Raw genomic sequence first — 144,179 nt, forward strand, 5'->3', positions numbered from 1 at the left:
TTTTACCACTCTTCAGACAATAAAGTATTCATAGAGGATCTTACAATATAGTCAATGTAATCCTTTTCTCTCCAAGTCCATGCCATGACATAAAAAGGGGGCAGAAATGAACAGGTTCAGCATAATTCTCATAAATCTGTCTCACTTGGCTTTGTTGGAAAGAAAGAAGGAAGGAAGGAAAGAAGGAAGGAAGGATTGTAAAGAAAGAAGCAGCCTTTACTATCATTTTATTTCCAAAACTATCTCTGGACATTCTTACAAACTAAGCGATATAAATAAAATTAGTCTTAAGAAATAAGCAGTGGATGGCTATGATATTATATTTGGAAATGTGCCCATCTATCCTCCTCTTACACCCATCTATCAAAAGCAAACGGGGGCTTTACAGAGAACTGTGCTAAAGCAAGGAAGAAAAATCCCTGAATTTGGAGTTGAAAAGTTGGAGCGTGATATTGTGGTTTGAACCTCCTCTTGAATTAGGGTAAACTCATTCAGAAGATGGATGAAGACGGTCATGAGCCCAGCTGCACAAGGCCAAGTCTTTAAGATCTTGCTAGCTTCGGCGCCCGTTTTTCTGTGTTGAAAGGTCACAGATAAAGCTGTGTTCTTCCAAGCGTATCATCTGCCTTGGTTGGCTGCCACGCAAGAAAAATAAAATGTTTAAGATTTGGGCCAATGTTATCTTCTCTCATTACTCTTCCTCCTGCAAATCTAGCTGGTTTATATCCCAAGGTTGGGTCCAATCTGCACTTATGTCAGTATGTTCTTTTGGAAGTCAAAACAGATCTAGCGAGGCTACCCAGCTCTTTCAGACAAACTCTGCATGAACTTGTTCATAAAATTTCTATCTTGGCTTCCATTTGACCCATGTTACTTGAAGTGGTTGTAAGAGACAAGTTAGTCTGTAAAGAAGAAATACCCTGGAAAAAGACAAATATAAAATTCTAGCACGTAATTCTATAGATTTCAAACATATGAAAACTAAACGCATGAATCTAAATCAACAATTAAACAAATATCGGCAGACTTGGGAATTAAATTATTGTCTGAAAAGAAATTTATGACCAATCAGTCATAAAAAAATTCTTTTATTCTTATAAAGAAATCTCACCCCACTGGGATAGGCCAATAGCAAGGACCAGTCATAAATTACTTTTTTCAGTGCTATTGTCATTTTCAATGGTCACTAAATGAATGATGGCAAATAGAATAGAATAGAATAGAATTCTTTATTGGCCAAGTGTGTTTGGACACACAAGGAATTTGTTTTTGTTGCAGATGTTCTCAGTGTACATAAAGACAAATAAAATAGAATATATTCATCAAGAATCATAAGATGCAACACTTAGTGATAGACATAGGTTATTTAATAAGCAATCAAATTATACTAGACAACAAATAAAACAATTTAAAATTTAAAGATACAAGGAACATGGTTCTAATCATAAGTGGGAAGAGATAGGTACTAGGAAGGAAGAGAAAAATAATAGTAATACCATTTTAGTAGGTAATATGCTAATTTTTTGATGACATTTTTTGATGTTAGGTGACCATTTTAAGTCTTGAGATATGATAGATCCTAGAAACTTGAAAGTCTCTACTGTTGATACTGGGTTGTCTAGTATTGTAAGAAATGGTAGTATAGGTGGGTTCCTCCTAAAATCTACCACCATTTCTACCGTTTTGAGTATATTTAGTTCAAGATTATTCTGGTTGCACTATAAGGCTAGTTGTTCAACCTCCTGTCTGTATGCAGATTCATCATTGTCTTGAATGAGACCAATCACTGTTGTATCATATGCAAATTTCAGTATTTTAACAGAGGGATCTTTTGAGATGCAGTCATTGGGGTATATACATTTTTGGTGTATAGAAAATTGGTGTATATAAATTCGTGATATAAATCGAGGATTACCTATATTTATCAATATTTCTTATCCTGCATCCAAGCATTCTTATCAGTTTGAACCCATCATGTCATAAACTTGTTGAAAAGTTATCTATGTTATTTTAAAAATAGCCTTCCAGTTTTGTGCCTTCCAGATATTTTGGGACCCACAGTGTCTACAATTTCTGGCAGTAGGGATTCTACCAGAGACCAGATTGAGACAGGTTGTTTGAAAGGTATATGGCTATCCTTGCTTTATAAAATTAGCGGTTTTATCTGGTCAAAGCTATGTGCAATAATCTATTTTTAAACGATGCATGGATATGACATGCAGTTTAGTGCAGTGGTGAAGGCACCAGGCTAGAAACTGGGAGACAGTGAGTTCTAGTCCCACCATAGGAACAAAACCAGCTGGGTGATTAGACCAGTCACTCTCTTTCTATGGGAGGAAATACCCATCAGGTTCAGTTCCAAGTCAGGAGAAAAGTCACTGGAAACATGGAGGCTGATTGGAAAGATGGTTTAATGAAGAAGCAGAGCCACATGGGTGTTTCTGGTGCAGCTGACCACATAGAGTTGAGAGTGTGTGAGGGTATTTATACCTTCTCTTGGGCTTTGCACTTGAGCTTCCTGTTCCTGTGCAAGAACATATATTCTAGTGCCTGTTGTCAGACTCCCATGGTGCCAGGGACAAATCCTAGGAGTTTGTCTGAGCTAGGTTTGGTTGAGGTTTGGCTGATGCAATGAAGGGGCTTGTTGGGCAATTCCTATTGTGACTGAGGGCTAACCCTACCTTTGTTCAGACTTGCTGCAGGGGATTTGCTTATGAATAGAACTATCTACTATCTACCGCTTTATCTCTAAAGTGCTGACATCTGCTGCTATTAAGGAAGGTGGGGGCTGCTTTCCAAGAGAACGTTTCTCCATTTCTCATCCAGGGAAATATAATATTCTGCCTTTTAAATGTTTTTCAAAATATTTCATTCTTCTAGGAGAGGGGTGAGTGCTAGGAAGGAGGCAATGGAAAACCATTTTAAAAAAACTAACAACACCTAAAATTGCCAAGAAAACTGGAGGGACTTGCCAAGGCAATCACCAAGAGTAAAAAAAAAAAAACCCTGACCCAAAGATACCTAAAATAAAGAAAGAACATAAACATGTACCTCTTTGAATTAGGTAGTGAGCCTCATCGATGCAGTTGTAATTCTAAGCACATCTTTGGCTTTAATGTTCTTTTGGTAATGTGCTTTTCATGATGGATTCCCAGACAGTTTCTGGAAAGGGTACGTTTTCCAGCAATTTTTGAGAAACATTTAGCCCAGGGGTGAAATTGGTTTGGTAGGAATGCGAGTGTGCACACCACCTCCGTGCATATGCAGGACCTTCTATGCATGCACAGAGCATCAGAAATGGATGTGATGATGTCCAGGCGGGTAGGCGGAGCCAGCTACCGAGCACACATGCAAAGGTAAGCAAATTGCAAGGCGGGGGAATCCACTGTGCCATGCGATTTAGATTAGCTAAATCCTGCTTTCTAGCTAATATAAATCATGTGTCATAGCTGATTGTCGGAAATACTGGTTCACCTGAACCAATAGCATTTTTTACTACAGGTTTGGGTGAACCGGTAGCATTTTTAAAATACAGGTTCAGGCAAACCGGTAGCCTTTTTAAAATACAGGTTCGGGCAAACCAGTAGCATTTTTTAAATACAGGTTCAGGCGAAGCAGTAGCCTTTTTAAAATACAGGTTCGGGCGAACTGGTAGCCTTTTCAAAATACAGGTTTGGGCGAACTGGTAGCCTTTTTAAAATACAGGTTTGGGCGAACCAGTAGCATTTTTAAAATACAGGTTTGGGTGAATCGGTAGCATTTTTAAAATACAGGTTCGGGCGAACTGGTAGCCTTTTTAAAATACAGGTTCGGGCGAACCAGTAGCATTTTTAAAATACAGGTTCGGGCGAACTGGTAGCCTTTTTAAAATACATGTTCGGGAAAACCGGTAGCATTTTTAAAATACAGGTTCGGGCGAACCGGTAGCATTTTTAAAATACCGGTTCGGGCGAACTGGTAGCCATTTTAAAATACAGGTTCGGGCAAACCGGTAGCATTTTTAAAATACAGGTTTGGGCAAACTGGTGACCTTTTTAAAATACAGGTTCGGGCAAACCGGTAGCATTTTTAAAATACAGGTTCGGGCGAACTGGTGGCCTTTTTAAAATACAGGTTCAGGCAAACCGGTAGCATTTTTTAAATACAGGTCTGGGTGAACCAGTAGCATTTTTTAAATACAGCATTTCACCCCTGATTTAGCCCAGTACATTTCATTTAGGTAAATGAAAAGCAACAAGGGAACCAGTACCACCATACCCTCCCCCCTCAAAAGTAGAGAGTATGCTGTTCAAAGAATCTATGAATTGCAAAGCCAGATGCTGGAAGAAAGAGAAATTAGGCCAGAAGTGAAGTTACCATCAGACCAAGCCAGGGTCAATTGTAACAGCCGCCTTATAACCACAACATCCCCATTCCAGCATTTTTCTGTGGAACAACTGAACAGAATGAAGGATAAAGGCAGACTGCTAGTCTCTACACAAGGTCAATAATCATTTCCAGTTTTTGCAGGCTTGCCAGAAGTGCTTCCTCCCTCATAAACAGGAATGCTTTCTCTGAATGCAGTAGGTTAATTTGTTTTAATTTGAAAATGTGTTTTTTGATGGAGTAGCGTCGCCTTATTTTATCGTCCCTTTCTAAAGAGACTAGAGTGCAGAGGCAGAGGGCCTATTAAAATCCAACCATTTAACTTATGTATTAGTCTACAGTCTTTTCTTTCAGCTACGCAACTGATAACTTACTAAGTTCTTCTCCAGCCACACTCTCCTGCTGTTTTCCAATGGGTTGCATCATGGCTATGTTGCTGACTTATTAAAATTTTGCTATGGATAAAGTCTTTACAGTGACTTCATTAAAACGTAAAACGACAGGAGACCAATTTCACTGTCAAATAAGTTCCTCCAAAATCATCACTGAATCAATTCCGATTATAACTTGGCACAATAGAAACAAAGAGGAAAGAGAGCCGTTTTCCCTATTCCTGAAGTCAGGAATTAGAATAGATGTATTTAGAATAGAATAACAAGAGTTGGAAGGGATCTTGGAGGTCTTCTAGTCCAACCCCCTGCTTAGGCAGGAAACCCAACACCACTTCAGACAAATGAATATCCAACATCTTCTTAAAAACGTCAAGTGTTGGATCATTTACAACTTCTGGAGGCAACTTGTTCCACTGATTAATTGTTCTAACTGTCAGGAATTTTTTCCTTAGTTCTAAGTTGCTTCTTTCCTTGATTAGTTTCCATCCATTGCTTCTTGTCCTGCCCTCAGGTGCTTTGGAGAATAACTTGACTCCCTCTTCTTTGTGGCAACCCCTGAGATATCGGAACACTCCTATCATTTAGTTTTAAATTGGCAAATGTCTAATACAGGGGTATATTCCTGCTGGCATTCCTGCCAGCTCCGCGCGTGTGCGCAGTTGCCTATAAATAGGTCTGCGCATGCGCAGAACATTTAAAAATGCCCCAAAAAAACATGCCACAGTGACTGGGGAACCATTCGGAGGCATGGCCAGCCTGGGTTGCTGCCGGTTCTGTGACCCAGACCAACATTCCACTATCAGTTCACACGAACCAGTATAAGTATAATCTTTATTGTCATTGTACTTAAATACAACAAAATTGGTTGTATTTTATAAAAACCCATCTCTGGTCTAATATATTAACAACTGCAAACGGGGGGCAATGGATTCATATTTGTCCAGTTTACATATTATGCCCATTCCCGAGGAGTTTTCTGAAACATTTTTTCCCTGAGTTGTTTGGTCACTGGCTCTACCAAGAATTGGATATAGCAATAGCAATAGCAGTTAGACTTATATACCGCTTCATAGGGCTTTCAGCCCTCTCTAAGCAGTTTACAGAGTCAGCATATTGCTCCCAACAACAATCCGGGTCCTCATTTTACCCACCTCGGAAGGATGGAGTGCTGAGTCAACCCTGAGCCGGTGAGATTTGAACAGCCGAATTGCAGAACTGCAGTCAGCTGAAGTAGCTGAAAGCCCTATGAAGCGGTATATAAGTCTAACTGCTATTGCTAGATCACTGCGCCACCTCGGCTCAGTGGTTAAATCGACTGGCTTCCTCATATAGGAAGCCAGTCGGTTGTAGTGGTTAAGACACCCAGGCTAGAAACTCAGAGATGGTGGCTTCTGGTCTTGCCTTGGGCATCAACCCAGTTGGTTGACCTTGGGCCAGTCACGCTCTCTCAGCTCTTGGAAAAAGGAGGTCAGGGCAAACCTTGAAAGGGGCAGAATCCTTTACCTCACTTTGATATCAGGGTTCTGCAACGGAGTGGTTTTCTGCATTTTTGGGTGACTTGCTGAAAGCAACTTGCTGTGTCACGCCCAGCACCTTTCTGCTGTAAACAAGTTCCCGAAAATGGGATTAAAGATCTGGAGAGCAGAGATTTATTGCCTCAATAAAACTTCTGGGAATCAGAGATGCCGTATTTCAGAACCGGAAGGCCAGTTTCTAAATAGGGTGATAAAATACCCTATTGGTCCAGAGGTTTATTTCTACCTTGTTAATCCATACAATCTTGCATGTGTGAAATTATTGAAAAATTTGGTGAGGTGCTCCATCTCCTACTCTTCATTTCTATTAAGTTCAGCTGGGTCAGTGGAAGTCCTAAATTAGTGCCTGAGACAGTGGTGGGATTCAAATAATTTAACAACCAGTTCTCTGCACTAATGATTTCTTCCAACAACCAGTTCACCAAACTGCTCGGAAACTTAACAACCGGTTCTCCCCAAGTGGTGCGAACTGGCTGAATCCCACCACTGGCCTGAGACCAATAATCAGTAGATAATGGACCAGATCAGGTGGCACAGTGGTTAGGGTGCAGTACTCCAGGCCACTTCAGCTGACTGTTATCTGCAGTTCAGCGGTTCTAATCTCACCGGCTCAAGGTTGACTCAGCCTTCCATCCTTCCGAGGTGGGTGAAATGAGGACCCAGACTGTGGGGGCGATATGCTGACTCTGTAAACCGCTTAGATAGGGCTGAAAGCCCTATGAAGCGGTATATAAGTCTAACTGCTATTGCTAGATCAGACCAAACTCCTCTCCTCTCCCCTCCCCTCCCCTCCTCTCACCAACAAAATGGAGATTCTCCAGAAAGGTGAATTTTGTTTACTCAGGAGGACAATATTCATCCTGTTCTGAGCAAGATAGCTTTCCTCCCTAAAGAAAGAGTTTGTGTTCACACACTTACACAATTAGCAGCTGCGTTTGTACAACATACTGATTTTGTTTTAACATGGCTAACGTGGTCATGCCAAACTCAGTTTTATTCTAGAGATCTGGGTAGCTTTGATAGATGTGGTGGTGTTTGATTAATGCATAGGAACTGCCGCTTCTCCTGACTTGACATGCTAGATCACGTCTGTCTATCTTCTGGCTGCATCTTTGGAAGATTTGATCAGTTCAAAAAACATGCTGGCTGAATTCTGGCCATTGAAGCCCATAAGTCTTAAAGTTGCTAAGTTTGGAGAGCCCTGAAATAAAAGTAGTCTTTCTTGCTTTGAAATATAAATATATATCTATATCTATATCTAGGAAATACGGTATATAAGAAGGAGTAGGGGTGACATGATAGCAGCCTTCCTATATCTCAGGGGCTGCCACAAAGAAGAGGGAGTCTCTAAAGCACCTGAGGGCAGGACAAGAAACAATGGGTGGAAATTAATCAAGGAGAGAAGCAACTTAGAACAGGGGTCACCAATCTTTCGGATCTCAGAAACCACTAAATTTATAATTTTAAATCCCATGGACCACTAATATGATTTTTAAAAAAAAGATAAATAGTATTTAGTGCAATATAAAAATGCAAATAATTTTTCTGCGGACCACCAAAATTTTCTCACGGATCACCAGAACCCCAGCTGACTTAGAACTAAGGAGGAATTTCTTGTCAGTAAGAACAATTAATCAGTGGAACAACTTGCCTTCAGAGGTGGTGAATTCTCCAACATTGGAAGTTTTTAAGAAGAGATTGGATAACCATTTTTCTGAAGTGGTGTAGGCTTTGGACTAGAACGCCTCCAAGGTCCCTTCCAACTCTGTTGTTCTATTCTATATTATTAACTTTCTTTGCACAATATATTTCCATTATTGAACAACCATTATTAACCATGATTCTGCTAGATGGTTCACGTCTACACACAGCTGTAGGTTGACTGCACTCATCCTTTCAGCTTGTACTGATAATGGTTTAATGAATTAGCCATAATTTATTTCTGTTGAATCACCCACAAGAGTTGATTTCACCAATCAAATTATTTCATAAGCAACGGTTTACCAGCCCCAGTGGCTGGATTTTGTGCTAACCATAAGCTGACCACACCGGCTAGGTTTATGCATTCCACAAGGCTGAAATTGAACCGGCAGACTGATGGCTCAGTGTGTTGTGCCAACAGAGTTATTTTTTGCAAATTAGTATATTTCAGCATGTTCTTGTCAACTGACCTGCTGAAGGGCAGTATGTAGGAACAAACATTTCCAAGTAAAAGAAGTTCTTGTGCAACATTCTGGATCTTCATTAAAAACTTTATCAGCTCAAAAAAAAAAAAAAAAAAGAAAAAAAAGAAAAGAAAAGAAAAGAAAGAAAAACCTCCACACAGCAAGAAATAGATTTTGACACTGGATTAGCCTGAGTAATTTTTCATTGGTTCCAATAGGAGATATATAACTTCCTTTCATCCTCTATTTTTAAAAGTCTATCAATTATTAAGTTTAATAATCTAGTATGTTTATCAGCAAATCCTGATAGCAACTTAATGAGATGGGCAGTGCCTAAATTTGATATAGATAGATAGATAGGTATAGGTATAGGTATAGGTATAGGTATAGATGATATAGATATAGATGATATAGATATAGATATAGGTATAGGTATAGGTATAGGTATAGGTATAGGTATAGGTATAGGTATAGGTATAGGTATAGGTATAGGTATAGGTATAGGTATAGATATAGATATAGATATATAGATATAGATGGATAGATTGATTGATGGATGGTAGGATGGATAATATATGATACAGATAGATATGGATGGATGGATGGATGGATGGACGGACAGACAGACAGACAGACAGACAGACAGACAGATAGATAGATAGATAGATAGATAGATAGATAGATAGATACTGTAGATAGACAGGGATGGATGGATGCATATATAGGTAGGTAGGTAGGTAGGTAGGTAGGTAGGTAGGTAGATAGATAGATAGATAGATAGATAGATAGATAGATAGATAGATAGATAGATAGATAGATAGATAGATAGATAGAGACAGGTAGATATGGATGGATGGATTGATGGATGGTTGGATGGATGGATAGATAGATAGATGCTACAGATAAATAGTTAGGTAGATAAGTAGATAGATAAATAAATAGATAGATGATAGATAGATAGATAGATAGATAGATAGATAGATAGATAGATAGATAGATAGATAGATAGATAGAGACAGGTAGATATGGATGGATGGATGGAGAGGGAGAGAGAGAGGGAAAAGGAGAGCTAGAGGTAGATATGGATGGATGGACAGACGGACAGGCAGACAGATAATAGATAGATAGAATCTTATCCAACTAAATAGCAACTGCTTTAGAATAGCCTTGCTTCAATCTATATAGGAAGTCCTTGACTTATGACTGGTCACTTGGTTATGACAAACCTACTTGGGTGATATTTACAATCTGGATTTGAAGCTCCAATCATTGCCCATTCCCACAATCCCATGACCACACTTCATGCTCTTGCCAACCAATCTGCATCTATGGCTGCTTCCTACAATCACATCCCATGTTTTGCCAAAACCTGGCATTTACTTCTGGGTTTTGGCAAAATCGGTCCATAGCGAACGACTATGGTGTTCACTTAATCACTGTGTTCGCTTAATGCCTGCTGCGAACAAAGATCATAAAATACATCTATTATGACTTACGACCACAATGGGCAGGCTCTATTACAGTCGTAACTGAAGGACTACTTGTCTAACCTTTCTTTTCCCAACGTTCTTATCTTCTAAAACTTGAAATCCCAGACTTCTCCACAATAGCCTTATCAAACATTGGGAGGGCAGCCAGATTGGAGAGCAGATCATTTGGTCTCTTCTGTCCCTCAAAACAGCTTTGGAAAGAAGAAGATAGAGACGATTTAAGCACATTTACTTTTGTTGCATTGTGTCTCTTGAGTTTATTTTTACTCCAGCATCTGCGTGCTTGGGAAGTCATCTGCAACCGTTTATAAATACTCCCTTCCCACATCTCACCCAGAATCTGTTACAATGAATCTGATTCCCTAGGTAATGTGTTGAGATACATCAATGTGCCATATGGTGATATCCCTGCTTTGAGATGATCTTCACGAATGGACCTATGGCTGTGAGCACCAATGCCTCCCCCAGATAATCTGTATTTTCTGCTTATGGCATCTATTATAATCCTGGAGGCAATGAGTCATCAGTCTACCCCATGACAATTTATGTGACAATGAAAAAAACTTTCGGCAAGCTTTCGGTTTCCCCATTCCCCACCTCCATCTTCAAGCCTCAAACATCATAGCTGCAGTACTGTGAAGTTTGTACAGGTGAAACTCGAAAAATTAGACTATCGGGCAAAAGTTCATTTATTTCAGTAATGCAACTTAAAAGGTGAAACTAATATATGAGATAGACTCATTACAAGCAAAGCAAGATAGTTCAAGTCGTGATTTGTCATAATTGTGATGATTATGGTTTACAGCTCATGAAAACCCCAAATCCACAATCTCAGAAAATTAGAATATTACATGCAATCAATAAAACAAGGATTGTACATAGAACATCATCGGATGTCTGAAAAGTATAAGCATGCATATGTACTCAGTACTTGGTTTGGGCCCCTTTTGCAGCAATTACTGCCTCAAGGTGGCGTGGCATGGAAGCTATCAGCCTGTGGCACTGCTGAGGTGTTATGGAAGACCAGGATGCTTCAATAGCGGCCTTCAGCTCTTCTGCATTGTTCGGTCTCATGTCTCTCATCTTTCTCTTGGCAATGCCCCATAGGTTCTCTATGGGGTTCAGGTCAGGTGAGTTTGCTGGCCAATCAAGCACAGTAATCCCATGGTCATTGAACCAGGTTTTGGTGCTTTGGGCAGTGTGGGCAGGTGCCAAGTCCTGCTGGAAAATGAAGTCAGCATCCCTATAAAGCTCATCTGCAGAAGCAAGCTCCAAAATGTCCTGGTAGACGGCTGCGTTGACCCTGGACTACGTTGACCCTGGACCGTGAACCAACACCAGCAGATGACATGGCTCCCCAAATCAACACAGACTGTGGAAACTTCACACTGGACTTCAAGCATCTTGCCTCTCCATTCTTCCTCCATACTCTGGGTCCTTGGTTTCCAAATGAGATGCAAAAGTTGCTCTCATCAGAAAAGAGGACTTTGGACCACTGAGCAACAGACCAGGTCTGTTTTTCTTTAGCCCAGGTAAGGCGCTTCTGACATTGTTTGTTGTTCAGGAGCGGCTTGACAAGAGGAATACGACATTTGAAGCCCATATCCAGGATCCGTCTGTGTGTGGTGGCTCTGGATGCACTGACTTCAGCCTCAGTCCACTCCTTGTGAAAGTCCCCAACGCTTTTGAATGGCCTTTTCCTGACATTCCTCTCCAGGCTGCAGTCATCCCTGCTGCTTGTGCATCTTTTTCTTCCACACTTTTCCCTTCCACATAACTTTCTATTAATGTGCTTTGATACAGCACTTTAGGAACATCCAACTTCTTTTGCAATTACCTTTTGAGGCTTTCCCTCCGTATGGACGGTATCAATGATGGTTTTCTGCACAACTGTCAGGTCAGCAGTCTTTCCCATGATTGTGATTCCTACTGAACCATTTAAAGGCTCAGGAACCCTTTGCAGGTGTTATGGCTTAATTAGCTGATTAGAGTGGGACACTTTGAGCCTAGAATATTGCACCTTTTCTAATTTTATATTTAAAATATTCTAATTTTCTGAGTTTGAGGATTTGGGGTTTTCATGAGCTGTAAGCCGTAATCCTTACAATTATGACAAACCACGGCTTGAACTATCTTGCTTTGCACATAATGAGTCTATCTCATATATTAGTTTCACCTTTTAAGTTTCATTACTGAAATAAATAAACTTTTGCACGATATTCTAATTTTTCGAGTTTCACCTGTATAGTCTACAAAGAATAAGACTGCTTCTCAGGCTGAGAAAAGGCTAAGAGCTCCTTTTAAATGGGCAAATAGGGACTACAATATTCAGAGTGCTTTCCAAGACATTCCTGAGTTCTTGACTCTAGCAACTTGGCAACAAAAGGCAGTAGGAGGTTGGGTTAGAAGATTTCTGTGTCCTCTATGCCTCTAGATTTTATACTTTATGATGTTCCTTCTTAGTTTTCTCTTAGACTTTACACAGCCTAAAGATGGGCAGAGATAGCTTCTTGGATGCTCATTGAAATGCGGGTTAGAGAGAGCTAATTTGGTGTAGGAACATTAATAGCAATAGCACTTAGACTTATATACTGCTTTATAGTGCTTTCCAGCCCTCTCTAAGCAGTTTACAGAGTCAGCATATCCCCCCCCCCCAACAATTTGGGTCTTCATTTTACCCACCTTGGAAGGATGAGTCAACCTTGAGCCTGGTGAGATTTTTTTTTAACGTAAAGATTCCTCTTGAAGTCATTCATTAGGACACTCTTGTAGATAAAGGTCAGCACCCCACAACCACTTATAGTTCCCAGGTTTGGGATGGGGAAAATAAGCTACATTGCCATGACTGATTTAAAATTAAAAGCTTAAAATAAAATAAAAAAACTGTTTAACATAAAACTTTTAATTTCCTCCAGGTTTCCTACTTTGGAAGCAGTCCATAGATCTTTTAAGTCAAATCTACATCACCTGGTTCTGCTTTTTTTTTGGCAGCAATTTTATTTTACAAAAAGGAGGATTCCATACAGCTGTAGGGGTTTAATTCCTTGCTGAGCTGCAATGGGGTTTTGCAACAGCTTGGCCACGAGGTGGCGACAGCAGACCATTCGCCTTTCTCGAAACAAACCTTGCCATCCACCCATCATCCAACATAGACTGGAAAAAACAGACCAGCTGCGCCTATAGATTGCAGTCCAGTGAAATACTTGTATGTTCTTCTCTTTGGCAGTTCCCATCACAAACATGTCTTTAATTTCAATGAATAGCAGCCTATTGGATGTTCCTAATAGAAAACAAAAATAAAAAACTGCTGTGATGGTTGTGTAGTTGTGGTTTGGGTGCTGGTTGTGGATTAAGGTATCTGCTGAAAATAGATAGCTGCTAATCAAGAATTCTGCTCCTGGAGCAAACTTAGCTACATCCTTATATCAACCAAGGAGAAATTTTATACAATGATCAATGCTGGCAATTATCCCATTCTAGGATAAGGCAATAAACAGAGCAGAAAAGTAGGGTATCTCATCCAATCTTCGTACTATTAATAGCCGCTAGTGAGAAATGAAAACAGCCGGTAAGGAAATATCATTACCACCTAATGTTTACATATTGCTTGGCCCTGAAATGCAGAGCTGCAGAGAGCAGCTAAAAAGCATTCGACTCAATAGATCTCACCGCTAAGGAGGGAAAAAAAAAATCTCTACATCGCAACTATGTTTACAGTTTTGATTTTACCCAAAGTTGCTCTGTGGCCTTTTGGGTTTCCTGCTTTCCTCATCTTTCCACCAGAGATGGGTTCCTACCAGTTCGCACCTATTTGGTAGAACCGGTTCGTCAAATCTACCGAACCGGTTAGAAGAGGTTCCACCAGTGGACCCGGAAAGCAGGCCACACCTACAGAAGAGGTTCCAAATTTTTTTGAAACCTACCACTGGTCCTTGGATATGATTATTCTACACTATCATGCTCATATTTATAAAACTCAGTGCCTCTGTGAAAGGTAAGGATGACTACTGCATTTGTGGTGCAATCAGAACATTGCGTGTGTTGAAGTTGTTTTAACGCAAACCAAAGATGCCTTTTAAAAAACAAGTTGACATCATATTCTTATGCATGCCAGTGCTGTGTGTGAGGTAATTTAAGGTGGTTCTGACAAGTGTCGTCGGCATCTTCATATCCGGTCACATGGGCGGCAAGCCACTCCCATCCAGTCACATGGGTGGCAAGCCACTCCCACAAAGGAGGCCACACCCACAGAGTAGGTTTGAACAATTTTTGAAACCCACCACTGCTTTCCATGGTATCATTTGCACAGAGATATGTTGCAGTCAAAGAATTCTGACTGGCTGGGTGTTGGTAGAGGGCCTTCTCCACTGTTGACCTCACTCTGTGAAATAACAGAATAGAATAACAGAATTGGAAGGGACCTTGGAGTTCTTCTAGTCCAACTCACTGCTCAAGCAGGAAATTCTGTGCCATTTCAGACAAATGGTTATCCAATCTCTTCTTAAAGACCTCCAGTTTTGGAGCCCTCACAATTTTTGGAAGCAAGTCACTCCACCTCAATTGTTCTGACTGTCGGGAAATTCCTGCTTAGTTCTAAAGTTGGAGGTCTCTCCTTGATTACTTTCCATTCATTGCTCCTTGTCCTGCCTTCAGGTCTTTTGGAGAAAGTTGACCCTTCTTCTTTGTGGCAGCCCTTCAGATATTGGAGACTGCTATTATGTCACCCCCAGGCCTTCTTTTCATTAAAGTAGACATGCCCTATTTCTACAGTATGTTTTAGCAGTAGCCATAGCACTTAAACTTGGTTCACTGACAAAAGGGCGAACGACAAAAGCGCGCCTGACTAAACCGTGGTGACAAAACCGCGAGTTCTAAAGCACGCCGACGAATGAGCGCTGAAGCGCGCCGACAACAGCGCGCCGACAGAAGCGCGCTGTAACCCTAACCCTAACCCTAACCCTAACCCTAACCCTAACCCTAACCCTAAACCTAAACCTAACCCTTACCTTAACTTAAATCGCGCTTCTGTCGGCACGCTGTTGTCAGCGCGCTGTTGTCGACGCATTGATGACATTGCGCTTTTGTCATGCGCGCATTTGTCGGGTCACGCTTAAACATTTATCGCTTCACAGTGCTTTACAGTCCTCTTTAAGTGGTTTACAGAATCAGCATATTTACCCCCAACAACTCATTTTACTGAGTTTGGAAGGATGGAAGGTTGAGTCGAATTGCTGGCAGTCAGCAGAATTAGCCTGCAATACTGCATTCTAACCACTGCACCACCATGACTCTTAGCCCACTATCTCCTAATCACCTTTGTTGTTCTTCTTTGCACTCCTTCTAGAGTCTCAAATGTCCTTCCCCCAGAGGTGAAGTGGACCCCTACTCTCCTGGCCTTCCAAAAAGGGGGACAAAACCTGGCATGGCTCCATGGCGGCCTTGCATGAGGGTCACAAAGGATATAGAATTGTGGGGTGAGTTGATGCCAAGGACAGACCTCTGCCTGCTTTTACCAACCAATTTTAAAAGGGTTAAACGGTCTTCTTCTCTTTTTGTCTCTTTGAAATTTCTTAGAATTTTATAATTTTTTTAAAAAATAACCTTGAATTAATTTGATTATTTTAATTTTATATATTGCCAATGTTGCCCTGTACACTGCCCAGAGTCATTCCTTGAGGAGATGGGTAGTTTAGAAATGCAAAATTAAATAAATAAATAAATAAATAAATAAATAAATAAATAAATAAATAAATAAATAAATAAATCCATGGATCTATCCATCTATCCATCTATCCATCTATCCATCTATCCATCTATCCATCTATCCATCTATCCATCTATCCATCTATCCATCTATCCATCTATCCATCTATCCATCTATCCATCTATCCATCTATCCATCTATCCATCTATCCATCTATCCATCTATCCAGCCAGCCAGCCAGCCAGCCAGCCAGCCATCTGTCCGTCCGTCCATCCACCCATCTGTCCATCCGTCCATTCGTCCATCTGTCCATCTGTCCATCCGTCTTTCTGTCTACCCGTCTACCCATCTATCCATCTGTCTGTCCATCTGTCCATCTGTCCGTCTTTCCGTCTATCCATCTATCCATCTATACATCCATCCATCCATCTTTCCGTCTACCCGTCTTTCCATCTATCCGTCTATCCATCTATCCATCTATCCATCCATCCATCCATCCATCTTTCCGTCTACCCGTCTTTCCGTCTATCCGTCTATCCATCTATCCATCTATCCATCTATCCATCCATCCATCCATCCATCTTTCCGTCTACCCGTCTTTCCCTCTATCCGTCTATCCATCTATCCATCTATCCATCTATCCATCTATCCATCCATCCATCCATCTACCCGTCTATCCGTCTATCCATCTATCCGTCTATCCATCTATCCATCTATCCATCCATCCATCCATCCATCTTTCCGTCTACCCGTCTTTCCGTCTATCCGTCTATCCATCTATCCATCTATCCATCTATCCATCTATCCATCTATCCATCCATCCATCCATCTACCCGTCTACCCGTCTATCCGTCTATCCGTCTATCCGTCTATCCATCTATCCATCTATCCATCCATCCATCCATCCATCCATCTTTCCGTCTACCCGTCTTTCCGTCTATCCGTCTATCCATCTATCCATCTATCCATCTATCCATCTATCCATCTATCCATCTATCCATCTATCCATCCATCCATCCATCCGTCTACCCGTCTATCCGTCTATCCGTCTATCCGTCTATCCGTCTATCCGTCTATCCATCCATCCATTTATCCATCCATCCATTCATCTATTTATCCATCCATCCATCCATCCATCTATTTATCCATCCATCCATCTATCCATTTATCCATCTATTTATCCATCCATCCATCCATCCATCCATCCATCCCATGAAAGTGCTCTTTTATATAACATTATCGGTACAGGTAGAATTATCCTCAGGGAGTAGTTGGTATGGTTTCAGAGAGTAAGGGAGAAGTCTTGTGTCTTTTTACAGCACTCCCTTTTCTTTTCTCTTCTCCTCCCATCATTAAAGACATTAGGTTACCTGGGCTAAGGGTGAGATTAATGAAGCATAAGGAATCATCAAAAATTTCTTATGGGTTTCATTCTCATTAAGGCTGACTTCAAATATTAGCCTACTCACTGGAATGAGTAGGTTATCAGCAGTCTTACCTGCTATTGCCACCTCCAACTAGGTGCTTCCACATGCCTTAAACCCTGTAGCTCACCACTGATGTTGACTGGGGAAAAAATGAGTGTTTTTGTGTATCATACCTGGAGAAGACCTGGTTGGGCAAGGTGTATGTATGTGATACGTTTTTGATAACTCAGTGTAAAACATTAGAGAAACAACACTTGATTCAGGATGTGAATCTGAATGGTCCAAATAATGCCCAAGCTGAGGCTCTGCACTTTAGGTTCCATTGCTTTCAGTTTCTTTTGATCTCATGGATCAACAGATTTCATGGAACCTGAAAAGTGGAACGAATCTTCTAAGTCCAGATTTAAGAATAATATCCAGGGATAAGCCTGACTGTAATAGCATCTGGTTAAACGAAGGATGTCTTCGGAACTAATCAAGAAAAGAACCAACATAGAATTAGGAAGAAATTTCCTGACACTTAGAACAATTAATCAACAGAACAATTGGCCTCAAAAAGATGTGGATGCTCTTCGTTTTAAGAAGAGACTGGACAATTATTTGTCTGAAATGGTATGCGGCCATGATGGAGAACCAATGACACAGGTGGCACATGGAGCCATATCTGAGGGCATGCGAGGTGTTGTCCTATGTCATCTCCAGTGCGCATGCGCAGCTGATTTTCAGCCTTCCGGAGGGTGGGGGGGGGAAGCAGTTTTCGCTCTCTCCAGTCTTCAGAAAAGTCTCCTGAAGCCTGAGGAGGGTGAAAAATGGCCCAAAGTCCGGAGGCTTCAGTGAGGCCTGTGCACATGCGCACCGGGGTGGTGGTGGATTGTGTGCACACGTGTGGGGGAAGGGTATTGCATTTTGGTGTGGGCACGCACATGCTCTCTGTTGTGCAACACACATGATTAGATTAGATTAGATTTATTTAGCTTGTATGCCGCCCTACTCCCGGGTAGGGGGTACAAAAATAAAAACAACAATTAAAAATTCAACAAGAGTCATAACATCGAATGGGGCTGGATAATTCAACAGCCCCAGGCCTGCCGGAACAGCCAGGTCTTAGTTGCTTTGCGGAAGGCCGGAAGGGTAGTAAGGGTCCGGATCTCAACGGGGAGATCGTTCCACATGCCCTTTTGGCACCCGAGCAGAAAAACATTAGTCATCACTGGTATAAGGGTTGGACTAGAAGACCTCAAAGGTCCCTTCTAATTCAGTTATTCTGTTCTGTTATTTGGTCCGGTTTCTAGATCTGCTAAAAGAAACATTTGGTTGGAACATCGCATTAAGCAATGACATAGCCTAGTTGGTTTTGGCTTCATACCATGTGTAAACGCAGCACTGTGAGGGTTAATGTAGAAGTGAATCTAGAAAATGCAATAATCTATGATTAGACAAATAAAGGCTTAAAATAATGCACAAAAGCCAATTGCTATGAATAAATGGAACAAGTGCAGAGAGATTACCTCAAGCAAAATACATCCATCAAGACTACAGGTCATCCTCCAGTTACAGCCACCACTAAGCCCAAAATTTATGTTGCTAATTGAAACATTTGCTAAGTGAGTTTTGTCCCATTTTATGATCTTTCTTGTCACAGTTGTTAAGTGAATCACCGAACTTGTTAAAGTTAGTTACATGGTTGTTAAGTGAATCTGGCTTCCCCACGGACTTTGCTTGTCAGAAGGTCACAAAAGGTGATCACATGACCCCTGACACTACAACCGTCATAAATATGAACCAGTTGCCAAGCATCTGAATTTTTGATCATGTGACCTTAGGGATGCTGCAATGGTTGTAAGTGTGAAAAATGGTCATAAGTCACTTTTTTCAGTACCATTGGAACTTTGAACGGTCAAAAATGAACTGTTGTAGGTGAAGGACTACCTGTAGAGGAAACTTTAAACAGATTAACAGAGTTGGAAAGGATATTTTAGGTCATCTAGTCCAACCCCCCACTCAAGCAGGAGACCCTACACCATTTCTGAGAGATGGCAGTCCAGTCTCTTCTTGAAAGTCTCCAGTGATGAATCTCCCACAACTTCTGAAGGCAACTTCTGTCCATTGGTTGATTGTTCTCACTGTCAGAAAGTTTCTCCTTATTCCTATGTTGAATCTCTCCTTGGTCAGTTTCTATCCATTATTCCTTGTCTGGCCTTCAGGTGCTTTGGAAAATAGCTTGACCCCTTCCTCTCTGTGGAAGCCCCTCAAATATTGGAACACTGCTATCCTGTCTCCCCTGGTCCTTCTCTTCACTAGACCAGCCACGCCCAGTTCCTGCAACCGTTCTTCAACTTCAACAAATGTTGGTCTTTTTGCATGGAAATGATGAAGTACAGTTGAGTAAGCAAGTTAAGAATGATGGGAGCTGCCATCCAATATCTGGAGGCTGGGGAAGAACAATTTCAGTGGTGAGACCGATTTGTTCAGGAGGAAACCAAATGTTGGGTCCTCCCAAAAACGAAGGTGATTATAGACTGAAGCTCCACTATCTTCTCCATCAACCCCAAAAACAAATCAAGGACTTGTTTTGTAGGAGGGAAGCACCATGCGTTGCATTTTTTAGGAAAACTTCCTTCTTCCCAACATTGATTTACTGATATACTGATACCTTTTCCTCCTGGCAAAGGTGACTCATATGTGCAGCAATTCAACTTTGAGATAAAAAAAGAAGAATTACAATCTTGCAGCTCTGTCTATAGAGATTCCCAGTCATCCAGATCATGGTTGTCCCAACAGTGCTTTTTCTTTTAATTTTAATTCAAACATCATCTTCCCTTAAACAGTGTGTTGTCTGAGTAGATATACTTTGTGCAAATATTTTATACAAGAACAATTACAAGTTACAGCCATATTTATTATTTTATCTATTCTTAACTTAATACTAATATATACCATACCTAATACTATAACAAACCTCTTAACTTATTTAACTTTGTTAAATCATTTCTCTATTTCACCCCTCATTTTTTTCACTTTTCATATTTATTCTCTAACCATTGATAAAATAATTGCCATATGTTATAATAAGCAGATTGTTCCTTCTCTTTAATTTCAAGTGTTAACTTATTCATTTCTGCACGTTCTAATATTTTCCTAAACACATTCTCATCCATAGAGAAATCTTCATTTTTCCAACTTCGTGCAAATGCAATCCTAGCTACAGTTATTACGTGAATTATCAAGTAGATTTTCTTTACTGTAAATTTCTGGTAAAATCACCAACAAAAATAATTCAGGTTTTAGATCAATATGCTGTTGTATCATCTCCTCCAACCATGTACATATCCAAAAATTTTTTGGCTTTTACGCATGTCCACAGCACATGATAATATGACCCCAGTGTCTGGTGGCATTTCCAACATTTTGTTGATTTATTTTTAAACATCTTTGCCAACCCTGCCAGTGGAAAATGCCAGCTGTAAAACATCTTGTACCAATGGTGCTTTTTCCAGAGGCAACTGGGCTTTCTATGTTTTTCCTTGACAATCTTTCGCTTCTCATCCAAGAAGAATGAAATTGAAGAAGCTTCTTGGATCAGAAGTGAAATGTCTTCAAGGAAAAGCAAGAAAGTCCAATTGACTTTGGAAAAAACGCCGTTGGAACAACTTTGCAGTTGAGCTTTTCTGAACCAATCTCCCTTCCTTCCTTCCTTCCTTCCTTCCTTCCTTCCTTCCTTCCTTCCTTCCATCCATCCATCCATCCATCCATCCATTAATGGCACATGCTACTCAATTCCCGAGTGGCTTCCAGATGATACATAAGTATTATATTGCATTCATTGTATTTATTAGTTTGTCAAACCTGAACAAGATAACAAGTATAGGTATGAGCATAAACATGAACAAAGGAAATAAATACAGATAAATGGGGACAGTAGGACAGGGACGATAGGTACACTGGTGCGTTTCTGTATACACCCTTTACGGACCTCTTAGGAATGGGACGAGGTCCATGGTAGACAGTTTAAGGTTCAAGCTATGAGGATTTGAGGATGTAACAATGGCGTCAGGTAGAGCATTCCAAATGTTGATCACTCTGTTGCTGAAGTCGTATTTTCTGCAATTGAGTTTGGAATGGTTTACTTTGAGTTTGTATCAATAGCTTGCCCGTGTATTATTGTGGTTGAAGCTGAAGTAATCATTGACAGGTAAGACATTGTAACAGACAATTTTGGGTACTGTGCTTAGTTCATACCGCAAGTGGTGCAGTTCCAGATTGTCCAAGCCCAGAATTTTGAGCCTGGTGGCATAGGGAATTCTATTGTGAGTAGAGGAGTGGAGTACTCTTCTCTTGAAGTACTTCTGGAGTCGCTCAATTGTATCAATGTCCGATAGACAGTGTGGATTCCAGGCAGACAAGCTGTATTCGAGAATTGGTCTGGCAAAGGTTTTGTATACCCTAGTTAGCATACAAACTTAGTAAGTCAGAAATATTTTTTTTTTCAAAATGTCAAATTCCAAATCTCAACTTCCTAACCATTGACACAGCAATAAAAGAGCAAAAAAAATAAAATCACGTAAGACAGGATGGGGTTTGCTGCATCACCAACTCCCAAAGTTTGTGATGGTTTTCCTGAACACCAACGCAGATGATGTTGATCCGAGATGCAGTGATACATTCAAAGAAGAGAGCAGAGGCAGGTGAAACGAGAACATGGCTTTGTGGTCTTTGAGGATGGCAATCTCTCATGGATGGAACTCAGAACTTCCCTGGAAGTTCTCATTGTCATCTACAGTGCGTAGGAACAAAAACGTCTTCCTTGTTTTCCAGCCCAAGGGCCACCCTCTCAGTGGCATTCCAGATCCTTCAATTAAGGTAGCAGAGTTAGGATCTGGCTTGGGTTGTAGGGAAAAACCTTAATTAGATTTCAGTTACAACTACACGGTAATGACAGCTGTATTAATAAAACAGTTAATGTAAGCACACCCTGCGCCATGTAATAATCTCTGCCACATTAAAAAAAAAATTGGTCATATTAAAATTATGATTAGCCGCTGTTTCTGGAAGGGTTGCAGGAGACACACCCAAGAGTGGCAAGGGGGACATTTTGCAGCCGATTCCTAGAACTGAAGCTTTGGTGTGTCTGGAAACTGACACTGGGAACATGGAACATGCTGAGCATAAAAGTGCAGCCACCACCCACACGGACATTTCCATGGCTTTATGGGTCCTTCTCGGGCTTCAAATCCAGCTTCCCTTGAAGAAGCAGAAGAAAGAGGCAGTTCTTGTATGTAAACGAGGTCGTTTTTATTATTCCTCAAAGTTCAGGGCCTTAAACGGTCCAGGTCAGTGATGATGACATGTATGTTAAAGGTGACACGTCAGAAAATTTTGGATGACATGCCAACGTTCACCGACCTCTGATAACAACTATTCTCCAATGTTTGCCCTGTTCTCATGGGATTTTCAGGGGCTGTGAAGACCATACAAGAATGGGATGTGCTCTTAAGCGGCCTCCGGAATGGTGGCAGCCATTTTGAGTGGGCCGCAGTGACGCCAGGGCTAAAATTGAAGCCCAGGCCTCTATCTGAAGGTCAGACTTGACTCTACTGCCAACTGCCATTGTTCAGGGTGGCCTAGTTTGGAGAAAGGAGATAGAGCTCTTCTTTTCAGGATGAAAAGACCAAAAAAAATATATCTATTTTTTATTTTATTGTAAAGCACCCAAAGTCTCCTCAGACAGTGAGATGGTCAGCGTATCAACTTAATAAAAAATAAAAATAAATATGTGTGTGTGAGAGACACAGTGGCAGAGTCAAGTTAGTCATCTTCTGAATTTTTGACACGCTAAGCTCACAACATTTGTCATCACTGGTAGCTAAACAAGAAAGTAGACCGTGCCTTGACGATTATGCAGATAATGTAAAATTCAGGCTCAAGTCACTTTCTCAGCTTTCCAACTTTCACAATTTATCTCTCAATATTCCATGTTTTCTCCCAAGCCAATTCTAGGCTCCACTTCCAACAATTAAATCAGTGGAATGATTTACTTCCAGAAGTTGTGGGTGCTCCAACACTGGACGATTTCAAGAAGAGCCTGGACAGCCATTTGTCTGGAACTGTATAGGGCTCCTAGTTGAGCAGGGGGTTGGACTAGAAGACCTCCAAGGTCCCTTCCAACTCTGTTATTCTGTTATTCCCTGTTCCATGATTTTAGTTTGTGTTGTCTGAAATATGTGTGAATTCACCTATTGTTATCACAACTCATATCAGTGAAGGTGGCTTTAAAGACTGGGACAGTCATTTAAAAGTTGAATCTCATAGAAAATTAATAAAATTGATTTTTTTTTTAAAAAAAGTTGACTCTCGTTGCAGTTTTTCTTCTAATTTCAGGTATGTCATAAGGCTTCTTAAGGATAAAATCTACAGCTGTTAGATTTCTCATCCCCCACCAAAATTATTTTTCACTGCCCACCTACATAGCTCCACAGTTATGAACATTGAGATAATTTTTAATTTTGCACCTAGCTTCATGAACTGAAACTGATTCTGATGTGCTTTCTGACTGGACAACCACTGGCAATGTCAGACCTGCTGTAACTTAAACCTCTAAATAGAAATGTGTACTCCAGTAGGGCATAGCCAGAACTGAAAATCGCGCGCCAAAATCCTAAATTCAATATTTCCCTCCCTTAGCTTCCTCCTGACCAATCAAGTTCAAGCAAGGTGTTTTGAGTGTAGGTTGGTATGCACTGCAGCTGTGTTCTTCTCCCAGCCAGTTGACCTTGAAGGAGCAACTTGGTGAGATGCAGCAATTACTTTCATTTCCCCCTAAGCATCTCCCCTCCCACCCACCCTCCCCATCGTTCATGGCAGACTGTCACTGTGTTGTATTGAAGCATAAACGAATGTGATTTGGCAACTGACGGATGACATGATCTGCTCCTATAGTAATGTGGAATGGCGAGTAGAGGTGAATTTGCATTAGAAATGCAGATAATGAAGCTCTTCGAAGCCCCTCTAATTCCTCGACTGCAACATTCTGTGTTGAATTGTGGCATTTCATCATTTATTTTTTAGATTTATGTACTGCCCATCTCACACCAAGGTGATCGTTTTGGAATAGTTCCACTAAATATGTGCACTGAGCAGAAATTTTGTTGGAAAAAGACAGCGAAAGAAACTCCAGCAGAGAACCATCCACCCTGGTTTGAAAAAACCGTGGGAGCTTCTGTCAAGTATCTAACACACCAGATGAAAAGATTAAGAATCAAGTTCGGCAGCATCACCTAGCTAAGGGATGCACCAATAAACTTGTCTTTGAAAGCATCCAGACGAAAATTAAGGTTCCGGACTAGCAATTCAAATGAAGATAATTGTGCCTCTGAGCATGTTTAAGGAGACTTTGTTTCCCCAGTAGTAGAGAACCCTTCCATCCTTCCTTCCTTCCACCCACCCACCCATTATGATTTGTAGCAGTGGTGAGATTCAAAATTTTTTAGTACTGGTTCTGTGTGCGTGGCTTGGTGGGCGGAAGGATACTGTAAAATCCCCATTTCCTCCCGATCAGCTAGGACTCAGGAGGCAGAGAATAGATGGGGGCGTGGCCAGTCAGAGGTGGTATTTACCGGTTCTCTGAACTACTCAAAATTTCCGCTACTGGTTTTCACACACTGGTCAGAACTGGCTGAATACCACCTCTGATTTGGAGTGATGTTGAAAGGAGGACTTTTTTGGAGATAGCAATAGCACTTAGACTAATATACTGCTTCACAGTACTCTACAGCCCCCTCTAAGCAGTTTATGGAGTCAGCCTCTTGCCTCCAACAATCTGGCTCCCCATTTTAATGACCTCAGAAGGATGGAAGTCTTGAGTCAACCTTGAGCCTGGTGGGATTTGAACTCACTGCTGGAAACTCAGGCATCAGAGGACCTTCAGCGTGAGTCCCAGACTATGGATGGCATTTGGTCTCAGCTCTTGGTGTTTCGGCAAATGGCAGCCTGTGTTCCTTTTGCCAATTCTTTTTTAAAATCACCTTAATTATATTTGTTTTAATTTCTGATTTGGATAATTGCCTTGACTTCATACTTACGTTCTATATAGCCTGTATTTTTAAAATTGCTGTGAAAGCGCCTGAAGTGTTTGCGTTAAAAAAAGCAGCCAGGGTGTAAACAAATGATGTGTGAACCAGGCTTTTGTTATTTTAAATGAGTGTCTCTGAAGATTATTATATAGGATAGTTTTGGAGATCTGCTGTTTCCAAAGCAACTTACGCCAAAGCAAAAATGTTCCCAATGCAATTTATGACAATCCAACCTCTGGAGTTTCCTCCTTGAAGCGATTCAGATGCTAGAGCTAGTAAGAAAAGCACTGCCCTCATCCCCCACCCCAATGAGAATCCCTGAGAAGCCAGAATGCCCAGAATAATACAACTTGGTAGACTTTTTGGTTGCAAAATAGATGACACTATTGCAGTTCCTACAATTCAGCCTCTTCCAGATGTCTTAAGTGCTGTGGCCCACCACCGGACTGCAGAGCTGGTAGCAGATGCGGACAGTGAGGAGGTTGGGGAGGAACATGGGCCAGTCCTAGAGTCTGGGGAAGGCTCTGATGAGGGCTCTGTGTCGGAGGCAGAGAGGAGGCCAGAGCCGTATGCCAGTTATCAGCTGCCTTCGGAGTCAGACATCAGTGAGGCAGATGAACCAGCTGGAGCCTGTTCCCAATGTGCGCATGCACAGAGTTGCCAGACAAAGGGAAGAGCTAAAGATCAGGGGCCAACTTGGGAGTAAGGCCACAGGTGGATGATGAACGGCCCCTCCCGGAGGAAATAAAAGAGGAGCAAAAGGGGAGTGTAGTTTGCAGGAGACAATTAGTTTGTTTCATTGGTTCATGACTCTCCAAGATTCCTTGCCAAGTTTTGTAGATATCAGCCTGGCAGCTTTCCAACCCAGATAAGGTCTGTGACTGTAAATCCTCCCTCGAAAGACTTTGCTGGATGTAAATGAGCAGAATTCTGAATCTGCTGCCAGCTTTGCTGGCCACTGGTGGGCCACAATATTGGTCAGGAGAAAGAGAACCAAGAAGGCCTTTCCCAGGCGTTCTCAGAGTATATATTTAATAGCGCAAGTGTTTTGCTTCAGTCTGGAAAGATTTCTGTCTACAGGTGAGGAAACTGCTTAGAAGAAACTTTGTGTCTCTTTTCTTTCTTGGTCTTTGAGCTGACATCCTCAGACTAACTGGATGCCAAGCTTTACATGCCCTGAAAGTACAGCAAAACTAACAAGAATGTTTCCATTTTGCAGTACATTTTCATGTTCATATTTTAATCCGTCCAAGCTGATAAAACAACAACAACACAATAGCTCCTGTGAAGGTGACATGTTCATGGTTGGCTTATGTTACAGATGATTAAATCTTCTTGCACAACTTCCATGTCTCACCTTTTTCTTTGAACCTGACCTTTTGATCATAAATTAATCATCCTTTGATTACTATTCAGCTACACCATTAGAAAAGGCCTGGAATATGGACATAGGTAGTTTCAACAATGAAACTATTTGAACTATGAACTAAATCTTTGAACTCTGGTGCTGGAGAAGACTCCTGCGAGTCCCTTGGACTGCAAGGTGATCCAACTGGTCAGTCCTAAAGGAGATCAACCCTGATTGCTCTTTAGAAGGCCAGATCCTGAAGAGGAAACTCAAATACTTTGGCCACCTAATGAGAAGGAAGGACTCCCTGGAGAAGAGCCTAATGCTGGAAACCATTGAGGGCAAAAGAAGAAGGGGACAACAGAGAATGAGGTGGCTGGATGGAGGCACTGAAGCAGTCGGCGTGAGGAGAGGAAAGGCTGCAGGAATGTTGTCCATGGGGTCCCGATGGGTCGGGCACATCTTTGCAAGTAACAAAAACAAGTTTCAACAATTGTGTCTTTGGGGAATCTGCTCCAAATGATAGGATTTGGTTGATACCTGTGCCTTTCTTCCCAGCAAGTTTCTGAAGACTGCCGATGAAGGGGAATTTGGTGTTTTGTGTGTGTGTGTGTGTGTGTGTGTGTGTGTGTTTTAACCTAAAATAGCAGTGTTCTTCCAAGTGACAGTAACACTTCTGAGCTGTTTGCTAGAAACCACACTAAATGTTTACATGGATATAAACTTGGTTTTATTTAAACACGTCATGAAAATTATATTAAATTAGTTCAATTACAGTAACAACTTATTTCCACATTTTTATTCCCTCCCCTTCTATTAAAAACTACAATTTAGCAGCAATTTTGAGAGAATTCTGCAGGTCATAGTTAAAGCTTTGAGGAATAAATGCAGTTCGGGTACTTTAGGCTATGCCATAAAAAACTGATAGGCTAAAAAATAATGGCAGCATTTCTCTGTCTGTAATTGGTTTCAACAATAGACCTGTTAGCTAATTAGTTAGTTAATGATATTACTGGAATGGAAGACCACAAGGACATCCAGGGATGTAGGCTAGACTGGAAGGAGTCAATTATCTACACCACTACTTATCTACACCTCTGCTAAGGAAACAATCTGGAATCACTAGAGGAATGTATATTCATGCCTATAAATATAGAATGAATTTTCCTTCTGCATATTTTTGGGAGAAAGTTCTAGGAAGATTTGGAGATATCTAAACTATTGGGAGAGGGGAAAGAGCTAAAATCCTGCTTACATTTTATTTGGGTGCTGCCAAGGAAGATGGGTGTGGCCATTTTATTTATTTGGGGCGCCCCTTCCCAGCTTTTCAAGGCAAAACATCCCTTGTAAAATGGCCTGCGTTCTCAAAAAAAACACCTCATCAAGGGTAGCAACTAAGTCGTTCCAAAAAATATCTACCTCTTGACTGGAAATTGAGGCATAGCAACTGGACTTCTTTCCTTTTGGGGTTTGAAAGGTTCCGTTGCTTTTCCAAATAGCTTCTTCAGTCTGAGCAAGTTGGGTAGAGCAGGGGTCTCCAACCTTAGTAACTTTAAGACCTGTGGGAGTTGAAGTCTACAAGTCTTAAAGTTCCCAAGGTTGGAGACCCCCTGGGTTAGAGGAGGCACATCTATGTTAGTTGGTTGGTTAGAGGATTCCCTCTAACCAATTTGCTTAGACTGAAAAAGCTACTTGGATAAGCAGTGAAACGTTACAACCAGAAGGGAAAGTAGTCCAGTTGACATGACCCAACTTCCAGGCAACGGAGAATTTCAGGACTGAGAATTTCATTGACATGTATCTCTTGAGTTTCTTCCAGATCTATGATTTAAGACGAAGTCCAGGAGATGAGAAGAACGCGGCCCTGCTTGAGTAAAAGAAGGAAGAAAGGTCTGGATTTGCCTTTTCTTTGAAATTGGCCAAGCCGTGTTCCCGTTAAGCAACAATTGGGAAAACAGCATCAGTAGTGACACCACAGTTGTTGTCTTTCATGGACATGAGGATGTAACCATCATTGCCCCAGTAGGTGGACCAAGAGTTCTTGATGAGCCAGTAAAGCTCTCCTTGAAGGACACCATAACCGACAGCCAGGACCGCATGATCTAGCTCACCCCTCTTGTTTTCTAAAAAAAAGATGGAAATAAGAAAAGTCAACCCAGAACAAAATGATGGTTTTTTTTATATGTGTGATTAGGCAAAACAATGCACCAGCATAATTGAGGCTAAAATATCCAGGCTGGGACTCTTAAATCCTGAATTTACAGAACTTGTGGAGATTAAATGGACCTGGTTATTACTGCAGTTATGAAAATGCCGATTGTAGGCTTCACAACCGCAGTTATCAACAATGCAATTTCTCTGCTTCTCTCTATCTTCATTGCTGTGCCATGATTCAGAGTATTATCTTTTAGGGATGTGAAATACAATTAACCAATTGAGAATTCGGGAAACCTCAGTGTTATAACCAATGGCATCAAATAACGTCCATCAGCATTCTTTCTGCAATCGAAAATTTGCAAACACACCCAAAATGTCTACATACCCTCTCTCCCCTCCCCCCCAAACCAACATGCTTCTAAAAGTTTTATATAAACAATCATGAATGCATTTTTTACATTGGGAAATTTTACATTGAAATTATCTTGGAAGGAAGGAAGGAAGGAAAGAAAGAAAAAGGGGGAGAGAGAGAAGAAAGAAGGAAGGAAAGAAAAAGGGGGATGGAGGGAAGAAAGGAGGAAGGAAAAAAAAGGGGGAGGGAGAGAGGAAGGAAGGAAGGAAGGAAGGAAGGAAGGAAGGAAGGGAAGGAAGGAAGGAAGATTTTCTTCCTTCAGAGTGAAAGCCAACTTAGCAGTAGAAAAAGGAAGGATCTGGCTGAAATATGACACAAGTAGATTTCTCCTAAGGGCAGAATTTGGGCCCAGTTCCTGCTAAATATGAACTATTCTTGGAATGTAATTTCAAGAATGCATCTTGATTTACCAGTTCCACATTCATGTGGTAAGCCATGAGTACTTCCACACAGCATTATGTTTGCTCCATCCATGTATTTAAGTCAACTATGTCATTATGTCATTTTTGGCTTGCTAAACCTGCTATCATCTATAATAAAAGTACATTAAAAAAAAACCAGAAGAAAATTGGCTCAGAAGCTTAAGGAAAGACACATGGTGGAGATCAGGACAGATACCCCATGGAGCAGGCAGGGGCTCGGAAACTTACTGCATTTGGGCTCGTAGTAGACCCCATTAGAATAGAAAGAGAACGTCCGGTGGGAGGCATCAATGCTGACCGAGACAGGTCCGTGCTTGTAAATGGCGGCCTTCAGAGCAGTGGTGTTCCCAGAGGTAACATTGACGTAACCTGAGAGCTTGCTCACGAGGTGAGTCTCGTTGCTGTGGCAGTAGCCATTCTGGTAGGAAGAGAACACCTCATCATCAAGATTCCATTGGCTGTAGCATCCATCCCCTTGACACAGGGGCTTCGCAATGAACTAGATCCGGGGTGTCAAACTCGATTTCATTGAGGGACGCATCAGGGTTGTGTTTGACTTTGGGGGAGGCCAGGGCGGGCGTGGCCAGCTCGACATCACTTGTATCGTGGGTTCCTGTGGCGGCCCAAGTGCTCTGCCAGCGAAAACAGGCTCCCGAGCTCCGTTTTTGGCTGTGACGGCTTCCTGCAACACTCTGCCAATGAAAATGGAGCTGGGGAGGGCCGCTTGGTGCCCTCCGGAGCTCTGTTTTCACTGGCGGAGGCACCGCGGACCAGTCCTGCACTGTTTCCAGAACAGCCCTGTGGGCCAGATCCAGCCCCTGGGCCTTGAGTTTGACTCTCCTGCCCTATAGGAATACAGTGGTCCTCGGATTACAACTGTTCATTTAGTGACCATTCCAAGTTACAACAGCACTGAGAAAAGTGACTTATGACTGTTTTTCACAGTTATGACTTTTGGAGCAACCCCATGATCATGTGATCAACATTCCGATACTTGGCAACTGGTTCATACTTATGACCGCCGCCATGTCCCAAGGGTCATGTGATCTGATTTTGTGACCTTGTGACCAGCAAAATCAGTGGGGGAGGCAGATTCAGTTAGCGGCTTTGTTACTACCTTTACAGCGGCTGTGACTCCCTTAACAACTGGGGCAAGAAAAGTTGTAAAATGGAGCAAAACTCAAGTAACAGTTGTCTCATTTACTTAGCAACAGAAATGTTGGGCTCAGTTATGGATTTAAGCTGGGGACTAAGTTGTAAATAAATGCATAAGGTTGCATTGACAAAAGTGATACGGAAAAATTAAATCCGTGCGTATCTATGCATACACAGATACATAAGAGGATATATGCATGTGAGAATTAAATGCAATCAGGTGACAGCATGAAATGGTGCCTGGATGTCAGAATTTCAAATCTGGGTTATAAATCCCTTTTTTGTGGGTCCATCATCACTTAGAACAGTCAGCATGCAACTGGTTATAAGTTGAGGACCATCTGCTAAACAACTAATTCTCACAACACTGTCAAACTATCTAGAAAGGCAGTATTACTATCATTATTCTCATCTTCCCGATTTCCCATCTCCTTATCTTCTTATGACTATAACTTTGTGGCTAGTATCTTATGATTTATAGTGTTTACTTAGTATCCTAGTTTGATTTATGTTGATTGCTTATTTAGTATCCATGAGCATCACTAAGTGTTGTATCTAATGTTTTATGATGAATGTATTTTCACAATGACTATGCTAATGATCTATCACTATTGTTGAATGTACACTGTCACTTAGCCATTAAAGAATTCCATCCCATTCCATCCCACCCCACCCCACCCATGTAGTCTAGTCTAATCTAGTCTTTTTCTATATTCTATTCTATTCTGTTCTATTCTATTCTATTCTATTTTATTCTACTCTATTCTACTCTACTGCTATGCTATGCTATGCTATGCTATGCTATGCTATCTTCTCTTCTCTTCTCTTCTCTTCTCTCCTCTCCCATCCCATCCCATCCCATCCCACCCCACCCTACCTCTCCAGTGTCAGGCCTGCAGCGGTTCCTTTAAGAATCTTTGGCCTGCCACACTCTTATTAAGGGGGGGATTTAGCAAAGGGTAGAATGTGTTGTTTTCAAAATAAGAAATTCCTTCCTAGAAGTTCAAAGTCATCTTTTGTCTTCCAAACCTGAACACCTGACCGGAAGCAGTTAGGCCTAGACACCAGCGTGGAAGAAGAAGATTGGACCATGTGATGGACTGTGGGTGTGAGGGCAAGATCATGAACTTTTAACTGGGTGGGATTCTGATATAACTTCCAGAGTCGGAATCCCATAGCACTATGCCAACATGCCTGCTTTATTAAATTGGAACTTTAAGCATAGTCTTGGCTTCGACTCTGATTTAATTTTACATGGTATTTGGAATGCTTACATCCAGTCTAGTCCAGTCTACTCCAGTCTAGTCCAGTCTAGTCCAATTGCCCCTCCCCTCCCATTCTATTCTCAGCTGGAAACAACTAGTTGCAACCAGAATCTCTTTCAGAGCAATTCTTAAGCTACACCGATCTTTTCTATCACAAGTAGAGGTCTTCTGACGCCGCTCTAACAGACGGGTCCCCGTCACTCACTTGTCCTTTGTAGGGCCCATATGACTCGGTGGTGGCGATGCCGCCATGTTTCAGGATCCATTCAAATGCCTGCCACTCCTCACCACCGTCGCAGGCGTAGTTCCCAAAGCCCCAGGAACAGTCGATGAGAATTTGTTGAGACAGCGAGATGAGATGGCCTGTCTGGGGAGCAAAATAAAGCATACTTTGTTCAGGCTTGGTTGCCTTTCCTGGCAAGGGAGCAAAGCTACCAATTGAGGTTCCTAACTGCAGCAGAAAAATCACAGGGAAGGGTGCGTGAGGGGTCGGCAATTTTAAACACTCAAAGAGCCACTTGGATCTGTTTCCCACAGAAAAGAAAAGACTGGGAGGCACAAAACCTACCAGGGGTCGAAAAGCTCAATAAATCTTGTGCTGGTGGGTGTCGCACATTGGTGGTTGTGTCACATATTTTGAGTGACAGGGAGCCGCAGCACGGGGATGAAAGAGCCACATGCGGCTCCAGAGCTGCGGTTTTCCAACCCCTGGTGTATATAGTATTTATTTTTAACAGAAAGCAGCCTCATCCTTTTTTTACAGCCCAGGTAGTCCTCAGCTTACAGCAATTCATTTAGTGACCATTTGAACTTTGATGGCACTCAAAAAAAATCAACTTATGACTGGTTTTCACACTTAGGACCATGGCAGCATCCCCAGGGTCATATGAATTCAGGTGCTTGGCAACTGACTCATATTTACGACGGTTGCAGTGTCCTGGGGTCACGTGATCCCCTTTTGTGACCTTCTAACAAGCAAAGTCAAAGGGGAAGACAGATTCACTTAACAACTGGGTTACTAAGAACTGCAGTGATTCACTTAACAACCGTGGCAAGAAAGGTTGCAAAATGGGGCCAAACTCACTTAACAATGGTCTTGCTTAGCTACAGAAATTTTGGGTTCCATTGTGCTCTAGCTGTATTTCTGTGTTTTGCAAAACAACAATCTTTCCATTGAGGTGGGTTTGCTCTTGTTGCATCTTTTGGAATCCTGAACAGCACAAAGTTTTGTGGAATATAAATGACAAAATAAGGGTAAAACCCGATTAAAATATTATAAATATCAGATGCACCATTCTAAGGTCTGTCACCCCCACAAATTAAGGGGCTGTTGTTTTTTTTCCCCCTAGCTTTGGCCAAGTGTGGGATCAGCTCAGGAATTCGTTTTCTCTGTAGGAACAGTTTTAATCTCTCTAGTTTTGTTCCGTTTCATTGTTAGAGCTGCTGCTTTCTTTTAAAAAAGGAAAGGGAAAAAAAAAACTCAACGGTATAATTTAGAAGAGTATAGCTGGAGCAACTTTTGAATAGCAACTTTTGAATATTACTTAGTGTATGTGAGTTTGTGTTGGTTTTTTTTAAGCAGTGCCAAAAGCCTTACTGAGAAATCACCAGGACATTGATCGGTATTTCTAAGGCTCCTTAGAAATTGTTTCTAAAATGTTATATACTTGGGCTGCGCAGTGCATCCAGTTTGAAGAAATACTTTGGAACAAGTAGTTAGAACACCAATGTGGCAGCTTTCCCAACTGAGCCCAGAGCTCTGCATTGCCTTACAATGTCTTTTGTGCAAAAAACCCCGATGGAATAGAAATATATTTCATTCTTGGTAGATTTATTGGCTGTACAGGTTGTCCGCAACTTATGGCCACGACTGAGGCCAAAATGTATGTTGCTAAGTGAGTTTTACCCCGTTTTACGACCTTTCTTGCCACAGTTGTTAAGTGAATCACTGTCGTTACTTTAGCAACACGGTTGTTAAGTGAATCTGGCTTCCCCATTGACTTTGCTTGTCAGAAGGTTGCAAAAGAGAGCCAAGGTGGCGCAGTGGTTAAATGCAGCACTGCAGGCTACTGCTAGATCAGCAGGTCAGCGGTTCAAATCTCACCGGCTCAGGGTTGACTCAGCCTTCCATCCTTCCGAGGTGGGTAAAATGAGGACCCAGATTGTTGGGGGCAATATGCTGACTCTCTGTAAACCGCTTAGAGAGGCCTGAAAGGCCTATGAAGCGGTATATAAGTCTACTGCTATTGCTATTAAAAGGGGATCACATGTACGCATGTGCAAAGCATTGGAGAGGCAAAACTTTCCAGCCTTGAAACATTCCGTTGCATGTTCAAGATCTCAATTTTCCCTTCCAGACAATTAACGGGGACGTATTTTGCAACAGGGTCTTTTGAAGTGTTTTGCACACTCCTAACCAACATCTTCCAAATTCCCAGGAAGGAAGCAGTTCCTACCTTAAGGAAGAGAGCTCCTTCGAGGGATCCTGTGGTAGAAAAACTCCAGCAGGAGCCGCACACGGCCTGATCTTTGACAGGCGTCACTGCCCCTGGAAAGAGCAAAGAGAAATGTTTTGCCCACTTCCCTTGCCATCCCCCACACACTGTCGTGCTATTTACCTTCAAATCAGTGGTGGGTTCCTGCCAGTTCTAACCTCTTCTATAGAAGAGGTTCCACAAATCTACAGTGCCATTTAGAACCAGTTCCAGCTCCCTCCTGCTGCCCATCCGAACATTATCAAGATGAAGAGCGAGAGGAGGAATTCTGGGAGTTGAAGTCCACAAATCTTAAATCTGTCAAGTTTGAACATCCCTGGGTTTTTTCCCCTAAAGGGTGAGGGGTGCGAGGATCTTGTAACTTGACAGCTTTAAGACTTGCGTGCTTCAAATGCCAGAGTTTCTGAGCCAATATTTGGTTGCTAAGCAAGAGCATTGTTAAGTGAGTTTCACCACATTTTACAAGTTGGCCACACCCACTCAGTCACATGGCTGGCAAGCCACTCCCACCCAGTCACATGGCTGGCAAGCCACTCCCACAAAGCAGGCCACACCTACAGAAGAGGTTCTAAAAAAATTTGAAACCCACCACTGCTTCAAATGCTGCCAAACAAGACCCAAATCCCATCCTTTTTTTTCTTTGCAATAGTAAAAATCCAAAAGATATCTAGAACAATGTTTAACTTTCATTCACCCACCCTGAAAGAAGAGAGTTTTTAATGTTTGTCTTTTCCATTTTCTATCTATGCCATTTAGCGTTTGTACCTAAATCCACTCTTTGTCACATCAGGTTGGGACTTTTTCTCCATTAACGATTTTCAAAATCTTCTAGTATTCCTCTACTATCACTGGTCATATGAAGCCTGTTCTCATTACTATTGTTTTGGTACAGGAATTGTGCTGCCCCAGCAGTATATAGCTAGTATAGGAATTAAGAACTGTCTCCTTTAAGAAACTACCTCATGGGAAATGGAGGCAGAGACTGCATTATGGGAAATGTAGTTCCATGACATGTGATCACATCTCTGTTTATGATTGGCCACCGGGGCATTTTGCCCACCTGCAAAGTTTATAGCCGGGCTGTTTAATTGCCTTTTGTGAACCAGAATAGTAACATTCTACATCTCCACTCAGCATGGGGATAAAATCATCATCTTTTTACACTACGTGATGGGACAGATCATGGAAAGTCGGAAGAATCTTAACACTGAAGTTTTGTTATTAAGGATGCTTGATAATAAACATGGTCTGAAAGAGATTCCTAAATGTGGAGTTAACTGTCTACCCGAGCAGAACCTCATTGCCCGGGGCAGAACAGGAATGGTTGGATGATTCTAGATTAGAAGATGCAATGTCTGGGTGAAGATAGAAAAGTAATAAACAGAACTAAGGGTTCAGACAAGCTAAACAAAACCATCCATCCATGATCATTCCACCAAAATCCTATGCCAAGGCCTGGAAGACTCATCTGTGCTGCTTAATGACCGTCACAAAGACATTGACGTGAGTTGACTCATCTTTTACTAACCCCATTGTTCCCGAACCAGCAATACGTACCATAGAGTCGCCAGTCCAAACTTTCTGGCAAGATGAGGCCTGTGTAAATCTCCTCAGGGAAAGGCAGCCCCTTGTTGGGTGTTGTGCTCTTGAGTTTCCCCCTCATCACAGCCATCTCTTCCAGGGTGAGATCAGCCAAGTGATTCAGGGCCAGCTTAAAGGGAAGATTGGCTCGATTCTTGGAATGGACGAACCTGGGAAAGGAGGAGTTAAAGCAAAAGCTGAGCCAGGTACGGTACATTATCTAACTTTCTGGTCCTTATAGGTCCCTCTGTCTTAAAATCAAGGTGGCTGGAGAGAGTCAGCAGGTAATGGACACCCACTAAAAAAAGGCATTCTCTCTTTTCTTTCTTTTGCAAATTATTTCTTTCTTTCTTTACCTTCCTGATGAAGAAGAAACAATTGAAATTGAAGATATGGCCCACACGTTCGGCTTGTTACCTTCACAAAATGGTGGACATGGTGTCTGGCTTCTCCTAGAACCCTTAGGGACTAGAAAGCAAATAGCAATAGCACTTAGACTTATATACCGCTTCACAGTGCTTTACAGCCCTCTCTAAGCGGTTTACAGAGTCAGCCTATTGCCCCCAACAATTTGGGTCCTCATTTTACTAACTTCAGAAGGATGAAAGGCCGAATCAACCTTGGTATCTTATGAAAACTTTTGGCACCAGTTCTAGGCTTTGTTTGATTGCTATTTGTTTTGACAAGTGTTGTTTTATAATGTTCTTGATTATGCATTTTAATCTCAGATATAAACTAACTTCATCATCGATACTAAAGGATAACATCAGAATGGTTTACATGCTAATGCCTCCAGTGAAGCACAAACTCAAAACTTGGCTGGTACGATGGGAGAAGCAGCTTTCACCTTGCCACCCATGGCTTCGTACAAAGGACAGGGAAAGCCTTCAGACTTGCGTTAAAATGGCACGGCAGAGCTGAAGTCGGAATATTAAGGAATAGTGAAAAGAGTGCAGCCAACTATTTGCAGAATGTATCTTTCAAGCCTTTCCCCCAATAGCAGTTAGACTTATATACCGCTTCATAGGGCTTTCAGCCCTCTCTAAGCGGTTTACAGAGTCAGCATATTGCCCCCAACAATCCAGGTCCTCATTTTACCCACCTCGGAAGGATGGAAGGCTGAGTCAACCCTGAGCCGGTGAGATTTGAACAGCCGAACTGCAGAACTGCAGTCAGCTGAAGTAGCCTGCAGTGCTGCATTTAACCACTGCGCCACCTCGGCTCTTAGTGCTCAATAGTGAGCACATTTACTGCTCACCTGATATAGCCAAGATACCTGCAAATGTTTTTCATCAGGGTACAGAATAACAGAGTTGGAAGGGACCTTGGAGGTCTTCTAGTCCAACCCCCTGCTCAGGCAGGAAACTCTGTATCATTTAGGACAAATGGTTGTCCAATCTTTTCTTAAAAGCTTCCAGTGTTGGAGAATTCACAACCTCTGGAGGCAAGTTGTTCCACTGATCAATTGCTCTAACTGCCAGGAAATACTTCCTTAGTTCTAGGCTGGTTTTCTCCTCCGTTAATTTCTACCCCCTGCTTCTTCTCCTGCCTTCTGGTGCTTTGGAGAATAGGTTGACTTTCCTCTTCTTTGTGGCAGCCCTTCAAATATTGAAACATTGCTATCATGTCATCCCTAGTCCTTCTTTTCATTAAACTACTTCTTTTCCCCTCTGGCACGGTGGTTAGAGTGCAGTACTGCCGGCTGCTTCTGCCGACTGCCTGCAATTTGGCAGTTCAAATCCCACCAGGCTTAAGGTTGACTCAGCCTTCCATCCTTCCAAGGTTGATAAAATGGGGACCCAAATTGTTGGGGACAATAGGGTGACTCTGTAAACCGCTTAGAGAGGGCTGTAAAAACGCTGTGAAGCGGTATTTAAGGCTAAGTGCTATTGCTATGTACAGCACTATGAAGTGGTATATAAGGCTAAGTGCTATTGCTATTGCAAGCTAACACTGCCTACCACCAGCAGTTCGATCCTGACCAGCTCAAGGTTGACTCAGCCTTCCATCCTTCGGAGGTGGGTAAAATGAGGACCCAGATTGTCGGGGGCAGGAGAGTCTGACTCTCCTGTCCTTTTACCGGCCTCCCTCCCACCCTCTGAATCTCCTCTTGAGGCTTTGCACCTCATGTTGTGGGTGAAGGTGTGCTTCCGATGCTCCATCTCCTGCTCAGTGTCATAGCTCTTTCCAAAGCGTTTTCTGTAATGGTGGAACAGACTGTGGGCGCGATCCTCCTGCCCACCAACAAAGTCAGCCATGGGGTTGGCCATGATGTGGTGCTCTGTGGAATCTCCTGGCAGCTCATCACACAGTTTAGTTTCTAGGGAGGAAGAACAACACACACAATGTCACAATACCCATGGAGCACCCCAATGTAATAGCCCAGTTCACAAATCCTGAGAAATATTCTGAAACCAGGGAATCTGAAGAATTCAAAGGGCTAGCTTTACTACAGGTATATTCACTGTCTTGAGTTTCCTATAAAAAAGTGGGATAAAAATTAAATAATGAGGATAACATGCAGCTTTAAGCCACATTGCTCTCTTTCGCAGGAATAAATCATTCCTAGCTTACATGATCTAAGTTGCCAAACACAATAGGAACACAGAGAAGGGAAGGGCAAATATCCCCAGGCCAGAAAGTTATTAAAAGATCATATAAATTCAAGTGCCTTAAGCAAGCGGCCTGTGGAGAGGGTGGAGACTGTAATACAAGCCATAAAATCTGTCCAAATTAGCATCATACAATATCCCTGTTAGGCTGGAATGGAAGAAGGAGAGGGAGAAGGAGAAGGAGGAGGGGGAGGGGGAGGAGGAGGAGGAGGAGGAGGAGGAGGAGGAGGAGGAGGAGAAGAAGAAGAAGAAGAAGAAGAAGAAGAAGAAGAAGAAGAAGAAGAAGAAGAAGAAGACAACAAGAATGGGAAGGGAAAGGGGTGGAGGAGGATGGGGAGAAGGAGAAGGAGAAGAAGAACAACAACAATAAGAACAACAGGCTGGAATGGAAGAAGGAGAGGGAGAAGGAGAAGGAGGAGGAGGAGGGGAAGGGGAGGAGGAGGAGGAAGAGGAGGAGGAGGAGGAGGAGGAGGAGGAGGAGAAGAAGAAGAAGAAGAAGAAGAAGAAGAAGAAGAAGAAGAAGAAGAAGAAGAAGAAGAAGAAGAAGAAAGGCAGGCGGTATCATTTTCAGCATCTACACTACAACCACAACTGAGAGTTTTAGCTCCCACTGATCCAACATTTTTAGATGAAATGTTGGAGTCCCTTTCTCTGCAAGAAAATAAAAGGTCATTTGCAGGGCATTCTCCAATCTGCTTTTTCATTTGGGTGGCTGAAGCCAGTTTTGGCTGGCACTGCTAGGAACGGGAGCCGGTGGAGGTGAAAAAATGGCAATTGGAAACCAATATAACTGTTGAGGTTTGCAAGATCAAAGAAAAAAGAAAACTGTGTTATCCCAGTTCAGAAAACTGTCAGCTGCTTGCTGTGATGGCTATGCTGTTCCTTTTTTTTCCGGTGTAGAGACAGTCTTCAACTTACGACCTCAATTGCGATCAGAATCCCTATTGTTAAGCAAATCACTGCAGTCATTAAGTGAATACTGCACTCACTAAGCCAATCTGGCTTCCCCTAAGACATACAACTCATTCCAATCATTCAATTATATAAAATAGAAAAAAGTTCATTCCAGAGGGATGTCAGCTGGTCAAGGGATGAGCCCTAAGATGCCCCATCTTTAGAGACCCCCATAGCTGGACATTCCAAACAATGGGATCCCCCCAATAAAATAGCCTGACCCTCATTTATATGAATCACCATTTCTCCGATGAAACTATTTCCGCAGAGAAGTGGGGCAGAATATTTGGGGGAGATTTTAAATTCGGGACCTGCCCCCCTTGGGTTCCGTCAATATGATTGACATTGTTCTCTCTTTGTTCTCTTGTTCTCAAGTCCTTATTTTTGATCTAGGCTGTTCACAGCTGCTTCGGAGTGGAGTGGCACAGAAATGTCAGGGATGAATAAAGGAACAAATAAACAAGCAGATGAAAGAGAAGTTTGAGCTATTGGAGGTACAGCAGCCTAGCTACCTCAGAAACGGACCAAATAATTAAGCCCAACAAAGCTGGGGGGGGGGAGAAATGCCCACTGCTTATGCTTTTGAGGATCAAAAGGAGTTTGCTATAGGTCAGTGTTTCTCAACCTTGGCTGCTTGAAGCTGTGTGGACTTCAACTCCCAGAATTCTTCAACCAGGACACGGAAGCTGAGGTCCACACTTCTTAGCATTCCCGGTTGAGAAACACGGCTATATAGGCCCGTGATGGAGAACCTAGGGCATGCGTGCCAGAGGTGGCATGCAGAACTCTCCCTATGGGCATGCGTGCTGTCACCAGCTGCTCTTCACGGGTGCTGGAGCGCCAAAAAAGGACCTGAAAATAGCCAAAAAACAGGCTGTTTTGGGGGGCATTTTTGGCTGTTTTCAGGACATTTTTTGGGCCGTTTTCAGGCTGTTTTTGGCCCCAAAACGGCTGAAAATGGCCCCAGGAAATGGCCTGAAAACAGCTGGAAAACGGCCCCAGAAAACGGCCTGAAAAACAGCCAAAGAATAGGCATGCAGGCACCGGTCAGCTGGTCTTTGGGTTTCCGGAGCTCCAGCACACCTTCTGGTTGGGGCACTTGGTGCTGAAAAGGTTCGCCATCGTTGATATAGGCCATGTAGAAATATCATCATCATCATCTCAGGTTGGTTGAGACAACAGGTTGGATTGGAAGTGCCCCTACACCTAGCATTTTACCTCATCTCACCTTGTCAAGCCACTGCAAACTTTTGTGAGAGTCAAGGCTATGGACCCTGTAGAGCAGGGGTGTCAAACTCTATTTCATTGAGGGCCACACCAGGATTGTGTTTGACCTCAGAAGGCCAGGGTGGTGGTGGTTTGGCCGGCTGAGTGCTGCAGGTGGCCGTGGAGACCAAAAACGGCCAGCAGAGACACCATGGGCAGGTCCTTTGGTATTTCCAGATTTCAGCCTTGAGTTTGACACCCCTGCTGTAGAGGGACTCTCTAGTCTTAAAAACAAAAAGCATTTCCAAAAACTGAGCAATACCTGCAGAAGTACTCTTTGTTAGTTCTACTGTGCACTTACAACAGTTCATTTAGTGACCGTCCAAAGTTACAACAGCACTGAAGAGAAGTGTCTTATGAACATGTTTCACACTTATGAATCTGGCCGCATCCTCATGATGATATGATCAAAATTCAGACACTTGGCAACTGACTTACATTTATGACAGACGCAGTGTCCCAGGGTCATGTGATCACTTTCGAACAACCAAAGTCAATGGGGAAGACAGATTCGCTTAACAACCATATGACTAAATTAACAATTACAGGGATTCATTTAACGGCGGCAAGAAAGTTCGTAAAAGGGAGCAAAATCCACATAACAGCCTTCTCACTTAGCAACAGAAATCTTGAGCGCAATTATGGTGATAAGTCGAGGACTACCTGTATTTAATATTTCACATGGCTCGTATATCCTGGCAGTCACAATAAAATAATAATAATAATAATAACAATAACAACAACAACAACAACAAGAAGCCAGGCTACCTTATACCAGGTTAGATGGGTTTGCATGATGGAATTATAGAATCAGAATTGTCTCAGAGATCATCTAGTCTAATCCCCTGTGCAATGCAGGATCCATTATAGGATTTTACGGAGATGACTATCAAGCTTCTGCTTGAAGACTTCAAACATAGTTGATTAAGCCATTAGTGGGCGTAAAGTCAGACAAGAGAAACCACAAGAGCTTGTCTCAAATCTCACATAAATGCACAGATATAATATGATATATTATAGCTTGGCATCACGTGTGAACCAAACCTCTCCTTCAGTTAGTTTTTCAACGTAAACCAAACAAGGAAACCATGTAGGTTAATGTTACTTTTATTATAAGGCTCTAGTAACAGACCTTTGCACATTTGAATGTGTTCTGTCTTTGTTCTGACCCAGGCTTCTTTAAAAAGCATGACCAAGTCTTGGTCTCCGGCAAAACCTCTTTTATTTACACGACTGTGAATTCCTTTCATTCACAGTCTGCAAGGCTTAGCAAACAGTCTTTCAGAGGAATATTTATCAACACGAACCTTATCTCGCTTGGATAGCTGCCAGATAACTAGTTTCCAAAGGCAGGGCAAGGCAACACTTGGCACAGAGCCTCTTATAGTCTCAAACAGAACTTTCCACTCTTGAAACGACCGAAGGAATGAATTGTTTCCTGCAAAAGCCCACTCCCCATTCGCTCCTCTTTTATTTCCTATGGGAGGAGCCAATCTCCTCCAAGGTGTGGCTTTACTCTCAAGTCGACTCTGCTTTCTTAGGTCTTGTCTTCTGGCAGCTCTGCGCATGTACACACTGGGAGCAGGCTCCAGCTGTCCCTTTGACTCACTGCTGTCTAACTCCCCCTCTGCCTCCCATGCAAAGCCCTCCTCTAAGCTTTCCTCAACCCCCAGGACTGGCTCCTGTTGCTCCCCAACCTCCTCACTGTCTGACTCTGGTGCCAGCTCCTCTGGCCACCAGCGGGCCATACCAGTCTTTTATCTTCATCTGAACTAGAGAGGGGCTTTCGCATATTACACTTTTGAACTTGGATCCCTTTTGTTGACAATTGCCTTGGTAGCTGCTCTTCCTTCTATTCATCAACGCCATTCCCTCTACACTTTTGTTCTCATTTTTTTTAGTTTATTCTGTGTAATAGAACCACCTGATTGCTACCCAACCCAACATGGAGATTTCGCTTGGGAGTTTACTCTTTAGTTTCAGTTTTTCTCTCTCCAAAAAGGGTCCGTTTGGGCGTGACAGGTGATTCTGGTCCAGTGGTGGGATTCAAATAATTTAACAACCAGTTCTCTGTTCTAATGACCAGGTGGGTAGGCGGGGGTTAGTGGTCATGTGACCATGTGGGCGTGGCCAACTCAACATTACTCAGGTCGATGGGCACTTTGCCTTAGCTGTTACAATGTAATAAGGATTAACTGGAGAGGTAGTTTCTGTAAGCAGGGCAATAAAGATTAAGCTAGAAACAACACCAGAATGTTTCCTTCCTGCCTTCCTTACAGGATTAGCCTTGTAAAGTGGAAAAAAACCAGAAGAAGATTTCTTCCAACAACCAGTTCTCTGAACCTCTTAGAAAGTTAAGAACCGGTTCTCCCGAATAGGTGTGAACTGGCTGAATCCCACCACTGTTCTGGTCCCTGCAGAGTTGTGAAGTTTGCAATGATGGTAGTCACTCTGCACACAATGGGCAAAAGCTTGAGGGCCAACTACTCCCCAAATATTTTGGAATACAGCCAGGAGACGTATCCTTCTGACTCACCATTCGATTTCAGGACGAAGATGGAAGCTGGGAAGCTGTTGGAGAAGTCGCTGTAAGTGATTTCGTACTTGTCATAGTGAGATCCCAGCAAGTTGTTGTAACCCTTCATCTCGTAATGCACCGGGGTGACTCCACAGCTGGCGTTTGTCACCCACATCGTATAGATATTCTTCTTCTTTCCCCAGTCGGTTATGCTCTGCCACACGGCGGTGTATACGCCTTTGTAGTATTCTTCTCTTACAAACTGGAGGAACAACAGAGAGAAGCCTTTGAAAGAGGCACACGGGAAACTGCATTATACCAAAAAAAAAAAAAGGAGAACATTTGTAGCTCAAGGTTGAAATGAGGGGTCCTTGGTGCTCTCTGAGTTTGGTTGTTTTCTTGCAGACGTTTCATTACCCGGTTACATTATTTCATCCGTGCTATCATCACTAGCACTGATGATGTTACTTAGTTAGTGTAATGAAATATCTGCAAGGAAACAACTAAGTTCAGAGAGCACCAAGGACCTCTCAATCTTCCTCCTCCTCCTCCTCCTCCTCCTCCTCCTCCTCCTCCTCCTCCTCCTCCTTCCTCTTCTTCTCCTCCTCCTCCTCCAACTGCATTCCCTTCTCATACTGAAGGATCCTCTCAAACTGTATTGTTCCAAGTCATGTTTTTCGATTGGGATTGCATACTGCACTGTTGTGGCCCAGCAGGTGCCTTTGGAGCTGCCACCAGACACCGACAGCGAGGGGCCCTCTGAGTCGGCTCTGGAGGCTGTGGAGGACCCTGGACAGGGTTCCGACTCCGAGCAGGGCGCAAAGAGGCTGGTTGGCCACCAGGAGACACCTGAGCCTTGGACCAGTGGGGAGGAGACAAGGGAGAGTGAGACGGAAGCAGTAGTGAGTTGTTCCTGGATGCACACCATCAAAGAGTTACTAGGCATCAGGAACAATTACGCAATTACAGGAGGTGATTGCACTCAGCTGGTGATCATTAGGCTCCTCTCCAGACTTTAAAAAGGCTACTTGTGCACACGCCCCTCTTTGCAGAAGTCAACACAGAATCGAATGTCGGAGAACTTTGTATGAGCTTGGCAGGCTGGATTGCTGCCAAGCCTTATCTGTGTTTTTTGCGGCCCAAGCTTGTCTGTGCTGGGTTGCTGCCAAGGACCTGTCTGTCTGTTAATTAAATGCTGTAATTTATCTCTGGCTCGGAGTGTGTGTTGGTGTGGGACAAGGGGGGTCAGAACACTGCACCAACTCTGGTTCTTGTAACTGTATATGCTATAACTGTATATACCAGACAGATCCAAAAACCTGCAGCCTACAATTACAATATAGAGTACAATATACATATATTGCACTCTATATTTAACTGTATTCTATATGGTAACTTTAGGCTGCAGGTTTTGGGTTCTGGCTAGTCTAAAGCAAAGACGAATTAGGGCTGATGTGATAGCACTGTTCCAGTACTTGAGGGGCTGCCACAAAGAAGAGGGGCTCAAATTATTCTCCAAAGCACCAGAGGACAGGGTGAGAAACAATGGTTGGAAACTGATCAAAGAGAGAAGCAACTGGAACTAAGGAGAAATTTCCTGACAGTGAGGTCATTTAACCAGTGAAACTGCTTGCCTTCGGAAATCGTGGGTGCTCCTCCATCCCTGAAGGTTTTTAAGAAGAGACTGGACAGTCACTTGTCTGAGATGGTATAGGACAGGAGTCAGCAATGCGGCTCTGGAGCCACATGTGGCTCTTTCATCCCTCTGCTGCGGCTCCCTGTCACTCAAAATATGTGTCACAACCGCCAATGCGCCAACCACGGATAAATCCAAGAAAAGAAAAGTTTCAGAAGAAAACAGAACCTTTAATTCAAGTACATATGATAGTTTCAGGAAATAGTCAGGCACGGGAAGGGTTTTGTGGCTCCCAGTGTTTTCCAAATGGCTCTTTGAGTGTTTAAGATTGCCGACCACTGATATAAGATCTCCTCCTTGAGCAGGGGGCTAGACTAGAAGACCTCCAAGGTCCCTTCCAGCTTCATTGTATTCTAATTCTAATATACTGGAGGTGGGGGGAGGTGGGAGGAACCCACAGTTGGCTTAAATCACTCAAGTTACTGCAGAAGAATTGATGGCTTGCAAACCACAATAAACCACAATAAACCACGCTAAACTAAAGCCACGTGATTGCTTAGGACAGGGGTGTCAAACTGGATTTCTTCGAGGGCCAGATCAGCATTGTAGTTCTCCTCTGCAGGCTGGGGGGAGTGGGGGGAGAGATGGGACAGAGGCCTCCTGCCCTTTACCAGCCAAAACGGGATGCAGGGGCCCCGCGCATGACCCATTTTCAGCCTCCATGGCCTCCTGCAGCACTCTGCCGGCTGAAAATGGGCTGCATGGGGGCCTTGGCAGGCACTGCCAGTCCTTTGATATTTCCAGGCCAGCCCCGCAGGCTGGATTTAAGCACTTGAGTTAGACACCCTTGGCTTAGGGTATTGTGTGATGCCAGTCCTGAGACAACTCCAGAAGGATAAAAAGTCCCAGTATCCTCTTTGGTGCCCTCAGATTCATCCAGAGCTCAATGTTTCACTGTTCCTCTGCTTTGTTAAGAGTTTGGAGAATGGCTTTAAGAAACAATGGGAATCATCTTTGCAGAGGTTGGGGGAAACTTATTTTATACTAGCTGATAACCCGGCGTAGCCCGGGTATATATTTATCCCAATCCTGTATTAGAGGGAGCCCCCTTGTGGAGCACTGCGAAGCCGTTACCATGGCAACTCCACTGTGCTGGACAGTAGAAGACATTTTAAGGCACAACAGGCTGTATCTTAACAGAACTTGAATCCAAAATGCACAATATCACTGTCAAAAGTGCTGTGACTTGACACTATAGATATAATTCAGTCCTTTTCATTTTAGCAGCCCAGGCATTCTGGAGTTATGCTGGAACAAACACTCCCTCCAAGGGGTATTAGGGGTGTCTTACCCCCACAGTATTTTTTTCCAGAGGGAAAGTCATCAGTGTACCAAGTTTGGTTGAAATTGCTCGTGGCGTTCCAGAGTTATGCTGGAACACACACACACACACACACACACACACACACACACACACACACACACATTATATATATATAATATATATGTGTGTGTGTGTCTGTGTGTGTGTTGCATTTGTGCTGATAAATAAATAAAGGGAGACTAGTATAGATCTATTTCAAGCTATTTAGCTCTCATCAGCTAGCCATACCCTTACTGGGATTTGAACCTGGGCTGTATTACATATTAGGCAGTTATATTAGCCACTAGGCCACAGGCTCTCCTCCTTTAGTAAGGGTATGGCTAGCTGATGAGAGCTAAATAGCTTGAAATAGATCTATACTAGTCTCCCTTTATTTATTTATTTATCAGCACAAATGCAACACAAATGTAGCAAAAGGCAACAGTAAAAATAATGGCTTTCTGTCGTGATGGTCTCTTGTGACGCGCCGATAGACAGAAATATTTGGGCACACCAGGGGTTGTGACACTATATATATATATATATATATATATATATATATATATATATATATATATATATATATATATATATATATATATATATATATATATATATATATATATATATATATATATATATATATATATGATTTTAAATATATATATGATTTTAAATCTTCTCCTCTGTCTTCATCTTCTTTTGGAGTGTAGCCTTGGCATACTGTATAGAGAATCCTGGGTGGTCTTTCAGCCAACAGGAGTCGCACACCAATTGGCAGGTCAACTTTCTGAAAGAAGAGCTTCTCATGGCTGATTTAATCCATACAGAAGTAATGATCGCTAGTGATACCAGGTGTTGAATTTGGCACCTCTACAAAGAAAGCAGGAGCTCTCCTACTGAATTACCGTTCCTTCACCCCCACTTCATTTGTCGGTGGAATGCACTTTATCAACGTTGTCAACATTATCCCGAGTTCTTGGTTTCACCTAAAGGGAAACCAGGTGGCAGCAGGTTGCAAAGAACCCCCAACACACCTTGGACATGTCAAAGAATCGCTCTATACATTCTTGTACAATATCCTGTACATTCTTGGTTTTCCTACCAGTGACAGCCAAGATTCCAGCCAAAGAGTCAACATCCCAAGTAGCCCAGAAATCCAGCTTCTATGGCAGCTCTATTAGTGGTTAAAGACCCTGAACTAGCCCGGGTTTGATAATCAGATCCTGCTTGATGGGGTGAGCTCCCATTACTTGCCCCAGCTCCTGCCAACCTAGCAGTTCGAAAGCATGAAAATGTGAGTAGATAGGTAGGATCCCGTAGATGGAGAACTGTTTCTATCAAAGGGCTGACTTTCATGTGTGTGAGACAAGGATGGCTGATGCCTTGCTTTGGTCTCTGTGGCTTTGTAAATGAGGCTTATAGTAGTAGATAGATCTAGAATAGCAGAATGATAATAGAATAGTAATCGGAATAGTAGAACAAAGGAGCAATTTCCTGACAGTAAGAAAAATTAATCAATGGAACAGCTTGCCTCTGTAAATTGTGGGTGCTCCACAGTGGTGGGATTCAAATAATTTAACAACCGGTTCTCTGCCCTAATGAATGGCTGGGTGGGCATGGCTCAGTGGTCATGTGACTGGGTGGGCATGGCCAACTTAAGGTCACTCACGTCAATGGGCGCTTCGCCTTAGCTGTTACAATGTAATAAGGGTTAACCGGAGAGGCAATTTATGTAAGCAGGGCAATAAAGATTAGGCTAGAAACACCAGAATAGTTTCCTTCCTGCTTTCCTTACAGGATTAGCCCTGTAAAGTGGGGAAAAAAACAAAAGGAGATTTCTTCCAACAACCGGTTCTCTGAACTGCTTAAAAAGTTAACAACTAGTTCTCCCAAATAGGTGCGAACTGGCTGAATCCCGCCACTGGTGTTCCATCACTGGAGGTTTTTAAGAAGAGATTGGGCAATGATTTGTCTGAAATGGTGTAGGATTTCCTGCCTGAACAGGGGGCTGGACTGGAAGACCTCCGAGGTCCCTTCCAGGCCTATGATTCTATGTTCTATGGTACCATTTTGGGGGGAAGGTAACAACATTCCATGCAGCTTGGTGTATAATCATGCTGGCCACATGACCACAGAAGCATCTCCAGACAACGCTGGTTCTCCCAGTTAAGAAACAGAGATGAGCACCACTCTCTAGAGTCGGAGACGACTGGACCAGAGGTGGTATTCAGTCAGTTCTCTCCGGTTCAGGCGAATTGGTAGCGGTGGCTGCGGGAGGCTCCGCCCACTCACCCCGACATAATGCACGAGCACTGTGCATGCATAGAAGGTGGTGCGCATCAGTGATGGGATTCAAAATGTTTTACTACCAGTTCTGTGGCCGTGGCTTAGTGGGTATGGCAGGGGAAGGTTACTGTAAAATCCCCATTTCCTCCTGATCAGCTGGGACTCAGGAGGCAGAGAATAGATGGGGGCGGGGCCAGTCAGAGGTGGTATTTACCCGTTCTCCAAACGACTCAAAATTTCCGCTACCGGTTCTCCAGAACTGGTCAGAACCTGCTGAATTCAACCTCTGGTGTGCATGCACAGACGAGGCCCATGCACTCACATTTGCAAACCAGTAGGGAAGGTAAGTGAATCCCACCACTGGACTGGACAGGGGAAATTTTTGCCTCTACCTTTATCAGAAAGACAGGCTACCATGATTCAAATGGGGTGTTTTTGAAAGCAAGGAGGGTTTTCAGTCCTTCCTTAGCAAACCAGCAAAACAATTCTGCAAAGTTTCTCACCCACATCTGCAGCATCGTGCCTCTACCAGACAGCAATTTGGCATAGGTCAAATAACAGCTTGCCATCAGATGTGTGTGACAAACGCCCCCTTGAGCAGCCATGGCAGACAAGAGATTTCATTACTGTCAAGGCAACAGCATCTGGGTGAAACCTGCCTTGCAATTTTATTAGAAACTTGGCAAAAGGGAAGAGTGGCTCTGTCGCAGAAGGAAGTGGCTGACTCACTAAGGCAAAGGGCAGGCTGAGCTGGCCAAGGATTTGTCCATGTGCTGTTCTCAATTCGAACCCAGCTTTCTCAGGCCTACCGAAAGAGAGGAGGGGGCTGGCATATTAGTGTTTCCAGTGGTGGGATTCAAATAATTTAACAACTGGTTCTCTGCCTTAATGACCAGCTGGGTAGGCATGGCTTGGTGGTCATGTGACCATGTGGGCATGGCCAACTCAACGTCACTCAGATCGATGGGCGCTTCGCCTTAGCAGTTTCTGTAAGCAGGGCAATAAAGATTAGGCTAGAAACAACACCAGAGTGTTTCCTTCCTTCCTGCCTTCCTTACAGGATTAACCCTGTAAAGTGGGAAAAAAACAAAAGGAGATTTCTTCCAACAACTGGTTCTCCGAACTGCTTAGAAAGTTAACAACCGGTTCTCCTGAATAGCTGCAAACTGGCTGAATCCCACCACTGAGTGATTGGGGTGCGCTGAAGGTGCAGTAATTCTTGGAGCCATCTGGGTCTCCAAAAGCAAGTGAGCCGACTGCAGCTCAATGGAAGAAGATCTGCTTTATAGCAATAGCAATAGCAGTTAGACTTATATACCGCTTCATAGGGCTTTCAGCCCTCTCTAAGTGGTTTACAGAGTCAGCATATTGCCCCCAACAACAATCTGGGTCCTCATTTCACCCACCTCGGAAGGATGGAAGGCTGAGTCAACCTTGAGCCGGTGAGATTAGAACCGCTGAACTGCAGATAACAGTCAGCTGAAGTGGCCTGCAGTACTGCACCCTAACCACTGTGCCACCTCGGCTCTATATGCTTTGCATGGAGAAGACCTCCAACATCAGGGGAAAAAAATGTGTTTTGAAATGACACATTCTAGCCAATGGCTAGCATGGTTGTTTATTTCCTAAATAAAATATTTCCCAGATAAACCACAATTTAACCAAGTCCAGGCTACATTATAACCATGATTCACAAATTGCATTGACTATGTTTACACAATGCACTAGCGAATCATAACATCCACATTACAATGTTGGTGCTATATCAATCCAACTAATGTGGCTTGTTTGGATTGGCCCAACAAGTTGGGAAAATCGGGCCATTTATTGCCTCTAAACCATAGTTTATAGCTTAGTGCAGGGGTCGGCAACCTTAAATACTCAAAGGACCACAAAGGTCCTAACCGGAAGCCCCCCGTTCAATTCTGGAGCCGACCAGAAGTCCGGTTCCCCCACCATAGAGTCTCCTCCCAGCGTGGCGTCCTTTTTCCCCTACCTGTCTTAACCGAAAGCCCTATCAATTGAGGAGCTGACCGGAAAACCCTCCCCTTCCATGGAGACTCCTCCTGGCATGCCCTGCTTCCCCGCCCTAACCAGAAGCTCCTCTCAAAATTGTGGTGCCGACTGGAGACAGGGAGCCGCAGCAGAAGGATGAAAGAGCCACATGCAGCTCCAGAGCATTGGGTTGCCGACCCCTGCCTTAGTGAAATATACCAGTAAGTAATATCTTATTCAACCAGCCATGTTTACCACGGCTGTTTTGCATGATGGATGAATCTAGCACTTGATTGGGTGCTGCCAATATTTGCCAAATCAGATGCAGAAAGCTATAATTTAAATATCTCACTGTCCACCCAATAGGCCACTGCAAAACTATATTTTTCCCAAGTTTAGCCTTGGGCAGAGGAACAGTGAAATTATTCATATTTGGTTTTTTTTAAAATAATGCAAGTAGAAATATATTTTTTTAGAAGGATGAGTTATCTTACATGTAAGAAAAAAATAGGATGCTTGATTCACTGCGGACATCACAAACTGACAAATTCCCCACAAATTGTGGAATAGGACAAATGTATAAGGTTTAAGATGTTGGATATCCATTTGTCTGAAGTGGTGTAGGGTTTCCTGCCTAACCAGGGGGTTGGACTAGAAGACCTCCAAGGTCCCTTCCAACTCTGTTATTCTATTTTATTCTTTCCAAAGATCAACCAGGCAACTTTCCAGCTACAAATCCAGCTTGATGTCTTGGACTCCCTTTTCTTTTCCAATTGCTGAACATCGTTGACTCACCTTGAAATCTTTCATGTCGGGAAAGACCCCCTGTGGCTTCACTTTGCTTTCTTTGGTGCCATTTAACAGGAAGCACTTCTGCATGTTGACCACATTTTCCGTGGTGGCTGGTGTAATCTTGAACAAAGCACCATAGGGCTCTAAACAGCCAAGCTGCAGCGTCACCACCTGGCCTGCAAAAAAGGACAATGTGAGCAATGGTAAACAAAAATGAAATTAAAGGTAAACAAAAACGAATACAGCTCATCTGCCTGGAATCCGCACTGCATATCGGACATTAAGGCCATTGAGTGAGTCCAGAAGTATTTCAGGAGAAGAGTCCTCCACTCCTCTGCTCACAATAGAATCCCTTATGCCACCAGGCTCAAAGTTTTGAGCTTGGACAATTTGGAACTATGCCGCCTGACCTAAGCACAGTACACAAAATTGTCTGCTACCTGTAAATGACCATCTGTAAATGACTACCTCAGCTTCAACCCCAATAATACACAGGCAAACAATTGATAAAAACTCAAGGCAAACTGCTACAAACCTGATTGCAGGAAATACAACTTCAGCAACTGGAAGTTTTGTAAGAAGAGATTGGATAACCATTTGTCTGTAGTGGTGTAGGGTTTCCTGCCTAAGCAGGGGGTTGGACTTATACAGGGGTCTCCAACCTTGGCAACTTTAAGACTTGTGGACTTCAACTCCCAGAATTCCTCAGCCAAAGCTGAGCAAAGCTGAGCATGCATGGTTGACTGGGGAATTCTGGGAGTTGAAGTCCACAAGTCTTAAAGTTGCCAAGGTTGGAGACCCCTGGACTAGAAGACCTCCAAGGATCCTTCCAACTATTCTGTTTTGTTAAATTGTGTCAAAGGAGAAGGCCACTTTGGAAAAGTTTTCCCAGGTGGAATGTGGTTTTAAAGTACTTTTACCATATTAAAAAAAATAAAAAAATATATGTTAAAGCAGGCCTCCCTGTTCCCTTTGATCTTCTTTCTCACCAGGCCCTTGCTTTAATGGAGATCATGCTAATCATTTACATGATATCACAGAAATTATTATTTGCTCTTGTTCTGGAATATTTGGGAAATCACCATTTTGATATCCAGGAACAGAGAATTCCATCACATTTAGTCTTTTCCATTTGTTGCGTCCCATTGCTCATCTAGCTGGTAGCATTTAGTCAGCCTTCGCTGATCAGAGAAAATTAGGCTGGAAGGCAAGCCACCAGGAAGTCCCAAAGCTTTTGGCTGGAGTGGAAAGTTTAAAAAAAACAAACCTAAAAGAACCTAATGACAAGCTGGCAAGTTGTTAGTAAAACTACATGGATGGGTCCATGAAGTCATCAGGGTCAAACATGATCCAAAGAGACTTCTTGCTCCATAACAAATTAGAGGATTATGCCTAAATCTCTTTCTTCCATACAAAGACATTCGTTAGATCTTCAGTTGCTTAACTGGAGTGCAGAGATGAAATAGTAGCTCATTAGAGAGACGCCTATATCTGAAACATCTTCTCCAGATGAGTCTCCTGGCAGACTTAATGAGTTGGGGAATTCCCTTTATGGTCACCTAGCTGTAGGAGAAGAGTGGGCAGAGCTGAGGGTGGAGATAAGTGTGTCATCAACTTAGAATTGTTACATTCCCACAAGTGGTTCAAGTCCAACCTCTCCTGAATTCTGTTGATCCTTATCTGGCGCCAATTTAGGGTTGAATTTTAGTTGACTAGATACCCATGTATAGGTTTGAATAAATCTTCTATGCTGCAATCTAATGGATAGTCCTGATTTTTTTGCACCTGACATTAGCTTAGCTGCTTCCATGTGCTCTGTTGTCTCCCTAGGCTGACCAGGCTCCACTTCTGAACCTTGGTGGAGGGAGAACATCTCAAACGTTTAGCAGTGAATTCAGCTCACATATACATATGTAGAAAGGGAAATGTTTTGCCACCATAGTTGGGAGAAAACATCACAACTGACTAGCTTCACATAACATAAAAAGCCATAAACCAAGTTTAGAGAGCTGCAGTGGTGCAGTGGTTAAAGTGCAGTACTGGAGGCTACTTCTGCTGACTGCAATTTAGCAGTTCAAATCCCACCAGGCTCAAGATTGACTCCCATCCTTCCAAGGTGGGTAAAATGAGGAACCAGATTGTTGGGGTCAATAGGCTGACTCTGTAAACCACTTAGAGAGGGCTGTAAAAGCACCGTGAAGCGGTATATGTTGAATGTTGTTGAATGTTGATTTTATTTATATGCTGCTCTTTTCCCCCGAAGGGGACTCAGGGCGGCTCACAACTCAACCAGGGAAGGGGGATACAAACAAAAAATTAAAACAACACAAAGCAATGCATAGTTAAAAACACACAACAGTCATACCAATTCGAGATGGGGGCAACAGTTCTTTAGCCCCAGGCCTGTCGGAACAGCCAGGTTTTAAGGGCTTTGCGGAAGGCCTGGAGGGTGGTGAGGGTTCGAATCTCCACGGGGAGTTCGTTCCAGAGGGTCGGAGCAGCCACAGAGAAGGCTCTCCTCCAGGTAGTCGCCAGTCGACACTGGCCGGCAGATGGAATTCGGAGGAGGCCTAATCTGTGGGATCTGATCGGTCTAGTGGAGGTAATTGGCAGCAGGTGGTCTCTCAGATATAAGTCTAATTGCTATTGCTATTTACACCCCAAAGGCAAGGCCGAAGCCAAAACAACATACACTTTAACGTGATTTGTGACCCAGATCTTGTCAGTGGCACCCCATCAATTTAAATTGGAGCCCTTTACAGTGGCATGATCAAGGATTGAACTTTAGACTTGCAGTGATCAAAACACACGTGGTCTTTTCACTAAGCTACAATGGCTCAGATTCGTTCCATCAGGCCCTCACTGGGGATGGAGTTGTCCTGCTAATTCAATGATAATCACAGAACTGTGGAGTTGGAACCAACTGTGGGAAAGATTCTTTGGATAATCCAAAGCCAAGGACGAGCTGAACCAGGAAGAATTTGTTTGAACAGACTGTACCCAGCAAACAAACATTTCTAACAATCATGACGAATTCTTGCTTGATGAATTACATGTCCATACGAACACACAAGGGCATGGAAATGCTAGAGTGGATGGCAACAATAATCTACCAAAGATCAGGAGAAGGTCAAGGTACATCGGAGGGATGAAAGTACTCTGCCATGAATCACGATGTCTGTGATCAAAATCCGTCTGAAGCCAACTCAACCACTCCTTTAACTGTCTTCTAAATTGTAGCAATATTTCATGACAAGATTGATGAACGTTGGCTAGCCGGAGTCCGACACTTTCAGGTTACAAATTAGGAGAGAGAAAAGAGGTGCTCTGGGGTATACGTATGTGTGTGTGAAATGTGTAAGGGTGTGCACGCAGTGTGTAAGAACTCCTCTAATCAATAGCTGTTTTCCTTGCTGCTTTTTGCCTGCTGCTTCGCTCACTGTTTTCTTCACCCCGAGAAATATTTTTGGAAGCAAGAAGCTACAAGACAACTTTGCTAACTAGGTGATTAATAATTCAGATAACCGCTCTGCTTACATTAGCTGGGAAAATCATGTTGATCAGCAAAGTGTACCTCTAATTAGCTGTGCTAAGATTGAGAAACCTAAAGGGAGCATTGTATTCAAGGCCTGATCCAGTAAAGTTAGTAAACCAATGAAATTGGTTGTCCCCTGCGGACAAAGATGTTAAGAGGGAACGATGCTCCCCCCCCCACATGCCCCTCTTCCCAAGAAGGACTAGCCCAATCCTCTGCCATGTGCAAGAAAACCAGTGTTATTCCATATATTGCAATTGTTTTGTGTTTCACCCCTATTCTCTTTTTAAAGTTCCTTTTACTTTTTAAGAAATACTGTATATCAAATCAATGCGTGAACAATGTGGCAGCTGGGTGTCATACATTCCAATGCAAATAAAACTAATGAAATTAATCATAATTATTACATTTGATCAACTCGTGAACATCTAGCAATGATACCTGTTTCTATTAGATTATAATCTGTCATCATTCAATTATTCCATGTTTGTAGAAAATTATTTCTGTCTATCCTAACTTCTAATCCTGTCGCCCACCTAAAAGCAAAAAAAAAAGGAAGAAAAGAAAAGAAAAAAGAAAAAGGAAAGAGAGTGAGAGGAGAGGAAAAGCAAATCAGAATAACAACAACTAGAAGGGTCATTCATCCTTTATCTGTAGCCCGCTTCACTATTTTAATTCCTACGCTTTAAAGGAAAGAAAGACAGAAAAGCAAATCAGAACAATAAAAAAAAGAAAAATAATCTAATCATGATCCCCTGCCCGCTTTAATACTTTAATTGCTATGTTTCATCCCCTATTCTTGAGACAAAGAGATAATTCTAACTTTGGGGACGGTGCTATCTGAGCTTGGCTGTTTTCTTGCAGGCGTCTCATTACCCAACTAGGTTACATCATCAGTGCTAAATGGAAGTGGGGTTTGCTCTCTATTTTGTTTTGTACTTTTGGCAGAGCCAGGGAAACGGCGACAGGTGGACATTTTATCCTAACTTTGTCCAGCATTTGTATATTCATTTTCTAATATTTTTTCATTCAATTTTATATCTCTCGCTTTGATATTAGTTGTTTTATTCCATCCAGAGTTCCTTTTGGGAAGACATGCAGCTATACCAGTTTAATCAATGAATTGTAAATCTTCAGAGTTGGATCAGAACAGAATAGAATAGAAGAGCAATGGCGAACCTTTTTTGGCTTGAGTGCCATATGCAGGGGGAGCGCAAGGGGGTCGTACGTGGGTGTGCCGCAACAATAATGCAAAGTGCAACCCCCAGCACGCATACACACATGTGTACATGACAGGCACGTCCCTCCATTTTTCTGCTTGCTTTTTTCACCCTCCCCAGGCTCCAGAGGCTTTATAGGAGCCTGGGGAGGGCGAAAACAGCCTCCCCTGCCCCTGGAGGCCCTCTGGAAGCTTCAGGAGCTTTCCTGAAGCCTCCAGAGCGCAAAAAACCTGGCCCTACGGGCGAACCGGAGGTTCAGGAATGGATTTTCAGTTTGCTCGTAGGGCTGGTTTAAGCCCTCCGGAGCCTTTAGGGGCCTAATCTGGAAGGCCCCTGAAAGCTCCGTAGGGCTTAAACCAGCCCTACGAGCAAACTGGAAGTGACTTCTGGTTTGTCCGTTGGGTCATTTTTTGTTCCGGAACTTCTGGTTTGCCCATAGGGCCAATTTTTGCACTCCGGAGGCTTCAGGAAAGCTCCTGAAAAATGGCTCCGCTTGCCACTTTTGGCACGTGTGCCATATGTTCGCCATCCCAGGAATAGAATAACAGAGTTGGAAGGGACCTTGGAAGTCTTCTAGCCCAACCCCCCTGCTTAGGCAGGAAACCCTACACCACTTCAGACAAATGGTTATCCAATCTCTTTTTAAAAACATCCAGTGTTGGAGCATTCACAATCTCTGGAGGCAAGTTGTTCCACTGATTAATTGTTTGAATTGTCAGGAAATTTCTCCTTAGTTCTAAGTTGCATTTCTCCTTGATTAGTTTCCACCCATTGCTGGTTCTTCTACCCTCAGGGCCTTTGGAGAATAGCTTGACTCTCTCTTCTTTGTGGCAACCGCTGAGATATTGGAACACTGCTATCATGTCTCCCTAGTCAACATATCCTGGTTTGCCTTTGACCTGTTTGACCCTTTTTGGAGATTTTCTCTCCCCAAAACTAAAACTGCAGATTCTTCTCTTTCCATTTAGTGAAGGCATCAGTTTTTTTACCATGATAATATTCAATGCGACTCTTGTTCCCCGTCAGGTTGTACCAGGCTTCAAACGGCTCTTCGATTTCAGCGTAAGGGAGACTGATGACTCCTGCAGGACACAAGGAATAACTCTGATCAATCAAACATTTGCTATAGAAAAGTCTAGGCAGAAACACCACCAAATTTAGGGTTATTGATTGTAGGAGATGACCAGGCTGAGCCCGAGGGTGCGGTCAAATACACCATTAGTTTAGAGTCTCTACGCCCACATCACTTAACAACTCTAAAGATTTGTTTAACCACCATAGCAAAAAGGTCATATCAGTGGGTGTGACTCAGTTAACAATCACCTTGCTTAGCAACAGAAATTCTGGACTCAACTGTGGTCATGAATTGAGAATACCTGGATAGATAGATAATAGATAATTATCTATTATAATAGATAGATAGATAGATAGATAGATAGATAGATAGATAGATAGATAGACAGACAGACAGACAGACAGACAGACAGACAGACACATAGATGATGGATAGATGGATGGATGGATGGATAGATGGACAGATGGACAAATGGACAGATGGATAGATTGTGGATAGATAGATAGATAGATTAATAGATGGATGGATGGACAGATGGATAGATTGTGGATAGATAGATAGATAGATAGATAGATAGATAGATAGATAGATAGATAGATAGATGGATGGATGGATGGATGGATGGATGGATGGATAGATGGATAGATGGACAGATGGACAGATGGATAATGGATTGATGGATTGATGGATTGATTGTGGATAGATAGATGATGGATAGATGGATGGACGGATGGATGGATGGCTGGATGGATGGATAGAGAGAGAGAGAGAGACAGGCAGGCAGGCAGGCAGAGCCCATCTTTATGTAAGAATTGTTGAGTCTACTTATGTAAAAGACCAATAAAAATCCCCCTTTTTAAACTTTGATTCTCACGTTTTCTTAACATTAACAAGCAATTTAGCTGAAAAACAAGGAAAGTGGTATTTTCCATCACAAAGGAAAAACATAAACTTCGCAAAGATCTGTTCAATCTTAAACTCAGGGAGCAATTTTTCCAATTAGGCAGTGACACAGCGAGAGATGTTACATTGACAGTTATTCATTTGCATGCCATTTTTTTTGGAAATAGGGCACGTCTAGTTTTGGGGGTTTGATTTTATTTTTTAAAAAATGTGTTCGGTGATCTCTCAGGCTCCACCGTGGTTATATGAAAGGCCTGGCTAGGTGGGAATATCCGTTTTTGTGCAACTGCCTTGCTCACGTATATTATGAGATAAATATAAATTATATGTTTAAGTTTTACTTTAAAAGAAAAACCAGGGTGATGTAGTCTCTTATTGTGTGATTGAATGTATTTTTATTCTCCTTATGTACACTGAGAACATATGCATCAAAGACAAATTCCTTGTATGTCCAATCACACTTAGCCAAGAAAGAATTTTATTCTATTCTATTAATGAAGTTTATCTTTATCTATATATATAAAAGGCAAGTACCACTCACTCATCACGAAATCTCCAGAACCATAAAGCCTACAAACTTGAAATTTGGCACGTATATTCCCCTTGGCTTCTAGATGCTTGCTAAGAAAGGATTTTTGGAAATGACTATCAGATCATTAATATTTCTTATATAGTAATTAACACGCTCTGATGCTAAGGAGTTCTATTCCCCCTCCCCACCTGAAAAGAACTCTGTTCCAACTGCCAGTTGCCTTATATTAACACACTCTGATTCTAACGAATTAGACATTCTACTCCCCCTCCCCACCTGAAAAGAACTCTGTTCCAACTGCCAGTTGCCTCATATTCTGTAACCTCAGTTCAAACTGGCAGACGCTCCATTCCTTCACTCAGGAGCGGTCTGGGGTTCCTACAGTACTAAATGTCAGTACCTCACCAAAATGTCTATGCCTTCCACCTATGGAATTACTTCTGGACTTATGGTGGCTGGAGTAATATTTGCTTATGTGTTTCAATCACCGACCATCACTGACCCAATTTATTTTGCATAGCCCGATCCCATGGTTTCGTTGTGAAGCACGGGTATCCAGCTAGTAGTTAATATTGTTATGATTTTATGATGTAAAGCCAAACATCCTCTCTCTCCTTCTTATGGAGATCCTGTCCTTCTTTCTTTCTACAAAATTCAGACAAAGTCTTGTTGACCCAAAGGATCTACTCATGTAGAAATGCTTTTGTTTTCTCCTCAATATGTCTCTCTCTCTCCCCCTCCCTCTCTTTCTCTCTCTCTCCACACACAGACACAGACACAGACACACAGACACACAGACACACACCTGAGATAACAGGACTAGGTTGAACGTGAGGAGGATACAGAGCAGTACCCTGTTGGCATTTAGACAAGGAAAAGGGATTAACTTTTATTAAATAACTTAAAAGAGGTTGCAAAGAGGTTCCCTCAAATATTAGAATTGATCCAAAAGCTGTCAGCCCTATCTTTCTCTGTCCCTAAATATGCACTCATAAATCTGTCAGTTTGACAGATGAAGGCTTGATTGAGAGGAGACAAGTCTCCCTTGATCCATCTTTCCACTCATACCCCCCAAATACCTCTATCCTCAGTTCTCCCCTACCTCCAGAATACAATCTCAGACTCAATTCCCTGGGCCACCATGCTTTGATGGACAGTTCTAATAACCAGGCATCCCATAAGCACTAGAAGTCTTTTGCTGATTAGGGAGGTATATAAATCAATCAAGCTCATAGGCGCCACAACTGATTCAGAGCAGTTGTGAGGTTGGTGGTATGACAGATCTTTTTTAGATCTTCATGGATTTCCACACCAAAAAAAAATCCCCAAAAACCAGGGCTTGTTTCAAATATTTTGGATCAGAAAATCAGTCATGACTTACAACTGGTCCTTACATTTGTTGACCGTTGCAGCATCCCTATGGTCACATGATCAAAATTTGGGTGCTTGGCAATTGGTATGTCTTTACAATGGTTGGCATGTCCCAGGATCACGTGATCAACATTTGCAACTTTCCCAGCTGGCTTCTATTATGCCCCGCCATCAGCCAGAAGAGCTGGCGGCAGATTCGGACAGTGTGGAGGTTGGGGAGGAATATGGGCCAGTCTTGGAGTCTGGGGAAGGCTCTAATGAGTGCTCTGTGTCAGAGGCAGAGATGAGGCCAGGGCCGTCTGACAGTTATCAACTGTCTTTAGAGTCGGAAATCAGTGGGGCAGAAGAACAGCTGGAGCCTGTTCCCGATGTGCACATGCACAGAATTGCCAGGAGAAGGGAACAGTTAAAAGAACAAGGGCCGACTTGGGAATAAAGGTACAGGTGGACGGTGAATGGCCCCTCCCATTGGGAATAAAGAGGAGCGAAAGTGGAGGAGAGTTTTCAGGAGACAATTGGTTCACTTAATTAGTGTGAAGATTTATTTGTGATTCTCAGAGACTCCTTGCCAAACATTTTCTTGTATAGCGTTGTGTTTGGAAGATATCGGCCTGGCAGCTCTCCAAGCCTGATAAGGTCTGTGGTTGTAAATTCACCCTTGAAAGACCGTTTGCTGGGACTTTGCTGGATGTGAATGAGAGGAATTCACATTAGCTTAATAAAAAGGGGTTTTGTCAGGACAAGGAGTCTGCTTCTTAATTTTGTGAAGCCTAGGTCAGAACAGCTTCTGACAACCAGAGTTAATGGAGGGGAGGCCAGATTTGCTTAATGACTACATGATTTACTTAACAACTGCAGCGTTTACGATTGCAGCAATTCTCTTAACAACCACGGCAAAAAAAGTTGCGAAATGAGGCGCAAATCACTTAATAAACTATCTTGCTTAGCAATGGAAATTCTAATTCCAATTGGGGTCCTGAGTTGAGGGCTACTTGTGCTGAATCTTAAAACTGAATCTTAAACATGAAATCTCCCACTGTTTCTGCATAGAAACAGGCAGAATACCTTGTCGATTGGACAAAAATTCCAGGAAGAAGCGAAAGAAACCACATCATAAAAGCTTCCCCTGCTTGCCTGCTCACTCCCAAGGAAAATGTAAAGTTGCAAAGCTGGGTAATTGCTTTTTGTCCATGTGTGGCTTTTCAGCCTAGAGTGAAGCTACACAATGGGGATTTGCCAGGCAGCTATTAACATCCGTGAACCCATGTGTTTGTGTGCCAAAGCAAGAAAGGCATTTTGCGCAACTTCAAAAGGATGTCCCTCCTCAGTTACAGGCCAGATGGAAAAAAGATCAAAAAATTGGTTTTACGCAAAATGAGGATAATTTACTAAAACAAATTAGGGATCAAAGTCAAATGTATATAAAAAGGTTATATAATGTATTAATAGAAATGGATTCGGAAACAGAATTAGTCAAAGATTGTATGATAAAGTGGGCACAAAATTTTGATGAATCAATAATGTTGGATACATGGGGAAAGATATGGGTAAGAAATGTAAAATTCACACAAGCCCAACATTTGAGAGAGAACTTTTATAAGCTGTTTTATAGATGGCATTTAGATCTTAAAAAACTGGTCTGTATGTATCCGAATTTACAACCTAAATGCTGGAGATGTGATTGTGTTGATGCTACATATTACCATATATGGTGGACTTGTAAAAAGGTTAAAGCATTTTGGATAAAAATATGGTGGATTATGCAAAATGTTCTTCAAAAAAGGATAAAGTTTACCCCTCAGTTACTTCTGTTAGGTATAACTACTGATTGTACTGTTATAGAGACTAACTTGATTTTGTACTTAATAATGGCAGCAAGACTGTTGGTGGCGCAATACTGGAAGAAGGAAGATTTGCCTACTATTCAAGAATGGACATTAAAAGTAACAAACTTAGCAGAAATGGCTAAAATATCAGCATATCTCAAGGACCACTCAAATGAGAAATATAAACTGGAGTGGAGAAGATGGATTGACTATATCCAAAATAAATACGGGACTAAGAAATTCCAGATAGTTTATGACTGAAAAAGCGAGGTATGATATAATCTGTTTAGAGTTAGCCTAACAAAAGAGGAGTTAAAGCTCAAAGGAAAGATGATACTAACTTTCTTTAAGTTTATTTTAGAACATCTTTGTTAAAGATTTATACCCTGCATTTGTTCTGGGAAGTCGGGCGGGGGGGGGGGGGAAGGTTGAGGGGGGTTGGGTTCGAGTGGGGAGGGTGGGGGAGGGGAGGTAAATATTTGCAAAAGCCTTTTTTTAAATTTTCAATTAAAAAAAGGACTGTCCCTCCTGTGGAAGGAAGGGATGTATCTGGTAGCAATGCTTCCAAAGGCTCTTCTGATATATTTTAATGATTCCCACCCTTCAATTCAGCAAAGTTTAAGATTCTGACATCAGATAAACTCATTCCTGGAAAGATAAACCAGGCTCAGTAAATCTGGGTGCCTCTAGATCTCTCCTAAGATTTGCAAAAACCTACACAGGTAAACAAAAAAAGGGAAGAAGCTTAAAGCAAGGCACTCCCGGGAGAAAACTTTGCCCAGGTTGGTTAGCAGGATTCTGACAAGCTCCCCACCCTTTTCTATTTGGCTAAGGGGAAGATGCCAATTACAGTCTAGATTTTGCTTCCTGTCAAATCTTTGCTGGTGCAAACTTGCATTTTCAACGCGCCCATAACCCACAGTCATAAAAAGAGCCTAAACTGGGTACTTCGCAAAAAAAAAAAAAAATGGTTGCAAAATGCAACGCAACGTTGCACAATGGAGAAAAGTGTGTGGAAGAAAAGGCAGTGTGAAGGGTGCATACATCATCGTTCCAGATGGCCAGTTGTTTTCTTCAAAGTGATTGTACGCTCTTGCCATGCAGTAAAACATGAACCCTGAAATGCTGGCCTGTTCCAGTTCTTGACTGGGGGGATTTTCAGGCAAAGGTAAATGTTCCCCTCGCACATATGTGCTAGTCGTTCCCGACTCTAGGGAGCAGTGCTCATCTCCATTTCAAAGCTGAAGAGCCGGCACTGTCCGAAGATATCTCCGTGATCATTGGCTGGCATGACTAAATGCCGAAGGCGCACAGAATGCTGTTACCTTCCCACCAAAGTAGTTCCTATTTTTCTACTTGCATTTTTACATGCTTTCAAACTACCAGGTTGGCAGAAGCTGGGACAAGTAACGGGAGCTCACTCCGTTACATGGTGCTAGGGATTCGAACCGCCGAACTGCTGACCTTTCTGATTGACAAGCTCAGCAACTTAGCCGCTGAGCCATCGCGTCCCTTACAGTAAGTTGCTGATTATTAGCATATAGAGTGAATCTAATCACTGTTGTTTATGAACACAGCTTAGGGTGTGGTATGAAGCCAGCAAACCAGTTAAACGAACCAGGACTTAATGCATCCTGTGAACCTGATTGCATCTACTTTGAAAGTTTGATCTTTAACAAGTTACTTGTTCTCAGGGAAGACAGATAAAGCCGTTAGCTTTAGAATAGGAATGGACAACCCTCCAGATGTTGTGGAGTTATAACGGCATTTTTAGTCAATGTCAAGGAAAACGATTAAGAAGTGCTGGTCAGTGGCTTCCCAAAAGGCACCCTGGATGGAACTTACCTTTGACATGGTAGAGGCCTCCAAAATCTGGGGTTTTGTTAGTATCACTGCACATATTGCCTGAAAGAAGAGAAAAGAAAGGTGAACGCAAATGTTGAATTGCATTACACTTGCCATCAGATTTTCTGCAGAAACAAAGGAACAAAGAACGGGAAATCTAGAAGCTGAATAGGCAGCGTAGTTCTAAGTTGTCTAAGCCCAGCATTCCTAGCCTAGTGGCATAAGGTATTCTGTTGCGAGCAGAGGAGCAGAGGACTCTTCTCATGAAATATCTATGGACTCGCTCAATTGTATTAATGTCCGATATGCAGTGCAGGTTCCAGACAGGTGAGCTGTATTCGAGAATTGGTCTGGCAAATGTTTTGTATGCTCTGGTTAGCAGTACAATGTTACCAGAGAAGAAGCTTCGCAAGATTAGGTTAACAACTCTTAATGCCTTTTTGGCAATGTTATTAGTGGACTCTGGCACTTAGATCATTAGAGATGAGCACTCCAAGGTCCTTGACAGAGTGGGAGTCATCTTATGATGGACTTATGATGTCTTATGATCAACCTATGATGGACATAAATTGAGGATTACTTGTATAAATCCCAGCCATAAACCTCTTGCTATTTGTTTTTATGCAAGTGTAATTAAGTGACAATAAGAAAATCAACACCACCCTGCTTTTAGTTCTTATTTGTAAGGGAGTCACCTTGGAACAAGTCAGAAACAAAGACAGCTTCCAGCCTAAGTTCTCCCACCTGCAACAGCGGAGACCATAATACAGATTTATAAGCAGGGTTGCTGTGTTGATTACGGAGAAATAATGTATGCAAAGTGCTTGCACGTTTCAGAGTGGATGCCTCTCACCCTGGTAGACATCCACACATATCAAACGACAACAAAAAATTTATGGTACTAAAAATGGCTGGCAGAGTTGCCCCAAATTTACTTAGCTTTGCTTCATCGCTAATAGCAACAATAATAATTTATATCGGCACACCATTCTTTCACACCTCCAGAGTTTGTTGCACTTATGGTTTAGATCAGCTTCCCCAACCTAGTGCCCTTCATTAGATCCCCTCCATGAGAACATGGCAATTGATGTTTGAGAGAGAGAGGGAGGAAGAAAGGAGAGGAAGAAAGAAAGAAAGAAAGAAAGAAAGAAAGAAAGAAAGAAAGAAAGAAAGAAAGAAAGAAAGAAAGAAAGAAAGAAAAGGAAATTCATGTATATAAATCACATAATAATGTTAAAGGTTTACAGTCACGGACATACCAAACCGCAAACTATCCTCAATCTCATTATGACTTGGTACAAAACATTACGTGAAACCAGAGAGGGTAGATTGAATGTCAACTCTCCTTTTGAGAGAGACTTCAAAGAGTATCAGTTCTTGTAAGATTCATTCCCTGCTATTAAGCAACTTCACTTGGAAAAATACAACCCTAACCCAATCGCAAAAACAGGGCAACACAACCTGAAAATGGAGCTGATTCTTTCTTCAAAGTCAGCAATTTCTATGACCACAGCAGATTTGAGCAAGGCTACTTGATGAAGAAGAGATAAACTGTGATCACTCAGGAAGACAAACAAGCCTTACAGCCTGTCTTCCACCCTTATTTGCTTTCTTGTCCTCTCTGTATTAAGTAACTGGGCATGGAACAGGAGAAGTGGTTACAAATGAAATATCCCTGATTACTACTGACTCCCAGGCAGGGCTGAGCTGTTGAAATATTCAGATGTTCCATTAGGAGAAAGTTCTGGTTTTTCAAGGCAGTGAGCCTTTCCTTCATCTCCCCCCCACCCCAAGTCAGCATTTTCCCTGGTAATTCAAATATACAATTTCCTCTTTCTTCCCTATCTTCTGTCTTCTCACTTTTGGACTTTCTGTTCCAACACTGGAACAAGAAGTTGTGATGTAGGATCTACAGATAGTTGTTGTTGTTAGTTGAGAAGTCATGTCTGACCCATCGCGACCCCATGGACAATGTTCCTCCAGGCCTTCCTGTCCTCTATCATCTCCCTGAGTCCGTTTAAGCTCACGCCGACTGCTTCAGTGACTCCATTCAGCCACCTCATTCTCTGTTGTCCCCTTCTTCTCTTGCCCTCAATCTTTCCCAGCAATAGGCTCTTCTCCAGTGAGTCCTTCTTTCTCATTAGGTGGCCAAAGTATTTGAGTTTCCTCTTCAGGATCTGGTCTTTTAGAGAACAGTCAGGATTGATCTCCTCTAGGACTGACCAGTTTGATTGCCTTGCAGTCCAAGGGATTCACAGGCGTCTACAGATAGATATCTAGATTTCTTCATTCTCAATTGTTGAAGGATTTGACAGGAATATTGACAGCAATAACTAGCTAGCTACCTAACTAAGTGGTGTCTTAAACTAAAAACTACCTCTACTCATCTCAGTGCTCCTCACCATAAAGTCTGGGCTCAGGTTTATTCAGTATGGAATTGGAAGTTTTCACCTTGTCAAATATGAGCAATGTAATGTGACATCAAGCCTTTACTAAAACAAGGAACAGATGGCAATTATCTAGTATAACTAAAAGAAAATTGCTTCCACCCTTTTACAAAGATTGGGGAGAAAAAGAAATTATTATAAGCAGAACCTGAATTTTCCCAAAGGTGCTTTTTCAAGAGGCAGCTGGACTTTTTCTCTGAAGACATTTTGCTTCTCATTCAAGAAGCTTCTTCAGCTCTAGGGATGAGAAGCTTCTTGAATGAAAAGCAAAATGTCTTCAAAGATAAAACAGAAAGTCCAATTGCCCCTTGAATAGAATAGAATAGAAATGAATAACAGTTGGAAAGGACCTTGGAGTCTCTTCTAGTCCAACCCCCTGCTTAGGCAGAAAACCCTACACCACTTCAGACAAATAGTTATCCAACATCTTCTTAAAAACTTCCAGTGTTGGCGCATTCACAACTTCTGGAGGCAAGTTGTTCCACTGATTAATTGTTCTGATTAATTGAAAAAAGCACCTTTGGGACAACCATGACCTGGATGAATCTCCACAGACAGAATCTGAATTGGGTAGAGTTCTTTCATAATGGCGTCTTGGTTTTTCCAAAATTCATCGCTTATCAGGAAGCTCCCAGATTCCTGCATGTAAGTTTATTCATTTCCACTTAGCATGTCAAAAAGCTTGACAGAATTTGTGCAGTTAGGGGCTGTCGCTGATCTTGTTCCCTAATACTTCAATCTATTTCATTTCCAGCTGTTAGTCGACATTCATCTTTGATAAGTGATTTATTTATTTTTTTGCACTTAACAAACAATGATGCTCTCACAGTCGGACTTATTAAGGATTTAAACCGATGCTATGGCAACCACGATGGACTGAAATACTGGGACAGAACACACACACCCTTCTTTGTGCAACCTCCAGGGAATTTTGCTGGGTGTTCAATGGGACACCTTGGACCTCTTTGCTATGAAATTTTTAAAAATAAGCCAAGAGAAATTATCTAAGATATTAACAGGAACAAGAGGAATTAAAATGTGATAGCAGTGTTCCAACAGCTAAGGGACTGCCACAAAGAAGAGGGGGTAGTCAAACTATTTTCCAAAGCACCTGAAGGCAAGACAAGAAGCAATGGATGGAAACTAATCAAGGAGAGAAGCAAATTAGAAATAAGGAGAAATTTCCTGACTGTTACAGCATTAATCAATGGAATGGCTTGCCTTCAGAAATTGTGGGTGCTTCAACAGGCTGGGCATCCATTTGTCTGAAACAATGTAGGGTTTCTTGCTTGAGCAGGGGGCTGGAGTAGAACAGGTGTCAGCTGCCTGCGGCTCTGGAGCCACATGTGGCTCTTTCATCCCTCTCTGCAGCTCCCTGTTGCCAGTCGGCTTCACAATTGAGAGGGCTAGGGCTTTTGGTTAGGACAGGTAGAGGAAAAAGGACACCGTGCTAGGAGAAGACTCTATGGTGGGGAAACCGGATTTCCAGTCAGCAGAGGAAAAAGGATGCTGCACTAGGAGGAGACTCTATCATGGGGGAACCGGACTTCCGGTCGTCTCCAGAATTGAACATGGGGCTTTCGGTTAGTACCTCTGTGGCTCTTTGTGTGTTTCAGGTTGCCCTGGACTAAAAGATCTCCAAGGTCCCTTCCAAATGTGTTATTCTTTTATTCTTTTTGTTCAGGAAAAACTTCCCCAGTCACCTCACCGAACATTGTGCAACGTTATCTCATTTAGTTGACTATTGTTTTTCACAATCCATTCTCAAATGTACAACATTAAGAAGAAAGAAAGAAAAAACCTTGTTATACCACAGAGCTATATAAACTCCCCAGGGTGTTTTGCTCTCACACGTGTAAAAACACATATATCCCCTGCATTTAACTTTTAATTCCCCCCTTTCCCTTTGCTTTGTTATGTCGTTCCAGCTCTATGAAGATCAAAAGATTCTTTGCTGACAATTAAAAAGAAAAAGGTATCACACCCAGCAACTGTTTTGCAAGGGGCCATTATCTGTAGGCAATTATCTATCTCCCAGACTCCTACATTTCTGTATAACCTCTCGTTTTACTCTTCCCCCTATCACCATACACACTTGCCAAAAACCGTAGCAGGACCGAAAAAGTTATTCTTGAAAAATAATTGAGCTAGCACTGAACCAGCCAGATCAAGTCAGCTGTTCCTTTTCACCTGAATCTATTTTAATTCTCTGGCTGTGCAACCAAGTGTCACAACCTTTATTTTTCTTACGCTGGCTCCATCTGCGCAAAGATCTCACCCAATGTTAATAAGTACACAGTTGCTCATCTTATATAAGAGGTTTTATAATAGCACTAGGTCTTAACAATTAGGGCAGTACTAAAGTATGGGCCATATTAAAAGGGTAAAACTAAAACAAATTTAAAAGAGAATAAATAGTAGACATAATCTCCTCAGAAATAAGAATCCAACAGAAACCAACAGTGAACAGGGAGGGAAGGAGGGAGGGAGGGAGGGAGGGAGGGAGGGAGAGAGAGAGAGAGAGAGAGAGAGAGAGAGAGAGAGAGAGAGAGAGAGAGAGAGAGAGAGATTCTGTCTTCTCACTGGCTTTATTTTCTTTTTCTTCAGAGCAACTGAGTTTCCCAACCTTGCTAAATACATTGTACATTTCATAATTATGGACAATTAATTCTACTTATGCAACTTGCTAGGAGATAAAGATTTCTCCTTTCTAGTTGTGTCTGACTCTAGGGCACAGGGCTCATCTACATTTTTGGCCAAGTGAGCCAGCGGAGACAATTTCTGTGGTCATGTGGCCAGCATGCAGTGGTGGGTTCCTACTGGTTTGGACCAGTTAGGCTGATTGGTTTGCCAGCCTGGGTTACTGGAACTGGCATCGACCCAGGCCTGCCATGTCCTAAACTGGTTCGCCTGTCTTTGGCTTCTGCACACGTGCAGAACAATGTTTATTGTACTGCGCATGCGCACACAGTGTGCATCAAGCACGTGCTGCGAGCCCATGAGCAAACCGGCAATAGTGTGCTGCCGGAACCCACCCCTGCCAGCATGTCTATATGCCAAAGATGCATGGAATGCTATTACCTTCCCATCAAAGTGGTACCTATTCATCTACTTGCATTTGTATGCTTTAGAAGTGCTGAATGGGCAGGAACAATTGATGGGAGCTCACCCCATCATGCAGTGCTCAGATCTCGAACCCAGGCTGTCAGCTCTCCATCCAACAACATCAGCCTCTTTATCCCTGAGCTATAGCATCCTTCAGTATAATATTTATTTTTTAAATTTAGTTATTATCAATAATTTTTATAATGATTACATAATGGTTATAATTGTTCTTTCAGATAATAGGTAGCTAGGTAGGACTATCTATTATTTATAATAAGCACAGAAATGGTTGAGAATGGAATGGAGGTCATTATGAAACGGAGCAATTGAATCCCTAATAAGATCAGGTTCCAAAATTAGTTGAGAATGGGCAAAATATCAGTGATAGAATGGAAGGGATCTACTCCCAATCTCTGTTCCCCAAAACTGATCAGAAAAATACAAATTTCTCTCCTCTGCTCTATAAGGACTCAAGATCATACACATCTGTACCCTTCTTAAAGGCAACTTGAAAAAAGTGGTCTTTACAGCATAAGGTAAAGGTAAAGGTTCCCCTCACACATATGTGCTAATTGTTCCCAACTCTAGGGGGCAGTGCTCATCTCTGTTACAATGCCAAAGAGCCAGCGCTGTCCAAAGACTTGCAGTGGCTAGCAAGACTAAACGCCAAAGGCGCATGGAACCAAAGGTGGTTCCTATTTTTCTACTTGCATTTTTACATGCTTTTGAACTGCTAGGTTGGCAGAAGCTGGGACAAGTAATGGGAGCTCACTCCATTACACGGCACTAGGGATTTGAATCACTGAACTGCCGACCTTTATGATCGATAAGCTCAGCGTCTTAGCCACTGAGCCACCGCATCCTTATCTTTACAGTAAGTGTAAGCTTCTCACAAGTTTATGCTCTACAGACGTCTTGGGCCACCCCAGCCCAAGATCAAACACAACCCTGATGTTGCCCTCAATGAAATCGAGTTTGACACCCCTGCTGTAAGTGGGTGTAAGGATTAGAATTTCACCAGGTCTCCTCTGATGCTTTTTGCTGGATCAATTTTTTTAAGGGAAGAGAATCTTTGGAATTGTAGCTCTGCAAAAGCAAACATCTTTAGCATTCCTTGGCACTTCCTAAATTTCAGTTTCCACAATGCCTTGGAGATGGCTCAGTAGCTTAAATCTATTGGGTACAGATGCCCACAACCTTGGAATGGAGAGTGAGAGAGTGAGAGAGAGAGAGAGTGAGAGAGGGAGGGAGGGAGGGAGGGAGGGAGGGAGGGAGAGAGAGAGAGAGAGAGAGAGAGAGAGAGAGAGAGAGAGAGAGAGAGAGAGAGAGAGAGAGAGAGAGAGAAATTGCATAATTGTCCAGGGTTGATTGGCACATGTCTTTGTCCTCCCACAGACTCTTGCTTGTAGTTCCCAGCGAAACTGGATGAACGGCTGCAAGAGTTGCGGTTTGTGGCTGATCATTCAATTAACATGAAAGAAACAGACTGGCACGCAGGGTTACTCTGGCTGGACCAGTCTGTCAAGCCAAAATAGGAACAAGAAAGGGTGTTTTTAGAGTTCCAGCTAAGTCTGCAATCAGCTTCAAAGAGTATCAGCGTTTTCAAGCATTTAAATTAAATACTTCAATGGCCACCATAAGCCGGCAATGTGAGTTTTTTTTTAATATAATTGGTTGGAAAGGGCTGCTCATCTTTGTAATTTAAAGGCAAACCTGGTAGCCAAAAACCATCAGAAATTCTGTGCATAGCTATGGAACAGGTGAATAGATGGTGGCAGGAAGCTCTTTCTATTATTCTCCTTTTATTTGTCAAAAGAATGCCATGTTTCTCTATGGCAGGGGTGTCAAACTCGAAGCACAAGGGCCAGATCTGGTCTGCAGGGTGCTTAAATCTGGTTCACAGGGCCAGCCTGGAAATATAAAAGGACCAGCCACGGTGCCCCCACAGCCCGTTTTGGGCCTCCACTGCTTCCTGCAGCATTCTGGCGGCCAAAAATGAATGGGCCAGGTGGAGGCCCAACGAGGCCCCCTCATGCCCCATTTCGGCTGGCATGGTGGCACAGGAGGCATCCATCCCATCTCCACCCCACTCTGCCCCCACCCCCCTTGGCAACTTCAATGCTGATCGTGTCCTCGAAGCAATCCAGTTTAAGAGCCGAGGTGGCGCAGTGGTTAAATGCAGCACTGCAGGCTACTTCAGCTGACTGCAGTTCTGCAGTTCGGCTGTTCAAATCTCACTGGCTCAGGGTTGACTCAGCCTTCCATCCTTCCGAGGTGGGTAAAATGAGGACCCGGATTGTTGTTGGGGGCAATATGCTGACTCTGTAAACCGCTTAGAGAGGGCTGAAAGCCCCATGAAGCGGTATATAAGTCTAACTGCTATTGCTATTGCTGACACTCCTGGTCTATGGTAATATTTCTCGACCTTGGCAGCTTTCAGATGGGTGGACTCTGATTCCCAGGATTCCCTAGCCAGCATGCTAGGAAGCTGCCAAGGTTGAGAAATATTGGTTTACGGCAGGGGTCGGCAAACTTAAACACTCAAAGAGCCATTTGGACCCGTTTCCCACAGAAAAGAAAACACCAGGAACCACAAAGTTCCTAACCGGAATCCCCCTGTTCAGTTCTGGAGCTGACTGGAAGTTCAGTTCCCCACCATAGAGTCTCCTCCTAGCACAGCCTCCTTTTTCCTCTACCTTCATAACCAAAAGCCCTATCAATTGTGGAGACAACTGGAAAAACCCTCCCCTTGCCATAGAGTCTTCTCCTGGTGCACTGTGCTTCTCCCCCCCCCCACCGGAAGCTCCTCTCAAAATTGTGGTGCCGACCGGTGACGGAGCTGCAGCAGAGGGAGGAAAGAGCCACATGCGGCTCCAGAGCCGCAGTTTGCTGACCCCTGGTTTACGGTATCAACAAAAATCCAAAGAAGTCTGGGAGCATCTTTTCCAACTCCTCCTTTTCTTCGAAAGCAACCCCCCCTCTTGCAAACTTACATAGCAGCATTATAGCCAAGTGACTAAACACCAACAACAGTTCAAAAAGCATGTTGGTTTGCCTGTTTGATATCAGAATGGGAGACTATCAAAATAATCCAGGGCTGTAGACTTGATTGGAAAGTTGGGGGGAAAAAGAAAAGAAAAGAAGCCAGTGTCAAGTCCCTTTCATTCTGTTGCCAGGGGAAACCGTACAGCCTTGCTCACAAAATCACTTGAAGTCAAACTCGACTTGAACATGGTTTTTATCTTTTAACCCAGGTGGGTTTATTAAAGACGGTTGCTATGTCAGTTTTTTAACAGCAGAGGTCCTCCCTCCCCATAGCTTAGTAAAACAGAGCTAAGCTACAGCACTAACATTGGGGCTACAACAAAAATCTCAGCCATAAAGCACCAGAAAGTGGCAAATTACAGATATTTAGCATTATATAGCCATCCCAAGCAACAGGACATTTAATAGAAAGTGAGGACTGATTATGCTAATGTGCTGCCATTTGCTACACCTTACATAATTGAGCACAGGCTTGCTAAATAACCCAATAATTAAGGAAATTTTGATGGAGGGTGTCACTAGGACGGGCTCCACACATGAAAAGAAACTGGAGGGGAAACAGGGACTTGTTTTATGCAATGGTTGCACAATGCTTTGCCACCTATGGCTCCGTGGGCGTCGGATTAGGGGAAATGTTTATCAGGAGCTAACTGTGAACAACAGTGACTGTATCCCAGTTAAGCCGGTCAGGTTCAAAGCTAAATTGCCACATTGGACAACAGCCAAGTTCAGAGTTTGCATTAGCACAAAATGGAGTAGTTTTAGTTTTTGGTTAGTACTAAGATAGCTGGTTGATGAGACAATTATGCCTGGATCCCCAAATCAAATCCAGGTGAGACTTGCTAACCATGTTTTTTTTTTAAATGACAGTTTTGCAATTGGTTCTACAAATGCATTAAGCCATAAACTATGGTTGACAAACCACTACAGCTGCCTAGCTCAGTCAAACTTCTTTAATAAGGTAAAGGTTCCCCCACACATGCATGCTAGTCGTTTCTGCCTCTGGGGGCGGTGTTCATCTCCGTTTCTAAGCCGAAGAGCCAGCGCTGTCCGAAGACGTTCTCCGTGGTCATGTGGCTGGCAGGATTAAATGCCAAAGGTGTACGGAACCCTGTTACATTCCCACCAAAGTGGTCCCTATTTTTCTACTTGCATTTTTACATGCTTTTGAACTGCTAGGATGGCAGAAGCTGGGACAAGTAATGGGAGCTCACTCTGTTACAGGGCACTAGGGATTCGAACCTCTGAACTGCTTACCTTCTGATCGACAAGCTCAGCATCTTAGCCACTGAGCCACCGCAACCCTAAACTTAGCAATAGCAATAGCAATAGCAGTTAGACTTACATACCGCTTCATAGGGCTTTCAGCCCTCTCTAAGTGGTTTATAGAGTCAGCATATCGCCCCCACAATCTGGGTCCTCATTTTACCCACCTCGGAAGGATGGAAGGCTGAGTCAACCCTGAGCCGGTGAGATTTGAACCGCTGAACTGCAGATAGCAGTCAGCTGAAGTGGCTTGCAGTACTGCACTCTACCCACTGCGCCACCTCGGCTCCTTAAATTTATCAAACTTGTTTGATAGCCACACACAAAATATGAAGTTTCATCTGATCATTATAGTATCCAAAACCCCATAAATGAGATCACCTTAGTAAATTGGAGATACTGGTAAAAACCACATAGCTGGCAAAAAATATGCCTGAGTGGTGGGTTTTTTTTTTGTTTTTTGTTTTTTTTGCCAAACAAGCTGAACAATTAATGGGCGTTCATACAAATTCTAAACAGAGGAAAGCCAATTCCTGAATTCACACAATTAAAATAACTTATAATTTGATTTCTTTAATTCTATCCTTGTGTGTTGGTGAACTCAACTACGGGAGTTTATTCAATTAGCCACAGAAAAGCAAGCCATGGTTTAATGCAATAGGTTAGGGATCAGCAACTCTGGAGCCGCATATGGCTCTTTCATCCTTCTGCTGCGGCTCCCTGTTTTCCAGTCGGCTCCACAATTTTGAGAGGAGCTTCTGCTTTGGGTGGGGGGAAGGATGGTGCACCAGGAAGAGCCTCTATGGGAAGGGGCAGTTTTTCTGGTTGGCTCTACAATTGATAGGGTTTTCGATTAGGACAAGTAGAGGAAAAAGGATGCCGGGCTAGGAGGACATTCTAGGGTGGGGGAACCAGACTTCCGGTCGGCTCCAGAATTGAATGGGGGTGTCCGGTTAGGATTTTGTGGCTCTTTTGAGTGTTTAAGGTTGCTGACCTCTGCAACAGGTGAATCTAATCAATGAAGCCAATGTAGGTGCATTTGCTGTCTAATCTAAAAATATGCATACACTCTTTCTGAGTTAACATTCTTTAAAATTGCCTTTCTCAACGTGGTGATCTTAGGTTGACAGGAAACACCTGTCTTCTGTCATATCTAGATATTGTTGGTCAATACAGCTGAAGAAGGGCAAGCGGAAGGAAATAGCTTGAATCTTCTTGAATGTAAAAAAGAGAAAAATAGTGGTTGATATCTAGGTGATTGCTCAGCAAGACTATTGGGGCTGCTTTAAAACATTCACACACACACACACACACACACACACACACACATATTCCACAACTAAAATTCTCATTATGTTTATCCATTTGCCTTTTTGTAACCTCCAAAGTTAGCCCAAACGGTGGATTATGCCACAATAATTTTTGAATCAAGGTACCTAACATCTGCTAATGTAAAGAATGCATTTTAAAAAACTCACAATGCTTTACTCCTATGGAATCAAAATTTCCACAATATTCACACTAGTTTTATTCACAAAATTGTGGCCATTGTAGTATCCCCCTAGTCATATGATCATGATTTCCAATGGTCCCTGCCAGCTTCCCAGAAGCAAAGTCAGTGGGGAAGCCAGCAGGAAGTCAGAAGTTATTTCTGCTTTTTGGCTCACCAGTTTCGGCTATAGTCATGTTTTGGTGTGACTTTACATAAAGCGCAAAGCCAAACCAGGGAGAATGTGCTGATTTATCTGGAGAAACTGGTATTCCGGCATGGTCAGCTGTACATCGCTTTAAGCCGGGGGGAAACAAATGAAAATTTTAAAGTATTCTTGGAGGATGGCAGATCTACCAGGAATGTCATCTTCAAAAGTGCCCTTCTTTAAATGAAGATAGGGCATATTTCTCTTGCTAGGCATCTTTCATTTTTAATAAACGGATGTTGTTGGTTTTTTTTAAAGCAAAGTAACACATCAAATGATAAAAGAAGAGCCTAGAAACTCTTCTGGTTTGGAGAAATTCCTGAGTTGAACCCAAACTTAGCAAAAGGCTGGAGAGAAATCAGTTCTTGGGCTCAAAGAACGGTGCTTCTGATATTTGTGATAATTAAAACTGATATTATCCTTAGTTGGGCTGGAATAAAGAATATTAGTTAAATACCCATTTTAAGGGATATTTTTGTTTTCCCTTACTCTTAGTCAAGTAGTATGCACATTGACACTCTGGGTTCATGCATTGTACTAGATCACAGTTTACACCAGGGCTGTCAAACTCCGGGCCCACGGGCTGGATGTGTCACACGCTGGCCACACCTTGGGGGGGGGGTCTCGATACATCACGTGATGCTACTGTGATGACGTGACTTTGACACCCCTGGTTTAGACCATTGAAAACCAAGGTCTTGCTTCATAGTTGTCCTAGTCACAGATCTATAGCAGTCCTTATTTAATGACCACAACTGGAGTCAGCTACTGGATTAAGCAAAACAGTTGCTAAGTGAAACCACGACTGTGCTTAGGCTCCTCTTCAGTTTTCCTTTGCTTTACAAATCTGTGACAGTCATAAATGAGAAGATGGGTTGCAAAGTTACTTTTTCAACACTACTGGAACTGTGGTCACTAGCCAAGGCCATTGTAAAATAGGCATAGTTTTACTAGGAGATATTACATCTTTTGGAGTTTAGCTTGTTGTGCAAGGCCGTTTAATCTTTAAGAAGAAAGAAGCTGGCACTTCGACCCATTGTCCCCACCACTCAAGAGTCTTTAACAATGAAACTGTCACATCTTGAGAGATCTGTATTCAATCATGAGACGTACAGCTTCCTCTCTGACAGTTTCTGGTTCTTTAAAACTACTTGAGGTTTATACTTGAATTGTAAGGCATATGTCAAAGTTGATCTATTATATGTACACAAAGTCAGGTACATGCATGTTGGATCAGCACCAGGCTGCAAAACTACATAGACATAGGACATTTTCGTACCTAGGCAGAAGCAGACAGCTGCTCTGTAAAAGCTCTACCTGAATTTATTGATTTATGTATTCTTGGCCACCCCAATCCTGGAGAAGAGTTCTCTTGGTCGCTAAGAGTAAAATCAAAATTAAGCAACCAGCTAATCTAAAATGATCACAAGAAGTCACAAGGAAACATTTAAAACGCCTTTGGAGGGTGTTTTGAGGAGTGGCAGAGCCCAAAGGAGGAAAGCCACAGATGGAAGTGCCACTGTTACATTAGCTTCTAAGCTCCTGCGCCTTAATCAGTGGATTTATCTAAATCAGTGTTTCTCAACCTTGGGAACTTTAAAAAGTGTGGATTTCAATGGCTGAAGAATTCTGGGAGTTGAAATCCACACATCTTAAAACTTCCTAAGGATGAGGAATACTGATCTTGACCTTAACCTTGGTGTTTATAACCCAAGATTACAGCACATCATTTCCAGAGGTGGTATTCTGACCAATTCTGGAGAACCAGTAGTGGAAATTTTGAGTGGTTTGGAGAACCGCCTGTGACTGGCCCTGTCCCCATCCATTCTCTGCCTCCCGAGTCCCAGCTGATCGGGAGGAAATGGGGATTTTGCAGTAACCTTCCCCTGCCATACCCACCAAGCCATGCCCACCAAGCCACACCATGCCCATCAAGCCACGGCCACAGAACCGGTAGCAAGAAATTTTGAATCCCATCACTGATCTTTTCCCATCTCAGCATTTTCCATCACTTCCCCTCACCCCCCAATGAGTGAAACTGTACGTCCACAGAAGATATGTTGGTTTGTTTGCAAGGCACCCTGAACTGTGACTTAACCCCCATGGTTTGTCATGTCCACTTCTGACTCTGAGGTGTCTGAGAAGTTGGTGGTGACTTCAGAGAACCCTGTGGAATAGCAGCCTGACCCAGACAGCAGTAGGGAGACACATCAGACTGATTGGGCAGTAGCCCAGCTTGGAAGCAGCAGAATATGAGGAGTTTGATCCAGGAGCTCCTTCTAGTCCTAAGATACAGAGGGCTGAATGAAGGACAGATCTCTATGTATCTGATGAAATGCCCTGTAACTCATAAAATGGACGAAAAACAAGTTTTCTAATGAATCAGACATGAACAGAAGCCTCTCGGTGCCTCATTGAAGTTGGCAGAAGTTGTGGGTGCTCCATCACTGGAAGTTTTCAAGAGGAAATTGGACAGCCACTTGTTCAGAATGGACTGGAGGTTAGACTAGAAGACCTCCAAGGTCCCTTCCAATGCTTGTTATTATGCTATTCTCCTTATGCTGTCTTCAGGCTCCCTGCCAGGCAAGGGGCTTCCCACCAGTGACTGCTTGTCCTTGGTGGGGTCTCTTTTATGACCATCAGAGGCAAGGCATCCATTACAGATAAGTATTCCATTTCCTGGGATCTCTGTCTGTTATGCCCTGAACTCTTTCCTGTGAAAACTCTCTGCTTTTTGAACTTGGATTGGCTGACAAACTATGCCAACTCTGTGGTCTCTTGAGTGTGCACCAATGGGATCTTGCTTGCAAGCATCAAAGTGATGGGGGACAGTTTGAGATTGTTTGCACATCACCCTACACACCTGGCCTGCCGCTGCTGTAATTTCTCAAAATCACGTAAAGCCCAGAACTATACTCCTTTTTGTGTGTGTCAGACAGGACAGTCTGATTTGCACAACGTAACTAGACGAGGGTTAGCTCGTTTGCAGTTGAGACAGAATTTATGAACACAGTTCCAATCAAGAGGTGTTTTCAGAGGCCACTTCGCCATTTCTTGTAATATTCTAAATACATCTGCAAAGCTTGTGGTTTCCACCCTCAAACTGCGAATGGTCTCTTGTGTTTCAATAGTTCCCTTTTTTGGGGTATTAAAGCCATGGCAATTCTCACTTCTTGAAGAGTGATGTAGCAACCTGTCTACCCCACCTCCCCAACTGAAGGAGAGGAACCCAGCTACGCAGGGAGCAAGCAAAGCAAACACACTGAATGTTCCACCCACAAACATCAGTATTAAAGCAAAATACATTTTTGCCCACAGAAGTTCATAATTTTTTAAAAAAAATAATAATCACCCTTCCTCAACCAAACACTCACCGAAAGCAAAAGTCCAGGCACATAAGTGAAGAAAAAAGGCCAGCCTCCCCATGGTGACTCTCTCCTTCCCAACCTTTCCTAGCACACAGTTCACCTTCCCTTTTAAATGAAGGCAGCCGGCGAATCAGAGGCTCACCACCTCTCCAACAGGGTGGAGCTACAGCTTGGATTTCAAAAGCGTGGGAGTTTTGTTTGGGGCAGGAAGAGATGGTTGGCCAAACAAGGGTGTGGAAAGAAGAAAAGCTAATTGTAAGAGTCTGCTCGGAATTTAGGGGAAACGACCTTATTTTGCATTGGCTTAGATTCATATCCTTTATTTGGGTTTTTGAATGAACTCACTTTCTGGATTCAGACAATATGTTGAGTTCCGGATTAACCAAACAGGCTGGGTTTTCACCGTAATCTCACCAAAAGACAACGATTACTCGTCTTATATGCAGGTAGTTTTATACATGTAGGAGGATCCAACATCACCGCAGATGGGGACTAAAGCCAAGAAATTAAAAGATGCTTGCTCCTGGGGAGGAAAGCTATGGCAAATCTATACAGCATACTAAAAAGCAGAGACATCACCCTTGACAACAAAAGTGCGTATAGTCAAGGCTATGGTTTTCCCAGTTGCAACATATGGCTGTGAAGGTTGGACCATAAGAAAGGCTGAGCGCCAAAGAATGGAGGCATTTGAACTCTTGGTGCTGGAGAAGACTCCTGCGAGTCCCTTGGACTGCGTCCCTTGGACTGCAAGGTGATCAAACCGTCCTAGAGGAGATCAACCCTGACTGCTCTTTAGAAGGGCAGATCCTGAAGAGGAAACTCAAGTACTTTGGCCACCTAATGAAAAGGAAGGACTCACTGGAGAAGAGCCTCATGCTGGGAAAGATTGAGGGCAAAAGAAGAAGGGGACGATGGAGAATGAGGTGGCTGGATGGAGTCACTGAAGCAGTAGGTGTGAGCTTAAATGGACTCTGGGGGATGGGAGAGGACAGGAAGGCCTGGAGGAATGTTGTCCATGGGTTTGCAATGGGTCGGACATGACTTCGCGACTAACAGCAACAACAATGCATGTAGTTACTAGGTTTCTAGTTATGCATGTTGGGCAAAGTCAGCCATCATCTAGTATTTAGTGTCTGAATTGGGGTAAAATGGAACAACAGCCTTGACAATTCCAGGGTCCAAAGTTGAGATGAATGCTTCTGCTGCCTTTTAGACTTTGTGGCCAGGGTGACCTTCTGAAACTTGAGGACAAGGAGCAATGGTTTCTCCTTCCTTGGATAAGTTCAGGCAGAGGCTGGGCAGCCATTCATAAAGGAGGCTGTAATTTTGATACATATACCAACCACCGATTCAATGTCCTAAAGATCTTCTTATAATTTTATGTCAATGTTCCAATGTTGCTTGGCCATGGACAACTGGACCATGTTTTAATTGAGGATCCCAGTTTTTCCAGATTCCCACAATTGTCAACCGCAATCAAGTGTCTCCAGTCCCAAGATTCCTTTATGGTTGACTGCAATACACTGACCCATAAACAGGGGTGGGCTGCTATGGGTTCTGGAGAACCTCTAGCTAACGTTATGGCTGATTCAGGAGAACGTCCAAATCCCACCCCTGGCTGGCCATGCCCACCCCTTCCCTCCCAGGAGTCCCCACATGGCCTGTTTTGGATGCAAGCAGGGGTGGGTTTCTCACCCCGTTCCAACTGGTTCGGTTGGAACGGGGCTGGCGGCATCCTCATGCACGCGCGCGGCGCACGCATGCGTACTAGTGTCTGTGCAATGCTCCAGCTGCTCCTGGAGGATCACGCAGGTGCTGTATGCGTCCTGCGCATGCGTGGAAGTGCAGAACTCATCAAAACCGGGTAAGGAGCGAGGGCGGACGGGTGGGCCAGTCACCGTTCCTGGAAGTTACTTTACTTCCGGGTTCGCCGACCAACCAGTTCGCAGGGACCGCCGCGAACCGGTTGAAACCCACCCCTGGATGCAAGGTAAGTGCAGGGCCTGCGTGGAAGCTCTGGGAGGGGGGAAAGCAGACGTCCCAGAGCTCCAAGAGCTCTGGAGCCCGAGGAGGCAGTTTTTGCCCTCCCAGAGACTCAAGAAAAGCCTCCAGAGCCTGGGGAAGCCGAAAACGCCCATCCCTCATGGTGCAGGAGGGTGACTAGGCCACACCCATCATGGTCACGCCCACGCGGCAATCGGGCAGAGAACTTGTTGCCGAAATTTTTGAAGCTCATAAACTAATCAAATTAGCCGACTCCACATCATTCTAGGCCAAATTTGGTTAGTTTGTGATTCAGACAAGCAAAACCTCAGCGTAGGTTCTCACACGATAATAAACAAAAATGTGATTTGCTTGGGGACTCTGCGTGCTCTTGAAGCACATCCAGTGAGGTTTAGTCATACATTTAAATCCAGCAATTGTGCTGGATGAAACCTGTATGCAGTAACATCCAAATATGCCAGAAACTTCCTTGAAATAATGTTTGGGAGAAAAGCAGATAAAAACCTGAGAAGCCTGTTGAGCTGGGCATCCTCACACAAGCCATTAATTTCAATTGCCCTGTAGGAATAAATCAGAAAAGGGAAGGGAAGGAAGACAGCACCCCAAACTGGTTTCATTTGCAATTTATTCTCCCGGCTGCATGCAAGACCGTTAACACCAATTGCCTTGCAGGCAGGATGCGAGATGTTAGCTTGTTTTTAAGTAATATTTCATTATATTTTGATTTAATATTGTTTCTATTGCTTGCACGCAGTTCCAGGAGGCTCCTTCTTCTTCTGAGAGGCAACAGGTATGAATAATGGAAACAATTTCTCCACGCTCTTAGTTCTGAGCTTGCTAAATAATCTGAAATCTGATTTTTTTTTAAAAAGACATTTTATTCATTTTGTGGGGGGGAAAGTAGTATAGACGAACATCCCGGGCAACTGTTTGCCCAGCCTCTAGAATTGCATCTTTTAAAATGATTTTGATGTGTCAATTTTGATGAATGGTATCTACAAAATACTTTTAGTGGTTGGGGGAAAAAAAACAATCAACCACAGTCCCCTTTAAGCTTTTTTTCTGTAGGTTGAGCTGAGCTGCTAAAAGCTAAACTGGAGTTTGCATGTTTTCATCAGTGTGCAAGTTGTGTGTCTATCGTCTCTTGTCTCTGTCTTGCCTGCCTGCCTGCCTGCCTGCCTGCCTGCCTGCCTGCCTGCCTGCCTGCCTGCCTACCTACCTACCTACCTACCTACCTACCTACCTACCTACCTACCTACCTACCTACCTACCTATCTATCTATCTATCTATCTATCTATCTATCTATCTATCTAAAAACTTTGCAAGTTCCTATCCTGTTTATTAAACCTGGAAATTCCAACTTGCTATTTGGGCATGGAAATCTTCTTCCTGTGTCTACAGGAATCCAGGGGTGTCTGCAGGGAACTGGTGAGTAGAAAAGCTCCTTACAATTCCTCTCCAGACAAGAAGAAGATTTGAGCTCTCCTGCAAGTACTCCAGACAGTTGCTTCTGAAAAGGATTCTGCAAGACAGCAGTTTCCCATGGGTTTAGAGCTCTGGCGATGAGGGTCTTTAAAGATTGGGTTAACATATTTCCTTTTATGATCATTTGCAAAAATGGCTCCCCCCCCCACTTAAACATTAATGTGTAATAAACAAACCCTAATGTTTATTCACAGGGACGGGGTGGCTCAGTGGCTAAGATGCTGAGCTTGTCAATCAGAAAGATCGGCAGTTCTGTGGTTCAAATCCCTAGCGCCGCGTAATGGAATGAGCTCCCATTACTTGTCCCAGCTTCTGCCAACCTAGCGGTTCGAAAACACATAAAAATACAAGTAGAAAAATAGAGGCCACCTTTGGTGGGAAGGTAACAATGTTATGTGCGCCTTCGGCATTTAGTCATGCCAGCCACATGACCATGGAGACGTCTTCGGACAGTGCTTGCTCTTTGGCTTTAAAATGGGGATGAGCACCGCCCCCTAGAGTCGGGAACGACTAGCACATATGTGCGAGGAGAACCTTTACCTTTAATGTTTATTCACCCTTTTCAGCTGTTAGGATTCTTTGGTTTGAGAGCACTCGGTTAGTTTCCTTCAATTCTGAGCAAAATAAGTTTTAAACTACAAGTTTAAGGACTTATTATTTTTCCTTTTGGAATAAACAGCAAAGGAGTGATTAGAACTTTGATTCTGAAAGGTTACAAAAGGTCCAGATGGATCTGAAATAAGATTTTTTGAATGAATAAGAAGACTCCTTCATGTAGGAAAAACCTTTTATTTTGAATTCTCTTTAAATAAAATTTATAGTTGAAACATTGAAGGTTGGACACTAGAGGGAATCAGAAGGAACTGTGTTAAATTCAGACTGGAGCCAAATACTTTAATGTTGGACATGTTGAAGGATATTGTTTAACAATGAAGCTAGAAGTTTGTTTTAAGAATGTCTGTCTCTGTAGATGGACTAGGCTTAAAAGAAGATATGGCAGAGGAACAAGTTTTGCCACACAAGACTGAGACTGATTAGAAAGTGGATTTAAAAATGACAGGCTACAAGTACAATATGGAAAAAGATGCTATCCAGGACATAAAAATGAAGGTGGCTGATGTCTTAATAATAAAAAGAGACGTACAAATAACAAACCAAAATAGTGATTTAGATAACGTTACTATATTGGATTTATAAAAGAAACTTTGATAAACAAGGACTCCCAGCAAGTTGAAGTCCATACGCCTTAAAGTTGCCAAGGTTGAGAAATATTGCTCTACAACCAAATTAAAGCTGAGAGATATACAGATCTTAGTATCAGCAGTATCACAATTTCCACCCATACTCCATGGAAAACCAATGAAATGAAATGCAGAGAATCTGAAAGAAAACTACCACAGAATGACAGAGTTAGAAGTCTTCTAAATCCTGTTGTGGCTTGCCAGCGGAGCTGGTGGCAGATTCGGACAGTGAGGAGGTTGGGGACGAACATGGACCAGTCCTGGAGTCTGGGGAAGGCTCTGACGAGGGCTCTGTGTCGGAGGCAGAGATGTGGCCAGGGATGTCCGACAGTTATCAGCTGCCTTTGGAGTCAGGTATCAGTGGGGCAGAAGAACAGCTGGAGCCTGTTCCCAGTGTGCGCATGTGCAGAGCTGCCAGGAGAAGGGAACAGCTAAGGGACAAGGGCTGACTCTGGAGTAAAGGCACAGGTGGACAGTGAATGGCCCCTCCCAGAGGGAATAAAGATGAGCAAAAGGGGAGGGGAGTTTGCAGGAGACAATTAGTTCAATTCATTAGGGTGAAGATCTGTTCCTGACTTCTTGCCAAGTAATGGCTGCTACAGCGTGACATTTGGAAGATATCGGCCTGGCAACTCTCCAAGCCTGATAAAGGTCTGTGGTTGTGAAATCTCATGAAAGACTGTTTCCCTTTAACCTAAATAAAAGAGGTTTTTTTCAGGATGAGGAGTCTGCTTCATGATCTTGGGAGGCCTACATCAGAACAAGTCCACCTGCTGCACAGTGAGGAAATCCTATACCAGTGATACAAATCTTTTTCGCCTTGGGTGCCAAAAGCACATGTCCGTGCCCACCCCCATAATTTAATGCCCCACATGCCATGCCCCCTGCACATGCATGTGTGCCCCCCTGCTGTCCCCCCACATGTGCACACGACTTTCTAGGAGTCTGGGGAGGGCAAAAACAGCCTCCCCTGCTCCCCAGAGGCCCCCTGGAGGCCAGAAACTTCCAGTGGGCCCAGTACAGTGGTGGGTTGCAGGAAGTACGCCCTGATATGGGCATACTGGAGCCTGCCCAGAGCACCAGGTAATAGCAATAGCAATAGCAGTTAGACTTATATACCGCTTCATAGGGCTTTCAGCCCTCTCTAAGCGGTTTACAGAGTCAGCATATTGCCCCCAACAACAATCCGGGTCCCCATTTTACCCACCTCGGAAGGATGGAAGGCTGAGTCAACCCTGAGCCGGTGAGATTTGAACCGCCGAACTGCAGTTAGCAGTCAGCTGAAGTGGCTGCAGTACTGCATCCTAACCACTGCGCCACCTCGGCTCTTCAACCCTTCCAGTACGGTGTTTTGGAGGGCCCACCTGCCCACCAGTGCTCCTTACCTGTCTTTAAACCCTTCGACGTTTCCGCACACACGCATGGCGTGTACAGTGCCTGCGCGATACTCCACTGAGCAGCTGGAGCATTGCGGAGACTTGCGGAGGCGTCGCTGGATGGTAAGATGCATGCACGCGCCGCGGAGGAGGTCGGGCCCCTTTGCAACTGTATCGGTTGCAATGGGATCCAGAACCCACCACTGGCCCAGTAGTTCCGTTTTTCACCCTCCTCAGGCTCCAGAGGATTTCTAGGATGAAAAACGGCCCAACATGCAAACCGGAAGTTCCGGAACGGACTTCCAGGTTGCCTGTTTGGCCATTTTTCTCCCTCTGGAGGCTTCAGGAGGCTTCGGGAAGTCCATTCCCGAACTTCCGGTTTGTGTGTTGGGCCATTTTTCACCCTCCCTAAGCTCCTAGAAATCCTCTGGAGCCTGGGGAGACTGAAAATCACACACACATGCTGGAGCTGACAGGGCAACACCTTGCGTGCCCTCAGAAATGGCTCCAGGTGCCACCTGTGGCACATGTGCTATATGTTTGCCATCAGGATCCTATACCATTCCAGACAATCCCTCTTAAAAGCCTCCAATGAGAAATAACCAGACCTTAAATGGTGCTCCATGAAGACTCCGGAACAAATTCTTAGTGACATCCCAGTTCTTAATTATCAGAAAGACGTGTCTACAATATTAATGGATTGTGACTTCCTAAGGAGCACCTTCTGCTCATGTTATAGTAGGAAAATAACGGGAGAACAGCAGAAACTGAACCACAATGTCTCAAAATAGCTAAGTGCGTAATCTGAAAATGTTGTCACAGGACGTTAAAAGCCACAGTGGGCGAGAAGAAGAGAATGCACCAGTTTTTAAAATATAACTTTCATTGATATTTTTAACAAGGTTTTTTAAAAAGACAAATATTAGAAAAGAAACCAAGGAAGGAAGAATTATGAATTAAAAAAAGGAAAAGATTGTAAAGAAACAGCTTCTGATCTTTTTGACAGCAGTTATAAAGGCATTTATATTTTACCTTTTCTTGTTAAGGTTAACATCACAATTTCTTTCTTTCCATAAGTTACCCTTTCTACTTATCAAACTCACAAATTGCACGCTTGATTCCCTTTTTTTTCAGCAAAAAAAACCATAAGGGATTTCTAGTCACTGATAAATGTAGTTGTTGATCTTTCTCTAATGAAACAAACTAATTTTGCCATCTCTGCTAGCTCTGCCATCTTCAGCAATCAATGCTGCATTGTGGGTACTTCAGTGTCTTTCCATGTTTAAACATATAATAGTTTGTTTGCCCACAGATAGTCCTTGACTTACAACTGGTCCTTGCACTTACACATATCACAGCATCACCGTTGTCATGTGATCAAAAATTGGCAACTAGCATGTATTCATGACAATTTATGACAATAAATTAGCAACTTCTTGTTGTTGTTAGTTGCAAAATCATGTCCGACCCATTGCGGCCTTGATTGTCATCGTAAATCGAGGATTACCTGTATAAAAATAATCCAAATTTACCTGCTGTTTATACTCCGCAAGATATCAAGCTTCACTTTATTCTAAACTGAATTGTTCTGTATTCTGTATGGTGGGGGGGTTGGACTAGAAGACTTCCAATGTCCCTTTCAACCCTATTATTCTATGTTCTTCTGGGCCATGATATCTGAGCAACCTGGGGCCAGCATTATCCTTTGAAGAGCACCAAGTTGAGGAAGCTTTGCTAGAAGTTATTGGAGCAAGACGGGATTGCACAACTGGGGCAGTGGTGGTATTCAGCAAATTCTGACCGGTTCTAGCAAATCGGTAGTGGAAATTTTGAGTAGTTCAGAGAACAGGCAAATACCACCTCTGGCTGGCTCTGCTCCCATGTATTCGCTCCCTCCCAAGCCCCAGCTGATCGGCTGGGTCTTCTTTTGTTGCCCTGCACAGGAGAACACAGCTGGGAAGCAGCTTAGTGGGGTGGGGAAAGAATGGAGATTTTGCAGTATCCTTCCCCTGGAGTGGGATGGGAATGGGGATTTTGCAGTACCCTTTCCCTGCCACGCCCACCAAGCCACACCATGCTACGCCACACCCACCGAACCGGTAGTAAAAATAATAATAATCCCACCACTGAACTGAAGGTGTCTGCCACAAAACAAACTAAGTTATGGTGAGCCCCATCCCAGAGTTGAGATCATTTTGCAAGCCCACCCTCTTTGTGATAGGGTGGAACGTGCATGGTGACATCACTATGCATATGTAGGTGCCATGAAAGCACATCTTGTTCATTGCTTGCCAGCAAAAAAAAAACCCAGCCCAGGTGGCTTTTTGTCTACCAGAAATAGCTAATTTCTGGCTGAGAGCAGACCAACTATAGCTAGTCTTTTTTTTATTTTTTTAGTGGTTGCTTTTGTTACATGGAATAATTAGCCTCCCCCAACACCGCTTGCGTATTGATTGTTTTGCGGTCCCCCGCTTGAGTTCTTTTAAAAAAATGTTCTAGGAATCTAATTATGTCAAATGACTTCCCAGGTTGTCGTATAGATGCTTAAAAATATCGACGTTCTATGCAAGCAGCATATCCAAGAGGAAGAAATGTAATTAGGAACTTCAGCACATCGTGTCTCCTGTGATCTTGCATTAATGACAACTCTGAGAAAATTAACAGCTTTCATAGCAATGTCAATGCTGAGCCCACCTGGGTGGACAGCTGAAAGTTAATCTTAATACCGCACCGGATTCTCCCTGACTAATTTACAAAAAAGTAAATCTGTTAGCACGTCTGGATTCATCAGTGGTGGGTTTCAATTTTTTTTAGAACCTCTTCTGTAGGTGTGGCCTGCTTTGTGGGAGTGGCTTGCCAGCCATGAGACTGGGTGGGAGTGGCTTGCTGGCCATGTGACTGGGTGGGAGTGGCTTGCCAGCCATGTGACTGAGTGGGAGTGGCTTGGAAGTCATGTGACTGGGTAGGCGTGGCCAACTTGTAAAATGTGGTGAAACTCACTTAACAACACTCTTGCTTAGCAACCAAAATGTTAGCTCAGAAACTCTGGCATTTGAAGCATGCAAGTCTTAAAGCTGTCAAAGTATAAGACCCTTGCACCCCTAACCCTTTAGAAAAAAAACCCAAGGGTGTTCAAACTTGACAGATTTAAGACTTGTGGGCTTCAACTCTCAGAATTCCTCCTCTTGCTCCCATCTTGATGATATGTGGACGGGCGGGGGGAGGGAGCTGGAACCGGTTCTAAATGGCACTGTAGATTTGTGGAACCTCTTCTATAGAAGAGTTAGAACTGGCAGGAACCCACCCCTGGGCTTCAAGCAATACATCACAACCTAAATGGAGAGAACAGAACAGAAACCAGTTGCTATGATCATATAGTATATGACAGGTTCAAAGATCTTGCGTTTTGTTTTCCAGTCTGATTTACAGACTGGAATGTGCTGGGCCATATGTGGCCCCTTCACCCCCTCCCCCAGAATTGCATTGCCAAAATTCAGCAACCAAATGGTTGATTTGGAGGCAAGAAAACGTTTGTTGCTTTTAATAAGGGTGGAGGTGTCAATGAAAAGAGGCTAGGATGCAAGCAAATTTTTAATTTAAAATTTTTTTTTTAAGGTTTTAAAATGACAGGCTACAAATAACATGAAAAAGATGTTGCCATGAACATCCAAAAGAAACTAGCTGATATTTTAAGAATTAAAAGGGATATAGAAATAACTAACTAAGGGTGACCTGGGTAATTTTCCTGTATTGGATTTACAAAAGAGGCTTGCTATAGCTTTGAAGAATTTTGTGAAATGGGACACAATCCCCTCCAAAAGAAATCAAGTTCTAGGACATTGTTTGAAGGTACTAAAGATTCGAGATTGTTAGAAGTAAGAGGAAGAAATATAAAGTTGGTTTATTTGACCAAAGCTAAAATAGAAATATTATTATCTCTGGTAACTTTTGCTGATCAGAACTGAACAAAGAGGCTTTAAAGATTTGTTTATTATTAAGAGACATTGATTGTATCCTGTTTTAGTTAATGCCAGTTTTTAAAACTATGTTTAATAAAATTATTGTTAAAAAGGATTGCCATGATAGGATGAACCACAAACTCCACACTTGCTGGGTGTTTACGAGAATTTGATATGTGTTTCAAGGATTCCACATCTCCAAGCTTCCATTCCCTAACAGAGGGTCTTTAAAAGGACTGTAAAGAATACAGCATTGAACCTTGACATGACCAGACTGTCTTATATTTGGGTAGGCTTAAAAATAATGCGTTGCCATCTGCTGCAGTAAAGGAGCAGATGCAGTGTAGGTCATAATATTATAAAGCTGTTTAGGTTTTTTTTGACATTTTTCAGTTTCAGAAACTGAGAAAAGGTGGACAGATGAGTTAGAATGAGTTACATAGCTGATGCCAAGTTAGAGGCAACTGTCAAAAGAAAGCTGGAAGCTGTTTGGAGAAATTGCTGCTTAAGAACAGTCTAAGGAAGACTCCTGTTACCTACGCAATGGTTCAGTTTACATTGATATTTCTCAACCTGAGCAGCTTTAAGATGTGTGGACTTCAACTCCTGGAATTCCCCAGCCACCATGCTCACAGAGGAATTCTGGGAATTGAAGTCCACACATTTTAATGCTGCCCAGGTTGAAAGACACTGGCCTACACAGATAGATTTTGATAAATGTACCTGCTTCAGGAAAGATAGGACCAGGTCCATTCCAAAGATAGTATTCAGTCAGTTCTGATCAGTTCTGGAGAACTGGTAGCAGAAATTTTGAGTAGTTCAGAGAACCAGCAAATACCACCTCTGGCTGGCCCTGATGCCATCTATTCACTGCCTCCCAAGTCCCAACTGATTGGCTGGGACTTCTTTGCCGAGGTGGCGCAGTGGTTAAATGCAGCACTGCAGGCTACTTCAGCTGACTGCAGTTCTGCAGTTCGGCTGTTCAAATCTCACCGGCTCAGGGTTGACTCAGCCTTCCATGATCCTTCCGAGGTGGGTAAAATGAGGACCCGGATTGTTGTTGGGGGCAATATGCTGACTCTGTAAACCGCTTAGAGAGGGCTGAAAGCCCTATGAAGCGGTATATAAGTCTAACTGCTATTGCTATTGCTATTGCTTTTGTCACCCTCGCGCAGGAAAACAGAGCTGGAAAGCAGGTTAGTGGGGTTGGGAGGGAATGGGGATTTTGCAGTAACCTTCCCCTGCCACGCCCACCAAGCCTTGCCCACACAACTGGTAGTAAAACATTTTGAATCCCACCACTGGACTCCATTCCCAAGAAGCTTTGGTACCTACCAGGGCATCCACAAGGGTGTGCATGAGTGTCAACAACCACAAGGTTCATAGTTGAAACTCTATTCCTGGCTGGGAGAATTCTAGGAGTTAAAGTCCACCCATCTTAAAGTTGGCAAGGTTGAGAATCACTGTCCTAAGCACACACTTGATAGACACCCCTCCCTGCAGAACTAAACATTAAGAGAAAACACAACTCCACAATAGGATGGTGAGTCATGTTTTACTTGGTTTATTGAGTAATCCACAATGGGCTAGGCTCTTAGAGAAAGAAATCAAAAAATAGAGAGTGGGGGGAATGAAATGGTGGAAGTATCTGCTGGAAAGGAGCAGAGTTAGTTGCTTGCTCTTGTCATGGTAGGTAAGATCCATCTCCTCTCTTTTAGCCTTCAGAAAAACATCCTGGCTATGCTGGCTGGCATGGGGGTCCTGAAGGAGCTGTTGGCTGGAGGTGGTTTTGGGACATGAACAGAGCAGTAACTCCCACTTCTCCCTTCCAAGTTCCTGTTTTTCAGTTTGTTTTAATTTCTGTAATTTTAATTGTTTTATGATTGTCGAATGTTTGTGTGTTTTATCTTGCTGTAAGCCACTTGCTTTAAACTGTGAGATGAGCAGCAAGCTATTTTCCAAAGCACCTGGAGGCCGTACAAGGAATAATGGATGGAAACTGACCAAGGAGAGATTCAACCTAGAAATAAGGAGGAATTTTCTGACAGTAACAATCAACCAGTGGAATAGAAATTGCTTCATCACTGGAGGCTTTCAAGAAGAGATTGGACTGCCCTCTATCAGGAATGGTGTAGGGTCTCTTGTGTGGGTGGGAAGTTCGATTAGATGACCTACAAAGTCCCTTCCAACTCTGTTAATCTGTCTGTCTGTCTGTCTATCTATCATCTATCTATCTATCTATCTATCTATCTATCTATCTATCTATCTATCTATCTATCTATCTATCATCTATCTATCTATCATCTATCTATCATCTATCTATCTATCTATCTATCATCTATCTACTATCTATCTATCTATCTATCTATCTATCATCTATCTATCTATCTATCTATCTATCTATCTATCTATCTATCTATCTATCATCTATCTACTATCTATCTATCTATCATCTATCTATCTATCTATCTATCATCTATCTATCTATCTATCTATCATCTATCTATCTATTTATCTATCATCTATCTATCATCTATTTATCATCTATCTATCTATCTATCTATCTATCTATCTATCTATCTATCTATCTATCTATCTATCCATCCATCCATCCATCCATCCATCCATCCATCCATCCTATTCAATAAATTTGATAAATAAAGAGTCGAAACATTGATTTAAGAAGCCACTATATTCGATTAGTCTGAAGGCAGGACAAGAAGCAATAGATGGAGAGAAGCAACCTAGAACTAAGGAAAAACTTCCTGACAGTGAGAACAATAAACTCCATCACAGGAAGTTGTCAAGAAAAGATTTGACATTTGTCCAGAATGGCTTAGGGTCTCCTGCATGAGCAGGGGGTTGGGCTAGAAGGCCTCCACGGTGCCTTCCAAATCTATTATTTTGACTTGTCGTGGTGTTCTGCACTAATATACACCAGATTGATAAGAATATACATTTTATGCTTCAAGCAAAACCTGGGGCGGGGGGGGGGGAGTGGTGCGTGTGTGTTTGTGTGTGAACCTTTTCTTCGGGCAGCTTCAGAACTGTCCTGCCTTGCAGCCATGAGGAGTAGAGGCTGCAGCTTCATGCCTTCCCACTCAGATCTCCTCTGGTTCCTTCCTCCTCATTCTCTGGTGAAACACTGATTCCCTCTCCCCACCCCACTCTACTTTGTTCCTCCTCTAAATTAAAAAAAAATGGTACATTTCTGTGTTGACAACTAATACTGGAGCCAGGCAGGGTGAGAAGATTCTTCTCCATGCTTGGATGAAGCAACAACTGTACTGTCACATGATGAGGTTACTGCTAGTTCAGTGAGTAATGATGATTTGAGATAAAAGCACGTTCAAATAATTGTAGTCAAATGAGAATTGTGGTACCTTAATAGTAAGATATACAAAGGTTTTTGATTTAAAGTGTATAATCTAATATGAACTATAAGTAATGACTGTGGAAGAAATGCACGAAACTTATCTGTAACTAATTGACATGCTTTCTACAAGATGTAATGAAGGATCGTTCCTTTTTTGTGTTTTTGTTCAATTAAAATAAAATAAAAATTCAAAAAAAAGTTACAACGGGGTTGAAAAAAGTTACGATCGGTCATTCCAGCAGCCCTGTGGTCACCTATTCAAAATTCAGGCACTTGACAATCGGAAAGTAATTTATGATGGTTTTAGCATCCTGGGGTCATGTGATCAATTACGTGCAATCTCCCCAAGAGGCAAAGTCAATGGGGAAAACCAGATTCGCTTAACGAGCATGGCAAAACAACATTAATAAAATCGAGGGTTACTCATTTAACAACTGCATTGCTTAGCTTGGTTCCAATTGTGGTCATGAGTTGAGAACTACCTGTGCACCAATTGTAGCACTTTAGGTTTTAAGTACAGGTAGTCCTCGATTTACAACAGTCCATTTAGTGACTGTTCAAAGTTACACCGGGATTTAAAATAGTGACAGTTTTTCCAGGCTGGTGAGCCTTGCAGCATCCTTTTATGATCATGTGATCAAAATTCAGATGCTTGGCAACTGACTCGTAATTATGACAGCTTGCAGTGTCCTGGGGTCATTGTGATTACCTTCTGTGCAGGGGTGGAATTCACTTACTTTCGCTACCAGTTTGTAAATGTCAGCACACGTGTGTGCTCGCACGAGCCCCATCCACGCATGTGCTTGGCCTTCCATGCATGTGCTTTGATTGTGCATGTGGTGGCTTGTACGTATGCACAAAGGTTGAAAACGTACCTAAATAGGATGGCATAAAGTCGGGGCGGCGGGGGGGGGGGGCAGGCCCACTACTGGTTCAGATGAACCAGTCCAAACGGGCTGAATACCACCTCTGCTTCTGTGACCGTCTGACGTGTCAATGAGGAAGCCAGATTCACTTAACAACCTCAAGTGATTCACTTAACCATGCAAGAAAAATCGTAAAACGGGGCAAAAACCCACTTAACAAATGTTTCACTTAACAACATGTTAGGCTCAATTGTGGTCGTAAATCAAGGACCACCTGTATGAGTCCTTCTAGCATGCACCTGGCAGTACAATCTGCTCTGCTGGGATGCAAAGTTGGTGAAAGTTTTATTTCCAGCGCAGAGATCCATGCCTTTTGAACACAGAGGAAACAGATGCTTGAAAAAATTCTTCAAACAATTCCAGGGAATTTAGTCATGCCTGAAAACCTTACTTATTTCGCAGAAAACAAACATTAATTCCAATATCAACAGACAGCTGTTATTATCAAGGACCTAAAAGACTATTTGCACTGTCTTATTATTAAACTATTATTTTTTAAAAATCAGTCTCACCTGTAATTAGAAATCCTCAGGAGTGTTGGGCATTTGCCTAAAGTTCCAGTCTTCATGATTGTGAATAAAAGACTAATTTAAGTAGATATCTGCTACATCAGGAGTGGTATTCAGCAGGTTCTGACCAGTTCTGGAGAACTGGTAGCGGAAATTTTGAGTAGTTCAGAGAACCGGTGAATACCACCTCTGGCTGGCCCCGCCCCATCTATTTTCTGCTTCCCGAGTTCCAGCTGATCAGGAGAAAATGGGGATTTTCCAGTAACCTTCCCCTGGAGTGGGGAGGGAATGGAGATTTTACAGTATCCTTCCCCTGTGACATCCACTAAGCCGCGCCCACAGAACCTGTAGTAAAAAAAAATTGAATCCCACCACTGTGCTACATGCCGACCCCAGCACTGATTTGTTTAGCTTTGGCTACATAAACTAACTTCACTTTGGTGGAGTGTCCCTTAGATTGAAGATAGTATATCCTACTTTGAGAATGTATAGGTTTAAGGAAGTTTTGAGTATGCAGAAAAGTTATAATCCAATTAATCTCTTCTAAAAGATTTGATGAGAATCAGCAACCAGTAGCTTCAGTTCCCATTTTCCAAGCCAATCATTTACCAGTCCAAAGTTCAGTGACACAATATTTTATGTTCCACTGTATGCTGAAAGGCCAGATTCAGTCACTGGCTTTGCGAGATAAGCTGAAAACCACTGCCACATGATCCCAAACGAATCTGTTTTCCGGATCTGCCCAATACATGCAATAATAAATTCACAGACCTGAATTAAGGCAAGTTGGAACCCCCAAAAATAGCCCAAGGAAGGTTAACATCTATCAAGTTGGGAATGAACACATTGCAACAGATTTAGCTGACTCTCAGACAAGAGTAGAAACAGCTACAGTCCCACCATATTTATATCCATAATTTACTCAACCCAGTTTTATGAGTTTGTATGACACATGGAGCCATAAACAAAGTTGGGATGACACATGGGACCGTAAACGAAGCATGGATGACATAAGAGACCATAAACCTTGAATGACACATGGAACTATAAACCAGGTTTGGATGATACATGGAACCATGAACCTAAGTTGGGATGATAGACAGAACCATAAAGCAAGTTGCAATGATACATAGAACCATAAACCAAGTTGGGATGATACACAGGTAACATCACAATAAACCACACAGGTTGGGTTCACACATACTCAACTATGGTACAGTGGCCTACTAGTGAACAAACCCTACATTGCCACCCAGGATCGGGTGACCAGCCCATAAGCCAAAGTCGGCAGGAATCGGATTGACCCCACCCTGACATTTAAGGAAGAGCAGAAGTCGCAGTTTCGGTTTATCATCCCGCAAAAGGCCGTTTTGCAGACGTCGCTTCTAAAAGCGGGGGTGTGGGAGCGGTCGCACAACCTAAGAGAAGACCCCCTCCTTCTCCAAACCCGTCCGAAATGCCTTTAAAATATACTTGCAAAGGATCCCCTCCTCGCTCCCCCGCCTGTTCTTTTCCTCCTCCAGAGAGCAGCCAACGTGCGACCCACTGACGGGTGGGAGCCGGGAGCTTAGGGGGGGTCTGACAAGCGATGGGGGGAGCGGGGGGGTTGGAAGGAGGAGATGCTGTCGAGCCCTTCAACCGCAGGCGTGCGCCCTAGGTCCCCCCCTCCCTCCCGGACCCCGCCTCACACAACCAGCGGCTCCGCTTAGAGCGAAAGGGGGAGGGCAGAGCGAAGGAAGGTGGGGAAAGAGAGGGTTTTTTTCGGTGCCTGCGCGCGCGGGTTTGCGCGTCTGCGCGCGCGTGCAATTGCTATTACAGTAGAGCAGCTGAAGGGTCAGCCAGGGAATATATTTATACACTCCGGCGCGCGCATGCCCGCCCAAGTAGCGCTCTCCTCAGCCGGGCCAGCCCCACTTTCTTCGCTTGGCCGGCCTCGGCTGGAGACGCAGGGTCGCCCAGCTCGGAGAGGCGGACGCGCCGTTCCAGCGCCGTGGGGGGGAAAGAAGCGACGCTGTGGCGGAGCCGTTGCGGTCGGGAAGGCGAGCCTGCCTGCCAACCAGCCAGTCAGCCAGCCAGCCGGCGTGAAGCGCTACCAGGTGAGAGGCTGCTGAGGAAAACGGTACCCGGGCACGTGTAACGGAGCCGGCGGGCGTTTTTTTTAGGCCGGCCTGGACCGGGGGTGGGGGCGGTGGGGTGGGGGTGGTCTCAGATGGCTTTTCCGGAGGGGCTCGGCCATCGCTTCGGAAGGCGCCGGGAAAGCCAAGGCCGCGGGGACCGAGCGGGGGGCTCGGGACCACGCGCGCGTCTGGCCGCCCACGGGATGGTGGGTGGACAGGCGCCTCTGGAGGCGTTTGGGAATGGACGGGGATGCGCGGGAGTCGCTCTGGGGCTGCCGGCAGCGAGTGGTGGGGTGCGGGGTGGAAGGGAAGAGATGCGGAAGGCACTTCCTTATTCCCAGCCGGACTGGCAGGGCTCCCGAGGAGGGCAACACTGCGCAAGGCAGAGTGGAGGCGGGCTGGACGGCCACGGCCGAGTGGACCCTCGCTTCTCTCCCTCTTCCGGATTCTCTCCCAATTCTCTCCTTCAATCCCTTTCGCGCAGTCCGCAGCCAGCACAGAACTGGACTCTCGGGGTGGGTGGTGGGGGTGGGGAGAGGGGATACGGGCGGCTTTGGCGGGGGGTATCAGGCGCTGCTTCATTCCCAAATGCCTCTCCGTCCCAGTCTGCAATCCGGGGGGCAAGGAACGTTACTTCTATTCGATTCCCCCCCCTACCCCCTTCCTAATCCGGAGGAGGCTGATCCCTTTCGCGCGGTGTCCTCCACCGCTACCCACGAAAGGCTGCGATTGAATTGGCCGCGCGACCGACCGCCAGGACACCTGTGACCCGCTTCCCCATTTTTTTGGAGGGTGGATGAGGTGGCTCGTCTCCGCCCACCCTCGCCCTGAGTTTCCTCCTGCCCTTTGGCTTCCCCCTTCCCGCCTGCCTTTGGCGCCCGCTCCTTCCCGCAGCAGGATCGCAAGGGCTTCTCAGTCGAATTCGCTCGGCGGGAGGGGGGGCGCCTCACGTTCGCCCCCATTGATAGGCTCCTGGCTCGAACCCCGCCTCCCCCCCCCCGCTTCGCGCACCCTGTGTTGTAGATCGGAGGAGTAACCTTTCAGAAAGTTCGCCGCCGGCTGCGGCCGCGAACGGCTGCTGGGTTTGCGCCTGGGTTTTGTTTTTGGTTTTTAATGTATCCTGTGGAAATGACTACCTGCATCCTTACGACAAGGTGGACTTCCCTCCCTCTTATCCCCCGTACGGAGTTCCCACGACGGAATAAATCCCAGGCACCCTAACTACAGCATCTCCCCCCCCCCCCAAAGCACACTTGTTTTAAGCGATCCAAGCTTAACATGCTGAATTGATTGAGGAATATAATGAGCACAACTAACAAACTATACTTTGAACTTCAGTTAGCCGTAATATCCTTTTTGACTTAGTGCTCTGGGTTAAAAACACCGGTTATTCAGTAAGCATCACCAACCATTATGGCTTAGAGCTGGGTTGGCAATACATGGCTCTGGAGCCACATGTGTTCCCTGTGGACAGGTAGAGGAAAAAAGACACTAGGAGACTCTGGTGGGGGAACCAGATTTCCAGTCTGCTCCAGAATGAAAGAAGTGGGGTTCTGGTTAAGACCTTTGTGGCTCAGTGTTAAAGGTTGCTGACCTCTGGCTTAGAGCCATGCCTGAATTTAGCCATATTTTTCTGTGTTACACTTATCTGGTTTTGCAATATATAAGCTTGTTGGTAACTTAGTTATGTCTATTCACTGTAACTGGAAATATTTCGGCTTTTATGTTTAAAGTCTTCTAAAAGAAGATTTATTATTTTCTGCTCTGAATCTTCCATCCTTATTAGTATTAGCTGCAAAGATTTTTTTAATGTTAGCAATATTTGTATTGCAGTATATTATTAAATGTCTCCTTTTCAGAATTGGGAGTCCCCCCCCCTCCCCAGAAATGGGACAGTTTTCTCTTAATTTCCAACACTCGGAGATCCGGGAATTGGTCTCGGCTTCTGACGGAAATCCTGTTTTTCAAAGCTGAAGATTGCATTGTGTGGGGATGAGAGGACCAGGAGGGCGGAGAAAGACCGTTACTATGACTATTCTAAAATGAGGTGTTTCCTCCCCAGCATTAAGCAGAAGTTAATTCTCCTTCCTGAGAAAGAACATTTATGTAGCCCATAGGGAGTGTTCCTCCACCCTTTTCTTTTCATTTTGTAAAAATGTTGATTTTAGACTTAACAGCTTTTAGGAAAGGACTGTAGCTAAAAAGTGTTGGAGGGTAGATGTTGTGAATGCCGAAGGATTTGGTTCCCAGCATTTCTGAATAGGGCTGCATAAGTGTAAGAAATGAGCAGGCTGAGCTGGAGCACGGGGTTAAATCTGTCATCAGTTTGGAAACATTGTGTTCCCACAGGAGACCCAAGTCCAGCCTCTCCCCATGAACTCTGTTGACCTTTATCTAAGGTCAATTTGGCTTGACTGTTAGCTCAGGTAGTCCTCAACTTATGATCACGGTGGAGCTCACAATTTCTGTTAAGACAGCTGTTAAGTGAATTTGGCCCCATTTTACGACCTTTCCTGCCACAGGTGTTAAGTGAGTCACAGCAATTGTTAAGTTAGTAATGTGGTTAAGTGAATCTTTGCTTGTCAGGAGGTCGTAAAATGGGATCACCTGGCCCCCAGGGCACTAAAACTGTCATAAATATGAATCAATTGCCAAGCATCTGAATTTTGCTCATGGGAATACTGCAATGGACATGTGAAACGCTGTCAATTTTTACAGTGCTGTTGTTGTAACTTTGAACGGTCAATAAATGGACTGTTATAAGTTAAGGACTACCTGTAGTTCAGATTCTTGTGTATAGGTAGCCTGGAGTAAACTTTCAGGGCTTTGAACTCTGCTCCTGTTCCCAGTTACTTGCATGTGACGGCAAAATGGACTGTTATAAGTTAAGGACTACCTGTAGTTCAGATTCTTGTGTATAGGTAGCCTGGAGTAAACTTTCAGGGCTTTGAACTCTGCTCCTGTTCCCAGTTACTTGCATGTGACGGCAAGACTCTCTTTTTAGAGGCAGTGAGAAAGTCCTGGAAGGACAACTTGCTACCAAAACAATGGTGAGATAAGAGTGGCTTAAACCTGAGCCAAGAAAGTAATTTGAGAAAACGCCTGGGGCAAATCCATCCCTAATTCACATGAAGATAAGATGAGGGAGGGGGAAGCACATGCATACAGGTAACCCTCAATTTACAACAGTTCATTTAGTGACCATTCAAAGTTTCAATTACAGGGGGGGGGGAACTTAGGGCCATTTTCCACACTTACAAACTTTGTTGCCATCCCCGTGATCAAAATGCAGATGCGTGGCAACTGGTTCTTACTTTATGACCATTGCTGGGTCCCAAAGTCACTTGAATAGCTTTCTCAACTTTCCAAGTCAATGGGGATGCCAGATTCACTTAACAATCATGTTACTAACTGCAGTGATTCACTTTGGACAAGAAAGTTCATTAAATGGGGCAAACTCACTTAACAAATGTCTCCCTAAACAACAGAAATTTTGGAGTCATTTGTAGTCATAAGTCGAAGGCTACCTGTGCTTGCAAGATTGTTACAGCTGTTGCATTACAAGTGACCCTGGCCTTTATGGAAATTGCTTGCTTAGCCTGCTCTACCTTATAGGGCTGAGATCTCTCTTAAAAGTTACTTCTGGTCCCAGCAGGTACAAAAATTATCTGACTTCTTCCTAGTTTTAATCCATTTCCTTATTCAGGGTCATTATTGCTAGGGCAAAGATAACGGATCAAATTTGAGTCTGGGGATGTCTGCTTTTTGAGCAGGAAGTCCCAATTACAAACTTTTTTAGTCAAGTGCTTTCCAGATGGGCTGGGAGGACACCTTCTAGAAGTCTAATTAACAAGTTTTCCCATCTGGCACTGCATTTTGAGGAAGAAATTCACATTATTTTGTCAATCGGCCCATGCATTTTCCTCTAGCTAAGTGGATATCACTAAGATTTGCACTGATAAGATCTTGGCAGGTCATCCTGTGTTGTCTAGTACCAGCTGTTGTGCCAGTATGGGATGAAATAGTTAACAACTAGAACTGCACATTAATCATCCAACTTTGGTTGATTAGCTAAGGATCTGAGAATTCAATGTTTTGTTTTGTGGGCTAAGATATCTTTGATTCTCATGCATTATCATACAAACAAAAGGAAATACAGCATGAAAGAGGAATTCGTGAGAATGTGATTGTCCCTTTTATAAAGTTTAAAGATGCTTTATAGTGGAACTTTATCTACATTATAGTTTTGTAAAAAGGAAATTATGACACAAAATTACTCAGTAAATTATCATTTAGAGACTTGAAAGGCCGGGATGATGAGGGCAGGACAAGAAGCAATGGGTGGAAACTAATCAAGAGAAGCAACTTAGAACTAAGGAGAAATTTCCTGAGAGTTAGAACAATTAATCAGTGGAACAGCTTGCCTCCAGAAGTTGCGAATGCTCCAACACGGGAAGTTTTTAAGATGTTGGACAACCATTTGTCTGAAGTGGTGTAGCATTTCCTGCCTAAGCAGGGGGGGTTGGATTAGAAGACCTCCAAGGTCCCTTCCAACTCTATTCTATTCTGGAGAAAATCTATGTGGTTTTGAAGAGTTAACAGCAACTTGATGGTCCCTAATAAATCAGGCAGTTGGTTATCAGTTTAAAGAAACCACTAGGTCATTGGGGCTAGTTCATAAATTGGCAACTCTATGTATATTCTCTACCTTTCACCAAGCTATATTCTTCCATGCTGACTGAGGAATTCTGGGAATTGAAGTTCACACATATTAAAGTTGGCAAGTTTGGGAAACTCCAATTTAAGTCTTGAAATTCATCATGGTTTAGCAAGAAATATATGTCTTCACAACACTGGGAACTGACTTCCATGTCAAGGCTGTGATTTAACCACAATAATTTGTGCATTAGTAGTGTGTGTATTAGAGAGCTGATTTTTGATTAGAGAGCAGAAAAAACAATTACTACCAACCTGCCTTCCATCCAGGACCTGTATACTACACGAGTCAAAAAGTGGGCTGTGGAAATATTTACAGACTCCTCGCATCCTGGACATAAATTGTTTCAACTCCTGCCCTCAAAACGACACTATAGGGCACTGCACACCAGAACAACTAGACACAAGGACAGATTTTTCCCGAATGCCATCACTCTGCTAAACAAATAATTCCCTCATCACTGTCAAACTATTCACTGTCTGCATTACTATTAATCTTCTCATCGTTCCTATCACTCATCACCTCCCACTTATGACTGTATGACTGTAACTTTGTTGCTTGTATCCTTACCATTTATATTGATAGTTTCCTAGTATGATTTGATTGCTTATTTGTATTCTATGACTATCATTAAGTGTTGCACCTTATGATTCGTGACTAATGTATCTTTTCTTTTATGTACTCTGAAAGCAAATGCACCAAAGACAAATTCCTTGTGTGTCCAAACACACTTGGCCAAGAAAGAATTCTATTCTATTCTATTCTATTCTATTCTATTCTATTCTATTCTATTCTATTCTATTCTATTCTATTCTATTCTATTCTACTCTACTCTACTCCTATTCTATTCTATTCTATTCTATTCTATTCTATTTGAAAAGAACTTAGCTTCATAGCTGGAATTGTACATGTTCCATTTCAGCTAAAATGGGATTGAGTTTTGCATTTCACATCATTGGGAGTCAGCTATATGCCTTTGCATATTGTACCAACCAAGCCATCCCATCAAGCTAATTGTGGTTCAATTGTTTGGTCACCATAAGTTACTGGAGCCCAGAATTCTGCCTTGTTGACCCGGAGTGTTGTGTGAACCAGACACTCTGTTTGACCTTTATTAAATTTGCTACTTTGGTCCATTATAGCCTTAAAGTTTCTTAAAATGTTTCTTATGGATCAGCAAATTAAAACCAGGCTCATATCTTATAAAGAGAGAGAGACAGGGAGGGAGGGAGGGAGGGAGGGAGGGAGAGGGAGAGAGAGAGAGAGAGACGAGATCAAATCTTTAGATTCCCAACTGTATAAATAGCAATATCTGGGTGGCTTAAGTGAAGAACTTGATGTAATGAAACTACTGTGTTATTGTGTTTTGGATGTGAAAAGCCAATTCCCACCTGCAGACTCCCTGGCCAAGCAGAACAGCTTTTATTAATGTCCTGGGTATGCTGAAGCACTAATTTGCCTGGGGAATGTTCATTACTGGCAACCCCCCCTCCCTCCCAGCAAATGTCTCTATTGAAACATATGTGTGCTGTTCAAAAAATGCCTTGATGTGCATTCATCGTGTACTTGGGTAGTCAGCAAGTACAAAATGTAGCATATGCAGCAGCCTCCGCAATCAGTCCCCATTCCCCACATCCGCATAGAGATAGATAGCTGCTCTCTGTCTATTAAGAGTTTTCAGTGGGATCTGGAAAATTGGAACCTTGAATAGATTCATAAAAGATACATTTACTTATTTGGTAGCTTTTTCTGTGTGCAGAGAGGGCTTTGTCACCGATACAGCACATGGGGGAGTAACAAAGCTTTCCTTTTGTGACACGGTTGCTCTGTGAGCTCTGGAATGAAAGAACCTGTATTTAGGATAAATTTTGTGTTGATATGTATGAACAATCAGAAAGGTCGGCAGTTCGGATCCCTATTGCCTTATGTAACGGAGTGAGCTCCAGTTACTTGTCCCAGCTTCTGCCAACCTAGCAGTTCGAAAGCATGTAAAAATGCAAGTAGAAAAATAGGACCCATCTTTGGTGGGAAGGTAATAGCGTTACCTGCGCCTTCGGTGTTTATTCATGCCAGCCACATGACCACGGAGACGTCTTTGGATAGGACTAGCTCTTCGGCTTTGAAACAGAGATGAGCATTGCCCCCTAGAGTCAGGAACGACTAGCACATATGTGTGAGGGGAACCTTTACCTATGTATGAACAGGTTAGGGCCAGATTGTTAGAAATTCAGGTTTAAGGCATTGACCAACGTTTTTTCCCATTCTTTGGAAGCGTCATAATTCATGGGGAAATTCTGGGAGTTGAAGTCCACCTATCCCAAAGTTGTTGAACTTGAAAAACATTGATTTACGGGTAGTCCTCTATCTTTGATGACAATTGGGACTGGAATTTTGGCTGTAAATCGAGGCACCCATATGACTGATGCAATTTGATGGTAGTTTTTTAAGCAAATGACACCATCGTAAGCCTGAATCTTGTTAAGAAAATCATGTGGTTCTAAGTCTGAATTTATTCTCCCAAAATGACTAAGATGTGATCATGGGTTGCTTCAACTAGTTTTAAATGTAAATTGTTGCCAAGCACCAAAATACGGCCATGTGACCGTGGAAGAGGGGTTTTTACAACATTTTACAATGGCCAGAAGTACTTTATGGGCCATAAAGCACTCTGTCTGAGGCTGTCGTAACTCTGACCAATTGTTTTATAGTCATAAGTTGAGGTCTATTTGTAGTTCAACCCTTTGCAACATGCAGGAAAGCTATTTAAAGCATTCAGGATAAACGGTTTCCCAGTCACTTTTTAAAGTCTTCAGGAGATGGGAAAATCGTAATCTCCATAGATAAGATTTTATTATTTTGTTGTGCCTTGCTTTGATTGTCTGTGGAGGTCCTCAGTCATCCAGGTCATGGTTGTCCCAAAGGTGCTTTCCAAAATGCAACTGGACTTTGGGGCCTCGCTTTGATTGACATCTAATCTAGTCTCCCACTCAGGGAAGTAAATCCAGTGCCAGCTATAGGCAGTCATCCATCTTCTGCTCGGAAAACTTCGTGGGCAGAGTACCTGCTGTTTGAAAGCTGCATTTACACTTAGCTACAAGGCCACTTATATGACTCGGGCGCAGTAGGATGGGTGAACCCAACCATTATAGGTTATCATTAAAAGTTTAGTATTTTTTGTAAGCCCCATCTACCTGTTTGGGAAATGTTGGTGGCATGGCAATGACTCATCCCCCCTGGGTATTAACTGGCCTCCCACCACCACTATTTCCACTCCAGCATTTTGCCAATTCCATTAACCCTTTGTTGCCTGAGTTCCTTCATACTCTCAGAATAACAGAGTTGGAAGGGACCCTGGAAGTCGTCTAGATTGTCCAACCCCCTGTTCAAGCAGGAAACCCTATACTATTTCAGACAAGTGGCTGTCCAATCTCTTCTTAAAAAGCCTCCGGTATTGGATCACCCACAACGTCTGGAGTCAACTCATTCCACTGATTAATTGTTCCGTCGGGAAATTTCTCCTTAGTTCTTGGTTGGTTCTCCCCTTGATTAGTTTCCATCTATTTTTCCATCTTCCACCTCTGGTTCTGAAATCTGCTTGTTTCCAAGCTTCTGCTAAGGTAGAAGAAAGTGGAGAAAATCTCTACTACTTCATTTTATGGAGGGGGGGAAGAAGGGAGGTGTATTTTCTGAATTCCTTATTAGCAATTCTCCAAAATGGAGTCATTCAGAATCTGCCCTGAAAATCCCCAGATCTATCAACAGGGTTTGTCTTGCTTATTTGCAACTTTCACTTTATTTGTGACTTTCAATTGGTTTCTTCCCCTTTCCCTTAAGAGAGGTGATTGTCCTGCAGATCAGTTTCAGTCCTACTCTTAGCTAGTCCAATAGAGAGGACTGGATCTATCTGAATCCTCATTGGTTGTTTTTGTGTCCTGATATTTTCCCATTTTAAAACTTAATTTTTGCTTTATTTTTGATTGGGAGTTCTAAAAGGGGGAATGGGATATGGGGCAGGCAAACCAGAGTAGTGGAGCTCAAGCAGAGTTCTGAAGACCTGCTGACTCCAAGTCATGTTAAAGGTAACGGTAAAGGTTCCCATCGCACATATGTGCTAGTTGTTCCCAACTCTAGGGGGTGGTGTTCCTCTCCGTTTCAAAGCCGAAGAGTCAGCACTGTCCGAAGATGTGGCCGTGGACATGTGGCCGGCATGACTAAATGGAACACTGTTATCTTCCCACCAAGCTGATCCCTATTTTTCTACTTGCATTTTGATATGCTTTCGAACTGCTAGGTTGGCAGAAGCTGGGACAAATAATGGGAGCTCACTCCATTACGCAGCGCTAGGGATTCAAACCGCTGAAATGTCAACTTTTCTGATCAACATCTTAGCCACTGAGCCACCATGTCCAACAAGTCATGTTGCAGAGCCTCATTGGATGATTTTCTATCTGCTGGCTGTTGTGATCCAGAAGAACTTGATATGGTAGTGAGTCAAAACACATGGAACCTAGAATTGGCAATTGATGCTGGCTCTTTTTTGTGCTAACCCTACGTCCTCAAACTTGGGAACTTTAAAGATGTTTGGACTTCCAACTCCAAACTGGTTGCTGACTGGGGAATGTCTGGGAGTTGAAGTCCACACATCTTAAAGATGCCAAAAGCACTGTGCTACTTGAAGAAGGGTAGATACTGTATTGTTGAGAAAAGTCTAAGGATGAGGCTAGCTCAAGATAGATGCTATAATCTGCTCTTAGATGCCTATTTGAGTCCCATGTCCATGATCAGGAAAGCTTGAGAGAAAGCCACATTTCTAGAGATGGATCTGAAGGCTGCCTGCCCTCATCCATTGATTCGTTCCGTGGCTTGAAGCAAGAGGCTTCCTCTAATACTTGTCCTGAATCTTCTTCTTTTGAAAGGGAGAACACTTAGTGTGTCTCCTCCCTTGAATATTCTGATGTATAAATATGTTTAGCCAAATGTTACTGGTGAAATTCTGAACTCCCCCCAAAAAACTAGAGGATTACTTTTCAAGGGCAGGTTTCCATTGTTGGAGGAGACATTATTGCATCATTACTAGCATGGTAGGCAACCTCAAAATGTGACAATAAAGATAATCAAAGGCCATGTAAGCTTGCGTACTGGGATTACTGGTCATACCAAACCATGGGTCATTTAATGATGGCTTCCTGATTATTGTAAGCCACAAACCATGGCTTACCAATGATAATGGCTGGAATCACACAGCATGCCTACATCAAGAACAAACACTGCAAACAAAACTATGAGGTTTTGGAAGTGATTGCACATCACAGATGTTCCCCTTCTTGCTTGCATAAGCCTATTGTTTGACAAGGTGATTGACACATATCCTGTTCTGACTGTTGCCATTATATGAACAGAGGCAGGAGATGACCAAATGTGAATGGAGAAAAAAATTTCTCCACTAGTTCCTAGGTTAATAAGTGAATGAAGCAAAGAGAAATTTTGAGAAAAACTCATTGAAGAATTCCGGTGTCCTGGATTTTATGTTGATAAGAGAAGACCAACAATTGTGTTTGGATGGCTCAATATACAATCTCCAGCTGCTTCAGCTAGCCACACTTCCTTTTCTCTTATATATTTTTCATATTTTGTAATTTCTGCCAGGAACTGACTGACTGACTAACTAATTAACTAACAATCTCTCTCCTTCCCTCCCTCCCCCCTCCCTCTCTCCTCTTCTAGTTCTCAGAAGTTTGTCTTGAGATGCTAATAATATAGAGATGAGGTTTTGTTATTATTCCGCTTTGGACCAGCCCTGATTTCACAATACATAGCTAGCACAATTTTGTTTTACTTATGAATTGGCCATATCTGGGCATAACCTTAGAAGTGTGAAAGGCATTTTGGTCTCCCACCAGCATGTGGCCTGTTTTGGACCACAGATCCTCCCAATTGGAGAGATGTTGAAATGAGATTTCCCAGAAGGCCACTCTCTCTTCCGATTTCGTTTGGTCATCAAGCTGACTTCAGCTACCAGCTGCTGTATATTCCCTCTGAGAATGCTGGGTTGTTTTCAACCCCATCCCTGTCCTCCCCCTACCTTGCCCTCCCTCTTGCTCTGCTTCCCCCTTGTAGTTGCAATGAAATGGACCGGAATCTGGTGGCTTCCTGTCTCCATCCTGTTTCCCTTCAACAAACACCCTTCATTCTCCTGCACACTTCCTCCCTGCTTGTGCCTTACTCAGACCCTCGCCTGCTCTTAAGACCTTCCGTTTTTCAGGGACACTATGCAAATGTACCTCTCTCCGTGCAGTGCAAGTTCTAGGATTTGATGCAAATAGGACTTCATAAGAAATTGTGCGTTTTCACACTTGGAGAAGGACAGATCAATGTTTTGCAGGTGCTGGAATTAGGAGCGGAGACTCCTTTATTATGGAATACTTTAAGAGGATGTGTATTCATCTCTTACCAATGTAGAGTAACAAAGTTGGAGGGGACCTTGAAGGTCTTCTAGTCCAACCCCCTGCTCAGGCAGGAAACCATACACCATTTCAGACAAATGTTCAATCTCTCCTTAAAAACTTCCAGTGTTGGAGCATTTACAACTTCTGGAGGCAAGCCATTCCACTGATTAATTGTTCTAAATGTTTTTTAGGTACTGTTCTAATTTTTCCACCATCCTTTGCATAATAAAGGTAGTCCTTGACTTACACTGTTTCGTTTAGTGACTATTCCGTTACAGCGGAAGTTAAGTCACTGGAAAAAGTGACTTAATGACTGGTTTTCACATTTAGGATACTTGTAACATAGTTACCATCAAACGATCAAAATTAGGCTGCTTGGCAACTGGCAGGTATTTCTGACAGTTTCACTATCTTATGATCATAGGATCACCATGGGAAACGTCCCCAGATGGCTTCTGACAAGCAAAGTGAACAGGGGAAGCCACATTCACTTAAGGACTGTGCAATTCACTTAGCAACAGCAGTGATTCATTTAACAACTGTGGCAAAAAGGTCGTAAAACAGAGCAAAACTCACTTGAAAGCTGTCTTGCTTTGTTGTTGTTGGTTGTGAAGTTGTGTCTGACCTATCGTGAACCCATGGACAATGTTCCTCCAGGCCTTCCTGTACTCTACCATCCTCTGGAGTCAATTTAAGCTCACACCTTCAGTGACTCCATCCAGCCACCTCATTCTCTTCTCCACTGAGTCCTCCTTTCTCATCAAGTGGCCAAAATATTTGAGTTTCATCTTCGGGATCTGGCCTTCTAAAAGGCATTCAGGGTTGATCTCCTCTAGGACTGACTGGTTGGATTGCCTTGCAGTCCAAGGGACTTGCAGGAGTCTTCTCCAGCACCAGAGTTCAAAGGCCTCCATTCTTTGGTGCTCAGCCTTTCTTATGGTCCAACATTGCAAGTGGGAAAACCATAGCTTGACTATATGCACTTCTGTTGCTTAACAATTGAAATGTGGGTTTCCGTTGGGGTTGTAAGTTGAGGACTACAGGTTTAGTATCAGTTCAGTGTTGAGAAACACACAACAGGTGGCCCAAGATTGCCATTGTAATTTTTTAAATGTGATTTAATATTGGTCTATTGAGCAATTCTATTTACCATTTGTTACTATTAAAAATTGGAAGAGAAATTATACTGAATGTAATTTCTCTCCTAGCCTCACACTTTATTTTTTGACATGGGGGCCTCTAGCATCCCATTCTGATGCCAACAACAGTCAGTAACCTTCAGTCTGCAACAGTCGCACTCCATTTCCCGCTCCAGAAGTGTAGGCCCAAATTACCACCATTTGGTTTTCACTACCTCTTACCAGCCAGTCACACGGAACAAGAGCTAACACAGCAAGGGTGGGGATGAAGGCGGAAAATGCAGAACTTCTTGATTTTGGGTGCTCAACAGTTTAACATTAAGAGAGAAAAGTTGACGTGACAGCTGATTTTTAGCCAGAGCCCAACATTTGAAAAATTTCTGCATTTGGGGGGGCTGTCTAGGAGAGGGACATAGTGGCTCAGTGGTTAAGACGCTGAGCTTGTTGATCGAAAAGTCAGCAGTTTGGCGGTTCAAATCCACGTAATGGGGTGAGCTCCCATTACTTGTCCCAGCTTCTGCCAACCTAGCAGCTCAAAAGCACATAAAAAAATGCAAGTAGAAAAATAGGGACCACCTTTGGTGGGAAGGCAACAGCGTTCCATGCATCTTTGGTGTTTAGTCATGCCATCCACATGACCACGCAGACATCTTCGGACAGCACTGGCTCTTCGGCTTTGAAACACGGATGAGCACCGCCCCTTAGAGTCGGGAATGACTAGCACATGTGCAAGGGGAACCTTTACCTTTACCTAGGAGATTGGCTGAGGTCATCCAGAATAATAGAAAATTGGAAAAATTAAAAGGGATCTTGGAGGTCTTTTAGTCCAACTCCCTGCTCAGGCAGGAAACTATGCCATTTCAGACAAATGGTGGTCCAACCTCTTCTTAAAAACTTGGAGCATTTACAACTTCTGGAGGCTAGTTGTTCCACTGGTTAGTTTGTTGAACAATCTACAAGGGAAACGGAGATCCCACACTTCATCATGCTTGCCATCTGTCCCTTTTATCTTTTATTTATTTATTTATTATTTGCTTGATTGTTGTCAGCCAAATTCATTGAGAGTTGGGCGTGTGTCATGATGCTGTAGGTGGGAATGACCTTGGGAAAAGGGGAGGAGCCAAAGTCCGGCGAAGGGGTTGGACAAGAGGCTGCTTCCCCCACAAAAGAAATGTGGGCTTGGCAAACATCTCGGAAGGGACCCTCCTAAGTGTCTTGAGCTGCAAAGATGATGGGAGAGAAAAGGACCTTCAGACGTGCAAGATCAAAGTCAACCATGTGAGATAGCCCAGGCAGGAAGCTCACCCAGGTGAATTAATTCAACTTTATCATGAAGTTACATTAACAGAATTTTGCAAGTCTGAGAAAATAAATTTCTCTTGCATGCCTTGCTACCCCATGAAACTAGAGATGGTCTCTTGTGAGACATTTATCACATCCCTATTTCTTCTGTGGACTAAGCAACCTCTTGTCCGATGGTTCCCCTGGCTACAGCCTTGCTCCTGTTTCCCAAGGCCATTCTCACATGTTTTACAACAGCATACAAGTTACCCTCATGAGTTGTGCGCTGGCCTAGAGGTGGAGCTGTGAGTTCAATCCTAGGCAGAGGCAGATATTTCTCTCTCTGGCACATTGAGATTACCGTATTTTTCAGAGTATAAGACACACTAAGATTTTGAAGAGGTAAATTAAAAAAAGTTTTTGCACTGTGCAGACCTCCCAAATCCTCTGCATGCCTCATTTATTGTGAAAAACGGAGCATGCAGTGGGTTTGGGAAGCCTACAAAGTGTTCTTGGGAATGGGGGAGGGGGGACGAGCAAAAAATGGCCCTTTTTCCACTCATTTTTGCCCTCTCCAGGAACACTTTGCAGGCTTCCCAAAATCCTCTGCATGTCCATTTTTGTGAAGGGGGCAGGGTTTCGTGAGGCCAAAAATGCTGTATTCAGTGTATAAGATGCACTTAGATTTTCACCCTCTTCTGGGGGGAAAAGATGTGTCGTATACTCCGAAAAACATGGTATATCTGCTGAATATATCTCCGCATTGGCGACAGGAAGGGCATCCAGCCAGTAAACAATGAGCTCCATTTAGCTGCCCAGACTCCACCCTGCAAGGAATTATGGGGTCATTAAAAGACTGCGATGATGATACAAATTATTACCACTGCATCTGCAATTTTGAGCTTTTCCAATTCCAGAATTCCCTCTGACTTTTCTGGGGTGGAGGTCCACTGATTGTCTCTTAGCTCTGATTCTCAACTCTTGGCAAGACCTGCTGAATCCCAGCTTCATCTGCTTAGCTGGCCCTCTTAGAGACCATCTGCCATCTCTGAGTAGGTTGTGGTCTTCGTGCCAGGAACTTTGGCTGCTGGAGGGGCTTAGAGGCCATTCCGTAGCAAGCTTACGCCTGCCTTGTTAATCTTAAGAAGACCGTGTTCCCCACTGACAGGCTCCTGCCTGCTAGCTTTACCCTCTTTTTATATGATGTACAAGATCTCATCTCCCTTCCCCAATAGATCTATAAAGTCTACTTTGAATGAAATATAGTATGGCACTTTTCCATTTCTTAACTTGCCTTAAAAGCATCCGTACATGCAAATGGCTTCGAGAGAGAGAGAGAGTTAAAAAAAATCTGTTTTGTGAAGATGCTACCCAGGAGCAACAGATATCAAACATCCAATGTGCTGTATTTATGCCAACGCTTTTAAGCTCTTCATCTCCAAGGACCCAACAATAAACTGTCATCCAGAAACCTGGGGCAAAATGCAACAGTTTAAAATCTGATACCACTAAATTCAGCTCATCCGCCCTGGGAATTTGCTCTTGTGTTTTTCTGTTCAACTACAAAGAATTCTTAGTGAAGTAGGGATATTGAGTATGAATCATCCTAAACCCACTTACCTTGGGCTGGAATCAGAAGCACTGTTGTGCTGCGTTGATGTTTTGTTTGGTTTCCTTAGATTACTTTCATCCTGCTTTTATTATTTTATAAATAACTCAAGGCAGCAAACATACCTAGTGCTCCTTTTCCCTCCCATGTTCCCCACAACAACAACAACAACAACAACAACAACAACAACCTTGTGAGGTGGGTTGGGCTGAGAGAGAGAGAGTGACCGGCCCAAAGTCTCCCAATTGGCAGGACCACAGCATAAGTACCTCCTTCCACTTACTCCTTGGCAGCTATTTGGTATTTAGGACATGCTATCCAGGGCTGTCTTAATGCATGGGCCTGATGGGCACTTGCCCAGTGGGCCCCATGAGCATAGGGGCCCCACACTTAGCTGTGTATGTTAACCCTTCAATGCACCTTGTATCATATAAATACAGCAACTCTATGGCTTACTGAGTATTATTGTGTTTTTCAAGCCTTGTGTATCGTTCAACTGTTTATCATGTTGATTCGTTGTTGCTGCGCAGCATGTTTTTAAAAGTTTCAACACTGATTTTGTTGGAAGTACCAATAAAATAAATATATGTTTAATTTTATCGACCAGTTACATTTTTATTCCTGTGAGTTCTGTGTTTCCCCGAAAATAAGACAGGGTCTTATTTTCTTTTGACTCCCAAAATAAGCGCTTGGCCTTATTTTCAGGGAGGTCTTATTATTTTTCATGTAAATGTGTTTTTTTTATTTTCCATTTTCATTTTCGTACAGCCACATATATACTGTGCATAACCGGGGTCATATAACATTAAACAATAAACACAGCCATTCCTCTTGACAACAAAACTCCCAAAAGTAAAGACCCAATGTACCTCTTCGACCCTCCATACACCCTTTCTTTCACCCCCCTCCAACTTTCCATCTTCCCTCCATCATTCCCCTCTACCCTATTTCCCCTCCCCCTCTACCACTCCCGAGGTCTTATTATTTTTGAGGCGCAGGAGGCAGCAAGCGTGGTCACCTCATGGCTGCTGCTGTGTTGCAATATTTTCAGGGAGGGCTTATTTTTGGTGGAGGGCGTGTACTCAAAAGCCCGATTGGGCTTATTATCTAGGGAGGTCTTATTTTCAGGGAAACAGTGTAGTTGTCATAGGGGCCCCAGTACACTACTTTGCCCAGGGCCCATAATGCTGTTAAGATGGCCCTGGTACTACCTGTGAGTCAGGATTTGGTAAACAGACATCAAACCAAGTTATGCCCGACTGACAACTATTGCAGCCTCTAGGATTGGCAAAGATAGAGAGGGTCTCCTTGACTCTGGTGTGCTTCATTGAGCCCATGTAGCTTTCCTGGCGTGAATAAGGAAGATTGTCTTGCCTCTCCAGTTAGAAACCGTGAGAAACCTGAACCGTGCAAGCAGACAGACTGAACAGAGTTTGCAATTCATCATTTTAAAAATCCATTTTAAAAAATTGATTGAATCTTTCACACCTGGTAACTTTTTTTTCTTTAAAAAAATTTTTTTTTTGTGAAGCTTTACTCTGTGAAGCAGGGAGCCTGTTCAAAAGGACAGCTGTGGCCATCAAACTTTGAGAAAATAGTTTCCCGCAAACCACTGTTTGCAGCTTGGCTGCTGTGAACCTCTGCTATTACCAGCGTATGTGATGCTATAATACTTTGTCACTGCTAAAAGGAAGCAAAGTCCATCTAGTTTGTACCGAGACAGAAATAATCTCCAGGGACCCAAAAGCAGGACCCAACTATTAGTGACCAATCTGATGAACCCATGGGAGGGAAACTATCATTTAGCTCCATCTTGATATATTGCTAGTCTCTTCCTAGGCATCTTTTGTCTTTTAGGAAAGCATCTGGTTGGTGGACAGGAAGTCGTCTTGCAAAGGCAGGCCCTGTTCTGTGCTGCCAATGACACATGCGGCCAGCTTCTGCTATCAGTGCAAGATATTTGCTGCAGCCATAAATCCTTAACTGAAGTAACGCAGAAGCAGGTCGCAGACTTAAGATTTCCTGCTGCACAAGTGCATGGGAAAAAAATGTAGGCATGAGAAATGCTCCCCCAAAGGAACCCAGAGAAAACAAACCACACGTATTTGGGGAGAAATGAAAACTAGTCAGTCTACGGCAGCGGTTCTCAACCTCGGCAGGTCTTAAGGGGTGAGAACTTCCGTTGCTGGGCTGGGGAGTTTTGGAAGTTGAAGTCCACACCACTTAAAAGTTTCTGAAGTTGAGAAATACTGATCTCCAGTTCGATAGGTAATTCAACAGAGCAGATTTGGCGGAGTTTTTAGGAAAGGAAGTGGAACGTTATTCACTACCAAGAGCTGGTCAAGCAGTCATCCCTGACTACTGTACCAGCTTGACTGATTTGCTGAATTTGCCTTATTCTTTTCAAGAGGATACCAGCAGCCTTTGGTCCTATACTTCATAAATTGAAACGTGAGGCTGGCCTTGCCTGACTCAAGTTCTGGATCAGTTGACTCAGCCTGTATCTGGATCTCCTCTGGTGAGTTTTCCATCAATATACCGTCTTTCCAATTAACAGAGGAACAGAGTTGGAAGGGGCCTTGGAGGTCTTCTAGTCCAACCCCCCCCTACTCTGGCAGGAAACCATTTCAGACACCTTCTTGCATCTCAAGCTGAGCTGAGATTCAGGCTAGGAAGATCAGGCTTTGTGAGTTTAGATTTTTTTCAAAGCCAATGATATGATTTGTACTTAGTTTTGAAGCACTAAGTATAAATCACAGGAGTAGCAAATAAAGGACATAAATAAAAAGTAAATTAAAAAATTATTAACATCTCTTCTTCTGTTATTTCTTTGTGCTTTCTGCCTATTTAAAATCTTTTTCTATGGTTTTCATGGTTTTTAAAAAATAATTAGTAATGATAAAGGGGATGCGGTGGCTAAGACGCTGAGCTGGTCGATCAGAAAGGTCGGCAGTTTTGCAGTTTGAATCCCTAACGCAACTTAATGGAGTGAGCTCCCGTTACTTGTCCCAGTTTCTGGCAACCTAGCAGTTCGAAAGCACGTAAAAAATGCAAGTAGAAAAATAGGAACCACCTTTAGTGGGAAGGTAACAGCGTTCTGTGTGCCTTCGGTGTTTAGTCATGCCGGCCACATGACCATGGAGACGTCTTTGGACAGTACTGGCTCTTCGGCTTTGAAAAGGAGATGTACACTGCCCCCTAGAGTCAGGAACGACTAGCACATATGTGTGAGGGGAACCTTTACCTTTAATGATAATGGCTTTAAGTATTGATAGGCTGTTTAGCTTTTGGCATGTCGCCCATGGTCACTTGTTTGATGAGAAGAGTGGCTAAAACTTGGCAACTGGATTTCTTTCTCTTTAGAGTCTCATTCATTTCCTTCCTTCCTTCCTTCCTTCAGTCTTGCCTTTATTATTTTTACAAGTAACTCAAGGCAGTGAACATATCCAACACACCTTCCTCCTCCTATTTTCCCCACCACAACAACAACCCTGTGAGGTAGCTTGGGCTGAGAGAGTGTGACTGGCCCAACGTCACCCAGCCGGCTTTCATAGCTAAGGTGGGACTTGAACTCAGAGTCACCCTCTTTCTTACCTGGTGCCTTAACCACTAGACCAAACTGGATGTATGAATACAAATAGACCCTTTGGAACGAGCTCCCCGTGGAGATTCGTACCCTCTCTACCGTCCAGGCCTTCCGCACAGCCCTTAAGAACTGGCTAGCCCGTCAGGCCTGGGGACAAGGATAGCCGCCCCTCCCGAATGATGAATGTATGTTGCTTATTACTTTTATTATATGTGTCTATGTCATTGTTTGTGTTCCCCCTCCCTGATTTTATGTGAGCCGCCCTGAGTCCCCTCAGGGAAAAGGGCGGCCTACAAATGTTAATAAAATCTAAAAATCTAAAATCTAAATCTAAATCTAGAGCTTGCTATATTTATTAGTGTGGTCTTTTCCTAAAAGCTATACTGTAAACCGGGCTTTTTCTCAGATAACTGAAAAATGTACACGAGTCTGATTTCAAAACCATCTCCTGAATCTTTTATCAGGCTCCGAACAGACCGTTGTAATTGGCTAGGGTTGCACATCACAAAGTTATAATATAGTTGTTTACTTTGAGAGTTGCATGATCTGCAGGCAGAGCCTTGGTGGTTTGGAACGCATGTTTTATGATTTAATGCAGTGTCCAAAACCCCGGTCTCTTCTGGCTTAGGCAACAAATCATGATTAAAATCGGCCACAGTCCTCGTGGCGACTCTTTTATGCATATTTCATTTTGAAATAAACCCTGCTATATCGAGTTGCAGTTAATTCATGGATAGGAGAGCCTTGAGTCTCAAGGACCTGATGAATTACAATTCCCAGCGGTGCCAACCAGCATGACCAATAATATGGAATTCTAGAACTTGCACGCAACATCTGGAAGATTTCAGTTTTCCACCTTTTAGGTGTAGTGTCTGAATTCAGGATCTCAGTTTTCTGGCGAGATGGAAAGCAAATCAATTGAATAAATAAAAAAAATGTTTGCATAATATCCTATACCGCAAACTAGCTGACCTTAGATTAATTAGATAAAGGGAACAACCCAAATACTAAGAGCCGAGGTGGCGCAGTGGGTAGAGTGCAGTACTGCAGGCCACTTCAGCTGACTGCTAGATCAGCAGTTCAGCGGTTCAAATCTCACCGGCTCAGGGTTGACTCAGCCTTCCATCCTTCCGAGGTGGGTAAAATGAGGACCCGGATTGTTGTTGGGGGCAATATGCTGACTCTGTAAACCGCTTAGAGAGGGCTGAAAGCCCTATGAAGCGGTATATAAAAATCTGCTATTGCTATTGCTATTGATAAGTTAATGATTTAGTTCAGGTCCGTAGAAGTGATCGGTTTAGCATGGGTCATGCAACCCCAGCTGTGGTTATAATAATCACCTAAAGCATCTCACCACATCAAGAGGGAGAAGCATTTTAGAGTATTGGGTTTTGGGGATGGGGTTTTGGGGGGTATCCCGTTGCACAATCACATTAAGTTCTGTAGCCCCACATCCTATCTGCCACCTTCCTCTCTTCTTCTGAGAAATATCATTGTTGCAGTTTGAGGCTGCAGGGAAGGGTGAGATTGCTTGAGTCAAAGCAAAAGAAGAAGAGATCCATAACTAGTTGTGCAATTGGACCTTAACACGGTTTGTTGAATAAATTACAGTGACCAAGTTCATACAGAACATTGATGGCTAACTTTTTTTGTCCTCGTATGCTGACTGTGTGTGTGTGTGTGTGTGTGTCCGTGTCCACATGCACAATGCAATGTGCCCCCCTTCGCATGTACACACACATACTCACACTTCCCCGCCCCCGTGCATGTACACGACACCCCTGGCCTCATTTTGGGCTTAGGCCTCCATCAAAGCCTCCAGAAACCAAAAACGGGTGCAGGGGAGGCTGCACTCCCCCATGCTCCACCCTCCCCCATTCATGTGCACACCCCTGCGCATGCACACACGACCCTGCCCCCCACACGTGCACGCACCTCTCCTGCATGTGCGGCAGAGGCCCCAAAGCCAGTTGGTCAACGGGAGGCACGCATGCATGCGCGGTGGAGCTGGGCTTGGCCGACGGCTCGCATGCTCTCAGCACTTCACGTGCCATAGGTTTGCCATCATGGATATAGAAGATGCTAAGCTAAAATCAGGCAATCCAGTTTACAGCTGATGTGTGAACTTGCCCATAGGTTGGCCAATATGGTGTTTATCAGATAATTTTTGTAGCAATTGGTGGCATCTGCCTTTCGTCCTCGTGAGCTAACAGCGTGGGTGTGTGTGTGTTCACACCCACAATGCAGTGTGCCCCCCTTCGCATGCACGCATGTTTTCTTCTTATGTAGAAGTTGGTGAAAAGAATTTTGAGGGTGCCTTTTCCCCACCTTAACAATTCGTATAGAGTAATTGTCCTTCAGATTTTCATGCTTCTCCTTCCTGGCTGCCAAGAGATAAATCATATTCTCAAATTTGATCAAATAAAACCTTCACTTAGCAGGAGTTCGGCAAATGCTTGAGAGGAATGCCCAGCAGGTTCTATAGACAGTAACTTTCATAAGATTTTCTCCCCAGGCAATGTAGTTAAAAAAAAGAGTTGTTCAGGTAGTCCTCAATTTCTGTTGATAAGCGAGATAATTGTGAAGTGAACCTTGCTTTATTGTATGACTTTTCATGCTACAGTTGTTAAATGAATCTCTGCAGCTGTTAAGTTAGCAACACAGTGGTAAAGTGGATCCAGCTTGCCCATTGATTTTTCTTGTCAATAGATCACAAAACAGTGATCACATGAAGCCAGGACACTGCAGCCATCATAAATATGACTCAGTTGACAAGCATCTGTCAGCAAATTTCCCGACAGTTAAAACAATTAATCAGTGGAACAGATCCAAAAGTTGTGAATGCTCCAACACTGGAGGTTTTTAGGAAGAGATTGGACAACCAATTGTCTGAAATGGTGTAGAATTTCCTTCCTGAGGAGTGGGTTGGACTAGAAGACCTCCAAGGTTATTCTGTTCTATTCTATCTGGATTTTGATCACATGGTCATGGGGATGCCATAAGGGTCATAAACGTGGAAAAACAGTCATCATTCCCTTTTTTCAGTGCTGTTGTAACTTCCAGTGGCCACTAAATGAACTGTTGTAAATCAAGGACTAACTGTACTAAGCTGCCTAGATGGATGTCTTCTGGTTGGGCTCCCCTCTGTAAAAGAAAGTGATGTAGCAGGTCCTGCAAAATTTCACAGTGAATTGGGTGAGCAATACGATGCCACAGTTATCCTGTGGTTGGAAACAATGCAAGCTGAAATATGAAAGTGAAATCAACATGCAGAGGATCCCCCAAAGTGTTAGTTTTCGATCATTTGATTGAATTTGAGCCAGGGTAGTTTCCACAAGATCTGAATCCAGAAAACATGTATTGAAAACAAAAAATGGGTGGGGAGACACTGTTTCCACTTGGCTTGCTGGGCTGGGAAATTCGTGATTTTCATCAACTGCTGCTGGGTAGACAGGAGATTCTTTTTCGGTGGGATGGAATAGGGAGAGTACCAATTCCTCCCCCACTTCCACCTCCAATTTCACATTTCTAAAGCTATATTCACTCTTGGCCAGGGTTGAAATTCAGCAGGTTCTGACAGGTTCTGGAGAACAGGTAGCAGAAATTTTGAGTAGTTTGGAGAACCAGCAAATACCACCTCTGTCTGGCCCCAGGAGTGGGGAGGGAATGGGGATTTTGCAGTATCCTTCCCCTGCCACACCCACCAAACCACACCCACAGAACTGGTAGTAACAACATTTGAATTTCATCCCTGGTCTCAGCCACAGTTTCGAATAGAATAGAATAGAATAGAATAGAATAGAATAGAATAGAATTCTTTATCGGCCAAGTGTGATTGGGCACACAAGGAATTTGTCTTTGGTGCCCAGGCTCTCAGTGTACACAAGGAAAATAAAATACATTCACCAAAAATAAAAAGATGCAACACTTAGTGATAGTCAAGGTTACTAATAAGCTAGCAAATTGTATTAGGAAATAAATAAAAACAATATAATTTGAAAGATAAAAGCAACATGGTTATAGTCATAAGTGGGAAGAGATAGAAACTAGGAAGGAAGAGAAGAAGAATAGTAATATTCTTAGTAAATTATTTGACAGTGTTGTAGGAATTAGGTGTTAAGCAGAGGGATGGCATTCGGGGGAAAACTTGTCCTTCTGTCTAGTTGTTCTGGTGGGCAGTGCCCTATAGTGTCCTTTTGAGTTGAGGAGTTGAAACAATTTATGTCCAGGATGCGAGGAGTCTGTAGATATTTTCACAGCCCTCTTTTTGCAGTATACAGGTCCCCAAGGGAAGGCAAGTTTATAAAGAAGTACCATATGTTCCGCAGATTAAATCAAGGAGCCTTAATCAAGATGTCTATGGAGATTCTCTGTCATCCCAGTCATGGTTGTCTCAAAGGTGTTTTTTCCAAAGGCCACTTGACTTTCTTTGTTTTTCCTTGAAGACGTTTCGTTTCTCACCCTAGAAGCTTCTTTGGTTTTGACTCTGACTTCTTCAGTTCAGTCCGAAGCTGATGAAGTTTCTTGGGCGAGAAGCGAATCATCTCCTTCTCTTCCTCTCCCTGTTCTTTGTCATCCTCTTTTCTGTCTTTGGCTTACTCTCTGAGCTTGGGCTACCCAGAGAATTTCAGACAGAAACTCTGTGGGCTGAGAAGCAAAATGTCCCCTTAATAGAGCCCATTGCACTTAATGACTTGATTCACTTAATAACCACAGCCAGAACTGACAAATCTTTGTTGTAAATTGGGCAACGTCCGCATGAGTTTCCACTTTGCAATTGCGTTGCTTAGCAATGAAGTTGCCAGCCCCAGTTTCAGTCAGTCAGTGAGGACTACCTGTATGTGTTTTTACACCTGTAAATGGAACAAAAACAAACAAAACAAACTTTTGAAATACTAAAAGAATAGAATCAAAAGGCAAAAAAGAAAGGAGGAACTTGGGAAAAAGCAGGAGGAAAAAAGCAGCTTCTGACTTACAGCCAATCATTTAGTGACCGTTCAAAGCTATGACGGACCTCCCAAAAGCTACTTACGTTTTGAACTTTTAACATCTTGCCCCCAGGACTGCAACTTGCCGGCATTGAGGGCTGCTTGCAGTGTGTGCAGCAGCCACACAAATGTGATTCACAATGTTTTGAGCCGAGGTAGCGCGGTGGTTAAATGCAGCACTGCAGGCTACTTCAGCTGACTGCTAGATCAGCAGTTCAGCGGTTCAAATCTCACCGGCTCAGGGTTGACTCAGCCTTCCATCCTTCTGAGGTGGGTAAATTGAGGACCCGGATTGTTGTTGGGGGCAATATGCTGACTCTGTAAACCGCTTAGAGAGGGCTGAAAGCCCTATGAAGCGGTATATAAGTCTAACTGCTATTGCTATTGCTATTTTTGCCGTAAACTGGCGTTTACTTCCAGTTTCTGCAAAAGATGGTCCATAGTGAACAAGGAATTCACATAACAAACACAGCGTTTACTTAACGACTGTGCAAGTGAGGCCATAAAACCAGGTTCAGTCACAGGGTGACTTTCTTTACGGCTTTATAACTGTCATTGCAGATATTCCTCAACTTAGTTGAGCCCAAAATTTCTGTCCCTAAGCAAAAGGTTTGTTAAGCGGATTTTTGCCCCATTTTTACAACCTTTCTTTCCCCAGTTGTTAAGTGAATCACTGCAGTTGTTAAGTTAGTAACACGGTTGTTAAGTGGATCTGGCTCCCACATTGACTTTTGCTTGTCAAAGGAGGTCACAGAAGGGGATCACATCACCCCAGGACGCTGCAAATGTCATAAATATGAGCCAGTTGCCAAGCCTCTGTATTAAGATCATGTGAGCCTGGGGATGCCGCAGTGATTACTTAATGTGAAAACGGTCACTTTTTCCCAGAGCCGTCGTAACTTCTAACGGGCACTAAGCAAGCTATTGTTACCCGAGGACTACTTGCTCAATTATGATTGTAAATCAAGGACTACCAGAAGACCTCACTCACATCCTATGTCACTGTTGCTTGTATAAGAGGGTAGGAGACAGGCACCTTGGTCCGTATACCAAACAAAGGACCCATTGGGATCCCCATATCAAAACCACTTACTTTAAGTGCAGCCAGAACCAGGAAATAACATTGAACACAGCACAGTCCTTAAGCAAAAGGGTTCAGCTGAGATCTGCATTGGGGTAGATTGTAAGGGTGGCACCAAAATATAATTTCATGTCACTTTATTCTATTTTATATATTTATGTATTAAATTATATTGTATTTTATCCTATAACCATTGTATTTTACCTACTCTTACTTTAAATCGTTGATATAAGACTATGATGGCGAACCCATGGCACGCGGAGCCATATCACCTGGCACGTGTGGCATCTCCAATTCCTCTTCTGGGTTTCTGGCATGCATGTCCACGAGCCGATCAGCTGGCCTTTGTGCGCGCGGCAGCTCCAGAAACCAAGAGAGCTGATCTTCCGTTTTCTGGCCTCCGCCAGCCAGCTGATCAGCACAGGCTCATGTGCGGCCGTAACCAGAAGACTTCCTGGCCATCGGTCATGTATGTGCCAGAAACCGGAAGTATATTTTCTAGCGTGTGCATGCCCCCTGGGCAACTCCTCCTGGTCACGGCCCAGATGAGGGTGTGTGCATACAAAGTGCTCCCTTTTTGGCACTTGATGCCAAAAAAGTTCACCATCACTGGTGTAAGATTTTATTGGCAATAAGTGTTTGAACCTTGTGCTTTGATATGGCCTATAGGCTAATCAGTAAAGCTATCGCATCATCATAATTGACTACTTGTCATAGATTTTGCAGCCAGATCTATTTGGGGGAACATCAGATCACAACTGCCTCTGCCCCACTGAGTGGTGGAGAGATAAGGAGCTTGGGGGTTTGGCTATTTCCAGCCTCTTTTTTTTTTGTGAGGCTCTCTCCTTTCTTCCTCCACCCCCCTCCAATTTCCTTTGGGGCTGCTGTGAAGGTCAGCACTGGAGACAGTGGACTCCCATAATTCATTGTTATCAAGGCCCCAACCATCAAAAATAATTCCGCAAACTAGCCGTCAGCAGACAATGATTTGGGTTGACAACTGTGCAGTCAGAACTGGGCATGATGGCGAGGTGTAGTTGATAGAGCCAGAGCCAGGGGTTGGCATGGATAACGTGACCCCAACAGGGTGAAATCCTCCCGGTTCGGCCTGGTTCAGCCAAACCAATAGGGACAATTGTCCTTGGTTCTGCGAACCGGTAATAAGAAAAAAAAAAGATTCCGAGGATCATGCTACTCATCTGTGAGCCGCGGGGTCGTCGGAAGCTTTTCCCCTGCTTTCTAAAGCAGTTTTTTCCCTGCCAGTTTGGGCGAACCAGCAGGGGAAAAAATGCTTTAACAAGCTTTAGAAAAAGGTTCTGACGATTGCGCGGCTCACAGCTCAGCGTGTTGATCGTCGGAAGCTATTTGTTTTGGATTTTAAACCATTTTTCCCATGCTGATTCAACCAGCAAGGAGGGGGGGGGATGCTTTAAAAATCTAAAAAAATAGCTGAAAGTGAAAAAAAGTTGGTCACGCCCACCCAGTCACATGACCCACCACCACCACCCACCAAGCCACGCCCATAGAACCAGGTGGGGGAAATTAGATTTCACCATTGGACCCCAAGGGCACCAAGTGGGGAACAATTTTCAGCAACTGCTTCTCCAAAAGATTGGGAAAGTGAGAAGTATGCACAATGTCCTTTTCACAGTGTTTTTTGTCCCGTCCCCCCCTAAGATCCAATGATCGGAGCACTGGAGAACAAACTGAGACCAGACTTTTCGGCAGCATTTATTCACTGATTCGTTTGTTTCTACGGGTTTCTAAGCTTGACAACTCCCAAATAACTCGGGGCGGCTTCACAGATTAGGATAACATAGAAAAGAAGCCATGTCAGATCAAAGGAACAACAGACGCCCAGAAAGAACCAGCGGAACACACTCCCTAAATTGGGGTGTGTGTGTCAAACTCAATTCCATTGAGGGCTGCATCACGGTTGTGTTTGACCTTGGAGGGCCGGGCTGGGCATGGCCATGGTGGGTGTGGTCGGCTTGACATCCCCTGTGTCAGGGGTGCCTGTGATGACCCGAGTACCCTGCCAGTGAAAAAGAACTCCTGAACTCCGTTTTCAGCTGCGACGACCTCTTGCAACGCGGCCCTCCTGAGCTCCGTTTTCATGGCAGAGAGTTGCAGGAGGCTGCCGCAGCCAAAAATGAAGCTCAGGAGCCTGTTTTCACTGGCAGAAGCGCCCCAGGCCGGTCCTTTGTTGTTTCCAGGGCAGCCCCGCTGGCCAGATTTAAGCACTTCTCTGGCCAGATCTGGCCCCCGGGCCTTGAGTTTGAAACCCCTGCCCTAAATCATTTGCAGCCCAGATGGTCCTGCAGGCATCTTGACCCAAGGCATGGGAAAACTGAGGTTTTAGGTTTTGCCTGAAGGCAGCTGCTACCCTACCACCTTCTCAAGAACATTCTCTGGAAAGGAGAGATAGAGCACAAGTTGTCCAGGACTCTTGGGTCCAGCGGTGGCTTCTTGAGGAGAAGATGCACCATGAGAACCTCCTTCAAGGTTGGTGGAACCATCTCGTGTCTCAAGAGGCCAATACCACATTATGGACTGTAATGGAATGTGAGATGGAAGATCTCACGTTAGAAGATGTGAGATACAACTAGACACAAGGACAGTTTTTCCCCAAACGCCATCACTCTGCTAAACAAATAATTCCCTCACCACTGTCAAACTATCCACTAAGTCTGCATTACTATTACTATTTGTCTTCTCATTGTTCCTATCACCCATCTCCTCCCACTTCAGGACTGTAACTTTGTTGCTTGTATCCTTATGATTTATATTGATATTGATTGTTTCCTGATTGCTTATTTGTACCCCATGACTATCATTAAGTGCTGTACCTTATGATTCTTGACGAATGTATCGTCTTTTTATGAGAGCATCTGCACCAAAGACAAATTCCTTGTGTGTCCAATCACACTTGGCCAATAAAGAATGTTATTCCATTCCATTCCATTCCATTCTATTCTATTCTATTCTATTCTATTCTTCTTTATGTACACTGAGAGCCTATGCACCAAAGACAAATTCCTTGTGTGTCCAATCACTCTTGGCCAATAAAGAATTCTATTCTAAAAAAAAGAAAAAGATGGTGGGGCGAATGTTGCCTATAACAGCAGTCCTAAGTCCTTTGGGCAACAGGGACCAGTTTCATGGAAGAAAATTTTTCCACAGACTGTGTGTGTGTGTGGGTGGGGAGCCTGCAGCCCAGATCTTTCACACGGACAGTTTCGTTTCACCTGCCTCTCACCACCAGCTATGCGGCCCAGTTCCTAACAGATCACGAATAGGTACTGGTCCCTGGTCTGGGGGTTGGGGACCTCTGGCATAGAGAATGATCAGATAAACGGAGGAGGAGCCCACAACTGAGTAACAGCTAGAGAAAGAAACATAATAAAGAATCCTAATCAGATGGTAAAACTAGACAGAGGGAGATTTATACTTTCAGACTTGCAAGAGAGATGTCGGTCTCCCAAGTAGGCCAAACGGAAAAAGAACGACCTCAAGATGAACTCAATCTACTTTATTCTAAGGCCGCAGTAACAGAATCTTGTGTATCTGAAATTAAAAATATCTTCATTTAGTTGCTTTCCTTGGTGTCATTTTTGAGCCTAATAGTTTTGCCCTCTCCGTGATTGTGAGTTAATGCTTGTGTGAGTTGGCATTTGGAGCTGAAATTACCCTTCTGTTTTAGATTAGATTCCAATTCATATTTTTTTTGGGAGGGGGTGGGGTTAATGAGGTTCTTTCTGAGCCTCTTCCTCTTGTCTTTTGTAGAAAAATAAATTTAAGACACAATAGGGGAGTTCAAAAGACACTTTCTGCACTTTGCAATTCAGACTCAAGCTTACCTAGTACATAGGCACTGGGGCAAGTTTTTGACATCATGAATAAATGAATGTAAACTCTACTTTGCCTGGATGATCAGCCATTTGATCTCTCTGACCATTTAATGTAAGGGCGAGGCTATCTATAGAAGATACTTTGTAAAAGTGCCTGTAATTGCAAATATATCCATTGACCTCAAAGATCTGTTTGTTTATTCCGGGCATTTTAGCAGCAACATTTGACTTAGAAGACAATAGAGAGAGGACTAGAAATAATAAAATTTCATTAAGATTTAAGAGGCAATTGGGAAGTTTGTGAAGCCAAACCATAGGGAAAATTAGCATTTTAACAAACGTTTCTTGCGGAGTAGATGTTAAAAGCTACATACCATGGGGGAATCTGTATAAGAAGTCTGTTGAGGGAACTTTGACAAATAGAAACATGGAATTTCTGTCTATTTTTAAAATAAAATTTCATAAAGCAAATTGATAGATTCAGTACTATTTTCCTAATGTAGTTGGTAAAAATAGACATGACTAATTTACGTGTGTATTCCAGCTTAGGTTTGAACAAATGCAAAACAATAGGCAGTGTCCTTCAGCACCTGTTTCCAAGTAACTATGGTTATAGTGGTGAAAGTTATAAGCAATTGATGGGGGTGCTCTATGCTAGAGGTGGTTGGTAGAATAATAGAGAAAATTCTGCCTCGGTACCGTTTGTGCTTTTGATTTTGAGTCATTATCTAATTCTTGCTAATTTTAATGTTTTTATACTTATGGTTTTATTGTATTGTAAGTGTCCCAGAATCACTTCGAATAGTGAGATGTCTGGCAAATTTAATAAATGAATATATATAAATAAAAAGTATGTTTCCTTTTTTTCCCCTTTAGACTCCTGTTCTCCAGCAAGAAACATGGAACAAGTGAACTGACGTGAAATCTCATTCTGGTGAGCATTTCCACTGATGTAGGGGTGGGTGGATGGAACACGCCCCTGGTCTTGGGTAGGGGGTAGTGGTGAGATTCAAATAATTTAACAACCGGTTCTCTGCCCTAATCACCATCTGGGTAGGTGGGGCTCGGTGGTCATATGACTGGGTGGGTGTGGCCAACTCAACGTCACTCAGGTCGAGAGGTGCTTCGCCTTAGCTGTTACAATGTAATAAGGGTTAACTGGAAAAGCAGTTTATGTAAGCAAGGACAATAAAGATTAGGCTAGAAACAACACCAGAATGTTTCCTTCCTGCCTTCCCCTGTAAAGTGGGAAAAACACAAAAGAAGATTTCTTCCAACAACCGGTTCTCCGAACTGCTTAGAAAGTTAACAACCACTTCTCCCGAATAGGTGCGGACTGGCTGAATCCCGCCACTGGTAAAGGGCATAGAAAATAGCCAGACAGAAAAGCCCCTCCCTCTCCAGTGGGGCTTGAGTCTATTCCAGAAAACATCTCAGACCAGCTCACTCTTAATTTATACAAAGATAAAGGACATTCAGACTTGCAAGATTCTGTTCCTAAAGCTGTTAACAATAAAAATAGTTTTAGGTCAATATGGCATTGGTTTCTTAATCTAGGCTACTTTATAGGGCTGACAGGGAAAATGGAAGCAGAGATGGGTTTCCTCCAACTTTGGGGAGTTAGAATTAAGAGGTTTAAAGAGGAAATGAATCATCCAGATCTGGAGGAAGATAATTTAAAGAACCCTGAAAGAAATTGCTGTCGGATATTGCTTCCATCTGTTTCTCCAGAATAGAGAGAAGGTTCTTCATCCAGGACAGTTTTCATCCTCAAATCTGCTTTTTTACAGCCCTGAGAATTCTTCCCAACCTGTGTTGTTTGGGAAACGCGTGGCAAATTTTCCTCTGTGGGAAACCCACGAATGCACATTCTTATTTTCCTCACTTTGCTTGTTACGTTCCACTTGATTTCATTCCTGCTTCATCTGGACAGAAGTGGTGGGGGCACTTCTTGGGGGTAAAGGAAAGCGAGATGGTGGGGCCTGCATTAGAATGTCTCACTGCCACAAAAAACACATTGTGTGTAGAGGCTACTGCAAATCTGCAAAGTGGCAATAGGCTGAATTTGCAAGGCTGTGCCCCTTTCTGTGCTTTTGATCTATGAGATCAATTCAGGAGAATCTACTGTGTGTGTGTGTGTGTGTTTGACCAAGTTATTGTCTGCCTACATTTCTAGATGCCCCTTATTGCTCTTCTGTTACTAATGGAGGGCTGCTGTTGGCAGGTGCCTTTGGGGTCCCTGTCATTCTGAATTAGGATATATCTTCAGCTCGGTGCTTATTTTTCCTACGGTCTTCACTGCTCCATGCTTACAACCCTCAACATAGCCACAGGAACTCTCTGGATGCAATTCTGTTCTTCCTTTTGTCCCTTTTACCTTCTGAAGGCAGGAAAGCATTCCGGCCACAGTCCAAACCCCCCAATTTAATCCAAAACTAGAATAAAATCCCTTTTCCAATATAATTTATGTCTTTATGCCTTGGGTTTAGAGAAGGGTAAGGGTAATGTTCTGACCTAGGCTTCACAAAATCATGAAACAGACTCATTGTCCCCCCCCAAAAAACACTTTTTATTTGACTAATGTGAATTTCTAGCATTCACATACATAAAAGTCCCGGCAATAAGCCTTTCAAAAGTGAATTGCAACAACAGACCTTATCAGTCCTTGGACAGTTGCCAGGCCGATAGCTTCTAGGCTCAACATTGAAAAATGAAATACCTGGCAAGGAGTCTCTGTGAGGCATAACTCAGATAAGCAAATCTTCACACTACTAAACGAATTAATTGTCTCCTGCAAACTCAACTCCCCTTTTGCTCCTATTTATTCTCTGTGGGAGGGGCCATTCAGTGTCCACTTGTGCCTTTACTCCTGAGTTGGCCTTTGTTCCTTAACTGTTCCCTTCTCCTGACAGCTCTGCGCATGCGCACATCAGGAACAGGCTCCAGCTGTTCTTCTGCCCTACTGATCTCCAACTCGGAAGACAGCTGATAATTGTCAGATGGCTCTGGCCCCATCTCTGCCACTAACGCAGAGCCCTCATCAGAGCCTTCCCCAGACTCCAGGACTGGCCCAAGTTCTCCCCAACCTCCTCACTATCCGAGTCTGACACCAACCCTGCCAGCCACTGATGTGCCACAACAGATAATACGTATCTTAAGACAATCCAGATCTACCTGGCGTTTAGCATTGCTTTGATTTGTAGGGAGAATTGGTCTTTGCTTCTCTTGCCCCTCCCTTTTCATTCCTTCGTTGATACTCCAAATGGCCAAGAGAGATCAGAAAGGCATCTAGTTTTATTTCCTTGGATTATAGGGAATATTGTCCAGCTGGCAAAATGCTCTTCCCTCAACCTTCAAAAAATGTTTGGTCATAATAATTCCCTTTTCTGCAGGATGCCTCTTTAATTGAAAGCTCAGCTACCAAGGAAGTTGGGCTGATCCTGGAAACTCCCCAAACATGTCTAGCGGTTCTCTCTTATTCCTGAGCATTCACATCCCTTTTTGGAATCGCCACGAATGTCTGCAGATAAAGGAGGGAAGCCCAGTTTCCCTGCAGACTCATTTCCTGTGGTTTTCCTCTGCCAAAAACTGCAGAACTTGGCCTTATATGATGCTGCTTTTTTTTTTTTTTTTTTACAAAATTGTTTGTGGAAGGGTCATCATTCACAGTCTGAAAAGGACTGTGTTGGAAGCCCAGGACTAAGCTAGGACTAGGATAGGTTACTATCCAAAGCTCTGGCAGCTGTAGTAAATCTTAGGCTAAGATAGAGTCAGATTTATTGCAGTTGCCAGAGCTTTGCATACAACCTTTAAAAATGTCACTCTTTTTTGAGTGAGAAGTAATTTGAGAAGAAATAATTGCAGGTAAAGGTAAAGGTTCCCCTTGCACATATGTGCTAGTCATTCCCGACTCTAGGGGGCAGTGCTCTTCTCCATTTCAAAGCCGAAGAGCCAGTGCTGTCCGAAGACGTCTCCGTGGTCATGTGGCCGGCATGACTAAATACCAAAGGCGCACAGAACACTATTACCTTCCCACCAAAGATGGTTCCTATTTTTCTACTTGCATTTTTTACGTGCTTTCGAACTGCTAGGTTGGCAGAAGCTGGGACAAGTAACGGGAGCTCATTCTGTTACGCAACGCTAGGGATTCGAACCACCAAACTGCTGACCTTTCTGATCGATAAGCTCAGCGTCTTAGCCACTGAGCCACTCTTAAACTACAGGTAGTCCTCGACTTACTATCACAATTGGGGCTAGTCAGTTGCTAAGTGTTGTTGTCATTAAGCAAGAGATCATGTAACTGGATCCAATTTTGTGGTCATTTTGTCATGGTCATTAAGTGAATCATATGGTTGTTAAGTGAATCACATGGTGGTTAAGCAAATCTGGCTTCCCCAATTGACTTTGCTGGTTGGAAACTGGGCCAGGTGTGTTATTCAGCCAATTTTGACTGTAGGGATAAATGTTTTATGACTCTTCCTGTTTTGATGGAACATGTTTCGTTTTGAAAAGGATCAGCTCCTTGCTTTGTTTGGAAGTGGTCTCATGGTGCGCTTCCTGCTCCCTGGTATGCCCAGCGGGTATCCCTGACCTCCCTGGGTCATTCCGAATCTTTCTAAATATTGCTTTTCGCCCCATCACGGATGCCTTCTCTTTGGACTGATGTGCCAAACAGGTTGCCATGCAACCGACAGACAGCAGAAAGGAAGAATAAGATGGGGGGGCGGGGGGAGGGAAGCCCAACTACGAATTCAGCAGCACTTGAGAGAAACAAAGCCAGAAGTGTGTTTTTCCTTGCTCTTCCTTTGAACCTCGTGTTAAATTGCATCATTGTCTTCTCAATCCTCTGGTCACCATCATCAACCTGCTGAAGCAGCCAACACAGTTCTAGGTTGCATTAACAGAAGGATAGAATCAGAGGTGGTATTTAGTTGATTGGGGTGAACCGATAGTGGAAAATTTGAGTAGTTCGGAGAACGGGCAAATACCACCTCTGGTTGGCCCCTCCCCTGTTGTTCTCTGTCCTATATTCCGTTGTTTTTTTTAGCTCAGCTAATTCGTGCAGCCGAGTGGATTACCGCACCTCAGCTGAGCTAAAACACAGCTCAGCTCACCAGCGCTGACACCAAGGGTGGTCTTTAAGTGCTGCGCTCTCTCTCTCTCATATAGAACCAGTAGGAAAAGATTTGGAATCCCACCACTGGATAGAATCAGGATCATGTGAAGTGTTAATACCACTTTATAAAGCCACATTTGGACTACTGCATCCAGTTTTGGTTGCCACAAGGTAAAAAAAGATGTGGAGACTCTAGGAAGAGTGCAGAGAAGAGCAACAAAGATGATGTGGGGACTGGAGACTCAAACATATGAAGAACGGTTGCAGGAACTGGGTATGTCTAGTCTGATGAAAAGAAGGACTAGGGGTGATGACATAATAGTAGTGTTCCAATATCTCAGGGGTTGCCACAAAGAAGAGGGAGTCAAACTATTCTCCAAACCACCTGAGGGTAAAACAAGAAGCAATGGGTGGAAACTAATCAAGGAAAGAAGCAACCTAGAACTAAGGAGAAATTTCCTGACAGTTAGAACCATTAATCAGTGGAATAACTTGCCTCCAGACATTGTAAATGCTGCAACGCTGAAAGTTTTTAAAAAGGGACTGGACAACTATTTGTCTGAAGTAGTGTAGGGTTTCCTGCCTAAGCAGGGGGTTGGACTAGAAGACCTCCAAGGTCCCTTCGATCTCTGTTATTCTTTCTATTCTGTTCATTATCCCTGACTTTTTCTGATGGTCAAATAGCAACCTTACTCTATCAATAAGGCCATGAATCTTACAAGCAGATCTCCTGTTTCAGAAGGGAATCTTTCTCCCCTTCTCCAAGTTCTGATTTCTCATGCCACTTCAGTTATTCTTTACTAAGCAAATCGTATATGTGTGTTGAATGCAAGTAGTCCTTGACTTACAACTATTTGTTTAGCAACTACTCAGAATTACAATGGCACTGAAAGAAGTTATTTATGACTGACCCTCGCAACATCCTCGTGGTTACAATGATCAGTATTCAGGTGCTTGCCACCTGGCAAATATTTATGTCAGTTGCACCATCCTGGACCACAGCAGAAGTCATAAATTGGACATGACTCACTTAACAACCATCTTTGTAGCAAAGAAATTCTGGTCCCCATTGAGGTTGTCAGTAGAGGTTTTAATTTAATGCACTGTATTGGTCATTTCAGTACAATTTTGGGAACACCTAAAGAGCTACTTTTATTTGTTTTTGTTAATTTTATTTCATTAAAGTTAGGGTAAAGAAAAGCCTAGCCCTCTGCAAATACCAACATGCCAGCGGCTGCAGTTCAAAATTGCAAAATGATGTCATCCAAATTTGACTCTAAGGGAGTAATAGCAAAATCTAATATTAGCAGATTCATGGGGGGAAAATGGTTGAAGCAAAATTGTGTTGTAGCAAACTCATAGTGCAAGGAGTGAAGGTAAAGTCTGATTAATACAGCCTATAATTTCGGTTAAACCTAGTATGATATGGAGAACTATCCGTTGCTATTTGCAAACTTTAGTATATGGTGCCACCTGTTGTATGAATCAACTTAGTTGGGGAGCTTATTCAGTAAACGATGGTTAAACAAACCATTCTCTCTCTCTCTCTCTCTCTCTCTCTCTCTCTCTCTCTCTCTCTCTCTCTCTCTCTCTCTCTCTCTCTCTCTCTCTCTCTCTCTCTCTCTCTCTCTCTCTCTCTCCTCTCTCCCTCCCTCCCTCTCCCTCTCCCTCTCCCTCTCCACTTCTGGCAGCTGCTGCCCAGCGATGGGTTGTGTGCAATGCAAGAAAAAGAAGGCGAACCCAACTCCTCCCAACAACAACAACGATGGAGCCAACAACTCACTGCAAAACTCCTGCTACGATCCTAACTCCTCCCAACAGAATCCTCCCAACTTCACACGGATCCCAGATTTCAACAACTTCCCAGGGACCCCAGGACCTTTGACTCCAGCTGGCCCTGGGGTCTCCGGGCTCTACCCAGCACCCTCCATTCACATTCCAGGAATGGGGATCACAGGTCAGTCTTTATACCTGCTAGGGAAAGGATGCTTGGATTCAGATTTTCCTTTCCCCCTCTTTTCTCTCTTTGAGCCCTGGTGGTGCAGTGGTTAGAGTGCAGTACTGCAGGCTACTTCTGCTGCCTGCCGGCTGCCTGCAATTTGGCAGTTTTACTCTCAGCAGGCTGAAGGTTGACTCAGCCTTCCATCCTTCCGAGGTGAGTAAAATGTGTACCCAGATTGTTGGGGGCGAGAGGCTGACTCTGTAAACCGCTTAGGGTGGTGGTGGAAAGCACTGCGAAGCGGTATATAAGTCTAAGTGCTATTGCTGTTGCTATATCAATGATTGTAAATCATAATTTTTCAGTTGGTTTAGAGTTTCAGGATGGTGTTTGATAAGTAAGGCCATCTTTTCAAAATGATTATTTGTTGTCAGTCCAATGAATGAAGGTAGCCAGGAAATGAAGGTAGCCAGGAGGACTATGGAGAAACCTGTAGGCAAAACCAAACATCCCCCAAAACAAGAGCACCCCCTAGGTGCTGTTGTGAAAATAAAATAGCAAGAGCACTTAGACTTATATACCGCTTCACAGGGCTTTACAGCTCTCTCTAAGTCAGTGTTTCTCAACCCTGGCAACTTGAAGATGTCTGGACTTCAACTCCCAGAATTCCCCAGCCAGCGAATGCTGGCTGGGGAATTCTGGGAGTTGAAGTCCAGACATCTTCAAGTTGCCAGGGTTGAGAAACACTGCTCTAAGTGGTTTGCAGGGTCAGCATATTGTTCCCAACAATCTGGGTCCTCATTTTACCCACCTTGGAAGGATGGAAGGCTGATGAGCCTGGTAAGATTTGAACTGCCAAGCTGCTGGCAACAGGCAGTCAGCAGAAGTAGCCGTTGCACCTGACAAATTTGAGAGGAAGAACCACAGAAGGCCATTTGGGCAGAGGAGAACATTTTCATGCCATTGGAAGGCACCGTGACTTTTCGCCATCTCTGTCCTACTATTCCCCCCCCCCCAAAAAAATGGATGCATTGAAGGGTCTTTCAATGGACTCAGTCAGGAGGCCCTCAATGGCAATGCATCTAAGGCTGAGTTCGTCCCGCCCAGCTTCTTTTGGCCCATCTTTCTTTCTCTCTTTGTAGGTGGGGGAGTCACCCTTTTCATTGCCTTGTATGATTACGAAGCCAGAACAGAAGACGATCTGACATTCATCAAGGGGGAGAAATTCCATATCATCAACAACACGTGAGTGTTGGGTTTTGACATGATGGGAAAAACAGGACAGATTCCTTAGCAAAGCTAAAGGGGTATTTATTTTCTGGATGGGGATAACCAAGCAATTGCATTGCTTTCAGTTTCTTCATGGTGGGATACCCGTATATACTCGAGTATAGGCCGACCCGAATATAAGCCGAGGCACCTAATTTTACCACAAAAAACTGGAAAAGTTATTGACTCGAGTATAAGCCTAGGGTGGGAAATGCAGCAGCTACCAGTAAATTTCAAAAATAAAAATAGATACCAATAATGTTTTTGAATATTTATTTCAAAGAAAAACAGTAAACTAGCGGTGTATTCAATGAAATACTTCACTCACCTCATGATGCTGATGTCCCGCTGTGATGATGATGTCCCGTGCAGCCGCGGGAGCGATGTCCCGCCTCCTATGACACACAGCACAGTGATTCCTATCATTGGATCACTGTACCAGAGGAGGTGGGACATCGCTATGTTGCTGCTTGCCATAACAAGGAGGAGGTGGGACATCGTTGCAGAGCGGCAGGAGGGGGAGGAAGGGGAATCGTAAGACAGCCCTGCATTACATTAGAACGTGAGGAGGGGGGATGGTGCGGTGCGCGCTGCGCGGCAAACTGACACAGAGGGAGGGGAAACTCACAGGGGCGCCGGGCCATTCACGAGCATCACCCAGCGGCATGGCCCCGCCCCTTTTTCTCCTCCATTTCGGGCAAATTTTTCATTGACTTGAGTATAAGCCGAGGCGGCTTTTTTCAGCCCAAAAAGTGGGCTGAAAAACTCGGCTTATACTTGAGTATATACGGTATAAATAAAGAAAAAGGAACTCTCTGTCTAAGCTCGGAGGTGAAGTGGCCCGGCCTTTTTTTAACTTCTGTCTGTGGAATTGCACACCTGGGACAGCTGTGGGCTGGGTTTAGCTTGATATGCCTGTGTGTCCATGTGCAATGCAAGCAATGCCATGTGAGTTGCAGGGAAATCTCTGCTCCTCTTTATTTATTTATTTGCCAAGCAGGCTGTCAGCATTCCAGATATCATCGCAGAATTAAATCAGAGTCAAAGGCAAAACTATGCTTAAAGTTCCAATTTAATAAGGCAGGCATGTTGGCATCGTGCTATGGGATCCCAATTCTGGAAGTTACATCAGAATCCCACCCAGTTAAAAGTTCATGATCTTGTCCCCACACCCACAGTCCATCACATGGTCCAATCTTCTTCTTCCACGCTAGCACCTACGCCCAACTGCTTCCGATCAGGTGCAAAGGTTTGGGAGACAAAAGATGACCTTGAGCTTCTAGGAAGGAATTTTTTTATTTTGAAAACAACACATTCTACCCCTTGCTAAATCCCCCCACCCTTAATGAGAGTGTGGCAGGCCAGAGATTCTTAAAGGAACCGCTGCAGGCCTGACACATGTATAAGATAACAGATATAAGTGAAAACCGTGACCCGTCAAAACCGCGGTCCACTAAAGCGCGCCCGATTAAAGCACGTACGTGACGTCATCAGCAGCGCGACAAATAAAATTAAAATTAAATTAAAGCAAGCCGATTCACATAAAGGTAAGGGTTAGGTTTAGGGTTAGGGTTAGGGTTAGGTTAAGGGTTAGCGTTAGGTTTAGCGTTAGGTTAAGGGTTAGGTTTAGGGTTAGGGTTAGGGTTAAGCTTAGGGTTAGGTTTAGGGTTAGGTTTGGGGGGGGCTAGGTTTAGATTTAAGCGTTAATTTTAAGTTTACCGCTCACAGCGTGCTGTTTTCGTCGCGCTGTGATGACGTCACGTACGTGCTTTCATCGAGCGCGCTTTAGTCTACCGCGGTTTTGTGGTGGAACCAGTAAAAACATGATTATGAATGCAGGAAATGGATACGAATAAATGGGGACGTTAGGACAGGGATGGTAGGCACGCTGGTGTGCTTATGCATGCCCCTTACAGACCTTTTAGGAATGGGGTGAGGTCAACAGTAGACAGTCTAAGGTTTAAGTTGTGGGGGTTTGGGGAAGAAACCATTCAGTCAAGTAACACATTCCAGGCGTTGACCACTCTGTTGCTGATGTCGTATTTTCTGCAATCGAGTTTGGCGCGGTTTACCTTGAGTTTGTATCGATTGTTTGCCCACGTATTATTGCAGTTGAAGCTGAGGTAGTCATTGACGTTGTAGGGGATAATTTTATGTACTACGCTTAGGTCAGACCAAAGGTGGCGCAGTTCTAAGTTGTCTAAGCCCAAAATTTCAAGCCTGGTGGTATAAGGGATTTTATTGCAAGCGGAGGAGTGGAGGATTCTTCTCCTAAAATATCTCTAGACTCCCTCAATTGTATTAATGTCTGATATGTGGTGCAGGTTCCAGACAGATGAGCTGTATTCGGGAATTGGTCTAGCAAATGTTTTGTATGCTCTGGTTAGCAGTACAATATTTACCTGAGAAGAAGCTACGCAAGATTAGGTTAACAATCTTCCTTGCACAGATTTCACTGTTGATGCAGAGCATGCTGTGGGTGTGAAAAGAAGACAGAGACCCCAAGGGATGTGGGCCAATTAGTCCAATATGGTCCACTCTTGGCTGACAATCATACAATAAAAGATTGATTTGTTCTTCAACAGCTGCTTTTCATTTCTTTTGACTGAATTGCTCTCTGGATTCTGTGCCCTTTGGCTGGTGAAATTCCAAGCAGGGGGTCACTGATGTTGTGTTCCCCCCCACTCTTTTTTCTTTTGCTACAGAGAGGGTGACTGGTGGGAAGCACGCTCCCTGACCACGGGAGCCACCGGCTACATCCCCAGCAATTACGTGGCTCCTGTGGACTCGATCCAAGCAGAAGAGTAAGCACAGGGGGCAGGAAGCGGGTTGGAGGGACGTTGAGTGAAATCTGGCAGATGTACTGCATGCAGGCTGGGGGATTCTAGGAATTGAAGTCCACATGCCTTAAAGTTGAGAAACGCTGACCCAGAGCTTCCCTTCTTCCTTCCCAGGTGGTACTTCGGGAAGATTGGCCGGAAGGATGCTGAGAGGCAGCTGTTGTGCCATGGCAACCCCCGGGGGACTTTCCTCATCCGCGAGAGCGAAACCACCAAAGGTACCACTGGGGTGTCAACCTGTTTCTCTTGCCTTTGGCAAGCCATTGGAGGACAGAACCATGTGCGGTGCTTCCAGGGGTGAAATTCCAAATCTTTCCCTACTGATTCTGTGGGTGTTTCTTGGTGGGGGAGAGGGTGTCATGTGACTGGGTGCCCATGGCCAACTTTTTTTTTACTTTTAAAGCATTTTTTTAACTACCTCCCGAAAAAATGCTAAAAAAAGTTTTTAAAAAGTTCCAACCATCAGCTATGCGACAATCAGCTGTACCGCGTGAGGTTCCCACTGTTTTCACCTAATTAAAAGTTTTTCCCCTTCCCCAAACAGTGAGTCACATGGTCCAATCAAGGGGCCATCTGGTTGCCGGCTAAACGTCACTCTTCCTCTCTCTCTGACCAGGTGTGAGAATGTCCTTGGTTCACAGGAGAAGGTGTTGTGTCTGATGTGTCAATCAGGGCTGAGGATGATTCCAATTGGCTGAGTAATGGGGAGTGTTCAGGCGGGAAAAGTTCGTGTTCTCATTGGTTGCCGGTTTGACAGGAGTTGTATAAATAGCTGTCAAACTGGAGAATTCTGTTTTTTAGTTCATTCTAGTTCAACAGTTGTTGAATTGATCACTTGCCTCAGTCAGTTATTCCTCTGCTGGGAATACACAAAAGAAAGTATTTTGCTTTGGCTACAAACCCCCAGCTATCTGTATTCCCCCTTCCCTATCCCTCAGCTCCAGTGGTAACACCGAAGCTTCAAAATGGCTTCTGTCAGGTCAGCTTCAGGGTTGACAAAAGGAACAGCTTTTTTGGGTTAATTATAAGCCTATATCAGACCGAAGGGCACATGAGTGACTTCCAAGATTCTCTAAAATGTTGTCATCTTTGCTATATCACCATCTGTATTCTATTAACTGAGGTCCTCATTTGGGGAGGCGAGGAAGATGTTGACCATCCCAGTAAGTTTAAACTACAATCCCCAGCATGCCGTGCGGTTGGCCTCTCTAGCTGAAGCTTCTGAGAATTGGCGTTCAGTAATGATGCCAAAGTCAGGTTGCTTCCACCCAACCCACTTCTGCTTCCCATCTCCTTTTCCTAGGTGCCTACTCATTATCTATCCGGGATTGGGATGAGACGAAGGGAGACCACGTCAAGCATTACAAGATCCGGAAGCTGGACAGTGGTGGCTATTACATCACTACCCGGACCCAGTTTGAGACTGTGCAACATCTGGTGCAGCATTACAGAGGTAAAGAGCGATGGATCCAAAAGAGGGGCAAATGTTAAGGTTGGTATGAGGAAGATCAACATTTCAGCCTCTTAAGGTTATTCTGATAAGGAAACAGAGTCCACAAAAAGACTAGAACTAAGCTTTTTAGGACACACGGTGGCTCAGTGGCTAAGACGCTGAGCTTTTATTGATCAGAAGGTCAGCAGTTCAGCGGTTCGAATGCCTAGCGCCGCTTAACGGAGTGAGCTCCTGTTACTTGTCCCAGCTTCTGCCAACCTAGCAGTTCGAAAGCAATAGCAATAGCAATAGCAATAACAGTAGACTTATATACCGCTTCATAGGCCTTTCAGGCCTCTCTAAGCGGTTTACAGAGTCAGCATATTGCCCCCAACAACAATCCGGGTCCTCATTTTACCCACCTCGGAAGGATGGAAGGCTGAGTCAACCCTGAGCCGGTGAGATTTGAACCGCTGAACTGCTGATCTAGCAGTCAGCCTGCAGTGCTGCATTTAACCACGTAAAAATGCAAGTAGAAAAATAGGAACCACCTTTGGTGGGAAGGGAACAGCATTCCGTGCACCTTCGGCATTTAGTCATGCCGGCCACATGATCACGGAGACGTCTTCGGACAGTGCTGGCTCTTTGGCTTTGAAATGGAGATGAGCACCATCCCCTAGAGACGGAAGCAACTAGCACGCATATGCGGGGGAACCTTTAGTTTCAGTTTCAGTTTAATAAAATGTGTATGCCGTCCACTCCCATTGGGACTCTGGGCGGCTCACAAGCAAGATAAAAGCATTTTAAAAGTTTAAGAAAAGATACAATTATTAAAATTAATACACCATCCATTCAGTCAAGTGGGGCTGGATATTAATCAACAGCCCCAGGCCTGCCGGAACAGCCAGGTCTTGGTCGCTTTACGGAAGGCTGGGAGAGTGGTAAGGGTCCGGATCTCTACGGGTAGATGCAGCTACAGAGAAGGCCCTCCCTCGGGGAGCCGCCAGCCGGCATTGTCCAGTTGACGGCACCCGGAGGAGGCCCAACCGGTGCGATCTTTACTGTTACCTTTAAGCTTTATCAACATAGGCAATAAAAACAGATCTTGAAAGTCTGGTTATGTTTTTCCTCTCCTTCTTCTTTTACTCTAATGCAGTGTTTCTCAACCTTGCTGACTGGAGAATTCTGGGAGTTGAAGTCCACACATCTTGAAGCCACCAGGGTTGAGAAACACAGCTCTAATGAGTCAGGGGAAAGTTCAGCCTGAACATCTTCCTAATCTCAAGGGATTCTTTCAGGCTTTTTTTTTGTAACAGCTTCTGAATATTTTTTCCCCAAGGCCATCTCCATGGCTCTTTACAGCAAGAGACTGGCAGGAGAATGGTGGAAGATCAGGTGCCAATTCCTGCATTTTGGGGGGTCCTTGGGATATTTTGAAGCTGGTTGTGGAGGGTTATTTTATTTTTTTAAATGCTAGGACTCGTCTTTTCAGGAGCCCCTTGTCTCTGCCTTCAAGATTGTTAGGGCTGCCGTATCGTGATTCAGGGATAAATCTAGCAGACAAGTTGCACAATATCCTAGCTGTTTTGGCTAGCCAAAGATTCAGGCCTTGTGCAGCCATCAGGACCCAGTTCTAGTAGAGTGAATCCCAAAGGTACTTTTTCAGAAGGCCAATTGGACTTTCTGGTTTTTAGAATGGAATGGAATGGAATAGAGTAGAATAACAGAGTTGGAAGGGACCTTGGAGGTCTTCTAGTCCAATCCCCTACAGGAAACCCTACACCACTTCAGACAAATGGTTATCCAACATCTTAAAAACTTCCAGTGTTGGAGCATTCACAACTTCTGGAGGCAAGTTGTTCCATTGATTAATTGTTTTGTTCAGGAAATTTCTCCTCAGTTCTAAGTTGCTTCTCTCCTTGATTAGTTTTTACCCATTGCTTCTTGTCTGCCCTCAGGTGCTTTGGAGAATAGCTTGACTCCCTCTTCTTTGTGGCAACCCCTGAGATATTGGAAGACTGCTATCATGTCTCCCCTAGACCTTCTTTTCATTAAACTAGATGTACCCAGTTCCTGCAACCGTTCTTCGTATGTTTTAGCCTCCCTAATCATCTTTGTTTCTTTGAAGACGTTTAGTTTCTCATCCAAGAAGCTTCTCCTACTCTGACTGGATGTTGGGGAATGGAAGGATTTATACTCCTTGCAGACAGCTGGTCATTTGCCTTATTTTAGTGAATGGAGTCCTGAGAATGCAAGATACAAGAATGCAAATGACCAGCTGTCTGCAAGGAATATAAATCCTTCCATTCCCCACCACCATCAATACCAATAGCTGAAGAAGCTTCTTGGGTAAAGGAACAAAACATTTTCAAAGAAGAACCAGAAAGTCCAGTTGCCTTCTGAAAAAGCATGCTTGGGACAACAATGACCTGGATGACTGAGAATCTCACAGTAGAGTGAATGTTTTTTTAAAATGGATTCAGGGAAGGCTACAGTTCCAACCATCTTTTCTGTTGTAGTTTTGACCTGGATTTAGCCAGGGTTCCATGGCTAGTAAACAAACACAGGTAGTCCTTGACTTACAACCATTTGTTCCAAGTTATAATGGTTGCTGAATGAATGGTGGTTACAGACAGTTCTCAGAATTCTGTCTGTCCCAGTGTCCCAATGATCTGGATGCTTGGCAACCAATTCACATTTATGACTGGTTGCCAAGCATCCCATATTTATATGTTTGCTGTTTGCAGCTTTTCCTGCTGCCTTCCCCAGAAAGTCAGTGGGAAAACTGAAGGGAGGAGGTTGCAAGTTGCCTGGGTAAATATTTTTCCATTGCACAACCTCCTTCAGCCCTCTATGCTTATGATACACCTGTCACTCATGCACCCTCCCTTCTGCCCCACCCCACACACTCTCCCCAACCCCCTTGCATTCTCATACATCCCTTCCTCTGTCCTCCACTTACCTGCCTGCTGGCCTGGGACTTCAACTTCCTGCTGGCTTCCCCACTGATTTTGATTGCAGGAAGCCAGCAGGAAATTGCCTTGCCTAATACCGAGGGAATTCAGTTAATGACAGCAAGCGGGACTAGAGGAATTGCTGTTGCTAAGCAATGCTTCCACACTTTATTAATTGCATCACTTAGAGATGGAAATTCCAGTCCCAACTGCCATCCTAAGTCGAGGACTACCTGTAACAAATCACGTCTCTCAAATAAAAAAACAAAAAGGGGCAAAATAGTAATTGACGGATGTCTCTTTTGAAGTACCCGAGGCTACCAGCTGTGAGATCTGCTCCTGAATTTTGCATGCAGAGATTTGCAAAGGTCAAACTCCCCATTTTGGCACTGCGTTGAAAATTCTGTAGGTTTCCTGGTTTATCTCCTGTCTTCCTTTCCAAAGGGGAAGAGAAGATGGGGAATAATTAATCAGCAAGTGGAATGAAAAGGTGCCAGACGAAGTAGCAAGCTCAACGAAAAGCCAATCGGCAGCATTTGGTGTTTACCCAAAGTGAGGATATTTGAGACATTCTCCAGAGTTCCTGTTGTGCGATGAAACAGCAACAGATTTTTTGATCCCAACTCCAAAAGAGGGTTTAACACAAAGTGGCTCTGCTAAAAGCTTTGATTAGAATGGTTAGGAAACCACAACTTTTCTCAGCTTCCAATTATGGCTCCATCCCTCTTTTTCAAAAAGAAAAAAGTTTTAAAGCAAAATAATATTTATGGAGATGGTCTATCCGTGATGCGGTGATGGCCCTTGCACTGTCCCAACTCGTTACACTAAGTAACTTTTAAGATTCCTTCCTATTCCACCATTTTCTATGTGCCATGGCGGCGCAGTGGTTAGAATGCAGTATTGCAGGCAAACTCTACCCAATGCCAGGAGTTTGATCCTGACCCACTCAAGCCTTCCATCCTTCTAAGGTCGGTAAAATGAGGACCCAAATTATTGGGGGCAATATGCTGACTCTGTAAACCGCTTAGGGAAGGCTATAAATATTGTGGCCTGCCAGCAGACCTGGCAATAGATTCGGACAGTGAGGAGGTTGGGGAGGAACATGGGCCAGTCCTGGAGTCTGGGGAAGGCTCTGTGAGGGCTCTGTGTCTGAGGCAGAGAGGGGGCCAGGGCCGTAAGCCAGTTATCAGCTGCCTTCAGAGTCAGACATCAGTGAGGCAGATGAACAGCTGGAGCCTGTTCCCAGGGTACGCATGCGCAGAGTTGCCAGACGAAGGGAACAGCTAAGGAACAAGGGCCAACTTGGGAGTATGGCCACAGGTGGATGATGATTGGCCCCTTCCAGAGGAAATAAAAGAGGAGGGAAGTTGGCTTAATTGGTTCATGACTCTCTAAGACTCTTTGCCAAATTCTGCAGATATCAGCTTGGCAGCTCTCCAAGCCAGATAAGGTCTGTGACTGTAAATCCTCCCTTGAAAGACTTCGCTGGGTGTGAATGAGAAAAATTCACAATAAATTAATAAAAGGGTTTTTTGTCGGGACCATGCTCTTGGGAAGCCTAGGTCAGAACAATAAAGCACCATGAAACGGTATGTAAATCAAAGTATATAAGTGCTATTGCTATGACTTTCCTAGAACTGGGAAGAGGTGGGGGAAATGGGAAACCTAAAAACTGCAGCTGTTTTATCAACCCTCCAACAGATGTGTAATGAGGCTCCAGCCTCCTGCTGCCTTCTGCAAGGACTCGTGACTCTCTGTGGGCTGTGGATTGAGTGGAACAGGATTTCCCTCTTGTTCCTTTCCAGCTCGCCCTCATCTTACCACCCTCTGTTTCTCTCTCTTTTCCTCCCTGCTTCCGTGATGTGTCTCTTGCTCTTCTGCCCCTTCCCCCATTGGTTTTGGGGCCTTCTTTTGCAAGAGAGAGCCGCAGGATTGTGCTGCCGCCTGGCCGTGCCGTGCCCTAAGGGGATGCCCAAATTGGCAGACCTGTCCGTCAAAACCAAAGACGTCTGGGAGATTCCTCGCGAATCGCTGCAGCTCATCAAGAAACTGGGCAATGGGCAATTCGGGGAAGTGTGGATGGGTAAACGACCAACCATTGGGAGGCTGGATGGAAGAGAGGAGGAAGAGAAGGAGCTTGGGCAGGTCCCGGGCACTCAAGAAGTGGGCTTGGCAGGGGTGGGGAAAGATGGCTGCGTTTCTTTCACTCTGGCAAAGTCAGCTGGGCAGGCGGACTGCAGAGAAGCAGCAGGATGAATTATAGGAAGTCCTCCACACCAGGGATCTCCAACCATGGAAATTTTAAGACTTGTGGACTTCAACTCCCAGAATTGAGAGTTGCAGTCCCCAAGTCTTAAAGTTGTCAAGGTTGGAGACCCCTGCTCCATACAACAATGGAACTCGCTGCCACAAGAGGTAGGGAGGCCTGCCAACTTGGAAGCCTTTCAAAGAGAGCTTGATAAATCCACGGTGGAAAGAGCTGAACAGTGTTTATGGATCCTGGCTTTCTTTCTAATCTCCAGCACAGGAGGGAGCACATGGCTCTGATTACCAGAGGGGAGAGCATTATTATAACCATGTGCTCCTTGTGGCTTTCTAAACCTGTGGCATCTGGATGGCTTCTCCAGTAAGAAGAGAAGGTAGAATTTGATAGGGGTTTGGCCTGAGTCTGCTTAAGAGTCTTGGAAGACAATGTGGAAGTGGCCCAGACGATGATCTTAAGTTAGACTGGCCTGTGTGACCAGAGGACGTTTTGCCCCAAATTTTTGATGCTACCATGTTAGATGTCAGGGTTCCAAATAGCATCCAAAAGTAAATCAGAGTCCAAGGCAAAGTATTGATCAAAGTTCCAATTTATTAAGAGAGCCATGTTGGCACATCTGGGAAAACCCGAATCTGAAAGCTTCCCAGTTTCCCCCACCCAGTTAAAAATTCAAGATCTCCCTCCCTCCCCGCACACAAGTCCATCACATGGTCCAATCTCCCACTGCCATGCTGGCAGTTCCATCCGTAATAGAAAGTGTGGCAGGCCAAAGATCCAGAAGAAAAGATGGCTACATTAGATCTGTATTCTGGAAAGGATTTGGAAAATAGCCTTCATTTGATTTCAGTAATTGAGTCTAAAGATGGCCAGGATACAGAGTGGAGACTTCAGCTGCATGCCCCAAATTCTCTGCTCAGCATTTGCAGCCAAAGTGCAGGAAATGCAGTGTGGTCCTCGAGGCTTTCAAAGTAAGCCGAGGGCGCCACCTGGTGGTTGAAAGCAATATTGTCGCCTGTGCTCTGCTCCTTTCTCACCCTCCGCTCTGAAGTCCATCCTCCGCCCCTGGGTGCGTGCATGCTCCATTCATCATTCTGCTTTCCCATCTCACTCCATCCCATTCTTTCCACCCTCCCTCATTCCACCCCTTACAGAATACAATGACGGTCTCTGCTACCTCCTAACCAAAATCTGTCCCACCCTGAGGCCCCAGACTTTGGGACTGTCTAAAGATGCGTGGGAGATCGGGCGCACGTCCATCCACTTTGACAAGAAGCTGGGCATGGGCTGTTTCGGAGATGTGTGGATGGGTAAGGCAAAGGGCCAGGGTTTCTTTTTTCTTTTTTAGGGGGCACACATGGGCGAGGTGGGCAGCCTCCCCTGGAGAAAGGCTCCTTTTAGGTTCAGACTAGACTTGAAGATCAAAATATGAATCTTAACCTCTCTGTTTCGAAACCAAGGGTTTTTTTTAATTTTTGTTACGTATTTTTACTTCTTTTGTAAACAAAATGTTGGCTGGGTTTTCCCCTTTTACATCTTCTCTAATGCATAGTTCATTTCACATCCTATTTTCCATTTCAAATTTCAGTCACCTTATTTTCTTTCCATATTTTCCAATTTCACTTTAGTTTCTTCTTAACATACAAACTCATGATTTGCTCCCCCAAGTTAATCAAATTTAACATTTCATTTCCATCCATTATTCTGTTTTACTATCAATGACACATATCCTCAAATTTAATTTTGCATAGTAAACATTTCACTTAGTTAATTATCCACAATTAATAGTATCGATCTGATTCCTTCACATCACATTAACTATATTACCGTATTTCATTCTATTCTACTAGTAAATCCTTTTCCTTCTTTCCTCCTTTCAACCACTTTCTCTTAGTCTCTCAGGAACTCCACTTCTCTTATATTTTCTTCTTTCCACCTCTCTGTTTCATTCAGGGGAAGACGCTAGAGCTGTGTTGCGCATTGGGTTCAGTTCCAAGAAGGTGTGTTAGTGAAGCATCCCCCAACCTTTCGGGCA

At 43.5% G+C, this 144,179-nt stretch overlaps 2 protein-coding genes across 6 annotated transcripts in view; one reads left to right on the forward strand and one right to left on the reverse strand.

The window, feature by feature from the left end:
- Positions 1-27,208: 27,208 nt before the first annotated feature.
- LOC106548217 (digestive cysteine proteinase 2) lies at positions 27,209-93,722 on the reverse strand. 2 transcript variants are annotated; one of them, XM_087727513.1, is made up of 11 exons: positions 93,523-93,722; positions 63,715-63,774; positions 57,152-57,244; positions 51,411-51,583; positions 43,351-43,594; positions 38,107-38,302; positions 35,959-36,152; positions 34,363-34,454; positions 32,112-32,273; positions 29,715-29,904; positions 27,209-28,618 (listed from the first exon to the last, which is right to left on the reverse strand). In XM_087727513.1, the coding sequence occupies exons 2-11, from the start codon at positions 63,767-63,769 to the stop codon at positions 28,431-28,433; spliced, it is 1,587 nt and encodes a 528-aa protein (XP_087583639.1). In that variant the 5' UTR covers positions 63,770-63,774; positions 93,523-93,722; the 3' UTR covers positions 27,209-28,430. The 2 variants fall into 2 exon arrangements, with proteins under 2 accessions (XP_087583639.1, XP_087583638.1); XM_087727512.1 differs by lacking the exon at positions 93,523-93,722 and adding an exon at positions 78,649-78,717.
- A 1,621-nt stretch (positions 93,723-95,343) lies between these two features.
- Positions 95,344-144,179, forward strand: part of FGR (FGR proto-oncogene, Src family tyrosine kinase) — a 62,714-nt gene continuing 13,878 nt past the window's right edge. For 2 of the 4 annotated variants that reach the window (XR_015698379.1, XM_087728095.1), the window contains exons 1-8: positions 95,345-95,615; positions 125,211-125,268; positions 131,142-131,407; positions 132,532-132,634; positions 135,364-135,462; positions 135,613-135,716; positions 136,802-136,951; positions 141,803-141,967. Coding sequence is in view for 3 of the 4 variants with exons in the window: in XM_087728095.1 (XP_087584221.1) it covers positions 131,155-131,407; positions 132,532-132,634; positions 135,364-135,462; positions 135,613-135,716; positions 136,802-136,951; positions 141,803-141,967 (874 nt within the window). In the remaining variant the exon portion in view is untranslated. Of the gene's footprint in view, positions 95,616-125,210; positions 125,269-131,141; positions 131,408-132,531; positions 132,635-135,363; positions 135,463-135,612; positions 135,717-136,801; positions 136,952-141,802; positions 141,968-143,298; positions 143,455-144,179 lie in introns of all 4 variants that reach the window. The other 2 variants (XM_087728097.1, XM_014065557.2) reach the window with 2 other exon arrangements.

The sequence above is a fragment of the Thamnophis sirtalis genome, unplaced genomic scaffold (assembly GCF_051295495.1).
Source record: "Thamnophis sirtalis isolate CommonGarterSnake01/CBP01778 unplaced genomic scaffold, rThaSir2_p1.2 scaffold_13, whole genome shotgun sequence".
Lineage (NCBI taxonomy): Eukaryota > Metazoa > Chordata > Lepidosauria > Squamata > Natricidae > Thamnophis > Thamnophis sirtalis.

What these genes read in the sequence shown, in the direction of transcription:
- LOC106548217 (XM_087727512.1), bottom strand. Translation starts at nt 78,700, where the DNA reads ATGGGGAGGCTGGCCTTTTTTCTTCACTTATGTGCCTGGACTTTTGCT. An exon ending in CCGACATGAAAGATTTCAAG is followed by an intron (nt 43,595 to 51,410) that starts GTGAGTCAACGA and finishes TTGTTCCTCCAG; the next exon opens with TTTGTAAGAGAAGAATACTA. An exon ending in TTTGGACTGGCGACTCTATG is followed by an intron (nt 34,455 to 35,958) that starts GTACGTATTGCT and finishes TGCTCTTTCCAG; the next exon opens with GGGCAGTGACGCCTGTCAAA.